General features: G+C 38.8%; 2 protein-coding genes, 1 long non-coding RNA gene and 1 pseudogene across 3 annotated transcripts; 1 reads left to right on the forward strand and 3 right to left on the reverse strand.

The window, feature by feature from the left end:
• Positions 1 to 4009: 4009 nt before the first annotated feature.
• Positions 4010 to 5509, forward strand: LOC141588558 (uncharacterized). Its single transcript, XM_074409994.1, has one exon. It carries the CDS (start codon positions 4010 to 4012, stop codon positions 5507 to 5509), a length of 1500 nt encoding a protein of 499 aa, XP_074266095.1.
• Positions 5510 to 7321: 1812 nt separating this feature from the next.
• On the reverse strand, positions 7322 to 8432 carry LOC141658935 (uncharacterized). The gene is made up of 3 exons (XR_012549535.1): positions 8007 to 8432; positions 7707 to 7786; positions 7322 to 7507 (listed from the first exon to the last, which is right to left on the reverse strand). It is a non-coding gene; the product is annotated as an uncharacterized LOC141658935 (long non-coding RNA).
• A 5629-nt stretch (positions 8433 to 14061) lies between these two features.
• On the reverse strand, positions 14062 to 79850 carry LOC141588559 (putative ABC transporter C family member 15; annotated as a pseudogene).
• A 39811-nt stretch (positions 79851 to 119661) lies between these two features.
• On the reverse strand, positions 119662 to 120207 carry LOC141588560 (uncharacterized). The gene has a single exon (XM_074409995.1). It carries the CDS (start codon positions 120205 to 120207, stop codon positions 119662 to 119664), a length of 546 nt encoding a protein of 181 aa, XP_074266096.1.
• Between the last annotated feature and the right edge of the window lie 23972 nt (positions 120208 to 144179).

The raw sequence follows: 144179 nt of genomic DNA on the forward strand, positions 1-144179 counted from the left end.
AGTCGGGATTTTTCGAGTCGGTTTTGACTCGTTTCGATAATAATTAAAACCGTAAGTCAAATGCAAATTCCGACAAGACAAAAGTTTTTAAACACGAGATTACAAGAAAATTGAGTATTCATACGACCCATTTCCAAATTCGTTTACCCAACGTTCAAAAGAATTGTCATTTTCCCCCCGATACGCCCTTATTTCGAAATAAAAAGTTTTACACGGTTTAAACTATTTTTAAACATCTCGAAACTATCAAAATAAATACTTTTCTTCAAAATATAATAAAATTATATTTCTTTGAATTATTTTTACTTTAAATACTTAAATATCAACTTTTATTTGATTAATAAATTATTTCCGAAATATTTTAACGGTTCGAAATTACGGGGCGTTACAGGTACCCATGAAAGAAGGTACCACGGTGGTAAAAAGGAACAAAGACGAGCTAATACCCACAAGGAAGATCACCGGTTGGTGAAGGTATATTAGGCCCTTGTAGATAATTTTTCTCCTTGAGACTTTGTTTGCTAGAATACCCTCAAGAGACCATACGATGTGGTATACTAGTATCTTTTGACCCATGGACTAGGGCTTAGTCAAGGGTGCCTTGTGGTGTGATAACTCCTTGACTACCGTTTATTCCAAGGTGGCCCTTGATGCCATACGATTGTCCTTACACTTATATTATCACACTTTTGTCCAACAAAAAGGGAATGGGCACAAAAATGTCAAAATTGAGTTCAAGCCATCAATGTCAAATGTTTGCAATTGCATCAATTGAAAGAGAGGAGCCAAAATAGACTTCAATCCTTATAATAGAAGTACTCTTGCTACAAATGGGGCTACTTTGAAAAAAGTTCAAAGCAAATGCAAAAAAATTGAAAAAATGCCAAATATAAAAAATGGCATGATCTTAATAGTCAAATGCTATGAAAATGGGGGGAAAACAAACCCAAAAAGCAAACTACTATCAATCAAACTAATGTATCTTTAAGCCCTTTTTATCCTTTGATGATCCTACTTTGTTGAATTGTGGAGATGGGACGATCCTTCCTCTTGTCTAAGCAAGAGGGAGAATTCCGCCATCCTACAGTGTTTCTAACACCATAGGGACTTGGCTCTTGACAAAAGCATTTAGCGACTGTGGATAAAGGTGCCCTAGTTTAACACAACTTGGAGGTGACTTGTTTTTATCCTCTTGGACTTAGTAACTAGGAGAACCAATATCTATAATGGAGTGTGTGCCCTTGAATTGCTTCCCTTGTTGGTGATTTCCGCCACTTAGATGAGGAAAGTGGCCATTCTTTTTGTAGATGCATTCTTTACTTGTTTTGTGCTTAAATGTTAGAATGCATCACCATTTTGGCAAGCCCCGCCTTGCCTTGCAAGAAGGCATCTTACCTCATAGGTGTCTTGTTGTGAGTTGAAGGGGCGGAGTGAGATCCGCTAATTGTCTCATATCGGCTATATTATTAGATTAGTTTGAATAAAGCTCATAGTTTTGATCACCTCTTTACTCGGGACGAGCAAAGGTTCTGTTTGAGGATAATCCAAGAATATTCCTAATATAGACTTCTTGGTTAGCAAATTTAGGTCCAGACCGGAAAAATGGAACGGACCGTATCATTTGGTCTGGACAAACCCGAACCGAATTATTTTGGTCCGGTCCTCAGTCCTCATTTTTTCAAGGTTTGGTCTTCGGTCCGGTCCGGTCCAAGACTGGTTAATCTAGGTCCGGATCGAATAAACCAAATTTCATGTTTTTAATGACGCATGAAACATTAAAATATTATGAATCAAATTAATAGTTTATCTTCAAAAGTCATTATAAATTAGTATTGTCAATGATTTTCATTCGGATAGTGATAGGTGGCGCCCAAATTGAGTGCCACCCTCTCAAAAGCATTGTTTATTGAAGGGGTTCCCACTCACCCCATGTGAGAGGGTGGCGCCCAAATTGGGTGTCACCCGGTGGCGCCCTTTCATTTTCCTTCATAAAGAGTCGTCAAATAATTTAAATGCATTTTATTTAGCGAAATTAAAACGTAATTATCGTATACGAAATAGTGAAGAAACTAATTTTAGGTCCATTTTGGTTCAAGACCGGACCAGACCAAATATTTCGGAATTGGTCCGGTCCAAGACCGAAAGTCTTAGATCCGGTCTTCGTAGGGCTGTTCACTTAGTGGTCCAGACCAAAGACCAGACTGGACCGAACCATTTGGTCCGGACCAGACCGGACCGAATTTTGTTTGGTCCGGTCCACGGTCAACCTATTTACTCTACTTTGGTCTTCGGTCCGGTCCTGGACCAACCCGAATAGACTGCGGACCGGACCATGGACCGAAGTTATGTAATAAAAGAATTTTTAAATTTGTAATATTATTGATTTTATTTTCTACTTTGTTTACACGTATTATAAGATGTGTAATTATGTAGTTAAATCTCGTAAGAAAATAATGTTGTTTATTTTGATCATTACGAACTTCTCGAGTTTTAGTTTTATATGCTTAAACATGTCAATGACAATAATATTTGGTCCACTTTGGTCCATCTGGTTCGGTCCGGTCCGGTCTACGTGTTTTTATGGTCCAGACCGGACCGGACCAATATTAATATGGTCCGGTCCTTGGTTCACCTCTAAACCCTTATTTGGTCTTCGGTCCAGAGAATTTGGTCCGATCCGGTCCGGTCCCGGACCAATGAACACCCCTAGGTCTTCGGTCCACTAAATTTTTATTTTCGGTCTTCGGTTCGGTCCGATTTGGTCCAATCTTGAATATTTTTATAATTGTATACAGTAATTTTTTTTTTTGTTTACGTTCCTGTTAGTTTGACTTTTAAGCCGCCAAGGATTTGTATGGTCAATCACTCAATCCCATAAACAAAAGAAACTTCCAACGAAAAATACTCATACGGCGCAATTCCGGATGACTGGCACAAAAAGTAACAACAAACAAACAAGGTATGAATGTAGTCTCGAGTTGTATCAATTCGGACTTTTATTCACATTCCAGTTTTGCAATTCGGGTCAGTCAAAAGTCTCAACTCAATGTTATCGGGTTAGGTCATTTAGATACCGGTTGATATTGGAATTTTTTTCTAAAATGGCCTTTTTTAACAAAGTAATAAACGAAATAGGTGCGTTTTCAAAGTTATTGTCAAAAATGGGTCCACGTAGGCTCGATTTTTGCGAAGCTGGAGAAGAGCTCAAGTCGCTCACCGGGAGAGCGACTTAACCCTTTGCTATACACGCTAACTCTTCTCTTCCCCTACCTGTCATCATTCATTTCGAAAAAAAAAATCCCCAAATGAACCCTAACTCTATTTATCCGATTTTTCCCCCAAAATCAACTCTAAATCAGTCAATTGGTTTGATTAAAACACAATTTATTACTCTCTAAGCCATATCAAACAAATATTTGGGTATTTCATGGGCAAATTCGAAACATATTGAAGGTATTAGCTTACTTACTTTCTTAATTAGTACTTGATTAGAGTAGCTATTTACTCTAGTTTTTGATTATTATTCCATATATTTCATGTTTGTGTTGAATTTAGGTGGTTGTTAGTGTTGTAGTTCGATTTTTTTTAGTTATAGCTATGGAGAGGAGTCATATTCCCTTATTGTGTTATTGGGATGGTGAAATAGTTGAAGGAGATGGGTGTGTAAGCTATGTAGGTGGAAATGAGTCTTTTATTTTTGCTAATAGTAACATGAGCTTCAATGATATGCACAATGAGGTATACACAACCATTGGTGTTGATAGTAGTAAGTATAAATTAGTGTTGAAAATGAAGTTTCCTAGTCTTGGATGTTTTAAGGTTGTTTCTCTCAATAATGACCGTTCTTTACAAGCGATGTGGGCTAGTATATGTCATTCAAAAGCGGGATCTATGGACATTTATGTTGAGTTGGTACCAATTCAACAACCTCAAGTGAGTAATGCAAATGTAGTACCGAATGTGTCTTTTACTAGGATGTTAAATGACAGTAATCTTTCTCAATAATTTTATGTCACCCACGCATAATGTACAAGGTTTAGGGAGTGATGATCGGTATGTGTCATTGTTAACAAATAATATCGGAGTAGAGGTAGGTGACGGTAATATTCAAGGGGATGAAGTTGAGGATGATGTTGATTTAAGACTAGAGAATGCTAGTGATGAGGATGATGAGGATGAGGAAGACATTGATCATGTGTCTTCCACTGCCCCAAATCCGGAATTCACTAGTATTTCTAAATTTGATGAAATACAAGGGAATAATTGGGCTAATTGGAAAAATGTTGTCCCATATGATGTTAGGGGAGAATTTTCTGTTGGTCAAACATTTCCTAATAAGAGATATTTGACGGAAGCAATTACATCGTATAATTTGAGGGTGAATCAAAGTTTCAAAATTCATGAGTCAAAGCCTCACACTGTGACATACAAATGTGGGAGAAGACCTACATCATGTAGTTGGACATTAAGAGCCCTCCAAAAAAAATTGGTTTCCGATGCATTTACAATTGTGAGATACAATGGTGGTCATGAGAGATCATGTGTAGGAGACACCATGCCTATAGACCACCGAAACTTGAGAAGAACTTTCATTAGTAATGCCATTAGGAATATTGTGGAGGCAGACTGGGGGTTGATGGTAAATGCAATTATTGAAATAATAATTGATAAATATAACTACAAGATCAGTTATATGAAGGCATGGAAAGCTAAACAAAAAGCTCTTGCCGACATATTTGGTGATTGGGAGTTATCATACCAGTTGCTTCCTCGATTCTTTGAAGATTTGAAGGAAGCTAATCCCGGTACTGTTGTTCAATTTGTAAATTATCCAACTGATGATCCAAATGTTGTGATATTTGGCTGGGTATTTTGGGCTTTTGGAGCATCAATCAAGGGATTCCCTCATTGTCGCCCTATAATTACAATTGATGGGACTCATTTATATGGCAAGTATAAAGGTGTGCTTATGATTTCTATGGGTGTTGATGCCAATGATCAACTATATCCTCTTGCTTTTGCCATTGTTGAATTGGAGACTACGGAGACATGGTCTTGGTTTTTGGCATGTATAAGATGTTTGGTTACACAACGAAGTGGTCTTTGTATAATATCTGACAGGCATCCAGGCATCATGAAAGCCATGAATGAAAATGGGAGTGGGTGGGAGGAACCATTTGCATATCATAGGTTTTGTATAAGACACCATGCATCCAACATCAATTCAAAGTTCAAAAATAAGGCGTTGAAAGACTTGTTTAGTTGGACAGCTTTTCAGCATCAATCCATCAAGTTTAATACTAGTTTAGCAAAGATCAATGAACTTAATGTACAAGCAAGGGCAGACTTAGATAAATTACCTTTGTCAAAGTGGTCAATGTGTCATGGTGGTGCCCTTAGATATGGAATCAAGACAACCAATTTGGCTGAGGTTTTTAATAATGTGCTAAAGGGAGCCCGTTTCTTACCTGTCACTGCTCTTGTCAAAGTCACATTTTTTAGAGTATAAGGATCATAGGCTTGGTCTTGTGACATATAGAGATATGTTTGATAAATTGACGGAAACATAATTCACTTGGCAACCTTATACACAAGAGACCCTACAATATCTTCCCGATATTTGCCATGAGGATGAGGAGGAGTGGGTTGTTGAAGCCCCATTGATATGCTTTGAGATTATCGAGATGCACCTACCTAATAGGGTTGTTAGGCAATTTGGATGGCATCAAACAATACCTCCCAATTGTAACACCGAGCCTTTACTTCATAAAACTGATAAACGAGGCAAGACAAGGGACTATGCAACTGAGTTCTCCATTTATGTGAATGAGTGGGATAATAGGAAGGAAAAATTGTTGGGTAGAGGAATTCCTTATGGTGGTTTCATGTCACACCATGATCCATACATGATATGGTATCGGGACCATACTCGTCGGATTGTTAGTCCTCAAAATCGGATCTTAACTGACAAATACCTCCATGAGCATCACTACAATCCTAGTGCAGCTGACTTGGACACTCTTGCGGGTGGTCATTCATATATCTACCATCAAGTGACCGACTACATGCAAAATACATCTCTTCATGAAATGGATCCTAGCTATAGAAATTTGCTACTTGACATGCAAAATACTACTCTTCATTGTTTGGAAAGTGCACATTTTGGACATCTCATCCAACCACCAAACATTCCTCACCCAAGTCCAACTCATGCTACAACACAAGTGGACCACATTACTCATCTATCTCCCGTCCAAGAAGCGGAAAATGAGGAAGGATCATCGTCTCAACCAAGGAGATCAAAGAGGAGTCGCCGCCAAGTTAGAAGATAGTAGTGTAGTTTTATGTTTCTAGTTAAGCAAAACACTTTGGTTTGTATTATATTTAAGCTCCTTTTGGTTTGTATCAAATGTTAAAACAATTTAGTTTGTCTAAGATTTAAGCTACTTTGGTTTGTATCAAATGTTAACAACAATTTGGTTTGTGTAATATTTATGTCATTTCAAAACTTTCATTTGGTCTTGTTTTGTGCATTATTGTTCTTGATGAGGATGCTTTCTTTGGTTGTCAAAGAATGAGAACAAGAAAAATATGGAGAACAATTTCGGGCAAGAACATTTGTTTTTGTTGTTGATATGTAAACAACTTCAAGTCGTCATGGGGGAAAACGACTTGAGCTCAAGTCGCCTGCCCACAGAGCGATTTTACTCTGGGTGAGAACAAAATCTTTGGCAAAATTAAAGCAGCTACTGGACTCACATAGTCGCTTTAGGGGAAGACGACTTCGGCTCAAATCGCCCCCCCACAGAGCGACTTACATCTGGGTGAGAAAATTTTTTTTGGCCATTTAAGGCAGTTACTGGACTCAGGTAGACGCTTTGGGGGAAGACGACTTCAGCTCAAATCGCCCCCCCACAGAGCGACTTGCCTTAAAACGAGATCAACAGGTTTGGTTAGCATAATTTGTCACTTTGTGTAAGGTCGCTTACCGCCAGAGCGACTTGAATACGAGCCTAGGTTCGGTGATGACGTGGACCCATTTTGGGTAATAACTTTCAAAACCCACCTATTTTTATTATTACTTTCTGAAAAAACCCCATTTTGGCAAAACATTCTTGATATTGCTAGGTCCATAACAAGTAACAACAAGCTATATAAAATTACTAACTGCATTTTAAAATAAACTGAGCTAAACCTTTAAAAATGAAGTTTATCAAGCTGAACAGAGCTGAATATATTCATTGGCACATTATTCATTATATAACATCAATAATCTCAAATTTCAAGTACAATATAAGGATAGTCTGAAAAGTATTTGAATTATGAAATCTATACAGAATTCTAATGTAGGGGCTCAAAAGAATACCCTGTGCCTTATTCCGTTTATTCGAATATCAAAATATGTTACAATAAATATGATTTAAGCTAGAAATAATGAATAAGCAATCGGTCCAACGTAACCGTAATACTGTATGTGTTAGCCGTGCTTGTAGGACTTCCAATTAGCCTGCAAATCGAAGTAAATATGTTGTCGGTATTACTAATAATCGAAGTAAATATGTATCGTCGTCTACCTTCACATACTACTTTGATTTTTTTTTTTTCAGTTATGTATTAGTAATAACCAATTGGCATATGCTTAATTGCTTATACTCGGAATAATAATTAAATAAGATTATGGTTAAGCAATAAACCCCAAAACTTACCTAGAGTGGGGGCAAAACTGGCATCATTGGAGCTTCGACGGCGGGATATAGAGGAGCTTCAGCCGGGGTTGGAGCTATGCCTAGACATACAAACGACGAAATATCCTTATTAGTTACTAGTACTATCGTTGTTTAATGTAATTAAGAATTTGAGTTAGTCTCGCTTAAGAGTTAAGATTTTTTCATATGATCACTATCGTATTATGAATCTAATTAAAGAAAATCCTTAGTTTAAAACATGGCCATATGAAAAGAAAAACAAAATGAAAAGTTTGATTAAAAACTAGTGCAATAGCATACCAAGGCAAAAGTTGTCAAGAGAAGCAACAGAATCAACAATGCTACAAAGTGACAAGAAAGTAGTAACATTGGATGCAAGTGACGGGTCTTGATGAACAACGGCGTCAATTACACAAAAACACTCCTTATCATTTTGCGCGGTTTGAACCATAAGAGGGCAGCACAAAAACTCAGTGATGTTAAACGACGGGCTAGCTGGATCGAACTTTGGTTCGACTGCAGACCTGTTTGCATGGTCCGTGATGCACTTGTTGATGTTATTCCAACAAAGACCATTGTTTTGTGCCGATGAGGGTGTTATTGGCATTGAGATAGACATTATTCCCAACATTATTGCCAACACAACTTGGATACTCATCTTTTCCATCTTTGTAGGGTTTAATGAAGATGTATTGTGTGATAATTTATGTCGTTTGTTTGTATTAATTAGAATAAGAAAGTTTGGATGTTTTAGTTTTAGAACAAAAAGAGTTGGTATTTATATACAAGCAAATAAAGGAAGACTTGAGTATTAAGAAAATGTCTAGTCAAATTTACGATGTATTATCTTGAATTTGTCAAGCTTGTGCTAGCTATAGGTTAAAAATGCTAGAGAGAATTATTTTTGCAGTTAGTATCTTTTAAGTCCGTGATATTTATCTTAACATTAAAATGGGTTAAGTATCATCAAACTCGAGTATATAAGATAAATATTTTACTATTTCTCATGCATCTTGCTTTTGTCTTCTTATGAATACTGTATATGTCTTATGTTTATGATGGATACATCCGTTTTAAAAAAGAATTTGTGTTATTTTTGAGCTAACTACCGGATTATAGTGAAATTCAACACGTTTACATTTCAAATGGTTAGACTGTATCAATAAACTAATCCAACTCATCATATTAGTATCATAATCTAGAACGTAGTAACGTAAAACTATTAATGTTTGCGTCATCTTCAGTTTCCTTTGAATGACGAGTGTTGGCGGGGAGATTGTAATTTAACAAAAAAAAAAGTCTTGTTACGTTTAACGTTCCTTGCATGATTTATGAGATTCAAACTTTGAATTCAGTTTAAAGTTGTATAATCAAAACAAAAGCTCGCAACTATTCCTTCTAGAGAAGATGTTAGTTGATAAATTACAAGTAGTCTTACATTTTAAATATTTAAGAATGAGAAATTGGTCATGGTAAAAAGACGTTATGCATAATTAAAATTACAATAATTACAACGGATTGATTGATTTACGTCAAAAATATACTTAAGACGGATAATTTGAGAAAAACAAGAGAAAATAAAATAGGTTAAAAAACAAACAGATTAATGGTGATATTACGATTATTAGTCGATTAATACGTAAACTAAAGAATTAGGTCAAAGCAAGAACGGAAGTTTAGAGACATAACTTAATCCGGAATAGGCGCAACACTGCTGCGTCCCTTGGAAGAGGCGCAGTGGTTACTGCGTCTGTTCCTAGATTGAGTTCTGGCTCTGAAGCCGTATTTGTTAATGCTCGTTGGTGTATTTAATGATTGATTATGGATATTTGACTCGGATGAAAGTGATTTAGCGTATTATTTACATATGGAATTGTCATAAAAACAATAAAAAAACGAATTAAAACTTATTAAACGAATTATAATTAATTAAAACGAACTAAAATGAATTAGGTTAAATTAGGAAGATGGAAACGATGCGAAAGACGTGATAGACAGCAATGAAAACATGTACAAAAGTCGAATTCCAGAAACTTGATATCAACGAATCGAGTCTCTCAAAATCCGGGTTCGATTTAATGACGAAAACCCGCAAATATTTATTATTAGGGATTTAAGTCGGAAATAAAGCGTGATAGATATTATAAATATGTTAGAATTATTTTATATGAATGAAATAAGAAGAAAATAAGAAAAGACGAAACAAAAGAGACGAATTACCAAAGAACAAAAGAAGAAGAAGAAAGGCAGAAACTGCGGCAGCCTCAGGAAGAGGCGCAGCAGATGCTGCGACTCTTCGAATAGACGCGGCAGTTGCTGCGTTTCTTCTCGACGTCTGTCTTTTGTCAATCCGTAAAAACAGTTTAATAAAGGGGTTTTAGAAGTCGGTTTTAAATATATTTTTGACGTAAATTTTACATTAATTGGTACAAAAATAAAATACAGTAATAAAGATGAGATTTACACCCTCAGACTTACATGTTTGACGAAACGAGATTAACTAAGTTAACGTTTTAGTGATTGCTCGACTCGAATGTACGAAGAAAGTGCCCTCGTGAGAGGATTTATATTAAATTGATTGAATTGATTATGGTGTAGTGGTCAAATTGGTCGGTTATGCAACGTGACTGGTACTTAGAATGATCTGAGCTTACGTGGTCGATTGATCAAGCACGTAGACGTCAATAGCTTAGAACACGGTCTTAGAATGCAAAGGGAGAAGATAAGGGCTGACACTCGCGTGAAAAATATGTGGGACGGAGGTCCCTATTTATACTAGAAAATATGAAGAGTTATGGAATGACTCAAACTTTGGAAACAAATCACGCAAAAAACTGAAAATACACAGAAAAGAGCTGGGGAAGAGGCGCAACAGCTGCTGCGATCCTTCGAAGAGGCGCAACAGGTGCTGCGTCCTTTCTCCAGAGGTTTCTTCCTGCGGAAGAAAGATTTCCGCGTTTCTCTGATGGAATTGCGGTAGATCTCTGCTTCCTTATTCTTTAAAATATGATTTGCGAGATCCCCTTAAAAGCTATATGAAGAGAACGATACAAGAACGAGTCGAATCGTCATATCATGTTTTGAGATCCGAAGTTTTACAAGAGAAACTTGTCCTTTGGTTTCTATTAGAATTGTTTTCGATTATACCAATATTTTGTAAGTGTTGTCTAGCGTTTTATTAATGATGAATAGACCTTTTCCTTCAATAAAAAAAGAATTTAAATTAAATTAAAGTATTTTAAGCGATTAAGATCATGAAAATGAAACCAATTACCCCTTGTATTTAATCATTAGTTTATCTTTGATTTTTTTTTTTTTAAAAAAAGTAACAAATAAATGAGAAAATGTCTCTCATGAAAGCTACTCTTTAAACAAATGTATTATATGACTTCAAAAAGAGGAAGTACTTGTGAAGGCAAAGTAAAAGTTCGGACAAAATGGATACTCCCTTCTTCTCGATCAATTGTTTACCTTTGTTTTTGACACAAAACCAAGGAGAGTGGAGAAGACCATTTATGGTGGTTGTTATTGAATGACAAGAAAAAATGAAATTGATAAACAAATAAACGCGACGAAGAGAGAAACAAGTACTTGTAGTTGGGAGAGATTAGATTCTGTGTAAATTGTGAGTTTATTGATGCATCAGACGTCAGGGTAAATTACACAGTTATTCTAACTCCTAACCAAACCCTTCCTTAACTAGAGCAAATTTACAAGGTACACAAGAGATAATCTATAAATATTATTAAAAGGCTAGCCTAAAAATGCCACGTAGACAATGCCACATGGGTGAAAAAAAGTCACGTACACAATAATAAAGTGACTTGGCAAACTAATATGACATGGATTATCCAATTTATTATTATATTGCATTAATTTAAAATATATATTCCCTTTAAAAATCCATCCATATTCCATTAGTTTTAAATTTAATTAACTAAAAAAAACTACAATAAAAAAATACGCATTAATTATAAGTTAATAATTTCAAGATATTTCATATAAAGTAGTATTATATGTATTAGAAATAAAAATAAAAAAACTGAATACATAAGAAATTAAGAACTACGATGAATAAATGCAGTTGAAAAAAAAATGTATTGTCACTAATTCACTACTTTTTTTAAACGCATTAATTCACTATTGTTGCTACTATAACTTTGTTGTATATAGAAGATGTTTTACAGAACTATTTAATTGGTAAATGAGTATTAAAGATCATATAAAATTGTTTTTAAGGAAAATATAAAATATATGGAAAAGAAAATATTTATTTCATTTAAGTAATTTACAAACAAATTCTGTAAATACTTATGTGAAATTAAACACTAATAATAGAATTTTAAAAGGGTAGTAATACCGTGTATTTAGTTCATGAAATTATTTCACGTAAAGGATAAGGTTTTGGAAAATATAAAATATATAGAAAAGAAAATATTTATTTAATTTAAGTAATTTACAAACAAATTCTGTAAATACTTAAGTAAATCTATACAATATAGTTAAAAGTTTAGATTAAAGCATTTATCTTAATTTCACATGACATTAGCATTTAATATTTTATACCCCATTAATTTCTATTTATTTTTATTGGTTATTTAATTATTTATTAATTATTATCAGATTATTGGTTATTTGATATAATTCTTATAAAAAAAATGATTACTAAGTCTTTACGAAAATATCATTACATATTGTGTAACATACAAATAAAGAAAATCAAACGACATCATTAATATTCTTAAATTAAATGTATATATTAAAGATTTGATGAGCTAAAAAAACCAAAAAAAAAAGATGTAACTTACCAAAATTGACATAAAGTTTCATAATTTACAATTATATTTCACATTTTAATTGAAATTTTTGGAAGAGAACATATATGTTAGTGAATCGGTTAAATTTTTTCATATTAACACTGCTCATAAAATTAAAGTATACATTTATTTATTTCTTTAATCGATATAATAAATAGTATAAAAAGGCTAACATTGAGTATATTTTTAAATGACATGTGGTATAACCACATGATTTCAAGAAGTCATGTTACAAGTCTCATCATCATAATTATTTTCTTTTATGTCCCCTAATATTTATTCTTACATTTACAATATTAGAAAAAATTAAAGAAGACAATAAACTTATTATTTTCTTCCACTTCAATACTTTATTCAATTCACCACAAGCATTTAACCATACTTTTCATATTCTTTCTCCATAACTCATTTCTCAAGTTTCCTTATAATGATTCATATTTTTAGTTTACCTTAAAACTTTTGATGATATTATAACTTCTTAATTACTACTTTTTGTTCTTGAGATGATAATGTTTATTCCATGAGCACAACAATAGACATGCATTTTTATTATAGTTTTTTTATCAACCTACAACTCATTCGTTTTTATCATGTTCTCTTTTCCATTATAAGATTTTACTATATTGGTCAAACTCATTTGATAATATATCTTATGCAATTTTGTATTTCATGTACAATTGATTTTGGCATAATACTAATTTTTACAATTGATTGAATTTTCAGGACCATGACATACTTGCAGATCAAAACATACAAATGACAATCGACAAGTACGTGGATTTTTTAAGAGGATGATGTTTCTCATTTTGTTTTTCCTTGGATTTTTTTTGGGGAGATTTTCCTATTTTAATTATTAATACAAAACTCATTTGATAATATTTTTCATATACTCGGTATATCTTATGCAATTTTGTATTTCGTGTACAATTAATTTTGGCATAATACTAAGTTGTACAATTGATTGAATTTTAGGAGCATGACATACTTGGAGATCAATACGTGCAAGATGACAATTGTGAGATATGTGGATTTTAAGAGGTAGCATGATGTTTCTCATTATTTTTCTTGGAATTTCTTTTTTGGGAGATTTTCCTATTTTAATTATTAATACATGACAATCGGTGAGTACAAAACACAATTTAAGAATTATCAATTTTTTTATTTAAGATATTAGTGCAATATCAGTTAACACGATAGTTGATGTTGAAGGATGTGTTCATATGGATGATCAAATCTGAAGGTCTTAAATGGAGTAATCACCATCACGAGGATGTATTTTTATGTCGTTGATCATTTTAATTGATATTAGCCTTCTATTTTTGTTCCAATAATTATGCTAAGGTTTTTAGCCTATTAGTTATTCTTGGCCTTTTAGTTGTAGTGATAGTATCGACACAATATTGACGGATAATTCTTACAAGAGAAAAAAAAAACCATCAAATGATAATTAAATTTGAAATGGAGAGACACATATTCAATGTATTCAATTACTATATTACTCTTACTTCATTCACTTCCCTATGCTATTTTTCTTTTAGCTATTGAAGGACAAAAACATGTCCGCCTTTGGTAAATTGGCGGTTAAGAAACTCCTCAATCTCCGGAGCACCAATATCTTGAGGTTACATAATACATAACCCATGTATAAGTATTAATCATTGATTTCTATATAAACAACTTATGGCTATATACATGTAATTAGACTATTTAATTTGAGTATGATGAATTGAGAATGCAAATTATTACTGAATTTACGAGTTAGCATAAATCATGAATCATCAGAGCAATGAGCAACGCCATCCATTCAACATATACATTCAAATAAACTCTCTATTAAATGCGTAAATTCCATTAATTTACTAGGTTGCTAATAAAGGAGAAGAAGAGTTACTCATGATTAGATTATTTTTTTGTATCTTTTACAAAGACCCACATTTTAATGACAAATACAATGCCTCCCCCACTAATCTCATATTATTATTGTTTATATTACCTGTTATTGTATTCAATCTCATAATTTACATTCTATTTTATCATCTGCAATGAAATCAAAATATATTTTACACAAGTAGTATTAATAAAAAAAGGAAATTTGTTTAGGACCCGTGATTTTTCATGGGTTTCAAAACTAGTGTTAATCTTAAATGGCTAAAAATATTCACTTCAAAATCAATTAATTTCAGCTCTAATCATATAAACTAACAATAATTCTTCAAGCTTACGTTAGCTTGAATAACGACTTTATTCAATGTTCATCCTCTCCTACATAGACCATCCCTTAATGAGGCCTTAATCAATGTATGTAGTTCTCAACTTCTCATGTGGGTGGGAGTAATTACCTCTCGGAATACTTGTGGTCGATTCTTTACATGTTAATGGTATTCTTCGAACATATCATCTCAATCTCGTTGTCCGGAAGATCTATGTAGAATGCAGTCGAACTGTCTTTAAAATTTGGTATGTAGAATGCACTAACTTTGAGAATGCAGTCGAACTGTCTTTCAATAGTTCTGAAGGAGAATTATACTCCGCCACCTTGCCTGCATTCAACAGAACAGTAAGCATTCAAATGATACAAAACTGGTTTCGAAGTGATATAAGTTGTCGAAATGTAGAAGTTTGTTGATTGTTTACCTTGATCTAGAACCAAGACGAGATCATTGTCGATCACAGTAGGTATCCTATGGGCAACAGTGTTTTCTGGATAAGATTATCAGTTGCTGTATCGACAGATGCTGTCGCTTCATCCAAAACCAGGATTCGTCTCTTCTGCAATAACACTTTAGCCAAACAAACTAATTGCCTTTGTCCTACACTCCAGTTTTCCCCGTCTTCCGCAACTGGCACAATTCAACAACAATTTAAAAAGAAAGATTACACACAGCATACACTACTAAATACTAGACTATATTAGAAATTATCATACCAGGAGCATCAAGTAGCATGTGGTTCTGCCTGTGAGAATTATGAGAAAGGTTTGAATATCATTAGAATTGCATGAATAATAAAGTTACAAACCTATGTTTATATACTAATTACATGAGAATAAAACTATCCGAGAGAAATATACTTGCCATTATACAAGACAAAAGAATAGGAAAGATATCAAATATTATACACTAATTATATACAATAAGATCATAAGAAGATACTAGAATATGCTATGTAATATTCTCAATATGCCCCCGCAAGACGGACGGTCAGAGAGAAAGTCCGATCTTGGAGATTAGAAAAAGACGGTGACGAGTACAACAGTACTAGGTGATGTTTCAAGTCCGAGAATGAGGAGAATGTTGAGGATGGTTAGTTCGGGTTGGTTAAACCCAATTTGGGTAAGAGAGGTAGGAGTGCGAGGACGAGGGCTCGGCGGCCAAAGGAAATGCATGGGTGTGTGATGGTGAATGGTATACGGTGGTGGTCAAAATGGGTAGTGGTCAAAATGGTTTAAGCATAAATTTGTCATGGTAAAGGGCTCTGATGTGAAAAAGAAATAAAATAAACAGGCGGCCAAGTGGGTTTTGGCTATGGCAGGCGAGTTTTTAAGTAAAGTGGGTCAAGGACTCAAGAGGGTAGTGGTGTAAGGGGAAGACGAGTTTGATGAAGATCATGAAAGATTTCTGAATATGGTGGCGAATAGGGTTGTGGCAATTGGATTTATATTGTGCAACTGCGACGAAGTTTTAATACGGTCATAATAAGAATAAGAATAATGGTAATAATTGTGGTTGGCTGGCTGCGGAACTTGGTGGATAAGATGCTTTTGTGATAACTGAGAAGATTATGGCCAAAATTTTGATGAAAACCGAAGATCAGGTTGTTGAGAATACCAAAGGATTAGGCTTGCCCGTACCGGTATGGTGGATGTAGATGGATGTGAAAGTGGGGGTGAGTGGATGGTTTGAAGTTGCCAGTTGCAAGTATGCCATGGCTGGGTAATGACGTCTCGATGTTGTAGGGATGATACGAGGCACCGAGGGTTGGTTGTAATGGTGATTGAGGACATCTCAGCAATTGAGTTATGCAAGACTTGATTTTGGGTTTTATGTAATCACAAGATGCATGTGTGATTGTTTGTTGCTTTGAGTATCATTTATCCCATATTTGACAGTTGGGAATTTGAAGGTTAAAAGTGAAAACAAAATAATAAGATGGTCCGTATAATAAGAATAATTGCGGTTGAACACAATATGAGTTTTTTTTTTTTTTTTTTTTTTTTTTTTTTTTTTTTTTTTTTTTAAAGAGGTTCCGGTCGAAAGGGTTGGGTGTATCATGTATGGTAGTCAATTTCAGCGTTTGTTCAGAAGCATAGTTTTCTGGTTTGGTTTGATTTATGGTGGTTCGGATTTGATGTCAGTAGGACATGGAGGATAGTTTTGATTGTGTACACTTTTGTACTTCAAAAATTAAGCAAAGGTTGGCCATATGAAGCAATCAGTTGGTATTCATCTGATTTGCAAGAAACTTTGGTTGTGACATGACAAGGTGTTGGCCGATTAATGGTGGTGGCCAAGGGAGAACAAATTTGAGTGGTGAGTTAGATGCAATTCAGGTGTGGTGGCAGCGGAAGAGGGCTGGTAGGTATAGGCCAAGCAAAAATGAAATCAGGTTTTATGTGGGTGTTTCGGCCTAAGGATCTACTCCTCAATCAAGAGCACGAGGCTCTGATACCATGTGAGAATTATGAGAAAGGTTTGAATATCATTAGAATTGCATGAATAATAAAGTTACAAGCCTATGTTTATATACTAATTACATGAGAATAAAACTATCCGAGAGAAATATACTTGCCATTATACAAGACAAAAGAATAGGAAAGATATCAAATATTATACACTAATTATACAATAAGATCATAAGAAGATACTAGAATATACTATGTAATATTCTCAATACTGCCTTACGATTGCAGCGAGGCCGTGACACTTGTTAAGCACCTGAAAATTTATGACAGTTTTTATACTTCAGTTCATGCAATCAGGACTTATTTCCCATAAAAATTTCAGTGACAGAAAGTAGACCAAAGTATAAAGTTCACCAATTCTCATATGAGACGGTGGCATTCGAAGATTATCAAGAGATTGACTAACTTATTGCACTTTTTTCAGGTTAATCTCCCACAATATCGAAGTGAGACTGTCTTTTTAGTGACAAATTGAGTTATACTTCCCATATTTCTTGATCAGAGTGTTCTTGAAGAGGATCCAAGTTAGCTCGAACTGTTCCTTGAAAAAGTGTTGGATATTGAGGAATGATACTAAGCTTGGATCTCAAATCTTTTAGTCCTATTTTACGAATATCAATCCCATCAATGAGAATATGACCTTGTGTAGGCTCCACCACCCGAAAAAGGGCTTGAATTAGAGTAGACTTTCCACTGCCAGTCCTGCCTACTACTCCGACTTTCATTTTGGCAGGAATAGTGCAGGTGATGCCTTTAAGCACCAAGGGTAGAGAAGGAGCGTATCGTATATGCACGTTTTCAAGTTGAATGCATCCTTTGCTTCGCCAATCGGGTTTTGGCCGGTTATTCTCAATTATTTGTGGAGCTTCACCGGGTAGTCGGGAAAACTCTTGAATCCTATCTACTGATATCATTTTGTTCTCTACATTGCATAAGTTCCATATAATCCATGCTTGCAAAACATTCATATTTAGATCGTATGTAGCAGCTAATCCAGATAAACCTGAAATCATAAGCGAACAGTCATGCAACGAGAAAAAAAGTTAAGTCACGGATCCACCAGTTACCTAGGTCCAAAAAACAAATGACAATGGCGGAGCAAGAGTTCAGTCAGCAAACTAGAAAATCCAACAGTATATTTTTCATTCGTTTAGCCCCATTGCTCCGCTATTGGAAAAACGAAGAAGGCAGCAAAGAACTAGACAAAAAGTAAGAAAGTTACTTGGGTCAATTGCTGAACTTGGAATCATCACAAGAATGCCCAGAACAACGAAGAAGGCTAAGTTGAAGAACAAATTTATTCTTAAAGAAAGCCATTCCATTGCAGCAATGTTGTGGAAGGTAACTTTTGAGTAATCATTCACCAGCCTAAGTACTTTTTTACGGATGCGGACTTCTTGATTGAAGCACCGGATAGTTGAAGATCCCATCATACTTTCTGAGAAGTGGTGAAGAATTGGTGCTTTTCTTACGCCGACCATCCTGGCTAACTCTCTTGCTGTAGTTATATAGTATGACTGCAGCAAATACATAAGAGAACGGGATTGTCATATCATAAAGCTGTATCAACCGGTGTTGCTTAAATTTGAAAGGTGTATCCTATAGAGTACCTGATACAAGCAAGAGATTGCAATAACCGCGACAAATATAAGCACGACTTGCCAAGCTACTTGAGACATGACTACAATTATACTGATTAGCTGTATTAGAGCAAAAACTAGTCCAGCTAATCTGTAGGAAATGTCCATATCCACAGTACTCTGGTAAGTTGAAGTCTGAGACATAACAAGTACCGAATAGAGGATCAATATAAAGAATGTAGTTAAGACTTTAATGAACTCGAAATCAAGAATGCTCATTTACCCTGGTAAGTATTCGACTTGAAGGTGTGAAGTCGAAGAAGGAAATAGGAGCACTAAACACCGAGGAAATCATATCATGGAACATGCTATGAGCAATCTTTATAGCGATAGTAGATAGAAAAACAGTCCTCCCTAAAATGAACACGCAACTCCCACCGGAAAACAGAAGAAAATATCCAATCAATTGCTTGTTACAGACACGGCCTTCTATCTCGGTCGCGCCCAAACGATCCAGTAACTGCTGCACATTTGCAATCCTTGGAAAAGGATTTGACATAAGATAATGACGGGAACAAGACCTCCTTTATATGCAGCAAGGACAAAATCAGAATAAACGTGCCAATTTACTCGTCCTCTTAGTGACTCCTCTTCGTTACTTTTCTGTACACTGTCATACTGGATTAAGCAGGGGATGGTTTCTTCTATAAGTAATATGGGCACCTTTGGAACTGACTTTTTGGTCAAATCATTTCCTCCATCATTAGCGTTTACTTGTTCAAGAGATTTCTTATGAGCGACCATCTGACTAACGAGTTCACCATCTGCGTCCCTAATTAAGTCCTCATACTTTCCTGACTGAATAATTCGGCCATCTTTCATGACCTGTGAATTTAATCGATGAAATATGAGATAAGTTTGAAGAAAGGTAAGGCCTAAATAGACGTAAATGTATTATCAGTATGGATTTTACCAAAACAAGGTCTGAAGCATCCAGGAATTCCAACTGATGCATTACATACACCACCGTCTTCTCAGACAGCATTTCCATCAAACATCACTGAAATAAGAATAATCACAATTAAGAAATGTACAGTTCACTAGTAGTGCCTTAGACTCTCGAAGGCTCGAGAGTGTTGAGCAGTTTGTCTTTTTCAATCATACTCAAACGCCAAAGAATAGTGAAATTTAGGCAGCAATGTAAATGGAAACAATTAGAAAGAAACAAAAAAAAATCATGCTTACCTTGAAGAGGTGTGCACAAGTGTGAGCATCTACAGCACTGAATGGATCATCAAGGAAATAAACATCTGTGTTACTGTAAATAGCCCTAGCGAGCTGAATACGCTGTTTTTGGCCTCCGCTTAGATTAAGTCCTATTTCTCCGACTACACACAGATCAGCATCACTGCAAATCTTTGTTCAAAGCACATGCTTCTAAAACATCTTCATAAAAAGCTTTATCCATATCCTTTTTAAACAATTCATTATCTCTAACAGTCCCAGTTTGAATCCAGGAGCTCTGAGGAACATAAGCCTTTGAGCCAAATACCTTACTTTCACCACCAGAAATTCTCGGAATTTCACCGAGAATACTTCAAAGTAGGCTAGATTTCCCTGAACCAACTGACCCACAAATGGCAACCTTGCAACCTTTTTTGAGCTGCAAATTTTCAGTTATTATTACTGTGGGCTTCCGCGTACTATAATTAGTCAAATTCAACCCCCATGAATATTCGCCTGCCTGAATATCAATCACGAGACTTGATGCTTTAAATTTATTGTAAACTAGTGACACCTGATCTTCACCCTTAAGGAAGTTCTCAATACGAGCAATTGATACCCTTGTTTGTGCTATCACTGATATAAGTTCGGGAAGATTGTATATGGGATCTTGTAATATCCTGAATGTTGAAAGAGCAGAGAGAATGGTCCCTGAAGTTAACGATGTCTTGACCAAAATGCATACACCAAAAGTAACACCGGAAACCAAAGCAGGTGAAGCCCAAAATAGAAAAGCAACAACCGAGCATGTATACAGATACTTGCTTAACCATGACTCCTCGGTTTCTCTCAGTTTAAGAAGCTTATCCCAAAACTTGGATTCCCAAGAATGGAGTTTAAGGACTCACATATTTTTTAAAATTTCGGAAGTTGCTTTTATTCTTGAATCCTTAGCTTCCATGATCTTTGAATGTAAGGTCTCTTGACTATTAGCTAAAGGACTATTGCAAACCATAACCAAAATGGTGGAAGAAAGTGCAGCAATCGCAGGAGTCACTCCAAGGTTTACGTAAAGAATAATAAGGGCGAGAAAGACTTGCAAAGGTAGTAGCCAAATACCGTGTATATGCCAAAAGAACTCTCCAATTCTGTCGGCATCAACGTTAATGAAGTTGATGATTTTGCCATTGCCTTCTACTTCAGCAAATAGCTTTATGTTGAGGGACTTCTTGTATACCAATGAAACAATAGATGCTCTGACTCGAACACCTATCCGAGAAGCACCAAAGTACGAAAGCCTTTGTGATATCGACTCAATGCTCTTGGCAAAGAAAAAGACTAACGCAAGGGTTATGCCTTGTTCATAACCCGCAGCTTCCTTCTTTGTTGACATGTAATCAACAAAGCGAGTGATGAGTACAGGGCCTACATATGAAGCCATCGTGGTTATCCCTGCAAAAAATTCACCAACATTCCAATGACTCATAATGATTATCATATACAAAATTATATTGCATCAGACGACTAGTCTTCAAAATACGAGAAGTACTAGGTTTGTTGCCCGGCTATCTCTATTTACCGTTAAATTTTATTTTCCAATGAAATAAACTAAGTTAGAGTTGTCTAACTCACACGTTTACTATTAGTAATATATTTTTCTATGTCGTTTTTTGTAATTATGATGAAATGAAATTTATTTTCAAATTATGAGACACCTTAACTACCAGCGTTAATATTATTACTTTCATAACATTCTTTGTTAATATCATTACGTTCACTACTCCCGTGGTTGCTATTGTTTCTTTTATTAATTCCTCTATTTTTTTTTGTTAAATTCATTATTCCTGTAAATTTTATCCGGCTTATATTTAAATAAATAAAATATTTTTTTTGAGTTGATTGGTTATTTAATTGTTCATACTTTTTCTCATTGTTACCACTATTACTTTCACTACATTTGTTGTTACATTCACTACTCCCACTTTCATTATTATAATTGTCACTACTCCCACATTAATACCGTTAATTTTATTAATCTCGTTACTGCTACTATTACTTTTACTACATTTAATTTAATTTATAATTCTATGATGATATTAATTAATTCCATAAGTGGGACATGTTAATTTTAAGGAAAATCACTATTTTATTATGTTTTCTAAATTTAGTTACTTTAATTTAATGTAGTATCCATAAATATTCTTCATCAAGACATCTCTATATTATACTTTTAACCAAAACTATATAATATCTACATTGAGGTCCCTTTATCATGTCCACTACACGGTGCTATCGATTTAAAACTATATAGTATATTTAATTTGTATAAATTTCTTTAATTACATTGAAGTCACTTGATTTCCAGAATTAATATATAGTACTAGTATTGGTGTCCGGCTTCGCCCGTGCTACCTATACTTACCATTATTTTTTTTCATTAAATAAAATTACTTAAGGTTGCATAACCCATAAATTTATCACTAATATATTTTTTTATGATATATCCTAAAATTACGATGAAATAAATTTTGAGACAAATTCACTACTCCCGCTATTAATATTTACTCTTATTAATGAAACAATAATAATAACATTTCATTACTTGCCCGTAATCATTATTACTTTCACTACTCCCGCCATAATTATTGTTACTGTCACCACTACCGCATTAATATTGGTAATTTCACTACTCCCGCCGTAAATATTGTTACTTTTCCTATTGCCGCATTAATATTGATTATTTCACTACTCCCGTTGTTGTTTCTACCACTTTCACTAATCTCGCTGATAATATTGTTACTTTTACTATTCAAATGAGTGATTACTAACATATAATTATATCCAATGTTACTACAATTCTTTTCTTTACTGACGAAATTATTTTTACTACTTAAGCATGCAATTTTAAAAGGATTCTATATTATATAAATATATTACATATATGCATTTAATCAAATCGAAACAATTATGCAATATTATATATTATGGAATCTAACTTGAATTATTTATAACCTACTTATATTATATTTTTGTATATATGTTAAATAATTAACATCTCTATACATCTAATAAACTATAAAGTTTAATAAAATTGCATAAGTCTTCTATAAATATTTAAGAAAATTACCAAGCATCTTTTGTATAACCTACTAATCTCGCTGATACCATGTTTATACTAATTAATTATTTTATTTTAAGAAAATTGACCATCTCTTAGTCTTCTATAAATATTTAAGAAAATTACCAAGCATCTTCTTTCTTTTAGTCTCCTTGGAATTGACCATCATAATTAATTATTTTATTTTAAGGGAATTGACCATCTAAATTAATTATTTTATTTTAAGGAAATTAAACATATTTTAGTCTCTTACAAATATTTAGGAAAATTACCAAGTTTCTGTATAATTTAATTTTAACCCAAACTATATAATATTTGCCTTGAGATCCCTTAATCGGGTCCATCACACGGTGTTAGTGATTTAAAACTATATAGTATAATTAATTGGTATAACTTTCTTTAATTACATGGAAGTCCCTTGGTTTCTGGATTTAATATATAGTATTGATTGATAGACACCATAATAGTACATTTAAAGACTGAAGTACGTATTTGAAATAAAACGAATATAAATTCAAAAATAACAAAATATGATCGAAAGTGGTAAGTGAAGATACATACAGGCTAAGAAAGCATTGGTCAGCAGCGATCTCCAAATGGTGGAAAAAATGGCAATTGGGTAGTCAGTGTCTCATGGTCTCAATGTCTCATTTGTTTAGTATACATATATTGGTATGATACGTTATATTTGTTGGATTACTCGTTTTGTCGCCAATTGGGTAGTCAGTCAGATAAGTGAATACAATATATATATATATTAATGGTGCAGCTACTCTGCTATAAGACCGTCTTATAATATAGGACGGATCCAATAAGAAGAATTAGCCCAATAAGGAATTAAGAGAGTAAAAAGAAAATTAGAAACTTAGTTGGCAGATAAGAAAACGTGTGGTAAATGTGGTCTACTTAGTGTCCCGCCTTTCTCTTAGTGAAGCATTCTGCATTACACAAGTAGTAGCATGTAATTGTTCATTATATTATTCTCCATAAAACATAATTACTTGACGTCGTTAATCCTTATCCTTGTACTATAAAAGTTAAAACATTTAGAGGATTGTGATTGGCTCCTTCATTTAGGAATTGAAAGTTAACTTTTTTTAGAGACTTCATCCCACGTTCATTCATACAATAAATTACTCTATTATAGTGCAACTCTTACTCTTATTTAATTTTATGAGAGATAGGGAATACAAATTTACCCTACCATGCATTATATAATTGTGTTACATAAATAAAATTCAAGAAATTACAAATAATCAGTGTGTATAACCATACATTATTATAGTTGATTAAAAAAAAATTCATCAAGTATAGCCTTATTGAAATTTACAAATAGGTATTGCTGATGAGAACTACTCCATTTTATTGATAGAGGATATCTAGAAATGATATTATTGATATGAACCACTCCGGAGTATTTACATGTCCTTTGACCGGTTCCGAAACATCCGTCTTTCTTATCTCCATCAAGAGTTTTAAGTTAGAAAAAATATTTTCTTTTGTTGGTTTTAATTGTGTAGATACCTCATTTCTGCACCTCCCGCAAACCACCCGGTGATGATTGGGCCGCATGTTTGGTACGCGGAACGATTTGTGACAGTTCGTAAGTTTATCGTCAAGTGATTGCTCAAACACTGATGTCTACCTCTTAGTTGTCATCTACGCGCCGATACGGTCGTTTTGACAGTAATTAGAGTACATTTGGAGTCCGGGCCTAAAACCGTCTTCATTTTCTGGTAACCGCTAAATCCCGAGTCAGAATGTTCTGGAATGTTCCGGATATTTCTATTCCATATTTTATAAATCTTTCACAATCTTTTATTCTTTGGTAAACAATTTCCCGTAATATTCATACAAAATATTAAGGAAAATAAGATTATCCCGTCATTCCATAAACCAAATACGGAAATCTTTCTTCCGCAGGAGGAAACCACTTGGGAACAGACGCAGCAGGTGCTGCGCCTCTTCCCAGGTCCTTTTTTGCGTATTTTTCGTATCTTTTTCATATCTTTTCGAGATTCACTTCCAAAGTCTCTCCGAAAACCCTATTCCTTCACGTGATTAGTATAAATAGGAGCCTTCGCTCCTCATATTTCTCACGCGAGTGTCCGCCCTTCTCTTCTCCCTTTGCATTCTAGACCACGTTCTTACTTTTTGGCGCCCACGTGCTTGAACATTCGACCACGTAAGCTCGGATCCTTCTGAGTACCAGCCTCGTTTGCATGACCGACCAATTTGACCAACTCCACAATCAATCAACCTAACTAATCTTAATCATTTTCCTCTTACGAGGGCATTTTCGTTACATTCGAGTCGAGCATCCCTAATCATAAACTTAGTTCATTTCGTTTCGTCAAACATGTAAGTCTGAGGGTGTAAATCTCTCTTTTATTTATTGTTATTTACCTTTTTGTATCATTAATGTAAGGTTTATGTCGAAAATACTTTTTGAAACCGATTTCTAAAACCGTGCTTTAAAACCCTTTTTACGGATTACCAGAAGATAACCGTCGAGAAAGGACGCAGCAACTGATGTGCCTCTTCGGAAGGAGCGCAGTACCTGATGCGCCTCTTCGTGAGGCTGCCGCAGTTCCTGCTTCCTTTCTTCTTCCTTCGTCCTCTGTAAATTCGTTTTCTTTTGTTTGTTTTCGTTTGTTTTCCTCAATTCTTTGACATAAAAGCATAATAATTCCACATGTACACTGTTCATCATTTATTAGCATGTAATTTAATCATTGAATCCGACTTAAATCCCTTATAATCCAATATTTGCGGGTTTTCGTCATTAAACTCAATCCGGGTTGTAGAAATTCGATTTGTTCATATTGAGTTTCTAGAATTCGATTTTTTGGTATATTCGTCATTAATTCGTCATTAATTCGTCGTATGTAATCTATTTAGTTTACGTATGTCACTAATCAATCTTTCATCCATGTAATTAATTCGTTTGTTTTCGTCTCATCCATGTTTTATTGCTTTTATGACCCATTCATATGTAATTAATCCATTAAATCACTTCTATCCGAGTTAGATATCATAATCAATCCTTAAAATCATCAATTAACATTAACGATTTGCAGTTCCGGCTTCACAGCCAGAACTCACCCTTGGAACAGACGCAGTATCTGCTGCGCCTCTTCCAAAGGGCGCAGTCCTGCTGCGCCTGTTCCAGGTTGATTTCTGCCTCTGAACTTCCGTTCTGCCTTGACCTAGTTTAATTAGTTTACGTATAATCCACTATTAACCGTATTATCACCTACTGATTTGTTCGTTGATTCATTCTTTTATTCTTTTTCTCAAATTATCCGTTTTAGGAGTATTTTCGACATAAATCGCTAAACCCGATGTAATTATTGTATTTTGTAACGTTTGTATGTTTTCACATGTAATTGAGCTTAAATCCCTACTTCGACCCAATTGTTTGCTAAATTAATTGTTCACCGACTTAGTTAATTCTCACATGCTAGGATTAATCTAATGGATGTTGCATTGCATGCATTTAAATCGACAACATATCGAGTATAGACAATTTCCCTAATCATTAGTAGAGGCAGCTATCGAGGCGGGCGGGATTAGGTGTTCGTTCAAAAGAACTTCCTAATACGTACCCTCACCCCTTACTCCAGATCTCTGTGAACATCCGTGTTCATTGGCATCCACGAGAGTCATTCTAGACATAGAATGCTAAGGGTAACGAATTCTTGGTTTTCATGTCACTACTTTGTGTCTTGACATGGCATGAGGTATTCGAACGGTTCCAATTTCCCATAAAAATTGGTGGCGACTCCACAAATGCAAACGCTTGTTTCCCAAGCGCCCCCGTGGCCCCATGTCCACAGTTTGGCGACTCTGCTGGGGATAATACACTTACGTGTAGCCAAAAGGGTGAAACTTAAACAAGGTTAGGGAATAGTTTGTACAAGACAATTGTCGGTTTTCATAACTCGGTCTTCCTAGACCGTTTATTCGGCCTTCCTAGGCCCAACCCAACCCATTCGACCAATCGCCCCGTCTAAACGGTCCTAATTCTTATTTGGGCCTAAGGATGGATAGCGATTGACGTCATCCATACCATGATGCTTACTCTTGTTTGTATCAAGGACCTTCACTACTTGAGGAAATGGACAAGGAATCGGCCTTACTCTTGTTTGGTACGAGCCTCTCCACAGACTTCGGGTTTGATTGTTCGGTATGGAAACCCACCCTTTAAACCAAAACCCTTTTAAATGCACTTAGCATCCCGTTATAATGCTTGTATAAATGTTTGTACCTTACGTGATCACCATTTCTAAACAAAACCATGACGATTTTTGTAAAATCAAGACCTCTTTTAAAGTGTAAATTTCGAAAAAAGGCCGATCATTAGCGCAAAACCAAGTCGAAACTCTGTCCATTTGTCGAGTCAAATTTCGGGCCCAAGCCCATTTCAAAAACCTCACTTCGAGTCCACTCCTACAGCTACACTATAGTTGACTAGGACACACATTTTCAAACTTGGTCATTTCTTCAAAAGCTCACTGACACAAGTGGCACACACCCACTTCACGAGTCAAAACTTTTCTTTCTTAGTAAGTGTGCTAGAATGGTCGATCATGTTTTGATTCGTCGTCGATCTCTTATCCAGTTTCCAAGATGCCTGAAACAAGCAACGCGAAATTCAATCAAATCCAAGATAGTAATGATCGAATCCTAGCCGCGCTGGCTCAAATCCAAGTTACTCAAGACCAAGTGCATGATCGCCTTGACACCATCGAGGGCCGGATATATACTGTAGAAACAAGGATTCCACCTCGAGAAAGTGAAGTCGTTGATGACTTCGTGAATGATTTTAGGGACCCATGACCCTCCCATGGGTGTATTGATCTGAAAAACGACTCCAATACTTAGAGGAGCAATTGATGTACCTTAAAGGGGATGACATTAATAGGGAGAATAATCGCAAGTATGAGGCCGTAAATTCCAAGTTGCCAACCAACTTCAACATGACGGATATCCCTAAATTCAAGGGGCATGAGAACCCTTTGAACCATATCCGTGCCTTCAAGGATTACATGTCTATCAAAGGCATCAAACCCGAGATGTTCTTAAGGATCTTTCCTTCATCTCTTGACACCATCCCAAAGCAATGGTTCTACTCTCTAGAACACAAGAAGATCGCTACTTGGGAAGATGCCGCGATCGAGTTTGCTAAGCAATATGCGGATAATGCTGAGATCCAAGTTAACATGCACACTCTAGAGGTTCTTACCCAAAATGACAAAGAAGGTTTCACCGACTTCCTAAGTAGGTGGAGGAAGACTAGTACCCAACTAGTTGAACGCCCGGATGAGGCTACCCTTGTGGAGAAATTTGTGGACAACCTAAAGCCCATCTATGCCAATCATTTGAGGTACCAAAACATTAAAACTTTCAAGGACTTAAACGTACTAGGAACAAGGATCGAAGATGACATCCGTAAAGGGCTCTTGTCCAAAACGGTAGGTCGAGGATATCAAGGCTCAACAAGTCGTTCTTACGGCTACACTAGCAAGACCGATGAAGTTAACCTCCTCGAGCCATCCAAGAAGAGTGCCCCACCAAGGAAATTTACAAATCTTGGGGACACATACTCCAATGCTCTAAAAAGGCTAATGAAACAAGGCAAACTCCAACCCATAGGACCTACTCCCGAACCTGACAAGAAGTCCAAGTTCTGGGACGAGAACTCATACTGTGAATATCATAGGGGTAAGGGGCACGACACAGAAAAATGCTACAAATTGAAAAATGTGCTTCAAGACATGATAGAGGATGGTCGACTACCAATACCGCCGGGAGGTAAGCCCAACAACACTCAGAATCCTCTTTGAATTCTAGTGATCACAAGTGAAGAATCTACCTTATATTGTTCACACCTCATTTCTCCAGTTGAAAATGAAATCCACGCAATCGAGAATGAAGGGTTCTACTCTACCATTTCCCCTACCATCACCGACTTCATTACATGGGCAAGAAGTGTGGATAGGCAAGTTTGGGAATTAGAAAATGTGGTGACAACTTTACATGACCCCAATGCGACACCTAAAGAACATGCGCCATTAATCTTCTCTCAAAATGCTACCATGCAAGAAATAGTTGCCGCGGTTGATAAACTAGTCGACCAAATCACACAATTAGAGGACGAGATCATGAGAATGAGGGAACTAGCTACAATCAATGGAGTATGGGCCGATGATGATGAGGACGAGTATCTCATTGAACACTCCCTAGTCAAGGAAATATTCCAAAATGGTGAAGACCAAGATGTGGACCACCTAACTCGTTCGGGGCGCCCATATCAAAGTACTACCCAAAATGGTCCAACCAACGTTGTCACACCAAATGATAACGAAGATGACTCCACTGATCATTTGCTCAAGCAATTACAGAAGACAAAGGTGATCTTCGATCACGGCAATTAGTAGCAAGCTCGTTCCCACATCGCCAAGCTTTACTGCAAGCTTTGGCCAAGCTAAATGTAGCGCATAACTCCACACCCGACGATGTAGTCAACTTGGTCTTCCAAGAATCACCGAAGCTAAGTAATCCTATTACTTTCTCAGACGAAGATTTGCCACCCTTTGGCGCTAGTCACAACTTGGCTCTTTACGTCACCGTCATTTGCTTAAAGAAGAATGTGCCAATGACCTTAGTAGATGATGGCTCCGCGGTCAACGTCATACCCCTGAAAACGGCATACAAACTAGGCATGAAAGAGTCGGATTGGACCCCTACCAATCAAGGTGTCCGTGCATATGATGGTACATGACGAAAGGTCGTAGGACTCGTTAACCTAACCATAGCCACAGGGCCAATTGAGTGAAAGGTTAACTTCCAAATAGTGGACATCGAAGCTTCCTTCAACATACTTCTGGGAAGACCTTGGATTCACGCTTCCAAAGCAGTAACATCCACTCTTCACCAAAAGATCAAAATTCCACTAAATGGCAAAGTGGTGACGATCACTTCGTCACCCATTAAGGTGATAATCGAAAAGAAGTCAAATAATCAAGTCCTTGCGGATCCAGTATATGAACTTGGGGGCTTTCAAAGCATAAGTGTCATAGAAAGTGAATTGGCACCCCTATACCACGATCGCTACTCCAACTTGATGGTCAACCACATACTCAAATCCCAGGGATACTTCCCTGGAATGCCTTTGAACCCTATCCGAAGAAACACCTTCGCACCCTACAAGGAAGGCAACTCAAAAAGGATACCACTTGGACTAGGATACAAACCCACTAAAGAGTAAGTTCTCGAGATGCTTGCTCAAGTTCAAAACCGTAAATACGTAGGAGTCCAAATGCGACCCTATCTCCCTACCCTAAATGGATACTTTGTTAAGGAAGGAAGTCTAGAACTCTTTCACGAATTTCCCGAACCTTGGCACTATCTCGAAAGGAAGCTAGCCGGAATCGAGATCTTTCACGATTGCTACTTCATTCCTCCAGAAACGGTTCCTACCGTCAAAGCTCGTCAAGCACCTTGCTTAGACGAACAAGCTGTTAGTCTATTGTTTGGAGAAGATCGATTAGTTAGAGCCGCGCAGGATGAGATCATTACTATGATACTTCAAGACGACCACTTCAACCCTACCGCGTTAATCATAGAAACAAACGCGAATCAGCAGAAAGGATGGAGAAAGTCAATCAAGTGGACCAACAATCAAGGAAGACTCTTCAAGCTCACCACTGGAGAAGGAGAGATGTTCAAAGGAGAACCAGAAGACGATGAATTCGAGTCAAAGTCGGAGTCGGAGTCAGAGTCAGAGTCTAGAGAAGTCACTAAGGAGTCTCCTCCTGTCGTCATCCCCATTCCCTTTGTTTCTCCTAGCTTAGCCTCAAATAGTAACAGTAGTTCGGGAAATGTCCCAACAACTGTCCCTTTACCGCCACTGTCCACAGATCAGATGGCTTATTTGTTTCAACTTTTCTCAAACTTTAATATGAATAAATCAGGTTCTGCTTACTCTTTGTGTTATCTTGAGTGCAATTCTGTTTATGATGATATTGAGGATGACCCAAACCCAGACTCAATTGAGATACCTCCCTACATAGCCAAGGAAATACTACAAGAGGGAGAAGGGGGACCAGTAATAGAGAACACCGAACCCATCAATGTAGGAACCGAACTAGAACCCCAAGAACTTAGGATAGGAACTACCGTGAGCCTCACCGAAAGGGCCAGTTTCATAGACCTCCTAAACGAGTTCAAATACGTTTTCGCTTGGTCCTACAAAGACATGTCAGGGATCGACAGGGATATCGCCGAACATAGAATCCCAATTAAGCCAGGTTTCAAGCCCGTAAAACAGAAGCTTCGTCGAATGAGGACAGAATGGGCTCTCAAGATCAAGGAAGAAGTCGATAAGCAATTCAAAGCCGGATTCATCAAAGTTTCCGAGTACTCTGACTGGGTAGCCAACATAGTACCTGTACCTAAAAAGGATGGGAGAATCCGTGTTTGTGTCGATTTTAGAGACTTAAACAAAGCAAGTCCTAAAGATGACTTTCCTCTACCACATATCGACATATTGGTGGACAATACCGCAGACCATGCGTTACTATCCTTCATGGATGGGTACGCGGTTTATAACCAACTCAAAATGGTCATAGAAGACATGCACAAGACCGTCTTTGTCACTCAATGGGGCACCTATTACTATACGGTCATGCCGTTTGGGTTAATCAATGCCGGAGCTACATATCAACGCACCGCAACCACACTCCTACATGAAATGATGCATAAAGAAGTTGAGGTATACGTAGACGACATGATTGTCAAGTCCAAGGATAGAGAAGGGCATATTGCGAACCTTCGCAAATTTTTCGCAAGGCTACGAAAGTACAACATGAGGCTCAATCCTCAAAAGTGCGCATTCGGAGTAACATCTGGCAAACTCCTGGGATACGTCGTAAGCCAACGAGGTATAGAAATAGACCCTTCCAAAATCAAGGCTCTGATCGAAATGCCACAACCTCAAATAGAAAAAGAAATCAGAGGATTCCTGGGTAAAGTACAATACATAAGTCGATTCATATCGAAACTCACCATGATTTGTGAACCTATCTTCAAGAAGCTAAAGAAAACAGATCACACCATGTGGGACGATGACTGTCAGAAGGCATTTGACCGAATCAAGGAGATATTAGCTAAACCACCCGTGCTCATGCCACCTCAACGAGATCAACCTCTTGGTTTGTATCTCACAATGACTGAAACAGCCATGGGCGCCATGCTAGCTCAAACCGTAGGAAAGGAAGAAAGAGCTATTTACTACCATAGTAAAACGTTCCTGGAGTACGAGTGTAAATACTCACAACTTGAAAAGACATGCCTCGCTCTTGTGTGGGCAACGAAGAAGCTACGCCACTACATGCTTAGCTACTCCGTCAAGATATACTCCAAAATGGATCAAGTCAAATACCTCTTCGAGAAACCCGTCCTCAACGGACGATTAGCAAGATGGACTTTGATGCTCTCAGAGTTCGATCTCAAGTACGTGCCCCTGAAAGTTATAAAAGGGTGCGCCGTTGCCGAATTCTTTGCAGAAAATCCCATCAACGATGCACAAACAATAGATACTTGGTCATTTCCAGACGAGGATATCTTCCAAACTGATGTAGACTCCTGGGACCTTTACTTCGATGGAGCATCAAACTTAAGAGGATTTGGAATAGGAGTGTTGCTCATTTCTCCTGAAGGCGAGCATACACCAATCTCTGTCAAACTCGACTTCGAGGTGACAAATAATGCTGCAGAATACGAAGCTTGTCTCATTGGACTACAAGCGGTAGTGAGCTTAGGCATTAAAAACCTCCGAGTACATGGGGACTCATCCCTGATCATCAATCAAGTTACGGGATCTTGGAAAATCCGAAGCGAAAGGCTAGCACCTTATCAAGCCAGGATAGATCAAGTTGCCCAATTCTTTGATCACGTGACCTATCTACACCTACCTCGGGAAGAAAATCAATTTGCGGATGCTCTTGCAAAACTCGCATCTTTGATTAATATGCCAGATGACATGGTGGAAATGCCTTTGTGTATCGAACGACGATCAGAGCCAGCTTATGACCACCAAATCACCGACGAAGAGGAAGTCACAGAGGAGCCTTGGTTTCAAGCAATCCTAAATTTCAAGCTCAACGGTACCTATCCACCGAACATGGACAAAAGGGGACAACGTGTTATACATCTACTAGCTTCCCAATACGTTCTCATGGAAGGAGAACTATACAAAAGAACACCTCTTGGTGTAATCCTACGTTGCCTTTATCATTCATAGGCGCGTAAAGTAATGGAAGAAGTTCACGATGGAGAATGCGGTCCTCACATGAGTGGGCCCATGATGGAAAAGAAAATCACACGTTTGGGGTACTATTGGACCACAATGGAATCCGATTGCATCAACTACGTAAGGCATTGTCACAACTGCCAAATCTTCGGGAATGTACAACATGTCCCTCCTTCATTGCTCTATACAATGACATCTCCTTGGCCATTTTCTGCCTGGGGAATTGATATAATTGGGAAGATAACCCCAACGGGAACTGGAGGTCACTGTTTCATCCTAGTGGCAATCGACTATTTCACCAAATGGGTAGAAGCGGCTTCCTACACTAGTCTCACGGCTAAAAACGGGGCAAAGTTCATACAGAACAACATCATTTGTCGATACGGTTTCCCATATGAGATCATTAGTGATAATGGATCACATTTCCAAGCTGAGACTGAGCAATTGCTAGCCAAGTACAAAATTAGGCATCACCACTCTTCGCCATATAGACCACAGACTAATGGCGCGGTAGAGGCGGCAAACAAGAACGTTGTCACAATTCTCAAGAAAATGATTGACAACTATCGAGATTGGCCAAGCAAAATACTCTTCGTTTTATGGGGATATCGCACACCAGTTAGGACGCCCACTGGGGCCACCCCTTTCTATTTGACCTATGGCATGGAAGCTGTACAACCAGTCGAGTTAGAAATACCATCCTTGCGTATCTTACTCGAAAATCAAATCCCGGAAGCCGATTGGAAGAGGGATAGATACGAAGAACTCATCCTCCTGGATGAACGTAGGCTACGCGCGTTGCATAATGTCTAAACATATCAAGCACGTATCAAACGAGCCTTCAACAAAAGGGTCAAACCAAGGAACATCAAGGCAGGAGACCTAGTACTCAAGTCGGTTAGAGCTCTTTTACCTGTCGATCCACGGGGAAAATTCAAACGTAATTGGGCCGGGCCATTTCTAGTCAAGTCCATACTTTCAGGGGGTGCGGTTAGGATCACAGACCTAGATGAAAATGAATTTGCCAACCCAACAAACCTTGACCAATTAAAATGGTATTATTTCTAGAATAGGAACAAAAAACGCGCCTCGCGTAACCTCACATGTCGCTCTTGTGGCACTAAATAAACGGCACCTGGCCAAGCTGAAATAAGCCAATGTCACTCTGCTCTTGCATTTTGACAATTTGTCATCCTCATATCATCAAATAAACTAAATTTGCACCTTAAGAGTAAGTAAAAAAGCTCATGCTTATCTTCTAAGTTCATTACAAGCTCTTGCTTAGAACAATTATTCTTTTACATTTACTCGAACTACGCGCAAGGGTTTGATTTCATTTTTTTAATGAATACGTAGGCAATCCTTCACAGGATACAACCCATTAATTTCAAAATGTAAATAGAAGGACATTTGCAATCGCATTTGGAATTCGACAAGAATAATAAATAGAGAGTCACAACCGTTTCATAACCAATTAACCTCTTTTATTCCATTCATTTCTAATAATAAGAATAATAATACGTTACATAATAATAATAATGCCAAGTAAAAAAAAAAAAGTAGGCTAGGATTCTAAAAACCCCACCTTCTTATTACAATAAGAATAATAATAAATAATAATAAAGACATGGGCTATTCCTCCATCTTTCCTTTGCCCTTGTCATTTTTGTCATACTTCTTGTCACGACCTCGAGCCGGACGCTCTTGCGCCACTTTGGACCTAATCACCAACGGTCTTTCTCGAGGCCTAGCCTTACCATTCTTGTCAACCACTTTGTCCACGACAGGAGAGGTCTTCGGTTTCTTCGAAGGACGAACAACTCGAAACCCGACTTCCTCCTCTCCCTCAGTCAGATGCTTCTCTTTCTCCTTTTCCACTTCGCGCACCTTGTAGTCAACGGGCTCGCGCTTCCTCAATCTCTCACGCTCCTCGGGAGTAGTAGTTTTCCTCCACCGCAGATAAGAGTCCAACACCTATAAGGCACTAACAGAAGAGTTCAAGAACCACACATTTGTTTGAGCCCAATTAATGGCCCACTCCCTTCGACTCTCAGTAGTAAGCGCCACGGCAGTCTGCGGGACAGTGTCAAGCTTCGGGATCATCTGCTTCATTCCAACTTGTCTCATCAGCCTCTCCAGGAAGATGTATACCATGAATTCCAAGCCAGGAATGCGCACAGATCGGGTATGATCCAAGGAAGATACTCCAGTGACAAATTTGAGGTGCCACCATGGTACAATCCATCTAATCAAAGGGCCATCATCACTCTTCAGTTTGTTTTCCCAGTAATTGCAGACCCGAGTGAAGTCCACCATGTAAAGCCTAGTCCTCATTGCAATCGAGCGAGCAAAATAAGAAGGAACATGAACTGGGGGCTCAATCAATCGAAAGCGCTCCATAAGCCAGACCTACCAAAAACGGGTATTAGACATAAAAAAAAAACGAAAAAAAAAAAAACGAAAAAGAAAGAAAGAAAAAGAAGAGTGTTCTTTTACCTACAAAATAATGGGACTTCCCAAATACGGTAGGTCGCGATTGGTTTTCCTATTATCCAAGCCCAATAGGATCTCTCCTAAACATAAACAAGCTGGACTCCTGCGCAGCTCCATTTGCTCAACTAGGCCCAGGAGACGGGGATCACCTCTCAAGTCTTCATCAACATGCCCTCGAAGGATATATACATGCAACAAGCAAAATCCAAATACCCTTCGCCTGGCAACATAAGAAACGGTGGGGTCGGCCTTGTTAATGAATCGATCAATAAAGTCCAACATTCGCGCTCCTTTCGAGGTCACTAGACGGTCCACCTCAATTCTAGACAATCCAAGCAAGTCTCTAAATTTGTTCTTATACCCTTGTGAAGTAGAAGGAATAGCAGGCAAGTGTTCTGGTTCCCACCCACCAATCGCAGCAATTTTTCAGGAAATGGACAAATGTCACCTCTGGGGAACGCAAAAACATGATAATTCGGGTCCCAATAATCAAGACAAGCATCTAAGAATGGTTTGACAACCTTGATAAGCTTCAAACTCAATAAATATCCAAGATTATAAGCACCCATATCGTGCTTCTCCATGTTGGAAAACTCGTGGGTCCACTCTTTTAGACGAATCACCAAAGTATTCATGATGAGTGATTATATTGAGAATTTTATGTAATAAGACGAAGAAGAGACGGAAGAATTGTGTGAATAGAACCTCCATTGACGTCTCTATTTATACTAAAATATGTTTCCGAAAATCCGCCAGAACGAATACACTTGGGAACAGGCGCAGCACCTGCTGCGCCTCTTCAATGGGACGCAACTTCTGATGCGCCTCTTCCTCAGCTTTGTTTTTGTGAATTTCCGCGTTGGATCTTTCCTAATCCTTTAATGAATAATTTCCTATTCCTACGGGTTATTGTTTTGATAAACACGTCAAAATTGCCATATTTCGTGTTTCCTAATTTCGCGGATGCGCATTTCGAGGCAATATCAGCATTTTCGTCATTTTAGCACACTTACATAGTTCTTTCTATTTTTTCATTTTCGGGGAATCATTTCTCCAATTTAATGTAATCTATTTCAAACTTATATATTTCTTTTACTTATTTCTTTTCTGGTGAATCATTTCGCTCCCGTCCTATACTACATTTCTAACTTATAGATTTCTATTTTTTCTTTTTTTTTTAAGGGGTAACCCTCCCTACCGTCCGGTCATTTCCGGTAAATTTTTGCATTTTTCTACATTTTTAGCACTTTTGAGCCATTTGTTTTGCGCTAATTTAGGCCATATGTATATACAAATGTATGTTTTGCGTGATTTCTATGTAAATTTCGACAGCATAACGGCGTAAACCGTCATTTACCAAACCTGTTCAAGGCTAACCTGCAGGTACAAGCAACACAACTCAGCAGCAAAGGCACTCAGGCCATCATATATACAACCAAAAAATGTCCAACAAACTGGGGGCTCGAGCCCCAGGCAAAATCCAAAAATGTCCAAAAATGTAGGTCCTAAAATGTACAAATGTGTAAGATACAAACAACAACAAAACAAGGCTACTGCCAGTCACCCTCTAACTCCGCAACTCTCGCCTCGAGAGCAGCAACCTCGGCGTCACGAACCTCGAGCTCCCTCAACAAGCGAGCCGTCTCCTCCCGAGACTGGGCCAACTCTCGCTCCAGCTCACTCCTCCCCTGCAAGCAACAAAATTGGCTCATGTCAATCGTTTCAAGCAATTACAAGAAAAGTTGGAAAATCAAAATTAGGAAGAAAAGACATAAACGAAAGGTTCATACCTGACGACCTCAACCGCCGAAAAGTGCCTCGATGGCAGTAGCTCTCAACCGGTTGGTCACCCTCCATAACGCCACAAACCGAGACGGCGCAACCCGCATTTTCAAAAAAAAAAAAAAAAAGTTCTTAATAATTGGATAAGTTCAATCAAATGTGTTCTTACACAAAAAACCATGCAAATTGGAGGCTCACCCTCCGAATCAGATGCTGACAGTCGTCCAGGCCAGCATCCGTCACAGCTACGTCAAAGTCACGCAGCTCGGAGATCGTCGTCCTCCCAGTCGCGTCAGTGTACTCAAGGGTCTCCGGGTACTCTGGGGGCTCGATGGCCGCCGCCTCGACCTCCTGCAAAATCAAATGATCCCCATTAATCGATGATCTTTCATTGTATTCTCAAAATACGCAAAAATAAAGAAGGATAAAGCACTTACCACAACCGGCCAGTACGCCAACCTCCCGTAGAGGAACGCCGAGTAGTCCTCGCCAGGAAGAAGGAGGGCATCACCACCAACGTCAGCCAAGTCAGCCTCCCTCTCAGCCTCAGAAGGCTCCTTGAACATCGTCCTAGGAGGATCGATGGGAACCGTCAAGACATCCCGAGAGCACTGACGAGCCAAGCGCTCGCCCAAGTACCACACAGGACCCATCGACGTCCTCAACAGCAGCCGGCTCGAGCTCCTAGGTCGAAGGACCTCAGCCACGAAAGGAGGAGTGTCAGCGTACTCCGCCCAAGGCCTGGGCACCCACTGGGAAAAGACAAACAAGAAATCATTCTTATGATCGGTAAAAAGTAATGAAGAAGCAAAACGAATATAAGTGAAATGCTCACGCTGTCCAGCTGAAGAGCGTTCACGTCCCGCCGGTAGACACCGTGAGAGGAGCGCTTGCTCCTCGTCCGACACATCACCCAATCCCTCACGACGGGATAGGCCGTCTCCAGCGGCTCCATCCTCTTGGGCGAGAGGCTCGAAAAATAGGAGTACACCAACTCCTGTGAAGCAAGATAGTCAATAACGATCTTTCGTGATTCAAAGAAATGATTATTAGTCTAAATGAAGGTTCATACCTCCAACAGTAGTCCAGGGCTAACAGCACCAGGAGAAGTCCCCTTCTCCATCAACTCCGGACGAACCATGGGCCTCATGAAGCGGATGAGGACCGCAAAGCCAGCAGTGACCCAGTCCCAACGTCCTAGGGAGCTCAGGTCAGAAAGGAAGGGAAGAAGCTTCGTCAACAGCCACTCTCCCTTATCTCCGAGGTAGATCGAAGACAAGAACCACCAGAGCCACAAGCGGACTCTCTGCTCAGCTGTACAGGGAGGAGGAGCCGTCTCTCTCCCGTCAATCACCACCAGCGCTAGGGTCTTCCCCGCAAAGTAGTCTCGGACGTAAGAACTCGGCACCAAACCAGACACTGTAACAGCCTTCGGCGACAAGTTCCAGCCGATCAACCTCCTAGCCTCGGCCGAGTCCACCCTCATGGCAATCTCCGGCCACTCCACCTCCTCGGTCCCAGACGGCAGACCAGAGATCATGTCGTAGTCCTCCAACGTGACTCTCACCTCACCAAAAGGCATGTGAAAAGTGGAAGTCGTGTCCCAGAATCGATCCAAGAAAGCGCGGACCAGGCTAAGGTTAGCCTGTAGCTTCCTCTTCGCGATATCCCTCCAAGCCTGCACCAAGGCACCAAACGCTCCACGCTCGATCATGGCGCGCTCCTCTGCCGACAGCCTCTCGTAGCACTATATCGCCGTCGTGTAACCCGAGAATGATCTGATGTTCCCGGCCTCCTATTGTGATTTGCAACAAATGCTATCTTTATTTTGAATGAAATTGGAAGAGATATGAGCGAATAAGACGAAAGAAGATGAGTGATGAGTAATGAATTCAAAATTACCAAGCTCTTCACCGTCCTATAGGACAGGTGACCCTCCGCAGCCCAAAGCAAGTGCCTGCTGTCCCAGGTCTCAGCCCATGCGGGTGCTCCCCTCAGCTGACGACCTCCTCGTCCCACGTTGGCCCGTCTCGGGGCCTCCTCCTCCTCAGCAACCTGCTCCTCGAGGATCTCGTCCTCAGCAACCTCCCCGGCTGTCCTAGCCGCAGCAAAAGCCTCCTCGAGAGCACGAGAAGCGTCAACAGCGGTGTCTACCTCCATGGGAGCCCTCCCAGAAGTAGAAGCCTCGTCACCTGCAAAATTAAAGTGAATTTAGGCCGCGTCAAGTGACGACGAGCCTTGATTTGGAGTTTCGAGTTTTCAACGCTCCGAAACCGCTCTTTTATCGCCATCTTTGGCCTTATTCCCACAAACCCGATCACTCATGTGATATTTTGGGTCAAGTCAAGCCTAAGTTGAAGCCTAGTCACGGGTTCGAGTTGAAATTTCGGCAGCATTTTGTTATAACGGCGATTATGCCCTAGAAAAGTGTCCTGAAAAAGCCGTCACAAACCAAAATTTCGAGATGGTAGAAAGTTTACCCATCATCCAAGGATTCCAAATATCAAGTTTCATCGCAAATGGGCAATCCTAAGGCCATTTTCGAAACAATTTACGGTTTAGCTGTGAAACCGTCTCAATTTCACTCAAATGCTCAAAACTCAATGAAAATTCGAAACAAATACATGGTTATGATCCTTATACTACCAATTAGTCATTTACATGGTCAATTTTGCAAGGCAAGATCATTTGGGGGAAAAGCCCCAAATTTTCGTTATTTTAGGGTTGGGAACCCTAATTTTGTCGATCTGATTCGTCCTTTATAGAAGATTAATACAAGAATGATATACATACCTCGATTAGTCATGGAGAATGCAAGTTTTTAGATCAAATTTCGGCGGAAATGGTTGAAGTTTGTGAGAGAAATGGATGAATTTGTATTTCGAACAAATGAACGAAACCCTCTGTTTATCGCGTTTTTACGCAGAAAAGACACACTAAGGAACAGACGCAGCAGGCGCTGCGCCTATTCCAAGAGACGTAGCTCTTGCTGCGCCTCTTCCTTAGCTTCCCTCCATACGAGTTTTCAAAAATTCGTTACGAGTTCGTTGTTTGTGGGCCCATCTTTGGTGCGCCTCTTCCCCGATGCCATTTTATCTTTTTGGTCCGTTTGACGATAATTCTTCGTTCAGACCCGCATTTCTAAGCCAAATGCAGACTATTATACATTATTTATCGCTCCCAAGAACTTGCTTGTCACAACGAGCATGTATTTCCCCACAGGTGTTTCCACACGCCTTCATTATATTCCCCCAGCGAGAGTAAGCGGATCGACAATCCCTCTCGAGACACGGAGATACATTCCTGATAAGGTTTCCCAATACGAGAGTTCACGACATACAATCGTCCTTCTCAAGTCCCTCCGAAGTTTGTTTGAGAACAACCCAAGTAGATTTCTCCCAGCAGTTCCCGCCTGTGTCCTGCTACTCACAATATTTCTTGTTTCCCCGCGGAGTTCGATAAAGGTGTCGTTCTCCAGAAGTTCCCAAACCAAGTAGAGTTCCCACACTCAAGCCTTAGTTACCCCTTAATTTGAAATTGTATTCGGGCCTCCTTCCCGTTGATGCTTTCCATTAGGGCCCCACACCCTAGCACAATCCTTATATATTCTTTAGGTCTTATCCCTTAGCTCCTACGCTTACCCTTAGCTCCCACGCTTACCCTTAGCTCCTATGTACCTCCAGAAGCATCTCGAGAAGAAGTTTCAGGTATGATCTCTTCTTATGGCTGGCGAGCTTCCTTACGTAGTCTAATGGAATTTAAACGACCCTCCTCGATAGTCGACAGACTCTAAAATGTTCTCGACGACAGGTCCTTGGTTCAGACCCCTTGATCCGCCTCGCGTCGCCATAGTCGTCAGGTTGTAATGTTCGATTGACCTGATGGCTATACTTTGACTTTCGCCTTGTCCAAGCCTCGGTCAAAGTGGGGGCTCTGTAGATTCCTCATTTCTGCACCTCCTGCAAACCACCCGGTGATGATCGGGCCGCATGTTTGGTACGAGGAAAGATTTGTGACAGTTCGTAAGTTTATCGTCAAGTGATTGCTCAAACACTGATGTCTACCTCTTAGTTGTCATCTACGCGCCGATACGGTCGTTTTCACATTAATTAGAGTACATTTGGAGTCCGGGCCTAAAACCGTCTTCATTTTCTGGTAACCGCTAAATCCCGAGTCAGAATGTTCTGGAATGTTCCGGATATTTCTATTCCATATTTTATAAATCTTTCACAATCTTTTATTCTTTGGTAAACAATTTCCCGTAATATTCATACAAAATATTAAGGAAAATAAGATTATCCCGTCATTCCATAAACCAAACACGGAAATCTTTCTTCTGCAGGAGGAAACCACTTGGGAACAGACACAGCAGGTGCTTCGCCTCTTCCAAGAGACGCAGTGACTGCTGCGCCTCTTCCCATGTCCTTTTCTGCGTATTTTTCGTATCTTTTTCATATCTTTTCGAGATTCACTTCCAAAGTCTCTCAGAAAACCCTATTCCTTCACGTGATTAGTATAAATAGGAGCCTTCGCTCCTCATATTTCTCACGCGAGTGTCCGCCATTTTCTTCTCCCTTTGCATTCTAGACCACATTCTTACTTTTTGACGCCTACGTGCTTAAACATTCGACCACGTAAGCTCGGATCCTTCTTAGTACCAGCCTCGTTTGCATGACCGACCAATTTGACCAACTCCACAATCAATCAACTTAACTAATCTTAATTGTTTTCCTCTTACGAGGGCACTTTCGTTACATTCGAGTCGAGCATCACTAATCATAAACTTAGTTCATCTCGTTTCGTCAAACATGTAAGTCTGAGGGTGTAAATATCTCTTTTATTTATTGTTATTTACCTTTTTGTATCATTAATGTAAGGTTTATGTCGAAAATACTTTTTGAAACCGATTTCTAAAACCGTGCTTTAAAACCCTTTTTACGGATTACCAGAAGATAACCGCCAAGAAAGGACGCAGCAACTGCTGCGCCTCTTCGAAGGAGCGCAGTACCTGCTGCGCCTCTTCGTGAGGCTACCGCAGTTCCTGCTTCCTTTCTTCTTCCTTCGTCCTCTGTAATTTCGTTTTCTTTTGTTTGTTTTCGTTTGTTTTCCTCAATTCTTTGACATAAAAGCATAATAATTCCACATGTACATTGTTCATCATTCATTAGCATGTAATTTAATCATTAAATCCGACTTAAATCCCTTATAATCCAATATTTGCGGGTTTTCGTCATTAAACTCAATCCGGGTTGTAGAAATTCGATTTGTTCATATTGAGTTTCTGGAATTCAATTTTTTGGTATATTCGTCATTAATTCTTCGTATTTAATCTATTTAGTTCACCTATGTCACTAATCAATCTTTCATCCATGTAATTAATTCGTTTGTTTTCGTCTCATCCATGTTTTATTGCTTTTATGACTCATTCATATGTAATTAATCCATTAAATCACTTCTATCCGAGTTAGATATCATAATAAATCCTTAAAATCATCAATTAACATTAACGATTTGCAGTTCCGGCTTCACAGCCAGAACTCACCCTTGGAACAGACGCAACATCTGCTGTGCCTCTTCCAAAGGGCGCAGTCGTTCTGCGCCTGTTCCAGGTTGATTTCTGCCTCTGAACTTCCGTTCTGCCTTGACCTAGTTTAATTAGTTTACGTATAATCCACTATTAACCGTATTATCACCTACTGATTTGTTCGTTGATTCATTCTTTTATTCTTTTTCTCAAATTATCCGTTTTAGGAGTATTTTCGACATAAATCGCTAAACCCGATGTAATTATTGTATTTTTTATTGTATTTTGTAACGTTTGTATGTTTTCACATGTAATTGACCTTAAATCCCTACTTCGACCCAATTGTTTGCTAAATTAATTGTTCACCGACTTAGTTAATTCTCACATACTAGGATTAATCTAATGGATGTTGCATTGCATGAATTTAAATCGACAACATATCGAGTATAGACAATTTCCCTAATCATTAGTAGATGCCGCTATCGAGGCGGGCGGGATTAGGTGTTCGATCAAAAGAACTTCCTAATACGTACCCTCACCCCTTACTCCAGATCTCTGTGAACATCCGTGTTCATTGGCATCCACGAGAGTCATTCTAGACATAGAATGCTAAGGGTAACGAATTCTTGGTGTTCATGTCACTACTTTGTGTCTTGACATGGCATGAGGTATTCAAACGGTTCCAATTTCCCATAAAAATTGGTGGCGAATGCACAAATGCAAACACTTGTTTCCCAAGCGCCCCCGTGGCCCCATGTCCACAAATTGCATATGTGAAATTGGAAATGTCATTTGTATAACGGGTTAGGGTAGAATAAGAGGGATTGGGAAATTGTTGTTGGGTTTTTATTGGTAATTGAGTTTCATTGAATGATGATGATTATAACTCCGCCATTTTTGTACTGAGTTTGTGCTTGATTGTGAGTTCATTTTAGGAGTTCAGTATATTAGCAAGGAGGAAGGAGATGACAAAAGTGGCAAGTTAAAGTGAGGATTAGAGTGATTAGGGTTTGTGAGGGTGGGTGAGGGGGGTTTATACACATTAGTAATTTAGGATGATATTAATATATTACTAGGTTGAAAGTCGGTGCGCTGCGCAAGGTATTTAACTTAGTTATAATGAAAACAAATATTATAAGACTTTAATTTTTACATATAATTACCTGTTTACATATGATTATAATATTTCTTTCAATGAAAATGGAAAATAAATACATATACACCTACCGTTTATTCTATGGTTTTTTTTTTGTCAAAAACTACCTTATATTTAGGGGTATTTGTAAAAAGACTACCTTATATTATTTTTCTTGTTTTAGACTACCTTTGTTTTCTCTTTTTTTGGTCAAAAACTACCTATGCTGAAAATATGGTGAAATTTGGTCGATTTAACGACATTAACCTATCTCACATTACTCTCTTAACACCAAACAACAATGATCAAGTGCGTTCAAACACAATTTAACATCAAATAAGCATAATTTATGTTTTAACATTTCAATAATAACTACGAACAAATCTTAAAGTTAAGCGTAAGTACATCCTAACTTCCCAAAATAGGGTCTAAGAAAGTTTGAAACACAAAAGACTCATGCGAGATAGGTTAAAGCCAGGAAACTGACCAATTCGGTCTAGACTCTTAGCATAGGTAGTTATTGACCAAAAGAAAGAAACCAAAGGTAGTCGAAAACAAAAAAAATAATGTAAGGTAGTATTTTTACAAATACCTCTAAATATAAGGTAGTTTATAACAAAAAAACCCTTATTTATGTAAGAAAAATAAATAATAAATAAATTTCGCTCTTGTAGAGATAATAATAGAAACTCTAATAAGATACCTCTAAGACAATACCTAAGAGACTCAAAAGATTTTTGGTTGCTGACACGTAAGTTCAAAGATGACTCATATTTATAGTCATAAGAATATAGGATCACCCATATTCGGCTCTTTATCCTTTATATATTAACCATATCCATATTATTTTTCAATGTGGAACAAATAACATATCAAGAAATACACCATCTTTTTCGTACTTAGTACTATACTATGTTCGTACATTTTTGTTTTCTATTTTTTATCATAATTAAAAATATGTGCAAATAATAAGAAATATATACTCTAATGGTAGCATTTATTACCACGAATCTAATCATATAATTTCCACAATTTTTGTTTTTTACGATACTTTATTGTCAAACGAAATGTATAAGTGTTTATATAAAAATTATAAACATCACTTAAATATAATATAGGAAATGTGTATTATAATAATTAACACATTCTTCACATTATTTTTATATATCATATTATAAGAGTTCTCTAAGACAATACTTGAGAGACTCAAAATATTTTGGTTTTATATCTAAGTTTCAAGGATGCATTATATTTATAATCATAGGATCACCCACCTTATGGTAATCTTTCGATGTGGGGCAATTCTATTATTTATATGTTCAACTTAGGATATATAACATACTAAGAAGTATATCATCTGTAATATGTGGAAATAATACGAAATCTATACTTTAATGATAACATTTTTACCATGAATTTAATTATATTATTTTCATAATTTTTTTTTAACTATTTCGCATAGGATCACACACCTAGCTTATGCAATTATTGATCTTTAAGAATATAGAATAAGTATTTTCACTAATCTAATTGTTTAAATCACACATTTTCAATTTTTTTTCTAACACGAATTTTAATATGAAATGGAGAAATCAATAAAATGTATAAATAAATGTAAAATATTTTTTTTTTCTGGTAAGATTTCGAAAAATGGTTAAAAATAACGTTGTGTTTTAGTCTTACTCAAATATTATGAGGCATAATAATCACCTATATTTGAGAGTTAAAAATATTTTGTTCTACTATTTATCAACGTAAAAAGCTAATTATTGATTTGCTTGTGTACTCACAATCTTTTTATATAACACCCGATTTTATTTTATTTTATAAATTTTCTATCTTAGTGTAGATATTATCATTATTAATGACAAATTAATAACCAATTTACGTATATTTAGCATCATTTTATTTTAAGTTATGATTTTGAAATAAATGAAGTTATTTATACTATCAGATGTCTTAAAATAATCATATTATAATATCACTAATATGTAATTGCCTTTATAATTATTTACGTGATTAATATTTGTATGTTTTTGTTGTAACTGAGGCGTGTCGTTAATACAAACTCCTTGTAAGAGATATCTAAGATAATATTTGAGAGACTTCAAATATATAAGAGCTCTCAAAGACAACACTTACCAAGATCACCAATCGAAAAAATGTTCTCTAGAGAGGGAGAGAGAAACAGCCGCCATCTCTAGGGCACAAGTTCCAAGGCAAGATGACTAAGAAAGCTGCATCAAAGATTAATAATATTCATCGTACAAAAACACCTGTCTCTAATCCTATTATTTCAGAGAAATCCAAAGTTGTGGGAAAGCCAGATGTTGAAGAAGGCCAAAATTACAAAAGTATTCACGAGGTAACAGGTATCCCCACGCTTAATTTCAATGAAGTGTGATTGAGGATTGTGATGAAGAATCGACGAGGATGATTCTCATGAGGACACTTGGTATCAAATTCATGGACGCAAAATCATTGAGATCCTTGATGAAGAACCGTAATTGCCGCAACTTCATCAAGAAGATGTTCAATCGAACTTGACTGGCAAGCAGCGGTTGTTGGATTTGTTGTTGGGGCAAACCCTCCATGGCGGAGTTCTTGAAGGCTTCGAAAAGGATATGGAACAAATATGTGATTGATAAAATCTCTTTCTTACCAAATGGGGTTTTCCTTGCACGTTTTCAAACTGAAGAAATAAAGCAGGCAGTGCTTGGGAGTGGATATTTCCTATTTGACAATAAACCTTTAATACTCAAGCCCTGGCAGCCAGAGATTGAACTTACCAAGGACGGGATTAAATGCATTTCACCTGGATTAGATTGCGAAACTACCCTTGAAGTTTTGGGGTAAGAGTCTTCCTAAATTAGCAAACCTGGTTGGTAACTATATCAAAAGTGACTCGCTCTTTGAATTGAAAACCAGATTAGGGTTTGCGAGTCATGGTTGAATTAAAATTAGGCCAAAGTTTCCCAAAGTCCATTAAATTCTTAGATGAAAATAAACAAGTTGTCTCTGTTGACATTGTTTATGAGTGGAAGCCTAGTTTGTGTACTAAATGCAAGCAGTTGGGGCATGAAAAAGATCGGTGCGAGAAGGAATAAGGCAAAGAACTAAAGCTAATATACCGTTGCTAAGGCTCTGTGGCACAAAAAGTGTGGCGGCCGATTACAAAGCTCTTTGTACAAATTGCTCCACCGATTGCAAATAGTTCTGAATCCCCTGTTGCAAAAAAAACAGCTGATGAGGATGAGAATGTTACTACCCCTATAACTAGGATCACCAATACTTCTTGTGGGACTATCTCCCCTGTAAAGACTAGGCAGGGGAGTGATGACAGCAGGAATATTTCAGCCTCTCCTCATCTCATGGAAGAATTGAAGGGAACTTGCAGCCCTAAGAAGGGAATTGGTGTGACTGGTAATGATCCCCCAAACATTAATCAATGAATTTTGGTTTTTGGAACGTGAGGGGGATGAATAAAGAAGTGAAGCAACGTTTTGTAAATAATTTTCTACATTCAAATAATATTGGCTTGTTTGGTTTATTGGAAACCAAAGTTAAAGCTAGTAATCTTCATAGTATTGTCAATAAAATTTTCTCAGATTGGAGTGTCTCTACCAATAATGCTTATCACCATGGAGGTAGAGATTGGGTGATATGGAAACCTCATGTGTTTGATGTTAATTTCATCAAATATGATGCCCAATTTATCCATGTTCAGGTGACAAATAAGCTCACTCTTATGCAATTCTACTATACAATCATCTATGCTTTTAATGGAGTGGGAGAAAGAGAGTCTTTATGGTTGAACCTCAAGCACATTGCAAGGAATATTACTGCTCCATGGGCTATTGGGGGGATTTTAATTGTGTTTTGCAGTCTTTGAAAGGCTAGGAGGAAATGTGACTCGAGGTGAGATAGAACCTTTCTATGTTGTATTCATGAGTGTGGAGTGATGGATATGCAAGCTACGGTGCTTTTTACACGTGGAATAATAAGCGCCACCAGAAACTCGGGTCTATAGTAGGTTAGATAGATCGATGGTTAATCAAGATTGGTTGGACCAATTCCCGAATATATGGCTAATTTCTTACCCGAGGGGTTATTTGATCATAACCCTTGTCTAGTGAGTAAAGGTAGCATGGGAGGAAATCAACACAAACCATTCAAGTACTTCAATATGTGGAGTCTTTCTTTGAGGGCTTTAAGGAAAGTGTATCTAATGTGTGGAGGCGGTGGGTATATGGAAACAAGATGTATAGAGTAGTTAAAAATCAAGATCTTTGAAATCGAGCTTAAGAAGATCAATAAAAATCATTTTCTCGATATTGAGAAAACAGTGATATTGCACGGCTTAGGTTAAAGCGATTCGGGAGGAGCTTCGACCAAACCCGGAGATTTGAGTCTAATGCGGCAGAATATGATGCACATCAAGATTATATCTCTCTGTATAATTGCTAAAATGGACTATCTTAAGCAGAAAGCCAAAGCTCATTGGTTGAAGGAAGGAGATTCTAACTCAGCTTATTTTCATGGAGTTCTTAAAGCACGAAGAAACAAGAACTTTATTTGTCAAATTACTGATCATAGGGATAAAACTCATAGTGATCAGGAAGGGATTCAAAATGCTTTTTTGAACTATTATACTATCTTCTTTGGGATCAAAACCTCTACTACTAAGGTTAATAAGTTCATAGTGAAGCGGGGGGAATATATGTACTTGATGCTCATAAAAGTATTCTTCTTTCCCCTGTCACCAAAGATGAGGTAAAAGAGGTAGTTTTCCATATTCCTGATGACAAGGCTCCTGGCCCTGATGGATATTCAAGCAAGTTCTTCAAGGATAGCTGGGACATAGTAGGAGAGGAAGTCAGCGATGCAATCTTGAACTTCTTTGACTCGGGGCTCATTCGAATCGATTAATGCTACTATGGTCACTCTAATTCCTAAAATCACTAGACCCACTAGTGTGCTTCAGTATAGACCTATACCTTGTTGTAATGTCATTTACAAGTGCATTTCCAAGATCATGTGCAATAGACTAGCTAGAATTCTACCTGATCTGATTGCTCAAAATCAGGGTGGATTCATACAAGGGAGGAGCATCATGGAGAATATACTTATTTGCCAAGATATCATCAGACTTTATGAAAGGAAGGCAGTTTCACCTAGATGTTTGTTCAAAATGGACCTCCAGAAGGCTTATGACACTGTTGAATGGGAATTCTTGGATCAAATGCTGAGTGCCCTTAATTTTCTGAGCAATTTAAAGGGTGGATAATGCAATGTGTCACAACAGCTAGTTATTCCCTCAATCTTAATGGCAATGTGTTTGGATTCTTTAAAGGAGAAAGAGGGCTGAGACAGGGTGGTCCCTTATCTCCTCTACTTTTTACAGTGTGCATGGAATATCTTTCCAGGATCCTTTCCTATTCTACTGGGGCAAATGATTTTAACTATCATCCAATGTGCAAACAAATGAAATCGACCCATCTTATGTTTTGCAGATGACCTACTTTTGTTTTGCAAAGGAGATTGCTCATCAATTATGACCATCCTCAGATCCTTTGCAACTTTTTCCAAAGCATCAGGTTTAAATATGAGTAAGGGCAAGTCTAATGCATATTTTAATGGAGTAAAGTCTGAGTTGAAACAGGATATCTTAAGGATCTCAGGTATGGTGGAGGGTTCTCTCCCTTTTAAATATCTAGGAGTTCCTATCAAAACCACAAGACTTAATGTAAATGACTGCAAGCCTCTCATTGATAAAGTTGTCCGGAGAATCGTAAATTTAGGAGCCAGGAAGCTATCCTATCTTTGGCGGTGATCTTGATTCAGTGTCCTTAAGACCCTTTACAATTCTTGGGCTAGTATCTTCATACTACCTCTTTGGTGTGATCAATAGGATTGAGGCTATTTGCGAAATTTTCTATGGGATGGGGGGTGGACTACCCGAGGTCACCTCTTGTCTCATGGGAAAAAATCTGAGACCTAAGAGTGAAGGGGGTTTAGGTCCGAATCGTGCCATTGATTGGAACAAAGCGGCCGTTGGAAAATTAGTCTGGTAGCTAGCTACCAAGCCTGATCATTTGTGGGTGAGGTGGGTCAACACAGTCTACATAAAAGGTAAGCCGTGGTTGGATTATAGTCCTTCTAGTAATTCTAGCTGGTCTTGGAGGAAAATATGCCAGATCAAATCCCTATACCAGGAATCCTATCAGCAGAATATCTGGACAATGGATATAGGGAAAGGATATTCGATTGCTAAAGGTTATGACTTTATCAGAAATAAGGGAGGAAGAGTTCAATGGCACAGTCTAATCTGGACCAAGTACACGTCCCCCAAACATGGTTTCATAGCCTGGATTTACTTTCACAAAGCCTTTAAAACCAATTTCAAAATGCATAAATTTGGGATTGGTGATGATGATACTCGCTACGATCGTGGGATGGACTCGAGACGAAATCCCACTTATTCTTTGAATGCGAATATAGCTCCAGGATAATTGCACTCATTGGAAATCAGATCAGGGAGATCATACCTGCAAACAATCATACTGAATGGCGTAAGCGTTTATCCGGCTCAGGGATACGAAGAGAGGTCATAAACGCTCTGGTAAATGCCTCAATTTATGCCATATGGAGACAACGGAACCAGTGCAAGCATAATCTTGTGTTGCTTAAGCCGGAAAAAGTAACAAATGGGATTATTAATGAGGTTACGAATCGTACCTTAAGTTTTCAGGAGCAATTGGGAAGAAGAGATAGAGAGCTGATTGAGAGATTGCAGGCTTACAATGGATGAGGATGAAGATGATGGATGAGCAGTGGAGGAGTCTTAGGATGTTGGTGAGATTTGTCCAGAAATCTGGTTTTGTTGATAAGATTCTAGACATGTCGGTAGTGCTGCTCAATTTTGTTGGGCTGCGTTGTTTTTTGGTTAAGTCTTAAGAGAGTCGGGTCGGGTCATCTCTCCCCGTCATTTCTTGTATGGTGACGTTTTTATTATTAATACACTTACATTTTACCGAAAAAAAGACAACACTTGAGAGACCCAAAATATTCTGAGTTGATAAGTAAGTTTAAAGGATAATCATATTTATAATCATAAAATCATCCCACGCTATGATAATTTTCTAATGTAGGACAATTCAACTATTTTTACGTACTATATTCATAACACCTCTATTATTTTTCAATGTAGAACGAATAATATACTCAGAAATACACCATATGTTTCGAACCTACTTTGACATCCAACCCGATTTAACAATAAGCAAATACTATACTATCTACTAATATTTGTACGTTTTTTTTTCTGTTTTTTTTATCATAATTAAAATGTGTGCAAATGATATGAAACCAATACTCTAATGATAACATTTTTTTTACCACGAATTTAATTATATAATTTTCATACTTTTTTTTACGATGTTTTTTGTCAAATGGTATGAGTTTTTATATAAAAATTATAAATTTCACTTAAATATAATTTAGAAAATATATATCATATTTTGGAGATGGTGATACAAACTTCCAAGATATTTCTAAGACAATACTTAAGAAACTTAAAAGATTTGGGGTTAATACCTATGTTATAGGGATGTCTCTTGTTTATATATAATCATATGATCACCCAACTTTATGCTAATCTTCGATGTGAGACAATTTTATTATTTATACGTAGTATATTTACCTCACCAACATTATTTTTCGTGTGGGACATATAACATACTATGAAATAGAGGTAACATTTGCAAATTATATGGAATTTATACTTTAATGATAGCATTTTTTACTACGAATCTAATTATATTATTTTCATAATTTATAAATAATGGTTTTTTGTCAAATGAAATGTAAGAGTTTTCATGTAAAAAAATAGAAACATGACTTGAATATAAATTAGGAAATATATACTATATACTATATACTATATACTATATACTATATATTATATGATTATATATAATGCGTGTTTTAATTAAATAACAATCTTGAGTAAAATCCCATTTTTTATATCAGAAGAGCATGTATTTCTAAAGACCAATTTTAATTATGACCCATCTTAATTGTTTCCATTTACATTGCTGCCTAAATTTCGCTGTTCTTTGGCGTTTAAGTATGATTGAAAAAGACAAACTGCTGAGCACTCCCGAGCCTTCGAGAGTTTAAGGCACTACTAGTGAACTGTACATTTCTTAATTGTGCTTATTCTTATTTCAGAGATGTTTGATGGAAATGCTATCTGAGAAGACGGTGGTGTATGTAACACGCATCAGTTGGAATTCCTGGATGATCAAAAGTGGTAAGTGAAGATACATACAGGCTAAGAAAGCATTGGCCAGCAGCGATCTCCAAATGGTGGAAAAAATGGCTTCTGGTAAAGAAAACACATATGTTTTCTTCTTGTGAATCGACTCTTCCAACAAAGATGAAGCATTTTCTGCAGTCTCTGATTCCGGAACAGGTGGGATATCTGATAACTCAAGCAACTGCATTCTACCAACTCTAAAAAGTTGATTAAGCCAAGAAAACGTAACTTTGCTCCAAATACCTAAGTTAGTAAACGAAGATTCCTCCTTCACAAGACTTTTAACTTCTGGAGGGAGCAGTGATTTCTCATGTTCATGCTCATACCTCCTCTTACCCCCACAAATCGACAACACTCTGTTGCAGCACAGAAGAACAGACAATGGCAAACCCAAGAGATCAATAAAACCGGCCTTAGGGAAGTCGAGATTGTTAAGATTAGAGAGGGTGAATAGCATAGAAGGGAATTGTATTATTGATAGTTGTGAATCTTAGGATAACAATACATTTATTTATAGTACCGAAATCCAAACCCTAATACAGTAAACCCTAATGGTAGCTGATCTTAATGGGCCTAATATCCTAATACAATCCCGCAATCGTAAATGCAGTACGTAGTACGAACTTAACGATTGGAGAAATACAAAGAAAAAATATAAAAAGAAAAAAATGAAATGTTCAATCTTCATCTTTTTCGACCTAATCATCTTCGTCTTCGAAAAGTGGTAAGATAACGAGTATAAAGACTTGCTAGAAATTTCTTCGAACAAGAACGTTATGTTTTTCGGACTTGTCGAAAGTATTAATTAATTTGCAGGAACCCTAATCGAACCTCACAAATATCAATAAAACGGAAAATTATCCATTAATTTAAAGATTTGGAGAACGTCAAACTTTTCGAACTCCAAATAAATCAATTTGGGTACCACCGTGAACGAAATCGAAGATTTTTAATTAAGTTTCAAAGAAAAGATTTTTTTTTTTTTTTTTTTTTTGAAGAAAGCATTGAATCCCTGGGAAAATATAAACTTGTACGGGCTGATATCATATCCGCAAGGAAAAGGAGATTCTTTAAAGGGTGCATGTGTGATATACATGTCCACCTCTAAATTTTGCTGTAAAAGAAGGACCCAGTAGCAAAATAGAATAGCTACACAACAAGAACGCCGCCATACTACCATTATTAATTAGGCTTCTGAAGAATGCAGGAACAAATGAAAAGTTTTGTATTTTTTTTAATAAATAATTTTTAAAGCATAGGTAATGGAATCCCGCCGGTGGGCATTACATATTGTCGCCCACCGGCAAGAAAGCGGAAAACGATTTGCTTAGAGTCCTCAAGAAAGAGGCTCTGATCCCAGGTGAAGATTAGAGAGGGAGAATTGCATAGAAGGGAATTGTATTATTGATAGTTGTGAATCTTAGGATAACAATACATTTATTTATAGTACCGAAATCAAAACCCTAATACAGTAAACCCTAATGGTAGCTGATCTTAATGGGCCTAATATCCTAATACAATCCCGCAATCGTAAAGGCAGTACGTAGTACGAACTTTACGATTAGAGAAATACAAAGAAAAAATATAAAAAGAATAAATGAAATGTTCAATCTTCATCTTTTTCGACCTAATCATCTTCGTCTTCGAAGAGTGGTAAGATAACGAGTATAAAGACTCGCTAGAAATTTCTTCGAACAAGAACGTTAAGTTTTTCAGACTTGTCGAAAGTATTAATTAATTTGCAGGAACCCTAATCAAACCTGTCAAATATCAATAAAATGGAAAATTATCCGTTAATTTCAAGATTTGGAGAACGTCAAACTTTTCGAACTCCAAATAAATCAATTTGGGTACCACCGTGAACGAAATCGAAGATTTTTAATTAAGTTTCAAAGAAAAGATTTTTTTTTTTTTTTTTTTTGAAGAAAGCATTGAATCCCTGGGAAAATATAAACTTGTACGGGCTGATATCATATCCGCAAGGAAAAGGAGATTCTTTAAAGGGTGCATGTGTGATATACATGTCCACCTCTAAATTTTGCTGTAAAAGAAGGATCCAGTAGCAAAATAGAATAGCTACACAACAAGAACGCCGCCATACTACCATTATTAATTAGGCTTCTGAAGAATGCATGAACAAATAAAAAGTTTTGTATTTTTTTTAATAAATAATTTTTAAAGCATCGGTAACGGAATCCCGCCGGTGGGCATTACATATTGTCGCCCACCGGCAAGAAAGCGGAAAACGATTTGCTTAGAGTCCTCAAGAAAGAGGCTCTGATCCCATGTTAAGATTAGAGATGGAGAATTGCATAGAAGGGAATTGTATTATTGATAGTTGTGAATCTTAGGATAACAATACATGTATTTATAGTACCGAAATCTAAACCCTAATACAGTAAACCCTAATGGTAGCTGATCTTAATGGGCCTAATGTGGACAAGGTAAATTTACATCCACGCGAGAATATGTGATTTAAAGTCGCCACTAAATTTTTAAATGGAATTTAGAAACCAAGTAGTGATTTAGGTTCATTGGAGTTTACGTGTTAGGAAGTTTGATTAAATTCTTTAATTAACATCCAACCCCGCCCGTTGTAATAACGATCTCTACTAATTGAAAACAATGGCTATATTGGCTATGAGTTCATATATGCAATCGTTGTTTTAAAACCCTGGCACGTGACATCAATTTTATGTCGGTTTAATCCAATTAAACTTCGTCGAGTTATTTAGCATGTGAAGTTCATTATCTATTCTAGTAAACAAACAAAAAAGGAGACAGAGAAAAAGGTTTACTTATCTTTAGCATAAGATAGATTAGCAAACATTAGTTGCATAAAAATTACAAACCAAGGAGGGCACGCATAACGAGGTTGGCCGAGACCTATTCGGTCAATTTGGGATTGTACAAGACCTATTTTAAGTCAAGTCGGGTTTTATTCATGTGACATGTAGTGAACAATCAAGTTAGATTAAGTTATTTCATAATTAATCTGATTAAAACAAACACGCAATCTCCGCTTTAATTATTTCATAACTAAATTAGACATGTGAGTTAATAAAAAAAGATTTCATCTTTTATATGTTAACATGCCAAAAATATCAGATCTAAATAAATTCTAAGATAGATCTAAAAAAGAACATAATTAAACAAGTTCCATGCTTAATTGAAATAAACATGCGATATGTGCAACAAGATCGTCAGAAATCGTTCTAATTCCTAACAGAAAACAAATCCACATATAATATAAGCCATCCATCGGCATTAACAACAACATATGATATCTCATCCTCCTTCGTACATAAATTATATCATAATAATATCGAAATCAACATGCAAACGAGTTTATTAATGATATAAACAATATATGATAATAATTGAAGAAAACGAAATAAAGAAGGAAAAAAGAGAAAGGGATTATTTCACCCTCAACCTACATGTATCTTTGACAAATTCTTCGTCTCATAATCGGTTGTAGATATTGTTTTGAGGGGCCGCCTTCGACGAGTTTGTTTGCAAAACCGAAATCTTCTTAGAAAATAAAGGTTGATTTTGTTTTTAGCTTTGTGAATTCGTTACTAATCCGATTTTAGATACGAAAGATGTTTTAGAAACCTAAGAGAGTCTAGTTTTCAGATCTAGGATTTAGGTAAGGTGGTTTTAGGGTTTTAGGCACGAAATTTTAGGGTTTGTGTCTCGGTGTCTAGTGATTTGGTGAGGGTTTGAACTTTGAATTGTATTAGTTTTCCATGTTTTTGAATGAAGGATGAATGAAGGGTAGTTATAGTGAAAGGCTTACTTGGGGAAGGATTTTGGTGGATTGGACGGTTCACACAAAAAAAATAAAGAGTATTTTCCAATTTTTAAACTCCTTCCAGATTCAGATACATTCTCTTAACAAAAGAAAAGATATCGATTAAATTATGGAAAGTAAGGAAGTCTTACTCTCACACATTTGGAATAAGCAATGTGAACGTGATTTAAGAGCTTATTTTAATGAGTTGTAATTTCTAAAAGATAAATTTATCAGGTATGGAAAAGATACCAACAAATATTTTACCTTAAAGAAAGATTGGATTGAAATTAGGAAAGTGGAATAAACTCTTTTTGGCAGTTTGCGTGGTCCAAAATTTTGGAGGCTTTTTATGGTTATTTTCTGAGTTACAAGCTCCTAAAATAATATTAATTAGTCTTATTAATATTATAGATAGGTTTCCTACTAGAATTGGAAGGTTTGGATTGAATTTATGGAAGGAAGAATAACAACTTCTTAGAAGTTGTAATTCACGGTTTCGGCAATGAATTAGGAGTAGTATTTGACTGATATTTTTAACTGGATAAGGCTTAGTGGGTAGGCTTGAGTGTCTATTTTCGATAGGTGTTGGTTCAAGCTCGAACTTCGAGGCCCAGGGTAGGTCGATCCGACCGTAAGTGAGCAAAGGTCGAGGCTCGGACTCGGTTTGGGTAGTTGTGTCGATGGGAGGCATAATGTGGGTTAAAAATGGTAGGTTAGGTTGTGAGCAAGGATATTTGAAAACTAGACTCTCTGTAGATAAAAATGGGTTAGAAATATTTCTGAAAATCGGGTCAAAATGAGCTCAAAATCGAGCTCCAAATCGAGCTGTTCGAGCTAGAAATCGTAACGAAACTCGAGTTTTTCTAATTGAGATTTAAAATGCAATTTAAAATGATTTTTCAAATCAAAATAAACTAAATTAAGAAAAAATAATATTTATTTTATTTTTAATAAAAATAAATATGGGTAAATAAATTCAAATTAAGGTAAAATAAAATGAATTCATTTGAAATGTGAAAACTAATTTAAAATTTCATTTAAATTAATTAAATTCCTCGTCGATGACGCCCATTCTACATCGAAAATGAGCAAGGAATAATGACTAAGTCGAACAATTGTGTACATGTTGTCCTATCATCATCGGGTGTCGGTCGGGATTTCTATAGATGCCAATATCGACAGATCCGGGTATCTACAGAGCCCCCACTTTGACTGAGGCTTGGACAAGGCGCTAGTCAAAGTATACCCCAAGTCCAATGACCTTATTATTCCGCGGGTCGTTTAAGGTCCATTAGACCACGTATATAAGCTCGTCAGCCATAAGAAGAGATCATACCTGAAACTCTGTGGGGATTTGTTTCTCCCGCTTCTGATTGGTTGTCTTCGACCTTGGTATTTGAATAAATGGTGGGTTGAGCCTTATTCTCAGGCACCTACGTATCCGTTTGTGACGGAACCAAACCCGCAATCGTAGTTCAGCATTGAAGGGCGCACATTTCTTGCTAGTATGCCTGGGTGAATGGATTTATTTCCAAAAAGATAATTGTTGCTTCTGTTGTTGACGGAGATTTTCGATTTTCTTGAAGTAGGTCTCTAAAGCCTACGACTTTAAAGCCGCCAGTTGAAATGTTTCCTGCTATATTAGGAAAGGCACATGCAGCAATAACAATCACATAAAGCATGTAATTGGATCTTTGATCCTTGAAATTGAAAGGTTTGAAATATTTGAAATGTTTGAAATGAAACTCTGCTGGGGAGTTGTAATAAAATTGTTTTCTACGGGCGTTCGACCCGAGATTTGAAAGTTGGTAACCCGCTGGGGATAAAAATATTTTTGGATCATCGATCTTTGAAAAATGATTTTAGGCCTTAGGCCTGTAATTTTGAAAATGTTGGGTCATTGACCCGATCTATCGTCGAACATGAGATTTTGACTCCGACACGACTCAAGAAATTGAAATGGGCTTAGCCCGTGCTTATGACTCATAAAATGTGCAAGCTTATACTTAAATATTGACTCGCTGGGGTTGAAAAATGTAGATTGGACGATTCGACGCCCGAACAGAAATTGGAAAACTCGCGAAAACACGCGACTCGAGGAGGAAGAGGGGTGGCGGCCCGCCCGACCTGGCTTGGCGCGCGTCCGAGGCCCACACGGCCTCCATGTATGGTAACTCTTGGAGTTTTCATAAACGGATCCCTTTGTTTCCTATATAAAGGGGATCAAGGCTTTCATAATTGCATATCTTTTGCAACTTTTCTTCTCAATCTTTTTCACAAAAAATTCCTCAAACATGAGTTCACTAATTGGAATTATGAAGGGTTGGGCTAATGATTTTAGAAAACATGATGCCCAAATACTTGTGGAGATGGGGATTCAAAAAATCCTTGTCTTTAGACAAATTTCTCCTGAAAATGCTTTCTTAGACGAATGCTTGAAAACATGGGATCCTACCCATCATGTCCTTACCTTTCCCAAAGGGGAAATTTGCCCTCTTCCTGAGGAATTTACCATTCTAGGAGGGTGGAACCCTTCTCAAGAGCCTGCTATCCCGTATTCTTACCAAGATGGGAAACAAAATTCCGTGACTACCTCAACATATCTCGTTCTGAGGTTGACAAAATCATTGATGGAGGGCGAGTTAACCTACTTATCTTAGCTTCGAAGTTTAAGGAGACGAATGATCCCAAAATCGCTACTGTTTACCGACGACGGGCATTTGGGCTTATTTTGCTTCACCTTTATTGTTTTGAAGGTAGCATGAATGACTTATCGGGCCAGGGTCAAGCCCGTCTAATTTGGATTATTGAGCAGATGGGAAATGGTTTAAACCCAGCTTGGGTTGTTCTTGCCGAAACCATAAGAGGATTGGATGCTCGGAAACGCAATCCCCCCTTGCCATATCCTGGATCAACCCGAATTCTTCAGGTTTGATTTTTTTTGTTTTTTTTTTTTTTTTCTGCCACCGCCTCCTTTCTTTTCAGCGGGCTTTCCATTTTTTTTTGATGTCGAGTTTTTGGCAGGCCTGGCTCTTCGAGAGGATTGGATTGATTGATAAACCAACTTCAAAGAAGTATCGAGTGAGTAGGTTTCCTTCTCGAACACCCAGATGTGGATTTGGTATGACCGCAAGCTATTGGCATGATCTGATAACTATTGGAGCTGGGTCCCATATTCGTTGGACTTTGCCATGGCTATCATTGGACTCGCTTACAGGCCTCTCTGATATGGATAAGACTAGGTATACTAACTTACTGGGTTTTGATCATTTGACCTATATTTATCCGGACCGAGTACTTCGCCAATTCGGTCGTCGATAGATTGTCCCTAAGATTGAGGCTGCTAGAGGCCCAATCTTTGATGTTAGCCGTTCTAAGTGTCAAAGTTGGTTGCGGGCTTGGCATTCACGGACCATTTGTCTTATGGTCAAACCCGCAGAGATAACATGGGTTTCTAATGCTTATTCGGCATGGACTACTAAGAAATGCTTCGAGATTCGCAAGAAATTGCAGAAAGATGATGTTCGAGCTTGGGAGTATTGCCAAGAGGAACTAGAGAACCAGGCCTATTTCAAGGATGTTTTTCCGACACTGGATAAGACCGAAGCTGAGACTGGTGAGGGTTCTAAGACTGACCCTAAGACTTCGAGTGTTTGGCAAAGATTGGGTTCATCAACCACAATTGGGCCGACACTAGATGACAGGCTCGGCCCTCGACTGAGTGTGAGAGACCGACTAGGCCCGCGGGAAGAAGATGTGGGTCCTCCGGCGAAACGGGCCAAAGTGAAGATGGGTGAGACATCGTCTCGCGGTGATGGGCCGCGCGGCCCGGGTTGTAGCTAGGCTTAAGACTTAGTCTTGGCTATTTTACTATTATTTTTTATATTTTGTTGTGTGTTTTCCTTCTCGTTTAAGTGATGAGCTTCGCTCGGAAATAAAAGTTGTAATGGGTTTCGCCCGGAATTAGAAATAAATAAAAGAATATTATTTATTAAGAATCCCCAATTTCTGCATTCAAAAAATTTCATTTTTGTATTACAAAATTGATGTTTCGGTTGTACTCTTATCAAGAGTTGCCTACGTATCTGCTTGCGCAGAACCCAACCGAGTCCGTAGTTCTGGTTAGAAAGGTACTTAATGCAGTGTCGGCAAATACCGAAAACTTATGATTTATTCTATATGCATTGCAATTTCAAATATGATTTCATAACATTTGAGAATGAGGTCCCTTTTCAAGGGTAGTACTTCTTCAGTTGATCTAAGTTTGTTGGGTTTGCAAAGTCATTTCTATCCAGATCTGTCAATCGAACGGCTCCACCCGACAAAATCTTCTTGACCAAATATGGGCCGGCCCAATTTGGTTTGAATTTACCCCTCGGGTCTACCGGTAACAATGCACGCACGGATTTCAAGACCAAATCTCCTTCTTTGATTCCTCGGGATTTGACCTTCTTATTAAAGGCCCTCTCTATCCTCTTCTGGTAGAGTTGTACATGATATAAAGCATTTAAACGACGCTCATCGAGCATTACTAGAGAATCATATCGGGCTTGGACCCAATCCGCTTCCGGGACCTCACTTTCAAGTAGGATTATTAGAGACGGTATTTCTAACTCGACTGGTTGAACCGCTTCCATCCCGTACACCAAATAATATGGGGTTGCCCCCGTTGCTGTCCTTATTGAAGTCCTATACCCCCATAATGCAAAGGGTATCTTCTCAGGCCATTCCCGATAATTATCGTCCATTTTCCTTAGAATAGTTGCGACAGTCATGTTGGCAGCTTCTACCGCACCATTTGTCTGTGGGCAATAAGGTGATGATTTGTGATGTTTGTTCCTATACTTCTGAAGTATATGTTCGGTTTCAGCTTGAAAATGGGTACCATGGCCACTTATGAACTCGTGTGGGACACCATATCGGCAAATAATGTCATTCTGAATGAACTTTGCCACTTGTTTTGCATTGAGAACCTTATAGGATTTAGCTTCTACCCACTTCGTGAAGTAGTAAATGGCAACTAAAATATAGCAATTCCCCTGGTTGAAAATGGCCAGGGAGATGTCATAGTGTACAACATCGAAGGAGGTACATATTTCCGACAGTCCGCTTCCATCGTGGTCCAACAGTAACCCAATCTCATGATTTTCCGGGCTAACATGTGTATGTTCATGTGTGGCCCACATTCTCCGTCATGAACTTCTTCCATAACCTTCTCGGAAGTTGAATTATCGATACATCGTAAAAGAACTCCTTGGCCGGTCTTTTTGTATAACTGCCCGTCATCGGTCTTGATAAATTGGGCCGCCAACATTCGAAGGGCCCGCTTTCCTCGTGTATCGACTGTCTGAACGGTACTCTCCCGTCTCTTTGTATTTTAAGATGGCGGTATACCAAGGATCGGTTTCACTTTCCTCGGGATTGTCGATTGCATTCACGTATGATGGTGCGGATCTCCTTTCCACACAAATGGGCATACTATCCATATGCTCGGGAATATTGATTAAGGCTGCCAATTTTGATAATGCATCGGCAAATTGATTTTCATCTCTCGGAAGATGAACATATTTGACATCATCAAAGAATCATTCCAATTCCTCGATCCTCATTTGATAAGGAGCCAAACTTTCACTTTTGATTTTCCAGGACCCGGTTACTTGATTAATTACCAAAGATGAGTCCCCGTGCACTAGAAGTCGTTTCACGCCCAGGTCTAGAGCCTACGCAAACCGAGCAAACATGCTTCGTATTCGGCGGCATTGTTGGTGACATTGAAGTCCAATTTGATTGAGACTGGCACATGTTCACCTGTTGGGGAAATGAGGAGAATTAAGACTCCATATCCCATGTAGTTGGATGCTCCATCGAAATATAGGTCCCACATGTCATCTTCGATATGGATTACGTTCTCATCGGGAAATGACCAACTGTCGATTGCCTCGGTTTCTTCAATTAGATTTTCGGCAAGGAAATCGGCCACTACCCCTCCTTTTATAGCTTTTAAGGGTACGTATTTGAGGTCGAATTCGGATAGCATAAGGGTCCATCTTGACATTCTACCATTTAGTACCGGTTTTTCAAACAAGTACTTGATCGGATCTATTTTTGAATAAATGCTAACACTGTAGTTAAGCATGTAGTGCCTTAACTTCTTTGTGGCCCAAACCAAAGCTAAGCATGTCTTTTCAAGTGGAGTATATTTCACTTCATATTCTAAGAACTTTTTACTAATGTAGTAGTGTAACACCCCCATTTATCTAGGAGCCTTTAGCTAGACTTTCCCAAATAAATAGGACTGTTACCATCTCGGTTTCCCGAGGTAAATGATACAAATCAAAACAAACCAAAGTACTTTAATAACTTTGACTGAAATAATGGTTTTATTACATTGCCAACCGAATAAATTTAAACCTTATCATTACAATATACTACGCAGCGGAAATTACATAAATAAAATTGTATAAGTCAACTAAGTGATCTAGACATCACTATGGTCCAAATCAAGCTCACGTCCCAATGCTCCCAAGTCAGCTAATCTTTGGTACCTGTCAAATCTGCTCCCCATTATGGTTCATCACAGGTGTTCACGAATACACTGTCAACCACGAGGTTGAGTAGGAAACTAAACAATGAATAAAAATACAGCAACCTGCAATTAGATTCCACAATCGCATTTCGTCCACTTCCCACCACGGCACACACCCACTTCTAGACACACAGTCATACTCCACTTCTAGACACACAGTCATACTCCAGGACACACAGTCCAATGGACACACAGTCCCGCCTCAGACACACAGTCTGGATATAATGGACACACAGTCCCGCCTCAGACACACAGTCTGGATACACACAACTCATCCCCCAACTCCAACAACAATCAATAATAATGATAGTCTCAGTAATATAACCAAACCAACATGATATAGAATAATGGCATAAGACAGAAAAACCAGCTGGGCAATAAAATATCGTTGTAACCAGTTAAACTCCTCCTTCACCAATCCACCACAATATACAATTAATTCATCTTTTAGCAATAACAGAAATAAGACAAGATTGAGTAGTTTCTTACCTTGCAGCAAATATAATCCAATAGCAAATCCAATTAACGCAATCTACTAAAAGTATTCTTCAAGAAACACGTTCCACAAGTCCGTCACCTAAAGATAAATAATATATTTATAACTTAATTATTAATTATCCAATACATTATCATAATTTAATCGATTACAATTTATTTACTTTATATTATTATCTCGTGTAAAATATTACGTAACCAACCCGTCTTAATAAATAAACAATTAAAAACTATTGTAAACCCACTAATCAAACCACGTCATCCGCACACCCCAAACACACCTCCTATACGGTTTTATCCCGTGTACCTCACCCCTTACACTCTCCATACACGACATCACCGACCACCTAGCACCACCACACAGCCTCCACCTCCTAGCCCGCACCACGACGTATCCCGACAACCACTAACCACCAGCCTAGCCGTCCCCTACCACTCACAACCTCACGCCCTAGCAACAACAATCACGAACAAAACCAATTACCGAAAACCCGACATACACAAACACCGTGTAAAGAACCCCTCACCAACACCATCACAGCCACCATTACCACCTCCGGCCACCACCGTTGATACCACTGTCTCACGGTGACTCCAGGGGTAGTCCCTAACCCCTAGTACAGCCACAAACTCAACCGTGATTCTCGTCCTAACCCAGCCGCGACAATTCCCCTGCTCTCCCCTGTTTGCGCGAAATCCCGGCCACCACCAACGCCAACCACCACCAGCCACCCTAACGACACTCCCACCGTGGTCGACCGAACCTCCAGGAACCAACTCACCCTAACCCAGGTCAAGTCAGTGGCGATTAAAGGTTCGAGTCCCCTAATTACTAACCCGACACACTACCGCATCCACCACCTATTCCACCCCTAATAATCACCCACGGTCAGCCATCAACGGTCAGAGAAGGGTCGTTTCCAACCACGGTGTTCCAAGGTCCCCCTGTGGTCAAGGTCACGGCTGATAGGTGTTTGCTACGGTGGTCAAACCACTCGGTCAATATGCTAGTTTAATTAGTTTATAAAAATTGTGAGACGATCTTACCTTGTATCGCTAATTGCTCTTCCGTCTTCTAAATCTCCTTCTCTTCTTTTATGAATTATTTTTCAGATTTATTAAGTATTTATAGTCTAGGTTTAGGGAGTATATGGGGATAATTGAGAAACTATTGCCTTTTTAATTATTATTAGGAATTACCAAATTATTATTATATTTATTATTATTATTATTTTATTATTAAATCCCGCTTTAAATCCCGACTACTACTCATACTAGGCCTAATATAATCAGCCCATATCTATATCATACGACCCAAGGCCTTATCACAAGCTAAACCCAATTCCCGACTATTTTATTATTTAATTACCGTCTTTCTCGCAACCATTATTAGAAATCTCATTAATTAATTATTTAAATTACATAAATTATTTTCATTAATTATTATTAAATTACGGGGTATTACAGTCTTCCCTCCTTAAGGCGAACTTCGTCTCGAAGTTCGCCCACAACTACTACAACAACATTTATAAATATAGCAACTGAGTCTCATTCCACTTATCATCATTGCAACATAATTAACTTACTTAATCATTAGCAAACCATATCGTACTCATCAAAATGTATCACAAAATAAACTTAAAACATGAGGTGTCACATTCTACCCTCCTAAAAATAAACTTCGTCCCGAAGTTCGGAACTACTAATATTTTATTAAAATAACTAACAACTTTAAATACTTAAGTAAATGATAAAACTATAATCCTCTCAATGAATCCTAGTTACCCTTCTCCCCATTCCCTTGTACTGTACTAGTTGTCCCAAATGTTTTTCCACCATTTCTCCGATCACCTCCATTGTCTTGTCTATTGTTATAGCTTTTCTGGGTACTCCATTGCCCTAGATTCCTATTGCTCCCAATACTTGGTAACGGGGTTTGATAGTTCCTTTGGTTTCCACTTCTATAGCCTCCATTTCCATTGTTGTACCTTGCTGGTGTTCTACATTCTCTTGCCTTGTGTCCGTACTTGCCACTTGTGTAACATACTTGCTTTCCTGCAATACCACCTCCACTGCCAGCTCCTATGCTCTCATCATACCCAAATCCACCATATGTCCTTTTTCTTCCCTCATCACTCACAGCCTCAGTCTTCCTTTTCTCCCCTTTTTCTTTCTTCCCTTCCTTCTCCTTCTTCTCTTCCTTTAACATGTCAGCAATCCTCTCTGCGTGCCCAGCTCGCTGGTAAACATCATCCATAGTACTCGGCTGACCAGCTGCAAGCCTCTTCTTAATAGTGGTTGTTAACCCTTTTTCAAACCTGAGTGCCAACATCTCATCACTATAATTCAAATCAGCTGCATATTCTGATAATTTCATAAACCTATTATAATAAGTCTCTACCGTCATCTCCTCAGTTATCTTGAAAGAATCAAACTCAGCTCTCATCTTACTCCTAATATGTTCTGGTACAAATACAGCTCTCATATTCTCCTTGAAACCCCTCCAAGAGATAAAAGGTTCATCACTCTCCCTCCAAGCTTCCCTTATGCCCTCCTTATTACGATTCCACCACAAACCCGCTTTTCCCCTCAAATAGTAAGCAACTTGGTCTACTTGAAGCTCCGCAGGACACCCTAACAACTCAAAAAGATTATCAAACTCCCTATGCCAATCTCCTAGTAAGGATGGTTCACCTAATCCGTCGTACTTCGTCGGGTTATGTCTTGCAATATTAGCACTCATCTTTGCTGGATCCTGAACTGACCCTTTAGCCTTCAGAGCCGCAGTCAAAGCCTCACTCATAGATATCAAACGGTCAATCTCCTCTTGGGATATGGTAGAGGGTGTAGGTGTAGATCTCTTTGGAGGCATGGTTCTATAAAAGTAAAACAAGACAACATAAGCTTCTACCCGAGGAAAGATGGCTTAACATTTTTAAATATTCTATACTTACAAAAATAAGGTGTGGTCAATTCTATCCTTTCTTACCGTTTCTTAGGTCCTTCTATCATCACTCCCACCTCCCAACTATCATAGGTTAATAACTGATAAAATATTTATATTAAACTTTTGGTAAAACTCGCGTTTTTCGAGAATCAACGTCAAGCTGTAACTTTCAAAAATCACTATTAAATAACCGTTACATTATACATTGAGTTTTTATACTTTCCAGAAAATATAAAGAGTTTTCAAATTATGAGAAAACGTATTAAGCCCAAATCTCGAATAATCATTTTATAAAGATTTTTACAATTCAGTGGATCGAAACAGAAACTGATCAGCAACTTGTCAAAAACTTGGGTCAACTTGTAAAAATCACTATTAATTGTCAAAAATTTACCTTGCAACGTGCCTTATCAATTTAGAAACATATTTGAATCATTTAAACAGTGGAGTTAGAATTAGGCAAAAATCTCAAGCTAAAATTAAATGAGAAATTTTACAAAATCGTTTGTCTAAAACTTAACTGTACAGGAATATTCCGACCACTGTCTACTAAATTATTTATTTCTTCCAAACCGTAACACTTTTAGACATGAGACCAATGGAATTGGTAATCTATCTCACTGGGTCATCCCTCATAAAAATTTCAACCTTGAATGACGAACGGAGGTCAAATGGCAACTAAATCAAATAGGGGTAAAATATGACGGAATAAAGTTCAGCTCTAGGTTCCTTTCTACTAGGTCACAAGCCCTCATTAACACCCTCCTACTCCTATATCAACCCAATTTGGTCAATAAACTTTCACACAAATGACTAGGCATCTATTTTAAAGTATGTTTATCACAAATTCGATCATTTAATAATAAATAGCATGGTTTCGGGATTCACACAACCGCATATCACTAGACATGATACTACTATCACACAACATCCAACCACATAATCAATATCAATTTGTAATTACTTTTAAGCTTATGATCAAAACCATCCAACATCAAATCCTCATTTCATCCCTTCAACTCTCCATAAAATCAAGGTTACGTCCCGTAACCTCAGTCATCAATGAAAACAATATTCAAACAAAGCAACCAAAACTCCTACGATAAAATAAACAATATTGATTTTAAAGGACCCCACTCTTAATATCTCTCAAGGTAACCGGTTCAAAACTGAAAGGGCCAGAAGTTTGGTGTGAGGGGGCCCCTAACTCATCCCAAGCCTTAAGTGGGCTCCTAACAGTTTCTATCCGGGTTCATTTTATTAGACACATCCTATGTTCATTATTATGTTCATTGGTTAGGCCTGAGGATCGTTTTGCTCTGATACCACTTTATAACACCCCCATTTATCTAGGAGCCTTTAGCTAGACTTTCCCAAATAAATAGGACTGTTACCATCTCGGTTTCCCGAGGTAAATGATACAAATCAAAACAAACCAAAGTACTTTAATAACTTTAACTGAAATAATGGTTTTATTACATTGCCAACCGAATAAATTTAAACCTTATCATTACAATATACTACGCAGCAGAAATTACATAAATAAAATTGTATAAGTCAACTAAGTGATCTAGATATCACTATGGTCCAAATCAAGCTCACGTCCCAATGCTCCCAAGTCAGCGAATCTTTGGTACCTGTCAAATCTGCTCCCCATTATGGTTCATCACAGGTGTTCACGAATACACTGTCAACCACGAGGTTGAGTAGGAAAGTAAACAATGAATAAAGATACAACAACCTGCAAATAGATTCCACAATCACATTTTGTCCACTTCCCAACACGGCACACACCCACTTCTAGACACACAGTCATACTCCACTTCTAGACACACAGTCATACTCCAGGACACACAGTCCAATGGACACACAGTCCCGCCTCAGACACACAGTCTGGATATAATGGACACACAGTCCCGCCTCAGACACACAGTCTGGATACACACAACTCATCCCCCAACTCCAACAACAATCAATAATAATGATAGTCTCAGTAATATAACCAAACCAACATGATATAGAATAATGGCATAAGACAGAAAAACCAGCTGGGCAATAAAATATCGTTGTAACCAGTTAAACTCCTCCTTCACCAATCCTCCACAATATACAATTAATTCATCTTTTAGCAATAACAGAAATAAGACAAGATTGAGTAGTTTCTTACCTTGCAGCAAATATAATCCAATAGCAAATCCAATTAACGCAATCTACTAAAAGTATTCTTCAAGAAACACGTTCCACAAGTCCGTCACCTAAAGATAAATAATATATTTATAACTTAATTATTAATTATCCAATACATTATCATAATTTAATCGATTACAATTTATTTACTTTATATTATTATCTCGTGTAAAATATTACTTAACCAACCCGTCTTAATAAATAAACAATTAAAAACTATTGTAAACCCACTAATCAAACCACGTCATCCGCACACCCCAAACACACCTCCTATACGGTTTTATCCCGTGTACCTCACCCCTTACACTCTCCATACACGACATCACCGACCACCTAGCACCACCACACAGCCTCCACCTCCTAGCCCGCACCACAACGTATCCCGACAACCACTAACCACCAGCCTAGCCGTCCCCTACCACTCACAACCTCACGCCCTAGCAACAACAATCACGAACAAAACCAATTACCGAAAACCCGACATACACAAACACCGTGTAAAGAACCCCTCGCCAACACCATCACAGCCACCATTACCACCTCCGGCCACCACCGTTGATACCACTGTCTCACGGTGACTCCAGTGGTAGTCCCTAACCCCTAGTACAGCCACAAACTCAACCGTGATTCTCGTCCTAACCCAGCCGCGACAATTCCCCTGCTCTCCCCTGTTTGCGCGAAATCCCGGCCACCACCAACGCCAACCACCACCAGCCACCCTAACGACACTCCCACCGTGGTCGACCGAACCTCCAGGAACCAACCCACCCTAACCCAGGTCAAGTCAGTGGCGATTAAAGGTTCGAGTCCCCTAATTACTAACCCGACACACTACCGCATCCACCACCTATTCCACCCCTAATAATCACCCACGGTCAGCCGTCAACGGTCAGAGAAGGGTCGTTTCCAACCACGGTGTTCCAAGGCCCCCCTGTGGTCAAGGTCACGGCTGATAGGTGTTTGCTACGGTAGTCAAACCACTCGGTCAATATGCTAGTTTAATTAGTTTATAAAAATTGTGAGACGATCTTACCTTGTATCGCTAATTGCTCTTCCGTCTTCTAAATCTCCTTCTCTTCTTTTATGAATTATTTTTCAGATTTATTAAGTATTTATTGTCTAGGTTTAGGGAGTATATGGGGATAATTGAGAAACTATTGCCTTTTTAATTATTATTAGGAATTACCAAAATATTATTATATTTATTATTATTATTTTATTATTAAATCCCGCTCTAAATCCCGACTACTACTCATACTAGGCCTAATATAATCAGCCCATATCTATATCATACGGCCCAAGGCCTTATCACAAGCTAAACCCAATTCCCGACTATTTTATTATTTAATTACCGTCTTTCTCGCAACCATTATTAGAAATCTCATTAATTAATTATTTAAGTTACATAAATTATTTTCATTAATTATTATTAAATTACGGGGTATTACAGTCTTCCCTCCTTAAGGCGAACTTCGTCCCGAAGTTCGCCCACAACTACTACAACAACATTTATAAATATAGCAACTGAGTCTCATTCCACTTATCATCATTGCAACATAATTAACTTACTTAATCATTAGCAAACCATATCGTACTCATCAAAATGTATCACAAAATAAACTTAAAACATGAGGTGTCACAAGTAGATTGCTCTTTCTTCTTTGTCAACAGTTTGGGCTAGCATAGCCCCCATTGCTGTATCCGTAACTGTAAGGTACAGTGATAAAGGCAACCCAGATACAGGTGGGCTTAGAACTGGAAGTGATGATAATACTTCTTTGACTTTGTCATAAGAAACTTGGCATTGTTCATCTCAGATTTCATGTTCTCCAACCTTTAGTTTCTTAAAGATCGGCTCGCATATCATTGTCAGTTTCGCGACAAATCGGCTTATATATTGGACTCGGCCCAAGAAACCTTGGATTTGTTTCTCGGTCCCGGGAGGAGGCATTTCTACGATAGCCTTGATCTTGGATGGGTCTACTTCGATGCCACGGTGGCTAACGATGTGGCCCAATCGTTTACCCGAAGTGACTCCAAATGCACACTTCAGTGGATTAAATCTCATGTTGTATTTTCGCAATCTTTCGAAGAACTTTTGAAGTGCTTTAAGATGACCACTTCTTTCTTTGGATTTCACGATCATGTCATCGACATAAACTTCTACTTCTTTGTGCATCATGTCATGTAGCAACGTCGTTGCTGTCCTTTGATATGTTGCCACGACATTGATCAAACCGAAAGGCATCACGGTATAACAATAGGTTCCCCATTGCGTTGTGAACGCGGTTTTGTGCATATATTCCTTGGCCATTTTTATTTGGTTATATCCAGTATACCCATCCATGAAAGATAGAAGAGCGTGATTAGCGGTATTGTCGACCAAAATGTCAATATGAGGAAGTGGGAAATCGTCCACTCGGACTTGCCTTACTTAGATCACGAAAATCCACATAAACTCGGACTTTCCTATCTTTCTTTGGTACTGGAACGATGCTAGCAACCCAATCTGAATATTCCGAGACTTTGATAAACCCGGATTTGAATTGTTTGTCGATTTTTTCCTTTACCTTTAAAGACCACTCGGTACGCATTCTACGTAGCTTCTGTTTCACTGGCTTAAAACCCGGTTTGATCGGGATTTTATGTGCTGCAATTTACCAGTCAATTCCCGGCATGTCCTTGTAGGATCATGAAAATACATATTTGAAAGCCCCAGTAGATTGATAAACCCTTGTCTTTCTTTGTGATCTAATGTAGTTCCTATCTTAAGTTCCTTCGGTTCGACTAAGGTTCCCATATTAATGGTTTAGGTATCTTCGATTACCGAGATTCTTTGGTCGTATTCTTCCAACCCTTTAACCAATTGTGGAGGCGGTTCTACCTCCTCATCATCTTTAATCAATTCGCCTTCGGCCTCATTCTCAATGTCATTACTAAAACAATCATTTTCAAAAATTGAATTGCAATGTAAATAAAACAAGTCATAAGCAAACTGGTTCATTTTATTATTAATTTGAAAATTCGCGAAATGCGATATCATTTGGGCCAACTGATCAGAATTCAGTTGTGGAATAGGGGTATTCGGGACAGGCCCCAAAATACCAGCATGAGAAGGGTAGACTGGGGAGGGGGTGTTTTCAACACTTGACTCCTTAGACTCAGACTTAGGACTCGACTCGGACTCAGACTCGAACTCGGACTTAGACTCGGAACCATTTTCATCATCTGGGTTAAATATCTCGCCTTCTCCAGTTGTTAATTTGAATAAAAGCCCTTTGTTGTCGGTCTATTTAATGGTTTTCCGCCATCCCGAGCTAGTCCTCTGAGGATCTACCTCGGAAATGAGGGTAGATGGATCGAACCTTTCACTTCTAAGGATAATGTTTACCAAACCTTCGTTCGGTATCTCAGTTTTCTTCTCTTCTCCGAAGAGAAGGCCCAAAGCCCTCTTATCAGTGATTGGGGCCGGTTTTATCTTAGCCGGCATCACGGTTAGGATGTCCTCGGGGATGTAGTAATAATCTTGGAATATTTCAATCCCGGGAACTAGTCTCTTATGCTTCCAATCATAAATAGGTTCGGGAAAATCCAAACGAGGGCCGGCGAGAAATCCAAACAAGGCCCGGCTTCGCCGACCCTCGTAAAGTATCCATTTAAAGTAAGAAGATACGGTTCGATTTCGATTTCCCGGTCTTCGATCGGTTTATTACTCTTCTTGAGATAATCTTTCTCGGTGGGTTTATATCCAAGCCCAAATGTCATCCCTTTGTCCATGGGTAGTTTGACTTCAAATTTATTTTCTCTTCGAGGGTATAATGATAAACCAAAGTATTTTCCGGTTTTGAAAACGACCTCGCAAATGTGACTATTTGTATATAGGTCCATATTCTCCAACTCGGGATTGAGCTCGATGGTGTTGGCTACTTCGAACCCACACGGATCGTTGGGGGGATCGTCCCTCACTTCGCAAGTGATATCCCCTCCGGCCATTACAATTGGAGTAGCTTTGTTGGTAATGACCTCACCCTTGAACGAGATTTTGATTTTTCGATGTAATGTTGAAGATACGGCCTATACCGCATGGATGCAAGGTCTACCCAATAGCAAATTGAAAGATGAAACGACATCTATTATAACAACCCGACCCACCACGGTCGTAACACAACTCCAATAAGATGGGTGTGCACCTTTGGGCCCATTACTTGTCCTCACTTAAGCCCAAAAGCACAAGGCCTTGTTACTAAGTGGTGGGTGGAATCCCTTATAAACATATCACAACCTCCTCAATTCCCCGATGTGGGACAACCTTACTCTCAATAACTTGGGGTGTTACAATCTCCCTCACTTAAAGAACACAACGTCCTCGTTGTGCCTCCAACTTGACCGCAGCCAAGCCCAGAATCCTCCCCCGCTAGGTGTGTGACCCGGGTACTCCCGACCACGGGCTCACCACACGGTCGCAGGGTCGCTCTGATACCATTTATAACAACCCGACCCACCACGGTCGTAACACAACTCCAATAAGATGGGTGTGCACCTTTGGGCCCATTACTTGTCCTCACTTAAGCCCAAAAGCACAAGGCCTTGTTACTAAGTGGTGGGTGGAATCCCTTATAAACATATCACAACCTCCTTAATTCCCCGATGTGGGACAACCTTACTCTCAATAACTTGGGGTGTTACATCTATCACCTGACATGTTATTTCTCGTTCCGTGAATCCAAACCGAATCATTATGTTGACTAGTCTGGACACTCGACGTACTGTACCATCGAAAGCCCGAACCGTTTGATGGGTTGGTATGAAGTCATTCTTTTCAAGGCCCAAAATGTGAGTGGTCTTCAAAGAAAGGACATTTACAGCGGACCCGTCATCCACTAAAGTCATCGGAATGTGTTTGTTTCGACATATAATAGCAATATAAAGGGCCAAGTTGTGTTGAGGCCTAAATGGAGGAAGATCCTCATCTGAAAATGTCACGGCATTGGCGAGCCTTGTTTGGACGATGGAAGTAACCATGTTGTCGGGAGTGACATTTGGTGACACGGTCATATTCATAAGAGCTTGAAGTAAAGCTTGTCGGTGTTCAAATGAACTCAACATGAGTTGCCAAATGGATACATCGGCCTTAGTCTTTTGGAGTTGCTTGATTAGGAAAGCCTCGGAGGTCGTCCCTTTACCAAGAACCTCGACCGTTGCAGGCTCTTTATAGGACACTTTTTCAGGGATGTCCTTTGAACTAGAGGCATGGCTTGCCTTCTCGATGCGAAATGGGCGCCCAGATCGAGTCCAATGATTAAACTCATGGGCTTCTTTCCTTACTTGTTGGATTTCTGCTTATGTGCGAGGAATAGTATTACCCTTAGTAAGGTATATATCATCCTCATCATCGGCCCAAATACCGTTAACTTTGTTGGTATTTCCAGAGAGATAAAGAGTACAATCTATAGCAAAATTCCCAATTTGAATTTCATTCTTTGGGCTTGGTAGGTACTTCAAATATACTCCCGATATACACTCCCTTTAGATAACACGAGCGAGTGGACAGAAATGATCAACATTGTCTTCGACAGTGATGAAATTGACATGGTCACCCAATGGGTTAGTGACGTTGTTGGGCTTTGTAGTCGGGATTGAAGTGTTCTGTTCTGAATCATATCTTGGATTTCATGCTTTAGCTTAAAGCAATTCTCGATGTCATGACCCTTTCCTTGATGGTAGGCACACTAAGCATCGAGTTTGTACCATTTCTTTCGTTGTTCAACCGGTATATCGGGGATTGGACCAATGGGCTTTAGCTTTCCTTGGGCCATTAGTCTTTGAATAGCATAAGCATAGGTACACCCAATATTAGTAAATACTCTTGGGCTTTGGCGTTATGGCCTTTTGGACCCATTTTTGAGTGCATTAATGGCTTCCACAAAGTTAGTAGTTGCGAGAGCCTTACCCTTAGAAGATGATCCCGGGTATCCCCTAGGTTTTTCGACTTCAGTGGCTCTAAGATCGTGTTCGACTTTCCTTCCACTTCGGGCCAATTCTTTAAAAGAATTGAAGTTATGGTACTTGAGAGCATCTCGGTAGACGGGTTGTAAATTCTTTATGAACCTATCCACCATTTCAACCTCATCGGGCTTCTTTGCTAGCTTCACACTTTCACCATGCCACCTTGAATAGAACTCGGTGAGACCTTCCTTTTCTTTTTGGTTCATCACCTCTAATGTTCTCATAGAGGTTTGGATTTCTACATTATCAGCATAGTGTCTGCAAATTTCCACTGTGATGTCTTCAAAAGTGGGAAAATTCTTTAGGTCTAAGTTGTAGAACCATGCTTTTGGGTGAGTACCCAAGGATTGAGCAAATATTTTAGAGAGCATTTCATCAGGTACTCCCTTCAAAGCTAGGTAATCCTTGTAGGACTTAACATGATGGACCGGATCCTCAGTACCCTCACTCTTTGGAATATCAGTAAGTGCAAAGTTTGCGGATAGCTGGTCTAGAACTGGAGTATAGGTCCTTGCATTTTCGAAATGGATACTTTTCCCTTGGGCTAATTTCAATCTATCTTCGATAAACTGAAACCGCTTCTCCAAATCGGATTGAGGTGGGACGGATGAGTCGGTGAGCTTGGACTCGATATTCTCTATCCGAGCCATCATACGTTCCATTGTCGCACTAAGCTTGTTGATTGCGTCTTCCATTACTTTAAGTCGGGTATTCGGCGACATTTCTACAAGAAAACTCGCACCAATCAATATTTTGGATAAAACCTGCACACCTTGGACTTGACCCATATAAGAAGACTCGAACTTGAACAAGACTATAGGTTCGACCCCTAGGTTCATTTTGACATGGGTTAGACTTATGGTTGACTTTAAACATCGGTTTGACCCAAACTTGGGATTTTAACGAGATTCGACGGCATAACGACTCGATTTTAGACTGGGCTTGGTATTACCAAACCCGTGACTGGACCGTGTATAGCCCATGGGTTAGATGGAGGGACGCCTATGTGGGCTAGTTGAGGCATTCCTTGTGGTTTGACTTGGACTCATGTGATTTGGACCCAAGATTTTAACTTGTGTGATCCAAATGTGTCATATCCTAGATTCTTTAGGACATGGGGTAGATGACCTTGTATAGTTAAGACACTACCTTAGAATCGACTCAATCTCATGCTTGATTAAGAATCGAGGATTTAAATGGGTTGAATTAATTTGAAAAAAGTTGTATTGAATTTTCAAATCAAAATGGGCATTATAACGGCCTAAAAATGTCCCTTTTATATCGTTTTTGAAATTTGAAATATTGAAAATGCTATTTTCGAAAATTCGGATTAAAAATAGAGTTAAAATATGGGTAAAAATCTTAACTCTATTACTTCACTTAGGAAGTGATCCATTCGAAAGTTCGGGATTGGTAAATAGAGTTAAAATATGGATGAAATCTTAACTCTATTTGGGCATTATTTCGTCTTGGAAAATGGATCTTTTTTCAAAAGATGATGAGTTTAAAGACTAGGGATTGAAATAGGGTATGTAATTTTCGGAAATTTGGGTAAAAAGACGGACCAAAATTTCGAGTTTGACTGATTGAAATTAATTTGAATTTTCGAAAACAGAAGCCTATTCTAGACACGGGATTTTCGAAAATTGGTTTGAAAAACATGACTCGGGATCAAGCAATCACGTACTCAATCACATATTATGGATGTTATGCATGACCTAAACTCTTCTAAGTCTCGGTCGGTCTTCTAAAGTGGGTCTATGTCAATGATTCCGCTTCATTAGGGAAGAGTAGACCCGACATAAGTATTGTACAAAATGGTCGGGAATCAACTTGCTAACTTCCACGAAACCACCTTGGTCTTTAAACCGGACATAGTGGACGTCATCAAGTAACAATGCAATCAATAGACGGGCTTGATGGTCCTCCTAAAGTCTCAATTAGGGTTTATGCATGATAAACAAAAATAAAATATGAACTAGGTAAACCTAATAGCCATTATTTTCTAATTTCAAGCTACAAGTCCCCAGCGGAGTCGCCAAATTGTGGACAAGGGAAATTTACATCCACGCGAGAATATGTGATTTAGAGTCGCCACTAAATTTTTAAATGGAATTTAGAAACCAAGTAGAGATTTAGGTTTGTTTGAGTTTACGTGTTAGGAAGTTTGATTAAATTCTTTAATTAACACCCAACCTCGGCCGTTGCAATAACGGTCTCTACTAATAGAAAACAATGTCTATATTGGTTACGAGTTCATATATGCAATCGTTGTTTTAAAACCCTGGCACGTGACATCAATTCTATGTCGGTTTAATGCAATTAAACTTCGTTGAGTTATTTAGCATGTGAAGTTCATTAACTATTCTAGTAAACAAACAAAAAAGGAGATAGAGAAGAAGGTTTACTTATCTTTAGCATAAGATAGATTAGCAAACATTAGTTGCATAACAATTACAATAACAATTGCAAATCAAACAACAAACGAGTGCAAAAGAACAAACCAAGGAGGGGACGCATAACGAGGTTAGCCGAGACCTATTCGGTCAATTTTGGATTATACAAGACCTATTCTAAGTCAAGTCGGGTTTTATTCATGTGACATGGGGTGAACAATCAAGTTAGATTAAGTTATTTCATAATTAATCTGATTAAACAAACACGCAATCTCGGCTTTAATTATTTCATAACTAAATTAAACTTGTGATTTAATAAAAAAGATTTCATCTTTTATATGTTAACATGCCAAAAATATCAGATCTAAACAAATTCTAAGATAGATCTAATAAAAGAACATAATTAAACAAGTTCTATGCTTAATTGAAATACATGGGATATGTGTAACAAGATTGTCAGAAATCCTTCTAATTCCTAACAGAAAACAAATCCACATGTAATATAAGCCACCCATTGGTATTAACAACAACATATGATATCCCATCCTCCTTCATACATAAATTATATCATAATAATATCGAAATCAACATGCAAACGAGTTAATTAACGATATAAACAATATATGATAATAATTGAAGAAAACGAAATAAAGAAGGAAAAAAGAGAAAGGGATTATTGCACCCTCAACCTACATGTATGGTTGACAAAGTCTTCGTGTTGTAATCGATTTTAGATATTGTCTTGAGGGGCCGCCTTCGACGAGTTTGTTTGCAAAACCGAAATCTTCTTAGAAAATAAAGCTTGATTTTGTTTTTAGCTTTGTGAATTCGTTACTAATCCGATTTTAGATATGAAAGATGTTTTAGAAACCTAAGAGAGTCTAGTTTTCAGATCTGAGATTTAGATCAGGTCGTTTTAGTGTTTGAGGCACGAAATTTCAGGGTTTGTGTCTCGGTGTCTAGTGATTTGGTGAGGGTTTGAACTTTGAATTGTATTAGTTTTCTTTTTGAATGAAGGATGAATGAGGGGTATTTATAGTGAAAGGCTTAATTGAGGAAGGGTTTTGGTGGATTGGACGGTTCACACAAAAAAAAAAAGAGTATTTTCCAATTTTTAAACTCCTTCCAGATTCAGATACATTCTCTTAACAAAAGAAAAGATATCGATTGAATTATGGAAAGTAAGGAAGTCTTACTCTCACACGTTTGGAATAAGCAATGTGAACGTGATTTACGAGCTTATTTTAATGATTTGTAACTTACTAAAAGATAAATTTATCAGGTATGGAAAAGAAACCAACAAATATTTTACCTTAAAAAAAGATTGGATTGAAATTAGGAAAGTGGAATAAAGTCTTTTTGGCAGTTTGTGTGGTCCGAAATTTTGGAGGGTTTTTATGGTTATTTTCTTAGTTGGAAGCTCCTAAAATAATATTAATTAGTCTTATTAATATTATAGATAGGTTTCCTACTAGAATTGGAAGGTTTGGATTGAATTTATGGAAGGAAGAATAACAACTTCTTAGAAGTTATAATTCACGGTTTTGGCAATGAATTAGGAGTAGTATTTGACTGATATTTTTAACTGGATAAGGCTTAGTGGGTAGGCTTGAGGGTCTATTTTGGATAGGTGTTAGTTCGAGCTCGAACTTCGAGGCCCAGGGTAGGTCGATCCGACCGTAAGTGAGCAAAGGTCGAGGCTCGGGCTCGGTTTGGGTAGTTGTGTCGATGGGAGGTATAAGGTAGGCTACAAATGGTAGGTTGGGTTGCGAGCAAGGATATTTGAACACTAGACTCTCTGTATATGAAAATGGGTTAGAAATCTTTCTGAAAATCGGGTCAAAATGAGCTCAAAATCGAGCTGCTTCGAGCTAGAAATCGTAACGAAACTCCAGTTTTTCTAATCAAGATTTAAAATGCAATTTAAAATGATTTTTCAAATCAAAATAAACTAAATGACGAAAAAATAATATTTATTTTATTTTCAATGAAACTAAATATGGGTAAATAAATTCAAATTAAGGTAAAATAAAATGAATTCATTTGAAATGTAAAAACTAATTTAAAATTTCATTTAAATTAATTAAATTCCTCGTCGATGAAGCCCATTCAACATCGAAAATGAGCACGAAATAATGACTATGTCGAACAGTTGTGTACATGTCGTCCTATCATCATCGGGTGTCAGTGAGAATTTCTATAGATGCCAATATCGACAGATACGGGTATCTACACCTAATATCCTAATAGAGATTGAAAAAACTCATAGTTGTCCAATTCTTCATCATATAACATATAACCAAAACCATAGAATATACCCACCATGACACCAAAACCAAAGGCCATGACTTCTTCTATAGACGGACTCCGCCTTCTGAATACACAAGAATTATAGTGGCTAAAACCCATGTCAAAGCAGATGAAATTGAACTGAATGACATACTTTTATTCCACCAAAACAACTCATATAAAGGACAACACAAATATAAAATACACATTGTAATACTGCAACGAGGGGTCGTTATTCTAATGCAAAAATTGGGATTATTTCCACCATAATTGAAATTCTCTGTTATTTTCAATTCTCTTATGCTAATATTATTCTTAATCTTCAATAAATCTACCAAAGGCCATGTAAGAAATAATATACAAAATACTACATTTACTACCTCAATCCCAATCTCCATTGATAACCTCTCTAAAACCCCTTCTACACCAAAACCCATTTGCAGCATTGTGCTTTATCTGCATAAAAAGTCACAAACTCATCAGTTATTGACTGACAAACCAATTGGCAATAAAACGAGTAATCTACTAATGTAACGACATATAAATATAACAAAACCCCATTAAACGTCAAAACTCAAAACTCAAACGTCATTTATCGACTGATAAAAGGAGTAATCCTTTAACGTAGCCTACATACCCATATAGCATAACACAATTTGTTCTATAAGGCGGTCTTATCTGATAAGACTTCTCTATTTGAGGCCCGACCCAATCTGTAATTGTATATTTGACAAGGTAAATGAAACAAAATTACCGATCACTTTCATTTTACAGATTTGGTTCTCTTTCATCTCTTATCTTCACTAATTCATTCTGACAATCTTAATTTTTTTCATTTTTTTTCTTCGCGTACGCTTCTCCATGTCATTTCTCACAACATGTAATTCTCGTATGGGGTCTTTTTTACCCCGTTTTCGTTGCATGATATGCGGCTTGGGTGAAATTAATAGAATGAAGTAAGTAATTTTGTTTCTCTTCACTACATTAGTTAATTTATAGTCCAATTTCGATCAGTATTATTGCATTTCGTGATTTCGATCATTATTATTGCATTTTGTTTCATATTCGTTAGATGTTCTACAAGTCTACAACATTTGTTTTTATACGGTGTATGTCATTCAATTTGTCAACTTTTTCAGATTTATGAATTTTATCCAGTCTAATTTGAGGTCTTAACTAAAGCATTACGGTTTGGGTTTTGTAGTAAAACTTTTAATTTTAAGTAGATAATTTGTGATTAAAACTTAAAAACTCAGGTTTTAAGTTGCATTTTTGTCAAAAGTCGACAAGCTCAAATGGAAGAGTAGTGGCACAAGATATGGGTTTGAAACCTGCATTGGTTTGGGTGATACGCTAATACTTGATTGGTAACTTGGTGTTTGGCAACAACAATGAACGCTTATATAGTCTTAATTATAATTTCTTTTAGAAATATTAGTGTTTAATTCAGCTATTATACATTTAGGTTAGAAATAAGTTATAAGCTTAACTCAAATTTGTGTTAAATACCCTTAATTATTACCTGAAAAGTTCCAAATATCTCAGAGATCTAATTTTGAAATATCGAGTTTAACTTAAAATTATGAGTTTTTAGTTATTAAAAGTTTATGGATTTTAATTTGAGAACTTGACATTTTGATTTAAAAAGTTGTAGTTATAAGTCTTTTTATGTTTTAAGCTGGAAACTTGAGAACTTGACATTTTAGTTTAAAAAGTCGTAGTTATGAGTCTTTTTATGTTTTAAGTTGAAAACTTAAAATTTTAGGAATGAAACTATTGGTTGGCTTAGTTTGATATTCGACCATTAAATATAATGGAAAGTAGAAAACTTAATATTTTGTATTTGAAAAATTGTATTTTATGTAAAAAAAACCCAACTTTTAAATTAAAGAGCTAGACAAATAATTAAAATTCAAATTGTGTAAAGATAAACATATAACGTTAATTATAGATAACTCATCTTTTTATTTGTAAATTATGTGCTTTTAACTTAAGAACTAAACATGTTAATCTAATGTCTAATATTTATAAAGCTAAATTTTTTTTGTTTGTTACAAAAAGCAGGAGTTACCCAAATAAAATAACCGAAATAAAAAAATGACTAGAAAACATAAATAGGGAATAATTGCACAGGGTTGAATATTATAATTTCACTAAATGTATGATAATTAAGAATAAGGAATGCGCTTCTTATTACCTTAGATGTTGTATTAGATATATCTTTGTTATTGTGACATTAACATTTTCAAGATTCACTTGTAATTATTGGACTCGCACATAAAATATTCATAATTAAAATTGGTCTTTAGAAATACATGCTCATCTGATATAAAAAATGGTATTTTACTCAAGATTGTTATTTAATTAAACCACGCATTAATCAATATATATATATATATATATATATATATATATATATATATATATATATATAAAAGAGGCTTTTTTCAGGCAATTCTAGAGACTCCAACTTTATAAAACTACCTAATTAATTTTTATTTAAAATAATATTATATATAATTATCCCAATATTTATGTATAGTTAGTTATCCCCAATATTTGTGCAAATTCTATCTAATATTTGTGCAAATTCTATCTAATAAATTCCACCAATTGTTGGTAATATTCACTGCTTCATCAATAAGAATCAGTCGTAGGGTTAAAAAGGAGGAGACACAATAATAAAGCTTATATATAGTCATTAACTGTCGACAGAACAATAATTAAATGGTGTCTTATACAAGTGCTTCCAATTCCGATTCAATTAATACTAAAGCATAATACACATGTGAAAATAAATCACAATGAAATATTACTATTTGAACTATAACCAATCAAAATCACCATGCAACCCATAACAAATGAATTTACGTATTTATATAATACCCGATTGAAGTTTGGAAATTGTGAGACAGTGGCCTCGAAGAAAGAAGGTAATATTTATAATTGATGGGTGCAAACAAAGAGATGAGGGTCCGAGACGCAATAATATAGTTTATATATACATGTGTGCCATTATTTTGGTACGGAATTCACTTTTCATTGCCTCCACTATTTCACGTATCATAGGTAATGGAACTATTAATTATGAGTTATTTATTTTGTTAATTTATCCAATTATAGTTTAACAAAATATATATAATGTAGGAGTGGTCTTACATTCCTGTCGGAGACTCTTTACCCAGTACAGAGCAAATGAACCTTGCATTTTAGTGAAACAAGCAAGGTGTAGTTTTCATGGAGGTTGAGGTCATTAATTGATTGATAGCCACCCAAAAGGGTAAGTTGATTTGGAAGATGGTTACTTTATCATTAATTTGAGCTTACCATTAATTATGGTTCTTAATCATAACCTTGAGTTTTTAGTTGAGATTGTTTGAATGGTTTTGGTTTGCAGATAATAAGATAAGATAAAGTTAGTTGTGTAGAGATGGTGACGTAGTAGTAAATGAGGAGATTGCAATGACGGCAAACTTAAGCAATGTAATTGAACATAATATGGTTTACCACAATGATAAGATACTCATAAGATTTAAAAGTCATGGAGCCACGCACAAACAATAACCTAATGCCGAATGACGTACTTAAACATTCCACATTTTAAAAGTTATGTCCACAAGTTTTATTTGCTTCCTTTATTGCTTACATATTTAAATGTACCTAATCAGATGAGTTTGAGGTAGCGGTTGTTCACCTTATTCCTTAATTATAAGATCAGAGGTTCAATGCTAATCCATGGAGAAAATTCTTAGTCTGCTGAATACCTCTTTGTGAAAGTACACGCTATGAGGAGATTATACTCTGCTGTCTACGGTAGACATCCCGATTTAAAGAAAAATAATAGTAATGTAAACTTGTTATTGTAGACCATTAGTGTATATATTAAATGGTCAAATATTTGATTAGCAATAAGCAATAATGAGTTTAAGAACTATGTATGTAGTAACTCATTTTAAACATAGAACTTGTGCATCCAGCCACAGGCAGGATACAAGTTAGCTTAATGACAGTTCCATAGCGTAATATAATAAACTGATATCATGCTCAGAGTAGAGTGATAACTCCTATTGTGACTACTTTTCCTATGCAAATGACAATTATTCGCAATCAAATCGCTAAAAAACGAGAAACCCATTGCACAAACCAAGTACCCTGCAAAATTTACTCTAATCCACGTCCTAATTTAGCAAAATTAACACCCCCTTTTGCCCTAATTGATTCAATTGATTAAAGATGGTCTCTCATTAATCTCAATAAAAGACCTCTCTCATAAAGGAAATTATCATTTTATTATCATTTTTTTATAGATTTTTACTTGAACACAATTGGTGTAATATTTTATTGTATTTTTCCATTTATCTAAAAAATAGAACTACATTATTAGATGAAGCTCTTCCCGTTAATTTGACACTTCTACAGTTCTACCATTCTAATACCCCTTAATTAACCAAAAAGTCCAAATAAATTGGTAAACAGCTACGAGTTTTAAGGGTTTGTACATTTATTAATTTGATATGGAGATAAACAACATAGTAAGGTAAACGACTTGCAGTTTTGAGGAGTTTACATTGTATAATGAGGTGATGACAATCGTTGAGCTAAGTATTTGGGTGATAAGCAAAGCATTCAATGAAAGTTTTATTTACTATAACTATATGGTGTTTTACGTATGGATAACTAACTTAATTTACAAATTACTAAATTATATTCCATTAGAAAATTTATCTATAAATTTGAAAAGAGAAAACTTAAAGGATAAAACTTTAAAATAATTTGTAATTATCCCCTTATTCTAACAAATTATAATTCCTATTCCTAGAGTCCTTACATAAACGTACTTCTTAATCTTATATAAAATTAATAAGATAAATTTTTGAAAAGAAAGAAACTTTATTGAAAGGTATTCAAATTAATAAGATAGGAAGATTTATACGGAGTACGTATACCTTATTTGAGTAATTGAAATACAACTTTTACATATCATTCAAAATGATATTAAAAGATCTAAACAATTAGAGGAAGGACAAATTTGAAACCCGTGCAACGCACGGACACAAAATCTAGTATGATAGTATTTGTTCAACTAAATTGATCTGAGAAGCAAACTATAATATTAAGAGAAAACTATTCTAATTACCCAACCAAATTTCCTACCGGCCAACACTCCCAATATTCTAAAAGCCCATAATAATATATTAATATCATCCTAATTACTAATGTGTATAAACCCAATGGAGATCCTCTGTCCTATTTCGTGTCTCATCTTGTGTCCCATCACTTCTGATGATGACACATAACACCTTGTTATTTATTATTGTAATTTTTATCCTTTGAAGTGTGATGTGTCAAGATCTGAAGGTAATGGGACACAATATGGGACATAAAAATGGGGCAGGTGACCTTCACTCGGATGAGGAGGGTTTATACGAGTTAAGATCACCTGTCTCATTTATTTACTTGGGTCGAAGCACGTTAAAGGAAATAAGGAATTGAACTTTAAAAGTCTCATTTCGATATTGTCTTTTTAGTGACAAATTTAGTTAGTGACAGATTGAGTTATACCTCCCACAATATCGAAATGAGACTGTCTTTTTAGTGACAAATTGAGTTATACTTCCCATATTTCTTGATTAGAGTGTTCTTGAAGAGGATCCAAGTTAGCTCGAACTGATCCTTGAAAAGGTGTTGGATCTTGAGGAATGATACTAAGCTTGGATCTCAAATCTTTTAGTCCTATTTTACGAATATCGATCCCATAAATGAGAATATGACCTTGTGTAGGCTCCACCACCCGAAAAAGGGCTTGAATTAGAGTAGACTTTCCACTGCCAGTCCTGCCTACTACTCCGACTTTCATTTTGGCAGGAATAGTGCAGGTGATGCCTTTAAGAACCAAGGGTAGAGAAGGAGCGTATCGTATATGCACGTTTTCAAGTTGAATGCATCCTTTGCTTCGCCAATCGGGTTTTGGCCCGTTATTCTCAATGATTTGTGGAGCTTCACCGGGTAGTCGGTAAAACTCTTGAATCCTATCTACCGATATCATTTTGTTCTCTACATTGCATAAGTTCCTTATAATCCATGCTTGCAAAACATTCATATTTAGACCGTATGTAGCAGCTAATCCAGATAAACCTGAAATCATAAGCGAACAGTCAGGCAACGAGAAAAAAAGTTGTCATAAAATTAAATAAGGCTATAATTGATGAATTGTTTTTAATCAACTATAATAATGTATGGTTATACACACAGACTATTTGTAATTTCTTGAATTTTATTTATGCAACACAATTATATAATGCATGGTAGGGTAATTTGTATTCCCTATTGTAGGCGGTATCACTATTACGAAAACAATGAACGGTAAAACTTACAGAACCAGTAGAGATAGAAGTCGTGGCGTGATAAGAATCACTGCCCTAAAGTTGAATTTAGCCCGCTCGATACACACGGCCTCTTGGCAACCAACCTCCAGGGTTACACGACTTCCGAGCCTAAGGTGTACGACAAAGACTCGGATTGAGGAGTAGTAACAGAACGTTGCCCAAAATCAGCTATGGAATTATAGTGTAGAGAGACAGATAGAGAGAAGAGATAAATGTTGTGTTGTGTGTTCTGAAATGAGTTGAGATAACAAGTATATATAGTGAGAGTAGGAAGGATCCAGAATGGTGTCTTGTAAATAGGTTTTAGAAGACTGTAAAATCAGTATTGTAAAACGCAAAAATCAGTACAAAAGACTGCACTTTCAGACTATACGCAACAGTTCTCTAAAAGACTGAGTAATCAGTTTCGGAAATTGTGCAAAAATATTATAGAGAATAAGTGATCGTACCTCCAAAAATGGCATACGGCACGCACCCCCACACTTTGAGGTAGTTAAGATTAGGCTTGTGGCCTTTCCAGAGCTCATAAGGAGTTGTTTCCAAATTTTTGTGTGGAACTCTGTTAAGTACAAAACAAGCAGAAAGAATGGCCTCGCCCCACAAGTTAGTAGGCATACCAGAACTAATAAGCATAGCATTCATCATGTCTTTCAAAGAACGATTTTTCCTTTCGGCTATTCCGTTTTATTGAGGTGTGAATGGGGCGGTGATCTCATGGATAATGCCATTTTCTTCACAATATTTTTTAAGTGGATAACCCTCATACTCACCACCCCTATCAGACCTAACACGTTTGATTTTAAGGTCTAATTGATTCTCAACTTCAGCTTTATAGATCATGAATTTTTGCTCGGCTTCATCTTTTGTACTTAACAAATACACTTTCGTATATCTAGAGAAATCATCTACAAAAGTGATATAATAACGCACCTCCTCGGCTCATTGTGTTTCTGAAATCCTCCAAGTCCGAATGGATTAATTCAAGAAGAGTCGGGGCACGATGGACTTGTTTATTAAACGATGTCCTGGAATGTTTAGCCTCTACACATATCTCACATTTGTCAAAAGCCGTATTACTAAAACCATGTATAAGGTCAAGATGTTTCAATTTTTTAACATAAGCAACATTTATATGACCTAATCTAGCATGCCATAAAGTAATAGACTCAGCAAGATAAACGGAAGTGGTGTAGTTTTTATTAATAGTCACCACATCGAGAACAAAAAGCCCGCCATTACAAAAACCTTTTCCAACAAAATTATTGTTTCTAGTGAGTACAAGTTTGTCGGATTCCAAAGTGAGTTTTATACCGGCCTTGTTAAGTAAAGACCCTGAAATAAGGTTCCTACGAATTTCTGGAACATGAAGAACATTATTAAGTTCAAGAATTTTACCGGAAGTTAACTTCAGTTGTACATTTCCCTTACCAATAACGCGTGTAGTGCTAGAATTGCCCATGAACACGCATTGTCCGTTAGTTTCTGGCACATATTGTTTGAACGCTTCTTTGTCACAACATATGTGACTCGTAGCTCCGGTGTCCAAAACCCATTCTGTGATGTTGCTTACCAGATTTACCTCGGATACAACGGCAGCAATGACTTCATATGTTTCGGTGAGATGAGCTTGATGCTTGTTTTTTGACTTTTCCTGGGATCCTTGCGGACAGAATTTTTCGGAATGACCCGTTTCACCACAAGTGAACCATTCTCCTTTGAACGACCTTTTGGGTTTAAAATCTGTTTGCCTTTTTACCCCATGGATCTGGTTTGGTCCCTTGTTGTTGTGGTTGTTGTTGTTATTACGTCTAGGACCCTTGTTGCGATTTTTTGTTTCAACGAGATTGGCATTGGAAGAGGAATGATCAACTTGTTTACCTCTTAACTGGATTCGATTTTGCTCTTCAATCTTGATGTGTGACACTAACTCAAGAAGAGTGAAATCCTTTTGTTTGTGTTTCATGGAGTGCACATAATTCTGCCAAGACAAAGGAAGTTTCTCGAGTAGACAATTAGCTTGAAAAGTTTCACATATTTTCAAACCCTCCGCGATAATATCAGCACATAAGGTCTCATACTCATGAACTTGATCTAACACAGGTTTTTCATTAGTTATACGAAAATTTAACCATCTATTGCAAGCATATTTTTTAGTGCCAAAATCATCGGTTCCGTATTTTGTTTTAAGAGCATCCCAGATGTCTTTAGCACTTTCAAGCTTGCTATATATCAAAAATAAAGGTTCCGTCATATAATGCAGTAAGATGCCACGAAAAGTTTTACTATCTGCCGGAAAATTTCGTTCACTGTTTTCTGGTGCTTCAGTTTCGGTTAAAGTATAATCTATCTTTAACTGGCTTAAAAGAAAATCAAGTTTTTCGGACCAAATCCTATAGTTTTTACCATCAAGTAAATCCAATTTTGACATATCAGGGATAAAAACTGTAGGCATAAGAGTCGGATTAAATGAATCAGCAGAAATTGGCATAGCCATATCGCCTACGATAAAAATTTAACGAGCAAGAATTTTTTTTTTTTTTTTTTTTTTTGAAAAAAAAAAGTCAACTTTAGACTGTAGGGGGTATCACTATTACGAAAACAATGAACGGTAAAACTTACAGAACCAGCAGAGATAGAAGTCGTGGCGTGATAAGAATCACTGCCCTAATGTTGAATTTGCCCCGCTTGATACACACGGCCTCTTGGCAACCAACGCCCAGGGTTACACGACTTCCGGGCCTAAGGTGTACGACAAAGACTCGGATTGAGGAGTAGTAACAGAATGTTGCCCAAAATCAGCTATGGAATTATAGTGTAGAGAGACAGATAGAGAGAAGAGAAAAATGTTGTGTTGTGTGTTCTGAAATGAGTAGAGATAGCAAGTATATATAGTGAGATTAGGAAGGATCCAGAATGGTGTCTCGTAAATAGGTTTTAGAAGACTGTAAACTCAGTATTGTAAAACGCAAAAATTAGTACAGAAGGCTGCACTTTCAGACTGTGAAAAACGCAACAGTTCTCTAAAAGACTGAGTAATCAGTTTCGGAAATTGTGCAAAAATATTATAGAGAATAAGTGATCGTACTTCCAAAAACGGCCTACGGCACGCACTGCAGGTGCTCTACCAGAGCTCAGAGCCCGGCCCGGCCCGGCCCGGCGTGCGTGCGCGCGCGCGTGTGTGGCTGTACGGGCCCTCTACCACTACATATCTAGTAGTCCAATACAAAAGATCACTTATAAACTATAATACTCCAACATATTTTATCAATGTGGGATTCTTTTGAAGCAAAACTAAGAAATACATCCAACACCTATCTCTCATAAAATTAAATAAGAGTAAGATTTGCATTATGATGAGAGTAATTTACTATATGAATGAACGTGGGGTGGAGTCTCTAAAAAAAAGAGAACTTTCAATTCCTAAAATGAAGGAGCCAATCACAATCCTCTAAATGTTTTAACTTTAGTAGTATAAGGATAAGGATTAACGACGTCAATTATTATGGTTTATGGAGATTAATATAATGAACAATTGCATGGTACTACTTGTGTAATGCAGAATGCTTCAGTGAGAGAAAGGTGAGACACTAAGTAGACCACATTTACCCCACGTTTTCTTAACTGCCAACTAAGTTTCTAATTTTCTTTTTACTCTCTTAATCCCTTATTCACTACTACAAATCCAGGTAACTACAACGGCTCTTTAACAACGCTTATTCACCAAAATCACCATAAGACGTTGTAGAATGGATGGCGCGAATTTTACTAAACTTAATTACAACGGTTATGTGTTGTGAACCGTTGTTATGGTTTTAACAACGGGTCAAACTTGCACAACCGTTGTTAATATAAAAACTAATAATAACAGTTTACTCTATAATACATTATAACCGTTGTTAATAATTTGGCGCAAAATTAGTGAAAAGTAATTATAATTGTTATGTTAAACTCGTTGTTATTAGGTTTAAACAACGGTTGTAGACTCAATAACCGTTGTTATTAAAGTTATGAAGATCTAAAGAACAACAGATTGTTTTATTCTGCTATACGCTAAAAAACACAAACACAAGCTAATACTGCTACACAAATATCATCCTCCATTCCTCCCTGATCGTCCCTCTCTGTCTTCATCTCCGTCACTGTTGTCACCGTCTTCTCTCCCTCATCGTGTTTATCAATCAGATATATATGTTTCTTAGCTTATTAACTATTTCTTATTAAGATTTTCAAGCTATATATAGATATAGGATTGTTCAATTTCCTGGCCTATGAATGTCGATTATTTTTGAATTTGTGAATTTGTTGGGTTATTATCTAATTTGTTGATAATTTAGCTTAATTGATTTCCTGAATTTCGTTTATTTGTTTGCCTTTTATTTGATTTTATGAATTAGTTGCCTATATATTACGAATGTAGAAAAATGACTCGAACTTGGATGATTGCTGCAAATATGAGTGACCCCAACTATAAGGATGGTTTAGCTGAATTTTATGAAGTCGTTTCGAACAATTTGAAAGATTCTTCTAGTATTCCATGTCCTTGTGAAAGCTGTGGTAATATTAGGTATTGGCTTTTCCGGACGTTAAAATACACCTAGAAAAGAAGAGATTTTGTCGATCCTATACACGTTGGATTTTTCATGGAGAACCATTAGAGGATGAGAATAGCTTTGAAGAAGATGATGTTGAGGTATACGAAAGGCTAACTGATGATCCTGAGTTTGTCGAGTTTTTTGAGTTGGAAGAGTTGGAAGCAAACAAGTTGAATATTGGGTCTATAGATAATGAAGAGAATGATGATGAGTCGAATGCTTTTGAAGATGTAGGTGATGACACTATTAATTGGGATGACCTTAACAACATGTATGAGAAGTTGCGTGAGTCTGAAGCACCTCCGTATCCTGGTTGTAAGTTCACAAAAATGTCGGCTGTGGTGAAGTTGTATAATATCAAGGGGGCAAATGGGGTGAGTGATACGTGTTTCACTAGTTTTTTAGCCTTGATAAAGGAGTTGCTTCCAGATGGTAATGTTCTACATGTTAAGACATATGAGGCTAAAGAACTAATAAGAGGAGTGGGTATGAAATATGAGAAAATACATGCATGTCCATATAATTTCATATTGTATCGGAAATTATATCAAAACTTAACCAATTGCCCTAAATGTTTGGAGTGGCGTTATAAGAATAAGGAAAGGATCCCGGCTAAGGTGTTGTGGTATTTTCTAGTGATACCAAGATTCATAAGGATTTATGCGAATCCCGATGATTCAAAAATGTTAACTTGGCATGAAATTGGAAGAATAAATGATGGAAAGCTAAGACACCCGACAGATGGTATGCAATGGAAATCGTTCGACACTAAGTATCCCGAGTTCGGCAATGAACCTAGAAACTTGGTATGCAATAGAAATCGTTCGACGCTAAGTATCCCGAGTTCGGCAATGAACCTAGAAACTTACGTCTAGCGCTGTCCACTGATAGAATGAACCCACACGGAAACATGAGTAGCCAACATAGTACTTGGCCAGTAGTGTTGGCTATTTATAACTTACCTCCATATGTGTGCATGAAAAGAATGTATTTGATGTTGTCGTTGTTAATTTCCGGCCCTAAACAACCTAGAAATGATATAGATGTCTATTTGGAACCTCTTCTAGATGATTTACGAATGTTGTGGGATAGTGGGATAGAAGTATTTGGTGCATATAAGAACGAAACTTTCAATTTGAGAGCGATGTTATTGTGTACAATATCTGACTATCCGGCTTACGGCGACCTTTCTGGCCACACAGTTCATGAGAAAGAGGCTTGTCCATTGTGTGGGGAGGATATCGAGTCTGAATACTTGAAATCTTCTCGTAAGTATGTGTATATGGGAAATAGGAGGTTCTTGTATCATGACCATTGTTATCGCAAGATGCAGAAAGCATTCAATGGAAAACAAGAACTTCGTCAACCTCCTAGAATTTTGAGTGGGCATGAAGTTTATCAGAAAGTAAAACATATTGAGATAGATTATTGGAAGAAGAGCGGCTCTAAATTGTCTACTCGTGGGTATAAGAAAAGATCCATATTTTTTGATAAACTTCCATATTGGCCTGACCTGGAGGTCAGGCATTGCCTCGATTTCATGCACATTGAGAAAAATGTCCGTGATAATATTATCAATACCCTTCTGAATGTTCCCTGTAAAACAAAGGATAACACCGCAGCTAGGGAAGATATGAAAATGACGGGTATTAGGATAGAGTTGGCACCACATAAGAGAGGTAATCGTACATTTTTACCGCCAGCAGCTTATACCCTTTCACGGAATGAGAAAAAAGAGTTATGTGCATGCTTGAATGGAATTAAAGTGCCACATGGTTATTCGTCGAACATCAAAATCCTAGTGTCGATGCAAGACCTAAAACTCACCGGGTTAAAGTCACATGATTGTCACACTTTGATGCAACAATTACTACCTGTGGCTATTCGTTCCATTTTACCTGAAAAGGTAAGATATGCTATAACTAGATTCTGTCTCTTCTTCCAGTCCATATGCGAGAAAGTCATCGGTCCCGATGACGCGGATTCATTGCAGAACCTCGTTGTAACCTCTCTTTGTCAGTTGGAAATGTATTTTTTACCCTCTTTTTTCACTATCATGATTCACTGACCATTCACTTGGTTAGGGAGATTTTGTACCTTGGGCCCGTGTACTTGAGATACCAATATCCTTTCGAAAGATTGATGAAAGTCTACAAGGACTATACATCTAATCGGTATCGTCCGGAAAGTTGTATTGTTGAACGCGCTATTTTAGATGAAGCTCTTTCATATTGTTACGCTCATCTCTCCCCTGAGGAGTTGATTGGCGTTCCTAAGAATCGTCATAGTGACTGGATGACCGGAAAAGGTATTAGGGGCCGGGTTGAAAAAATTGCGACACGTGAAATGTTGTATTTAGCACATACGTATGTTCTAAACAACGAAGATGAGGTGCAACCTTATATTCAACAACACAAAGATGAGCTCAAATACGATCACCCAAACAAGACCGAGAGTGGATTGCAAACGAGCATACGAAGACGTTGGAGAGTGGTTTATGAATATTGTCTTAGAGTGTACGAATTAAACTGGTGATAACATCTCTCCTAGGTTACTACGTCTTGGTTTAGGTCCAAATGCCAGGGTCACCTTTTACAGCAGTTTTGCCATAAATGGATATACTTTTTACACCCGCGAGCAAGATGAGTTGAGCACAATACAAAATAGTGGTGTGAGTTCTGAAATTGAGGAAATGCACTTTGCTACTTCAAAAGATAAAAAGCCTATTTGGGGAAAATGCCTTTATTATGGTGTTATTCAAGAAATATTGGTTCTAGATTACATTTATTTCACAATGCCTTTGTTTCGATGTAACTGGGTTGATAACAACATCCATTGTGTCCGAAAGGATAAGATGGGATTTACGTTGGTCAATTTGGGTAAGGTTAGAAATAATAAGGATGATCCTTTCATAATGGCATCCCAAGTTAAACAAGTGTTCTATGTCACCAATCCTATGGATAAGAAGTGGTCTGTTGTACTGTCTATAAGGAGTAGAAGGAGTAGTCCATCCGATATTGGTGATGATGATCAGGATGTCGTTTTTGAGGGAATGGATCACTCTACCACTGTATCTTATTTCGACGATGTTGACACTAATCATGAGGACACTGAAAGCATCTATATGCGTGATGACCATGGTGAAGGTATTTGGGTTAACGAAGAAACTGTGACATCCAAGAAACGTCCCTGATCCTGAGATGGTCTATAATGTAAGTTATTAGCTTTTATTTTTATTTTTATTTTTTAAATATATATATATATATATATATATATATATATATATATATATATATATATATATATATATATATATATATATTCCTTTTAGTTTTTTTTTTTTTTAAAATAACTATTTCCTTTGAACAGATTTGCATTTAGGAACTGCATATTTAATACAAACTGTGGACATCGGCCCACCTGCGAGCCCACTTCGATCTGTGGACATGAAACGGTCTTTTGAAAGCCACGCTCGGCGGCGTAAAAATACTTTAGACCGGATCGTTTTAGATCGGTCGGTTTCGTCTCGGTAAGGGTCTCGAAACGATTAGAGATGTTCGGAGTCGCCACCAAGCATTTGTGGGATGCTTGGAACCCGTTTGAATCCACTTTATACCTCAGTCAAACGAAGCACAAAGCAGGGTTTGACATAGGTACTAAAGAAAGAGAAAATCCGTATGTTTAAAGCTGCGTCATGGAAACCGTGTCGGATTTCGTAAAACGCGAAAACAAGGAAATGTGAGTGCGAGGAAACACAAAATGTCCTGGATCATCCCAAAGAGGCGCGAGCGTCCTGGAGGGAAGTTTGAGGTGTCAGAAGAAAACACATCTTGAAAGAGACAAGTCAAAACCGGGAATCCGGGGGAAGGCCCAAAGAGGCGCGAGCAGCCTGGCGATGGGAGCCAGAGCCAGCTCTCACCTTTTTCTGAAAGACGCGCTGATCATTTTTGTATAAATAGTGATGTTTGCGCTTCGTTGTTTCATCATCCGAAACACAAAAACATCTCTACAAAACTTCTTCTTCTTCTTCCACAAAAATATTTCATGGATGCTTTTGAGAATGCATTGCGACAATGGTGGCGGGGTTTGTCGCCTCCCGAAAAGTATCAACTCATTTGTATGGGAGTTGGTCAATTGTTGGTGCTCCGTCAAGTCAAGGTGCAATCCTCATTTCTCGAAGCATGTTCTCGGTTTTGGGATTCGAAACACCATGTTTTCGTTTTCCCGAAATGTGAAATTTGTCCTTTTGCCGAAGAAGTTGGAGCCATTGGTGGGTGGCCGGGTTGTGTTCCGGTGCTTCCTCCGACTCGGTTGTGCTAAAAGGAGAAATTCCGTTCCATGTTAGGTTTATCGACAAGTCAAGTCAACTTCCTTCTTGCTCCACATGGCGTGGATATATTGGCTCTTATCAACATCTTTTCGAACCGATTTGATGCCAATGTTTCGGAGGTGGCTAGGAGAAGGGCTCTTGCCTTTTGCCTTGTCCATGTGTACTGTTGAAAATCTAGATCTCTTTATATAACATATTCATATATGTTTCAAATTTATTTAGTCATAAAATAAATTACTAATCTTATGCATGCAAACATCAATAGTTAAGAGAAGAAATCGGTTCCTTACATTGCATGTTTCGGATATTTGGGCACTAGTAAGGTCACCTAGCTTACTTAGTTCTTGAGCTTTCCTTATGGATGAACAAGATTCAAAGGTAGAATCTCTCCCAAAGACATATACCCAAGGAACACTCATAATAACTAATATTATTTGTACTAGAAATAATACTAATCTTACTTAAAAATTGATACAAAAATTTATTTCCTCTTGTATAATTTCGGCCAAGAGGAGTAAATGATTTTTGTGGTTTTTCTTTCTCTAAAAATGTCTCACCAAAAATGTAGAGAAAACATAATAATTTTACACTAGAAAATTATGTAAAGAAGTAGTGAATGAATAAAACAAAAGCCCCTTGTCTTTTCTGAGTAGAAACCGATTGGAAGGGAAGGAGAGCCCAATGCATGGGCTAATTTTTCTACCCAAGAAATGTAGACTTGCATGGCTACAAATAGGTAGGTCATCATTGTGTTTTCTCTATTAAAATAATCAACACAATTTTTCCACTAAAACCCTCTAATTTTTCGGCACTTATAAAATGGAAAGTCCATTTTATATTTTGTCATTTGTCAATTTTGTCACATGTAACATGTTACATGACATGTCACAATGTAATGTATTTTTAACATATTAAAAATCAACATACTCATAAAATATGTCATTTACAAAATCGACTAGTAATTCGTAATTACTCGTACCAAAAATGTTTCCAAATTATAAACTACAACATTCTGTATTTATAATAATTTATTCATTCCGTTTCAATTGTTTCTGTAAACAATAATTTCATCTAAGTAATAAAACAATTCGATTACTTAGACCATGTCTCATTTAATCATATTTACAATAAGATACGTAAATTATACTCACAAAATCATCCGTCAATTTTAAGCAATTTAATTAACTCGTATCGGTATACGATTAATTAAATAATCAATTAAGAGTATTTCCCTATAGGTATGACCTAAGGGGATCAACTGATCACCACCGTCGCACGACAGTAATGTCAAACTCTAGTCAGCCAATCATTACCGATATGTGTGGACCAGTTGACTGTAAAATATTACATCCCACATGTATTCTTAAAATGAGATTTAATAATGATATTTAAATCATGTGATCGCACTATTGTTGAGGACCCATTTCCCAACAATCTCCCACTTGTCCTCGACAAGTGTGCGTCACCAATTCTCTTGTCCTATTACTATCTCTCACTCAATGCAAGGTGTCTTTCAGGTCGTACTTGCAAGTGATCATATCGAGAGTGGTTTCCTCGATCTGGAGAATAACTGTTTGACCGGATTTATCTATCATAGATACCTTCCGAGCGTGGCCACGCATTTCCAGTTCATTACTCCTCGAGTGGCCCTAAGATATTGTTTTAACCCTGATAAGGGGGTGGACAATTCCTATCGCACTTATTCCCTTCGACTAGCCACAACCATCATAACCCAAAATATGCCCATTTGACCCCATTTACGAAGGTCGTAGTAACACAAATCAAAGTTAATCTGAAACTGTGCCATCTTAGGCGAATAGTCTTTAGTCAAAAGAATCGACTTATTAGAATACTATAGTAGCTCTTGCCACGACCGGGCTATATAAATTTGCCAGAACTCTATAAGCGGTCACTGCCCGACAAAGTGTTTCTAACAGTCTGCCTATGTGATCGACTAGTCATCTCACATGACTCTATAGCACTTGAACTTGCCATCAATCGCATCACACTCTAGTCACTTCGAGACGTCATCTCATACAAGTGACTATGGGCTAATACTATGTTAATCCGGGTTCACTTTAACGGGGTTCAACGTTGTCTCTACAACCCGTTTGGATGTAACAAAGTATAATAAAAGAGTTTTAAAGTAAAACTCGAACGACAAATGCGATTATCACATATGAATAGTCAATGTCTGATTACTATTTCATGTTCTATAATCTAATTTGATCTTGTACGTAGTTGTTCATTTCAATTCAATTGAAATGACATGACTCATCATGTTTAGCCTTTGAGAAGGCTTTGGTTAGTAGGTTTTATCAATTTCTTGTACCTTACTCAATCCTTACTACATACTCATTTTCCTTTGTAATGTATACATTTGCATTACAAAACTTTCTGAGTACGTGTCGAAATCCAATCAAGACATAGGCCCTTTAGCCTAAGAATAGCTCCCACTGTTTTCACAGTGTGCGGGACTCGTCCTTCTTGCACATCCCATGATTGCAAGTGTACTCAATTTCCGTTATAAATATCTCTCATTGTTCTTTATTGCCTAGAACGATTCTAGAAAATCTACTTCTTATTTAACATTGCCACAATGGTATCTTAACCATCTTAATGTGTTTTGATTATGGTTTTGTCGGAAACCATACGCAATCTCAATTGTCAATTGTCACTTGTGTAACACCCTTACACAAAATTGCATCATAAACACTTTGCATCATAGCCTTAATGCTTCTGCAAGCACTTAAGGGTAATCTTTATGGCTTACTTGGTAAAGATTACTTAAATTCGATTTTGAAAATAATTCATCATACTCAAAGTATATGAAGTGTTATACATCATTACTTATTTAATTGATCCAATAAGCAAATGGAATCAATCAAATATGTTCAATTTAATTGAACTAGTCATGAATCTTATCAACATAAGACTTCTTATTGACGCTAATATCATGTAGATTTATCTTCATAAATCTGGATATTAAAGATGTATTATATTACTCCAAAAGTCTTAAATCATTCTCAATGATCAATATGTCATCCACATATCGGACTAAATAAAATTTCCGTAACTCCCACTAAACTCCATGTATAAACACAACTTCTTGACTTATCGAGAAAAGTTTTATAACATGATCAAAACATTGATTCCAATGTAACACCCCCATACTCCAAGTGCCTTACCAGGACCACTTAGGTATGAAGATACTACCATCTCGGTTACCCGAGGCATGATAATCATAAGACAATGAAGAAACATACTTTATTAAATAAGTTTAAGTGATTACATTACAAAACCAACTGTAAGCAAAATACAACTGTTCTCAAACTATAAACCAACTGAAAGGAACTGTTCTAATAAACACAGCGGAAGACTAAAGACTCTGATATGTGATGACTCCATCCCCAGCTAGATCCCACGCGTATCCAAGATATACCGCTAAGCAATCGCTCACCACCCCGAATGGATCACCACAGTTTTTAAAACATTTAAACGGGGTCAGTACTAATCACACAACTTATATATATATATCAACAGTAAGATACATAGACAGCTTAACCGTCACACATACACACACACACACACCACCAACTCCCATCATCTCAATCCTGACTGTCCACTGGACCAGCCCTGCCAGTGGGGGACCGCAGCCGTTCCCACCTAAGCCCCGCTCATCGTACGAGCGATAACCCTGTCCATTAATGTGCACATCCCCTTTCGTGGCGGGTTCCACGAAGGGCGAAACTAGGGCGTGAAGTCACTCCCGCAAGTGACCCCACTCAGCCGAGAACGCATCTCGAGAACCATCAACAACAATCACAACCACAAACACAGTACAACCATTATATCAAACAACTAAGTACAGCACATCACCAATATCCCATTATGGGACTAATACCGAGTAGAAATCCTACCCGGAAAGCAACACAATCATCGACGATCTAGCAAATTGCCTCAAAACCTCTCCTTTACAAATCCTTCTCCTATCACATAATCACATAATCACAATCTAACCTTAACAAATCATAAAAACCCCCAATCCCAAAATTAGGGTTTCACCAATCTTAACAAAACATTATATAAATTATATTGAAGCTTACCCTCGACGCAAGGAATCCAACGACACGAACTACGATACGAACTGACCGTCTGAACTCCGGGAATTGTCAAGAACGCGATTAGGAAGAAGACTAGTTGCTTTCTCTCTTAAACAGGTTTTAGGTTTTGTAAAAAGTGATTTAGAAACAATGACGGAAGGTTATATATCTTAATCGCGTAATTAACAAAACCCGAGAAAACTCCCCCGTAAAACCGGACACTCGATCGAGTACCCAAGGTACTCGATCGAGTACCCCCTTACTCGATCGAGTGCCTAAGGCTACTTGATAGAGTACCCCCATACTCTATCGAGTACCTAAGGCTACTTGATAGAGTACCCTCTTACTCTATCGAGTACCTAAGGCTACTTGATAGAGTACCCCCTTACTCTATCGAGTACCTAAGGCTACTTGATAGAGTACCCCAAGACTTATAAATACGGAGTATTACAGTCTTCCCTCCTTAAAAAGAACTTCGTCCCCGAAGTTCAACCCATACTCTAAAAACAACCATACTTACTCGACCGGACACAACAACATAACTAAGAACTCAACAACTCGACCAAACATAGAACATGAACTCTTAACCCCCATTCTAACAACTATGTTTACTTCCACAACATGACTCACTATATCGTATCTACCCCATACATATCTCTCACGACACCCACTCCATACATAATCAACTACCATCCTCTAATGCTGCTAGCTCCATAATATCATCAACTATCAAACCCAATACCAAGACACTCATAGACCTCAAACGGAATGTTACATTCTACCACCCTTAAAAGGAACTTCGTCCTCGAAGTTTACTCACACTCATAACCTCATCATCCAATCACAACACTAGTGAAATATTCTCACACTCCTAAACATCACGCTACTACAAGCACGGCCATGGCCTATTAACAACATCAACCACAATATATACAACTCTACTTCGAATTATACTAAGACATGCACAATCATCAAATTTTCTTTTATCGCATCCTACTCCTCTTGAGATAAATGTTACGTCCTCGTAACTCACTAATACTATATCCTTAACTATATCTTCTCATTATTTTCATCACCATCACATGTCATAGATAACCGCCTATAAACCCAACACTCACCATTCCTATATCAAAGGCTCCCATACATAAACATTTCTCATACCTCAACTCATTTGGCATACCACCTAACCTATACCATAAAATTCGTAGCAAAATCACCATACCAACTCTTCATTATTACTGCAAAACAACATACCTCTCTATGTAAGGCACTTATCTCCTAGAAGCATAACTCACGATCCACACTCGTTACGTACACGCACACTAGATCCTCAAGTTCTTTCTTCCATTACCGCAAAACTCATACACAACTTAACATGACACTAATTCCCAATACCCTACACTCACTGTCTCAACAAAAGATTATGAACCACCTGCATCTTTCGGGTCATTACCACACATGTTCTACGACTCACTTGCCATTACCGTGTCTACTGAAACCTTAACTAGAACAAGATCATAATTATTGTAACAACCTCTCACAACCGTGTCCCATGAACAGAATGTCACTATACCATGACAACAACGAAAACATATACAACTCTCTTTATATTAAACTCTACCCTCCTTCTCAAACTGAAACTTGTAAGAAACATTAGCAAACAAAACAATAGTCTATTTTTCCAAACTGAAACTCACAGGAAACAACAACAAATAAAACAACAATCTATGTATGACTGGTATGTATTTTCGAAATTCGAATCATAATCATCCCGCCTACTCCACCACAACCGGTGACGGCATCACAATACCGCCACCAACAGCCACACCGTAGTGCGAAAATACCTGTATCACAACACTATGTACCGTGCCCGGATCACCACCCGAGGCACCACAACCACACCGATAGATATCACAACTGCATACGATTCCCATAAACACTGACTCAGCATAACTTCTCAGACAAGAAAAACTTACTCAAATCCACTTTATTAAGTCACCACGCAACATATTATATGGATACACAGATAAGCATCTCATGAACATCATCTCTACCATTTCACGGAATACACATGTGTTATTAATACACATAAAATTATAACTAGCCATGTCAATTAATCAAATTATTACCTTTTTGGATATCATTCAATTAGATTACCGTGTCCAACATATATATTACAGAACATTCATAAAACAACTTTATAATTATCACACCATACCACTTCTTGTGAGGTCAGAACCTCACACAAACATTTACACATATCGTAGACCCGTAATCACAACCAACTAGTCAATCCTGACCACGTAAGTTACCACTCGATAAAGGTTACCTGTCGCCCGAGTTTAACTCATATGCCCCTCATAACATATTCCCCCATTCGCACAACCATCACTTCCTGCCAAATATAACCATACCTTTACTATTCAACTATTAGCATCCGCCGAGTGCCTTACCAGGACCACTCAGGTATGAAGACATCACCATCTCGGTTGCCCGAGGCATGATAATCAAATAGACAAAACAGAAACAACATTTATTATAAGTAGTTTAATGAATAAGTACAATCCTCGAAACCAAACTGATAGTACAATACATTATTCCAAACTGTCTGAGCTCAACTGAAATGTAAATAAAACTAGACTACAGCGGAAGACTCTATCGTCATGTCGTGGCCATCCCAGCTATCCCAGTACTCATCTCAATACCTGCTCAATATCTGCTCACCATCCCCGAATGGATCACCGCAGTTTACAAAACAACACCGGGTCGCACTAATCACACAATCAATATAGATAACAAAGAATAAGACAAACAGACAATTTTGAACCGCCACACACACACACACACACATCAACCAACCGTCTCAATCACCGATCGTCCACTGGACTACCGCGCTGGGGGACCGCAGGCTGTTCCCACCTAAGCCCCGCTCATCGTACGAGCGATAACCCCGTCCATTAATGTGCACATCCCCTTTCGTGGCGGGTTCCACGAAAGGCGAAACTAGGGCGTGAGATCACTCCCGCAAGTGACCCCACTCAGCCGAGACCGCATCTCGAGAGCCATCAACAAACACAACCACAATCACAATCACAATCACAATCATCATATCAAACAACTAACTACAGCACATCACCAATACCCCATTATGGGACTAATACTGAGTAGGAAATCCTACCTGGAAAGCATAACACGCAGACGGTATCTACAGCTGTCTCAAAACGCCTCTTCTATGAACTGTCCTCCTACCATACAACACATAGATACTACTATTCAATTACTATTCATAAAAACCCCCAATTCCTAAATTAGGGTTTCACTAATCTTAACAAATTATTATATAAATTACATTAAAAGCTTACCCTCGACGCAAGGAATCCAACGACACGAACTACGATGCAAACCGACCGTCTGAACTCCGGGAATTGTCAAGAACGCGATTAGGAAGAAGACAAGTTGCTTTCTCTCTTAAACAGGTTTTAGGTTTTGTAAAAAGTGATTTAGAACAATGCCGAATATGTTTATATACCTTAATCGCGTAATTAACAAAACCCGAGAAAACTCCCCCGATAAACCGGACACTCGATCGAGTACCCAAGGTACTCGATCGAGTACCCCCCTACTCGATCGAGTGCCCCAGCTACTCGATCGAGTGCCCAAACAGTCGAAACTATTTATCTGCAAGAACTTGCCCTTACTGACAGAGTAAGGGCTACTCGATAGAGTACCCCAAGACTATAAATACGGAGTATTACAGTCTTCCCTCCTTAAAAAGAACTTCGTCCCCGAAGTTCAAACCACTACAAAAACAAAGGTACTCCCTCAACCTTCCCGACTCGAAAGCCAAACAAAACATGATACAAACCCAAGGCAAATATCCCGACGCAACATATAAAAGGTGTATAAAACTCTTAAAAACTCTCGCGATCATCTCCTACCCCCCTAAAAAAAACAAGGTTACGTCCCCGTAACCATACATACCTGATCAAAAAGGAAAGGGTAACGCTCTTTCATGATGTCCTCGGCCTCCCATGTAGCTTCCTCGGTCTCGTGGTTAGACCACAGGATCTTAAGCAAAACTGTCTCACCACTCCTAGTCTTTCTAACTTTTCGGTCTAGGATCTGCTTAGGTACCTCAAGATATGATAAAGACTCATCTAGCTCCAAGCTCTCTGCCTCTAACACATGTGACGGGTCACTCACATACTTCCGCAGCTGCGATACATGAAACACATTATGCACTCTCTCCAAAGCAGCCGGTAAAGCTAAACGATAAGCAACCTCTCCAACTCGCTCTAAGATCTCATACGGCCCTATAAACTTCTGACTTAGCTTGCCTTTCTTCCCAAATCTCATAACTCCGCGCATAGGAGACACTTTCAGAAGAACCTTATCCCCAACCTGAAACTCTATATCCCGGCGATGTAGATCTGCATAACTCTTTTGTCGATCCTGTTGCTCTCATCCTTTCCCCGATCATCTTAATCTGTTCAACCATCTCATGCACCATCTCTGGTCCTAAAACCATTGCCAAAGACTATCGTCCCAACAGATTGGACTCCTACATCTCCTCCCATACAAAGCCTCAAACGGTGCCATACCAATACTAGTGTGATAGCTGTTATTGTAAGAAAACTCTATTAAGTCCAACCTCTGCTCCCAGCTACCACCAAAATCCATCACACAAGCTCGCAACATATCCTCAAGAGTCTTGATTGTTCTCTCGGTCTGCCCATCTGTCGCAGGATGAAATGCTGTACTCATCTTCAAAGCTGTTCCCAACGATTCCTGCAACTCCTTATTACTTCTATCTAACCCTTTAGTGCACCAGTTACCTTCTCATCGCTCCAAAACTCAAATCCCATTATTTTATATCGATATCATCTCCCTCTTTCTTACCACAAATATTCTCTTATTATGTCATCAATCACCCTTGCCACTAATCCATCCATAGAATCAACGTTTACTGTTCAACAATTGCATCTCCCTTCTTACATCTCTAGAAATCAAAATTCCTTTCATACCGCTAATTGCCCAAGGAAAACCCACAATAGTTTCATCTCTTAAAAAGCCAAATCTCCACCCCGCGACATGTCTCCACAAAGTTCACTATATACCACTCTTCTCAACCCCTTTAAAACGAACTTTCATTATGTATATTCTTAACCCACACGGCTCTTAACTACCTCCCTCCATAATTCTTTACACATCTCAAGTTGTCACTATCCATATCCTTACTCTCAATCCTTTCATTCTCACGTTCCTTATACTCACATCATCCATTGCCCACATTCACTTACTTTTACGTTACTCAACACACACTCGTATCACTCATCTCATTTCATCTCAGAAAACATGCTCTATGTCTCAATTAAGCCATGACAATCTTCCTTTTCTTTTTCCACTATCTATTACAACCACGTATAACTCATGTCCTCCCACCGAACTCATACTCACCACAGGTGCCACTCACTACACCACAAGATTGGGTAACTTACGCGTCAAGACCAACATACATGTAAAACAATGCATAAAGAAGTAAAATAACCACTTTGAATTAAACATAATATGCAACGAAGTCAAAAGATAAGCATATGACCCAAAACAGGGGTCACTAGATCGAGTACAGGCCACTCGATCGAGTAAGGGACTTACTCGATCGAGTAGGTCAAGATCAGAAGCACGTAAAACAAATAACCAGGGCTACTCGATCGAGTAACTAACGTACTCGATCGAGTGCCCCCTTACTCGATCGAGTACCAAGGATACTCGATCGAGTACCCCAATTCTCAAGACTGCCCAGTTTTCAGAAAAGCAGTCATAACTCACTCATTTCTTGGTCGTTTGGGGCGTGTGACCTATCGTTAGAATCGTAAAAGAACAAGCTATCACCTCCAATTGGAATCACATTAAAATCATTTATGCATCTCAAGTTATAACAGTTTAAAGACAACTTTGTTGTAATCAGACGACATCACTATTTGATTTTAGTTCCAAACAACGTAAGCGACAACAAGGTAAACAAAACAACCCAAAACTCATAACACCAGTATTGCTAATCATATGTTACTATGTTCAAAGCCAAGCAACAACATTCATCATGCACATAGATCATTTAACTTGTCAATCACGCTTTACTCACATGCTCTTATTTTATAACTTCACGTACACAATAACATAATATACGACATGAAATCCCCTATTCACATGTTACTAACATAGCAAAAGTAGAAAATCCACTTCCATCACATAAACATGTCCTCCACATGAATTTCATATTCTCATGCAATTCCTTAACTCATTTTTTTTTTCAACCAATTCAAAACAACATTATAAACCAACCGTCTTGCAATTCATGTATTCAATCAATGACAATTATAATCATATCATCATTATCCTTCACTACACATCTCACATACTCCACATGTATACATCCATTGATTCATACAACACCTTACTATACAGATACACAACACACAAAGTATGCACATAGCGATCCCGACTCATATCCCATGTGACCGGTTCAAAATTGTAGGGCGACCCCTGCGACTTTAGGACGTCTCCCAAGCCTTTGCACTAGCTCCTACAACTTTTACCCCGGGTTCATTTTAATTGACTCCCTATGTTCATTAAGTTCATTGGTTACAGGTTTCAGGAACGTCGCTCTGATACCATTTGTAACACCCCCATACTCCAAGTGCCTTACCAGGACCACTTAGGTATGAAGATACTACCATCTCGGTTACCCGAGGCATGATAATCATAAGACAATGAAGAAACATACTTTATTAAATAAGTTTAAATGATTACATTACAAAACCAACTGTAAGCAAAATACAACTGTTCTCAAACTATAAACCAACTGAAAGGAACTGTTCTAATAAACACAGCGGAAGACTAAAGACTCTGATATGTGATGACTCCATCCCCAGCTAGATCCCACGCGTATCCAAGATATACCTGCCAAGCAACTGCTCACCACCCCCGAATGGATCACCACAGTTTTTAAAACATTTAAACGGGGTCAGTACTAATCACACAACTTATATATATATCAACAGTAAGATACATAGACAGCTTAACCGTCACACATACACACACACACACACCACCAACTCCCATCATCTCAATCCTGACTGTCCACTGGACCAGCCCTGCCAGTGGGGGACCGCAGCCGTTCCCACCTAAGCCCCGCTCATCGTACGAGCGATAACCCTGTCCATTAATGTGCACATCCCCTTTCGTGGCGGGTTCCACGAAGGGCGAAACTAGGGCGTGAAGTCACTCCCGCAAGTGACCCACCCACTCGAGAACGCATCTCGAGAACCATCAACAACAATCACAACCACAAACACAGTACAACCATTATATCAAACAACTAAGTACAGCACATCACCAATATCCCATTATGGGACTAATACTGAGTAGGAAATCCTACCTGGAAAGCAACACAATCATCAGACGATCTAGCAGCTGTCTCAAAACCTCTCCTTTACAAATCCTTCTCCTATCACATAATCACATAATCACAATCTAACCTTAACAAATCATAAAAACCCCCAATCCCAAAATTAGGGTTTCACCAATCTTAACAAAACATTATATAAATTATATTGAAGCTTACCCTCGACGCAAGGAATCCAACGACACGAACTACGATACGAACTGACCGTCTGAACTCCGGGAATTGTCAAGAACGCGATTAGGAAGAAGACTAGTTGCTTTCTCTCTTAAACAGGTTTTAGGTTTTGTAAAAAGTGATTTAGAAACAATGACGGAAGGTTATATATCTTAATCGCGTAATTAACAAAACCCGAGAAAACTCCCCCGTAAAACCGGACACTCGATCGAGTACCCAAGGTACTCGATCGAGTACCCCCTTACTCGATCGAGTGCCTAAGGCTACTTGATAGAGTACCCCCATACTCTATCGAGTACCTAAGGCTACTTGATAGAGTACCCCCTTACTCTATCGAGTACCTAAGGCTACTTGATAGAGTACCCCCTTACTCTATCGAGTACCTAAGGCTACTTGATAGAGTACCCCAAGACTTATAAATACGGAGTATTACATCCAACTCATTGATGTCCTACTTAAGATTCTCTCTTAAGTTTCACATTATCTTAGGATTGCAAGAATATACTAAACTCAAGACATGTATTGAATACATTCCTTCTTTTGAAGAAGTGGGTTTTAGATTAACATGCTGTATGCGTGTCCTCATAATGAAACACAATCCCTAAGAAGATCCAAATAGACTTAAGCATTTCAATTAGTGCAAAACCCTTTGCAACCAATATTGCTTTGAAATCTCTCTTTATTAGTGCAAAACCCTTTGTTTCGGATTTTCATGGCTCTAAGCCTTGTATTGAGTTGTGACTTAAACACTCTTATGTAAGTCATATGTTCATTACTTTCTAGAAGTAATCAACTTGAATCAAACAATTTCTTTTGTAAGTTATAAGCTCTTTACTTTCTTAAAAGTAGCATGAATTCATCATTTTTAACAAGTGACGAATTTAACCTCCTAGGTTTGAATTTAACCTCCTAGGTTTTGAAGAAACAATGTCTTACACAAAACGTCTCATGTAGCCAAGAAAGACCAGTTTCTTGCGACATAACATTCTCTGTGGCATTCTTTGTGGCTCTTGAATAATTTCTCCCACTCTGTCTTCTAGAAATAAACTTGTATTTTAGAAAGACAGCTTCACGAGCCGCAAACTCGTCGTACTCGTGATAATTGAAAAGGGAAAAATGAGCATTTGTTTCTTGTGAAAACTTACAAACTATTTCGGTAACCCTTACCATTTCATATCTCATATGATTCGATTTAGTGGAAAAAAAATCTAGACAAAATGATAAAATCTCCAAAAGGATCAAGTAACTCAAAGTAACTTGATCGAAGTCCAAACCTTATCGAATAGCGTTTGAATTCTTATCCAATCATACATTATCCCATAATGCGTGTTACGAGAGATTAATTTGTGATACTATATCACAATTCATTTGGCTTATATCAAAGTCTTCACTTTGATAATCCCATCACGACTAAATCGTGATTCCTTGAACTCTTTGAAATTCTTCAAAGATTTCTCTATTTACCTTATTAAGTGAACATATTAGTGTCAACTTAAATCGTTGGTAAAATATAATGATCAACCTATTTTGGATCGATGATTTACAACCTCGATCTCCTTTTCAACCAAAAGGCACGAGACATCTTGCTTTGAATACAAGATACGCATATACCATTAACAATCTAATGGTTTCAAGAGTACTCGATAACTCTTTGCGTTTATCATTCCAAAATCTAAGGTTTGATCCTGGGTTACCAATTTGAGTCTTGCATCATCTTTATGATATATCATTCTAGTTTGGTTTAGAATATTATCACCTTGATAATGGGCTAGCCATACATCAAATCGTGGTGTATAGGGTCACAAAAGTGAAACCTCTTTTGTATCTTAACAAGTTTATATTCTTATTTAGAGTGTATGCACTTAATAGTCACAATTAAGTACAACTTTAAATCCAAAAACTAGATTGAGTACATAATTACTCTATCTCTCGACATTATTGTTGCTAGTCGTCATATTCTAATCATCCTATGTATCAAGTACAATGATGAAAACCTCCATTGGTTTCTAATATTGACGAAGTAGTACTAGCAAAATTTATGTAATCATATAAACATTTAAAGAAGAAGATCCTATTAGATGTCCCACAACTAATTTGTTGATTCTTCAATAATTTGGGGTAGTTTCCTTTCTAGTGTCCAACATTTAAGACAATGGAAACTTTATCGGTCGGGATTGATAGGTTTAGTATCGTTATTTCTCAATAACTTTACTTTTAACATTACCTTGTATCAATTCCATTATAATTTTTACTTCTTGAACCTCGTCCTCATCTTAACGGTTTAAGAGAATGCTCCCACTCATTTCAATGAGTCTTTGCTTTGAGAAGCAAAATTGAATTCATGAAGATTACTCTTCATTTGTTCGTTTTAGTCTTAAAACTTTCATTGAAGTGGTTGTGTTATTTTGGTCAATTTTGATTTCCAACAAATCTAGTTACCAAAACAATTTATCGCTTCAAGGTACTTAATTCAATTAAGTATATGAATAACAATCCATTGTAAGTAGATGTGTTAGTCAAGAATCAAAAACCTGTTTGATAATGAATAACCTTTATCTATACTCTTTAAAAGAGATCCTTAGCAATGGTTCATTTGAGGTTTTAGAAGCAAATTCATATTTGTCTTTAGTTACGATGTTTTAATGGAGGTTTTGAAAAAATCAAAATGATATCGTATATGAATTGTGGTAAAGAAATAGAACAATATAATAACGGAATAGTGGAAAACTTAACATTTATCGGTTTAATAATACTTGTAAATAACAAGTAAAGCATTTACATAGTGACCTCTACCCAACTATGATAAATGATTCCGAGATCCAAATTCATATTAACTTGGGCACGGGATAGCCAATGGAACCCTTATCAATATAACTCGGTGGACTAACTCTTTAATCGATTCTACTTTTAGAACTCTCGGTCGATAAAATTACTTTAATATTTATCTATAGCCCGGAACACATGCGACTACGGTCACGAATACTTCCGTTGAGCTCAATCCAAATTTCGAATAAATGTGTCCATGATCCAAACCCATATTAACTTGGGCACGGGATAGCCGATGAAACCCTCATGAACATGAATTCGGTGGATAGACATTTATCACCCACTTCCCCTACGTAACAAGGTTTGTACCCCGGGATGGCCGAGTGCACTTCCTCATGAAATAGGTTTTCATGGTTTCTACTTTTTGGTAAGGCTATGTCTCAATTGTTTATTTTTAGCGAGAGGTCATGTCAATTTATTATCTATCACGTTTTAAGTTAACTAAAGCGGTGAACTACGATAATTTTAATTGACACGGTCGATGAACTCGATAAAATGATAATGCATGTTTTAGTTATGGCGATTTAGCGATGCATGCGACATATAAATAAAATGCAAAGCATAAATTAAATCCTAGTATGGCCTTCCTAAAAAAGAAAATCCAATTAACTATTACATATACGGAAACCAACTCCATTGGTCCCTTGAACTTCGGTTGTGGCACGCATCTCGAGGTAACACCGTCTTTATGTATCGCCATCTTGAAGAAATCCGTCTTTGGGAACTCCGAAATGAATAAAATTACATAATAAATTACATAATTTCCTATTATACATTTGTAACTATAATAAAATAAATCTATTAAATTACAAGACGGTGATACGAGATCACAATAAAATTACAACCGAATCGATATTCCCATACATTTCGGGTAATACCAATTAAAAACTAAGGCCATACTAAGTAAAAATTACATAATTCAAAAATTACATAAAATAAAATTATGACAATCATAAAGAAAATACAGCATTATAATATGTATGAACATGCTCAATTTTATGCTAAATCGCCTTTAAGGAGCCAATATCGTATATTACACGGTTTTTACGGATTTGCGTGATTCAACGTTTTATAATCACAAAAATTACATAAATTCATATTTATGCACAAGTTAATTACCCTAACCAACTTAGGACTCAAAATTAGTCTCCACTAACTATTTGACCATAATTAACTCATATTTCTAAAATTGTTCATTAATGGACCTAAAATTACAATAAAAATGCTATAAACTTCAAATAAATCACAAAAATTTCAAATAAATTCAAAATTTGAAAGTTAAACTCATGAACATTCTGGAAAAATACCATGACACTCATAATGTTCAAAAACTTAGGTTAAAAAATTTTGAAAGTTATCGGGAAAAACAATGTTGCGGTTTATCGGATTTATCAATAAAAATCATAAAAACATGAGAAAAATTATATTCATCAACTTTTCAATTTTAGATCTGAAAAAGATAATAAAAAGCAACATGTGACGTTTTTCATTAGTCATGAAGTATGTTTTAGCAATTTTTTCACTAATTAAGTCACTATTTATGCTATGTTTCATCAAAAATCCATAAATCATGCATGAAGACTTCATTATAGCCTATTATTTTACACATATCTTATAAAATTGCATGTGACAACATACTAAATTTCTATGACTAGATTCGAAATATTTCTCATATTAACCTATTTTTCATCTAAATTCGATTTTTATCATGAAAAATCCATTTTTCGAGCATAAGAACTCATAAAATTATGAAAATTTCCAGATCATTTAAAAATACTATATGTGAAAACATATCCAAAAACCACTGGAAAATTCGAAGTTTAGCTAATTTTCGTCCAAAAATGACATTTTTATCATAAAAATCACATTTTAATGCCAATATTATATAAAATGAACAATAAAATCCATAAATTAACCAAAATATCCTAAATACATTTTAGGATCAGAAACTTTAATATGCATAAATTATTTTCGTGATATATCATAATATCACAAATTTACAAGTTTTGTTTGTTAATCATATAACTCGGAAAAACAATAACCGATTTGCATGCAAACAACCTTGTGCTCTTGATACCACTTGTTGAAAATCTAGATCTATTTATATAACATATTCATATATGTTTCAAATTTATTTAGTCATAAAATAAATTACTAATCTTATGCATGCAAACATCAATAGTTAAGAAAAGAAATCGGTTCCTTACATTGCATGTTTCGCATATTTGGGCACTAGTAAGGTCACCTACCTTACTTAGTTCTTGAGCTTTCCTTATGGATGAACAAGATTCAAAGGTAGAATCTCTCCCAAAGACATATACCCAAGGAACACTCATAATAACTAATATTATTTGTACTAGAAATAATACTAATCTTACTTAAAAATTGATACAAAAATGTATTTCCTCTTGTATAATTTCGGCCAAGAGGAGTAAATGATTTTTGTGGTTTTTCTTTCTCTAAAAATGTCTCACCAAAAATGTAGAGAAAACATAATAATTTTACACTAGAAAATTATGTAAAGAAGTAGTGAATGAATAAAAGAAAAGCCCCTTGTCTTTTCTATGTAGAAACCGATTGGAAGGGAAGGAGAGCCCAATGCATGGGCTAATTTTTCTACCCAAGAAATGTAGGCTTGCATGGCTACAAATAGGTAGGTCATCATTGTGTTTTCTCTTATTAAAATAATCAACACAATTTTTCCACTAAAACCCTCTAATTTTTCGGCACTTATAAAATGGAAAGTCCATTTTATATTTTGTCATTTGTCAGTTTTGTCACATGTAACATGTTACATGACATGTCACAATGTAATGTATTTTTAACATATTAAAAATCAACATACTCATAAAATATGTCATTTACAAAATCGACTAGTAATTCGTAATTACTCGTACCAAAAATGTTTCCAAATTATAAACTACAACATTCTATATTTATAATAATTTATTCATTCCGTTTCAATTGTTTCTGTAAACAATAATTTCATCTAAGTAATAAAACAATTCGATTACTTAGACCGTGTCTCATTTAATCATATTTACAATAAGATACGTAAATTATACTCACAAAATCATCCGTCAATTTTAAGCAATTTAATTAACTCGTATCGGTATACGATTAATTAAATAATCAATTAAGAGTATTTCCCTATAGGTATGACCTAAGGGGATCAATCGATCACCACCGTCGCACGACGTAATGTCAAACTCTAGTCAGCCAATCATTACCGATATGTGTGGACCAGTTGACTGTAAAATATTACATCCCACATGTATTCTTAAAATGAGATTTAATAATGATATTTAAATCATGTGATCGCACTATTGTTGAGGACACATTTCCCAACATGTTCTCTTTGTTGATGTTTTGAAGAAGGAGGGGCCAAAATGCTATGGTAGCATGACCCTTATTCATGTGGTTGAGCAAATGGAGCATGGTAGAGATCCATCATGGTTGGTGCTTGGCGAGATCATCCAAGCTTTGGACAAGGAAGGCTCTTGCGGAGAAGTTCCTTCATTTGGGTCCCCAAGGATCCTCCAAGTGTGGTTATTGGAGAGGCTAAGGTATGTAGAGCCTCCGGTTGATTCTTCTTCTTATTCCTTCTGTCACCTTACCATGAGGAAGAAATTGTACTCGGATAGCTTTGCTTCTACCGAGGCTTATTGGGCCACAGGATTGGCGGAGGAGGGTGGTCCTCACATCCGTTGGGTGGTGCGGTGGTGGCACTTGAGGTCCTTCACGGGGTTGCTCGCTTCGGGTGCTAGTCCTCGTTCTTTGATGGTGGTGGGTTTGAAGGTTGTTTCCTTCATTTATCCCGAAAGACTCATGAGGCAAATGGGGCGTCCACAAAAGGTGCCAGCTCAAGTTACCCTTGTCCAAGAGAATGTTTTCGGAAACTCCAAGCTTGTGGAGGTCTTCGAAAAGTGATGGGCCACTCGGCCGCTTTGGGAGGTACCAAACCCCGTTGCCACGACATGAGTGACTCCCGCTTATGTCAAGTGGTCACGAGCTCCGTCCTTGGAAGAGAGGTCCAAATTCCGTAAGGACGAGGTTGTCGACTTGAAGTATCGAGAGGTTGGCAAGGCCAACCGTGCCTTCTTTGAGGAGTATGTTGATGGAGCTAGTCCCGATGTGATGAGGCCACCAAAGAGGAGAAGCTCGGGTCCCAAGAATATGGTGGGCCGTGCATTGGCCCGTTTCCGGTCGAACATGGGGTCTTGTGCTAGACCGGAGGCCGTCGCCGTCTTAGATCCGTTGAGGATCCGTTCCGAGGAGGAAGTCCATGCTAGGCGGGCCAACAAGAAGAGCAGGGGGAAGATGTACCCCGAGAGAAAAGGCAAGGGTAGAATGGAAGAGTGAAGACCTCCATTACCCACTTTATTATTATGTTGTATTAGTGTTGTGAATTTTTATTATGTTGTACTAGCTATGTTTTGTGTGTTTTGTGCTAGTTTTATTATGTGAGGTGTTTTAGTTGACACCTTAGCTTTGACAAGTTGTAGACTTGTCGAGCTTTATTTGTTGTTGAAATTGTAATCCCTCCCATTATTAATTAAATAAGAGGATTGATCGTGTTGAAAATTGTGAACGCTTGTTTCTTCCATCCATTTTGTAAAGACAATTCGATTTGAATCGTCCTAAACATTTGCACTTGGGAAAGTGGAATTTTTGTGGGAAGGGAGAGAGGCTTCTTTTTGTGGGAAAAGGAATTGTTTTCCCTTTCTTTTTTTTTTTGATGGGGATGTTTTTTGTGTATGTGGGGGTTTTTGTCGTATAGTGATGGTTGTATTTGATTGTGGGGATGGTTGTATCCTTCTTGTGTAAGAAAAGACTGCCTACGTATTCACCTGAAGAGGTAAAATCAAACCATGACCGTAGTTCGAAATGTTTTGTGAATTTGATTGGGTTTTGTGGTTGTATCCTTCATGTATAAGAGGGACTGCCTACGTATCCACCTGAAGAGGTGAAATCAAACCACGCTCGTAGTTCAGGGGCTTTTTTTGTTCTAGTGCAAATGGATGTTGCTTTTGACAGATCAAAGGACCTACGAAACGGGCAAGGTGCCGCAACTTAGACTCGATAAAACATGCAATATCAAATCAAAACACGTTGAGGAACTTGACTTGAAAAGGGTTGAGGTGGTTGCTAGTTGTAAAACTATGTTGAGGTCGTTGGTTGTTATGGTTCAAGGGTAGTATTTCTTGAGTTGGTCTAGGTTGGTTGGGTTTGTAAAATCCTCCCCATCTAAGTCACTCAGTCTCACTACGCCCCCCGAAAGTATTTTCTTGACCGGTATGGCCCGGCCTAATTGGGTTTGAAATTTCCCCTCGGATCGACGGGTAATGGTGCTTGGACCGACTTGAGGACCAAGTCGCCTTCCTTGATGTTCCGGGGTTTGACCCTCTTGTTGAATGCCTGTTGTATACGTCGTTGGTATAGCTGGACGTTGTGCAAGGCGTTGAGTCGCCGCTCGTTTAGAAGAGTGAGTTGCTCGTACCTTCGACGGGTCCATTCCGCCTCAGGGACTTAACTCTCCAGTAGGATGCGTAGAGAAGGGACTTCTAACTCTACCGGTTGAACCGCCTCCATGCCATATGCTAGGTAGAAGGGTGTGGCACCCGTCGGTGTTCGAATGGAGGTTCGGTATCCCCAGAGTGCGAATGGGAGTTTGCTCTGCCAATCGCGGTAGTTGTCTTGCATTTTCTTGATAATGCTGACGAGAGTTTTGTTAGCTGCCTCCACCGCTCCGTTGGTTTGGGGATAGTAGGGGGATGATCGATGTCGTTTGATCTTGTATTTGTCCAGCAAGGCTTGAGTTTCCGCCCGGAAGTGAGAGCCTTGATCGCTGATGATTTCATGGGGTACCCCATATCGGCAGATGATGTTGTTCTGGATGAACTTGGTCACTTGTTTGGCAGTCAAGACTGCATATGACTGCGCTTCTACCCATTTGGTAAAGGAGTCGATGGCGACGAGGACGAAACAATGCCCCTTAGTGCCTACCGGGTTAACTTTCCCGATGATGTCGATGCTCCAGGTTGAGAAAGGCTAGGGTGGTGTCATGGTGTATAAAAGGGATGGTGGTATGTGTTGTATGTTGGCGAAGATCTGGCAATTGTGGCAATGTTTGACGTAGTTATGTCAATCGGCTTCCATGGTGGTCCAGTAGTAACCTAGCCGCATAATTTTCCGGGTAAGCATCATTGCGTTCATCTGAGGGCCACATTCTCCGTCGTGTACCTCTCCCATGACTTTTTTGGCTTTGTGATGGTCAATGCAAAGGAGGAGAATCCCTTGGGGTATTCTTTTGTATAGTTGATTGTGGTTTATCACTAATTGTGATGCAAGTAAACGGATGGCTCTTTGTCCTCTTGGGTCAGAGTTAGGAGGGAATTCATTTTTGGTTTTGTAGTTGAGGATGGCTTGGTACCAAGGTTCATCATGGCTTTGCTCGTCGTTGTTGATGGCACAAATGTGAGCTGGCTCGCTCCTTCTCTCGACACATAGGGGCATCGATGTCATGTCGTCAGGTATGTTGACGAGCGCGACAAGTTTTGCTAGGGCATCAGCAAATTGATTTTCCTCTCGCGGCAAGTGAAAGTAGTCGACTTGGTCGAAGAACTCGGCCTCTTGATTGATCTTTGCTCGGTAGGGAGCCAAGCTGTCACTTTGGATTTTCCATGATCCGGACACCTGGTTGATGATGAGCGAGGAATCGCCGTGGACCCTCAGTCTCTTGATGCCAAGTGTGATGGCTGCTTGTAGGCCGATGAGGCATGCTTCATATTCAGCGGCGTTGTTGGTGACGGGGAAGTCTAGCTTGACCGAGATCGGAACATGTTCTCCCTCTAGTGATATTAGGAGGATTCCCACCTCGAAGCCTCTCAGATTAGATGCGCCGTCGAATTATAGGTCCCATGCGTCGGAATCGGCACAAAGGATGTCCTCGTCTGGAAGTGACCATGTGTCGGTCGTTGGATCCTCGTTGACGGGATTCTCTACTAGGAAATCGGCAACTGCTCTTCCCTTAATAACCTTAAGGGGTACAAACTTGAGATCAAACTCGGATAGCGTGAGTGTCCACCTAGACAACCTTCCGTTTAGTACGGGTTTTTCGAAGATATATTTGACCGGGTCCATCTTGGAGTAGATGTGGACCGTGTAGCTGAGCATGTAACGCCGCAGCATCTTTGTTGACCATACTAGGGCAAGGCATGTCTTCTCCAGTTGGGTGTATCTTGTCTCGTACTCAATGAACTTTTTGCTGATGTAGTAGATGGCTCGTTCTTCGCCGTCGACTGTTTGTGCTAGCATTGCTCCCATGGCTGTGTTTGTAACAGTCAGGTATAGGGATAAAAGAATCCCCGGTTGAGGTGCCATGAGGACAGGAGGTTTGGATAGGATTTCCTTTATCCTGTCGAAGGCCTTTTGACAGTTGTCGTCCCAATCGGTGTGATCGGAGGCGCGAAGTTTCTTGAAGATTGGTTCACAAATCATGGTGAGATTGGCAATGAAGCGGCTGATGTATTGGACCTGACCGAGAAATCCCCGAATCTCCTTCTCGTTCCTAGGTCGAGGCATTTGTTGAAGGGCTTTGATTTTGGTTGGATCAATCTCAATGCCTCCTTTGCTGACGACATGTCCCAAGAGTTTTTCGGAGGTGACCCCGAATGCACACTTCTAAGGATTTAGTCTCATGTTATATATCCACAGACGAGCGAAGAATTTCCGAAGGGCGTTGATGTGGCCGTCCCGTTCTCTTGATTTGACGATCATGTCATCGACATATACCTCTACCTCCTTGTGCATCATATCATGTAGGAGAGTGGTAGCGGTTCTTTGATAGGTTGCTCCGGCGTTGATGAGGCCGAAGGACATGACCGTGTCGCAATATGTACCCCACTATGTAGTGAATGCAGTCTTGTGCATTTCTTCCTCAGCCATCTTAATCTGGTTGTACCCAGCATACCCGTCCAGGAATGATAGGAGAGCATGTTCGGCAGTATTGTCCACTAGAATGTCAACATGTGGCAAAGGGAAGTCGTCCTTTGGACTCGCCTTGTTCAGATCTCTGAAGTCGACGCAAACCCGAATTCTTCCGTCTTTCTTCGGTACAGGCACAATGTTGGCCACCCAATCAGAGTATTCAGACACTTTGATGAACCCAGCCTTGAACTGTTTATCTACTTCTTCCTTGATTTTCAGGGCCCATTCAGGACGCATCCGGCGTAACTTCTGTTTCACGGGTTTAGCTCCGGGCTTAATGGGTATCCGGTGCTCTGCAATTTCCTTGTCAATCCCAGGCATGTCTTTGTAGGACCAGGCGAACACGTCCTTGTATTCGTGGAGGAGGTCAATGAACTGTTGTCTTTCCGAGGGGTCCAGGGTTTTCCCTATCCTAAGTTCTTGAGATGTGTTGTCGGTTCCTACGTTAATAGGCTCGGTATCTTCAATGATGGGGGTTCTGGTTTCTCGTTTGTCAAGTTCTTTGGCTAAGTGAGGTGGGTAGTCGGTTAAGTCATATTCCTCATAGTCATTCAGAATTTCATTGCAGTTAAATTGAGACGAGTCATAAGCAAACTTAACGTTCATTAAGTTCACACGAGCGAAAAGCTCGGAGAGGACAGACATCTCGTGGTCAGTCAGAGGCGTCACAACAGAGGAGGTGGCCCCCGGAACAGGCTCCAGGTTGTCACCTTTCATGGGAGTGGGGGTGACCCTAGTAGACTCAGCCTCTGAATCAGCCACGACTTTGTGATAAAATAGTGGGAAGGGGACCTTGACTGGGACATCAGGAGTGTTAGGAGCTATGACAGACTCCGACTCTGACTCAGACTCAGATTCAGATTCTTCCTCACTTCCCTCCTTGAACATAGGGCCTTCTCCAGTTGTGATCTTTAGAATGCGGCCTCGACGATCGGTCCACTTGACGGTCTTCCTCCAGCCTTGTGTAGCTTTCTCCGGGTCAGTTTCGGAGATCAAGGCGGTTGGGTCAAATTGATTGTCCTTCAGGGCGATGTTGATAATGTCCTCATAGTCGAGGTGCTTGATGTTATCTTCTCCAAAGAGGAAGGTGACAACTTGTCCATCGAGGCATGACAACGGCTTAGACTCGGTTGATGCAGCTTCGGTGTTGTCAGAGATGAAGTAGCAGTCCTGGAAGACTTCTACGCCCGGGTACCTGGCCTTAGCCACAGAGTCATAGATCGGCTCCGGAAAGCCATGATAGAGCTCGGACTCTCCCTCGGGGGCAAAGTATTCGTTGAAGGTCAGATGATAGGGACGAAGGATAACCCCGTGCTTCTTGCGTTTTCGAATTAGGAGGTTCATCTCCTGGATATCTTCATTGGTAGGCTCATATCCCAGTCCGAAGGGTATTTTGGGGACCTTAGCCTGTTTTAAAGGAGGTAAGGCGTTCTTCAGTGGATTGAGCGGTAAACCCGGGAAGTAACCTTGGCGCATCATGATGCGGTTGACTGTGAGGTTAGCAAACGGGTCACAATAAAAGGGTGTTGATTCATCAGTTATGGAATTAACGGCTTGGAATCCCCACATTTCATTATCATCCTCCTCAATGGTCTGGGAGGCTACTCCCTTTCTCAAGACAGCTTTGATCGGCGAAGCAGGAATTGTGATTGTTTTCCCGTTGAAGGGGACCCTGATTTTCTGGTGGAGAGCTGAGGTAACTGCCTTGACGGCGTGAATCCAGGGACATCCCAGGAGCATATTGAAGGAGGTGTCGATGTCGACCACCTGAAAACTGGTTTGCCTTTCCAGTGGTCCGGTTGCGTCAGTCAGAGTGATGAGCCCCGCGACCTTGCGACGAGTGACGTCGTAGGCGCGTACTCCTTGGTTCGTTGGAACCAAATCGGCTTCCTTAATACCCAGCTTGTGAGCAGTCTTGAGGGGAATGACATTCACTGCGGATCCGTCATCTACAAGGACCATGGGCACATTCTTCTTGAGACATTGTACGATGATGTACAGGGCAAGGTTATGATTGGCTGCGAAGGGAGGGATATCTTCGTCAAAAGAAGACGAATGGGTTGTTCAAGTTAGGGGAATCCCTTGTCATATGTGCCACTATTTCTTCAGGGGAAGAGGTGGAGGGCACAGTTAATTTTCCCAAAGCCTGTAGCAAAGCCTGTCGATGCTCAATGGATGTCGCGATCAATTGCTAGATTGAGATCTCGGCTTTTGCCTTCTGAAGCTGTTTGAGGGTTGAATTCTCAAGAGCCTTTTTTTTTTTTTTTTTTGATGAAATGTAAGTTTCCATTAAGCACGAAACAGCTATTACAAGCTATAAACGTTTTTAGACATAATACAATTTGTAACACCTCTCCTCAAAGAGGAAAAGCATAAAACAAGATAAAAAAAAATTACAGGACTACATCATTCATCCCATCAGAGGGTAACTTTATCCTTGTAGCAAGATGCATCCTAATTTCAGTCATAATCTGGGAACTCAAAACAGCAGGCCTCAACAGCAACCCATCAACCCGAGCCCTATTTCTTTGAAGCCAGAGATGATAGTATACTGCCAGGACCATACACAGTAGACCCTTTTTCTTCAGCTGCGAACACTGATATCCCTCAATCCATTCCAGTAAATCAGACTGAGGGAGCACCACCTGACACAGTCTGGACAAATCATCTAACACCTGCCTGCTATATGCACAAGTCTGAAAAATGTGGTCATAACTCTCAGTAGCCTGTCCACACAGCAGACAACTATCATCAGGTGCAATACCCAACGCAAAAAGTCTTTCCTTGAGCATCAATGCTCTCCTAGCAATCATCCAGCAGATAACCTGATGCTTAGGTATACAAACCTGATGCCAAATAAGTTTATGCCATGACACAGGCTGAAATTTCTGTCTCAGCATATCATAGCCACTACCAATGGTATAGCCCTTTGGATCCATGATCCACTGTCCATCCAAGTAACCAGGAGCCAAAAGATCACGAGCTCTGCTGCACTGCCTTCCAACCCCAACTGATATCACCACTAGGTTGATAATTAGGCCATAGACCCCCTTTTATATACACCTGATTTACCCACTTCACCCACAGTCTATCAGGGCTACAATAGACCCACCAAACAAGCTTCCCAATTGCTGCCACATTCCAGGACATACTGTCTCTAATTCCAAGACCACCTTCTGATTTAGGAGCACACACCTTCTCCCAACTTACCTTTGGAACTCTCATATAGTCCACATTCCCATCCCAAAGATAATTCCTACAAATGGAGTTAATTCTATTGAGCACCCCCTTTGGAATGATAAAGATATTAATCCAATAACTATAAATGGCAGTTAGGACAGTGTTGACTAAAATCAATCTACCAGCATAAGAGAGTTTTTTAGTCCCAAAACTCCTAATTTTTTGAACCAACTTTTCCACCAACACCTGACAATCAGCCTTTAGCATTCTCCCACAAGTAACAGGTATCCCCAAGTATTTAAAGGGCATTTGCCCTTCACTGAACCCAGAGATCTGTAGAATATCATTTTTAACCCAACTCTGAACTCCATTAAAATAAGCTTCAGACTTTAAAGAATTCATTTGGAGACCAGAGGCAGCAGAGAATGTGGCAATAGATCTTAGCAACACCATAATAGAAGAGACCTCTCCTTTGCAAAATAGGAGGAGGTCATCAGCAAACATAAGGTGTGACAGATGGAGAGGACTACACATAGGATGATATTTGAATGACATGTGTTCAGTAGTGTAAGCCAAAATTCTACTCAAATACTCCATGGCAATGGTGAATAAAAGAGGGGAAAGAGGATCACCTTGTCTCAATCCTTTAGCCCCATTAAAATGTCCAAATATCTCACCATTAAAAACCAAAGAATATGAAGCAGTAGTAACACACTCCATGATCAAATGAATAAATTGAAGTGGAAATTTTAAGGCCTTCAACATCTGCTCAAGAAAACTCCAACTAACAGAATCATAGGCCTTCTTTAGGTCAACTTTCATCATAAATCTAGGGGACACAGCCTTCCTATGATAGCATCTAACAATGTCTTGACAAATAAGTATATTCTCCACTATGATTCTCCCCTTAATAAAACCCCCTTGATTCTCACTGATAATGAAAGGAAGAACAGGAGCTAGTCTATTGCAAAGGAGTTTTGAGATGCACTTATAGACTACATTACAACAGGAAATGGGTCTAAACTGGGTCACACTTTTAGGTATGTCACACTTAGGAATAAGGGTGACAAGAGTGTGGTTAAGTTGTTTCAACAGCTTACCAGAGATAAAGAAGTCTTTGACAGCTGCAACCACATCCTCACCCACTATCTCCCAAGAGTCTCTGAAAAACGCACTAGAAAATCCATCTGGTCCTGCTGCTTTGTGAATAGGAATGGAGAACATCACCTGTTTAACCTCCTCCGTAGTAACAGGTGCCATAAGCATAGAGCAATGATCACTGGAGCAAACCTTACCAAGCTGTACCACATTCTGAGATATATCAGAAGTAGCAGAAGTAGAGCCCAATAAGGATTTATAGAAATCCAGGAAAGCCCCTTGAATCTCCTTGGTGTCCTCACATTTCACTCCCTTAGCACTTTCAATCCTAACAACATTATTTCTCACCTGCCTGGACTTTATAATACTGTGGAAATATTTAGAATTCTGGTCACCCTTCTCAACCCAAGTGGCCTTGGATTTTTGCATAAGAAAGTCATGACAAGCCCTGTCCAGGAATCTCACACTATTGGCAGTATCAAGTTCTTGCTGAATAAGATCAGAGTTCAGAGGATCACTTCTAAGTTTTTCTTGAATATACTCCAAAGAAAGTCGAGCTCTAGCTGCATTATTCTCAATATCATTAAAAGCATCCTTATTCAACATTTTTAAAGGCCATTTCAAACTCTTCAACTTTTTAACCAATCTGAACATTTTGGTACCCTGCCACTCCTTACTCCAATACTGCTGAACACAAGGTTTGAATGCAGGAGAATGGCTCCACATATTGTAATACTTAAAACTTCTTCTTTGCTTATCAGTATACTGTTGACTTTGAACAACACTTGGAGAATGATCAAAGAGGCCAGCATTATAGAAATGGGCATAAGCCTGAGCATTATCATTCAACCATTGATGGTTGACAAGGACTCTATCCAGTCTGCTATATACCCTAGTAGCTGCCTCATGTTTATTGCACCAGGTATATAGAGAGCCACTAGCTGGACAGTCTCCCACCTCACACTCATCAATGCAAGCCTTAAAATCATCAATTTCTTCAGCTGTACTAACTCCCCCCAGCCTCTCAACAGGAGCCAAAACAGTGTTGAAATCACCACAAATGACCCAAGCCCCATTAATACCATTTTTTAAAGCACACAGTCTATACCATAAAGGTTTTCTCTCCTTAACTCCATTAAAGGCATAAACCATAGTTAACCAAAAATGATGATGAATACCCAAATCAGTAACTTCCAAATGGATAAACTGAGCATTATATTCATGAATGTGCACTCTAAACATGACAGGATTCCACAATATCCAAATCCTGCCCCCTTTATGACAATGAGTGTTTGTAGTTAAAGACCAAGAAGCACACATATTATTTCTAACTGAATTTAGAGACAAAGGCTTTACCTTTGTCTCAAGGAGGCCAAATAACCCTATCTGATGATGAGAAAGGAAATTTTTGATTGTGTTTTGTTTAGATAGGCTATTTAACCCCCTGATGTTCCAAAATCCCCAATTATACATTATCCCCAATAAGGGATAATGCACTACCATTCGTACCAATGCCCACTTTAGGAGACACATTACCTAGATTATCAAGGAAAGTGTGAGTACCAAATTTAACAGAGCTAAGCCCAGCATCCACAATCTCCTGTCTACTTAGCCTGATAACCTTTCTAGCAGGGGTATTGACCATGTGATATTTCCCATTCCTACTCCAGGAAACTTCAAAATTGTTGGGTATCTCAGTTGGCACAGGAGTGGTTATCACTTCAATAGGAGGGGAGGCAGGGGGGGGAACTGTAACAGCAGCAGCAACAGGTTTAGGCTGCACCTGTTTAGGCACCCATTTCTTTTTCCCACCTTGTTGAGGTACAACCTTAGGAACCACAGGTCCTTTACCCTTCCTACATTTAGCAGAATCATGCCCAATCCCTTTACACTGAGTGCAAAGGATAGGCTGCCATTCAAACTCCACTTTCACACTCACTATGTTACTATCTTCATCCATAAAACAAATCTTTTCAGGGATAGCCTTTCCAAAGGGGACATATACCATTACCCGAGCAAACCCTAGACGAGTTTTCTCAGCAGTGGCAGTATCACACCTAACATAACGACCCAATAATCCAGCAATTCGAGGAAGACACTTACCCCAGAATTTCAGATGAAGATTATGAATCCTTACCCACACCGGGACCTCTTTAACCTCGTCCTTCACCAGGTCCACATCCTCATTCCATGGTCTGACAATAAGGGGTTTATTGTCAAAAAGGAAATGACCCTGTTGAAGAATGGCTTCCGTGGCAGCACTATTTTTGAACCGAACGAGAAAGACGCCATTAGGACAAAAGGAGATCTTATCAATGGGAAATTTTGCCCACAAACGCTTTAGGAAACCCTCCACTACTTCGACTGGAGGATTAGCGCCCAAGACAAACCCATAGACCGAATTTTTCCAATAAAGCAGCTCATCCTTGACATCTTCCTCCGTAAATTTCAGAAGATCTGCAGGCTCCTCAGGAATACTCCCCAATGGAGACTTTCCTTTTTTTCGTTTCTGAATCCTCCATTCAGATTCATCAGAAACCACAGCATCCAAATCATAGGGTTGAATCCCCACAATCTCATTAACATTTGCAGATTTCTGTTTATCCCCACTGCTAGGACCCCCAATAATCACCGTATGCGAAGAAGGAGGCACCACAGGAGTAGGAACCGTTATTGAATTAGAGCCTAGAGGAGGGAATTGCGTGACATCAGAACAATCAATCACCATTTTTAGGGTTTTTAGGGTTTATGCTTTGTTATCGTACGCTAGTTTTTGGTTATTTTTTTGGATTTTTTCTCTCTCTATCTCTACATCTCTTTTCTTCTCATACTAATTCTCAAGAGCCTTTGGTTGAGTGTCCGTGTCCGGGACAACTTGGTCGTTCATTGTTGGAACGACCGTTGGATTGTTCGGGTTCTGATAGGGGCGTCCGGACCGGGTAAGGTGACCGGTCTCTTTCGCCCGTTTCTCTTTCCCTGGGACGATATAGACATCTTTAACATCATCTCTCCAGATGCCATTGATTTCAGGATCTCAAAGGCACGTTGGAGGGGTATTTCTTGGTGGGCAATTTTTGTGAGGGACATTTTTGTGAGGATAATTTTTGTGAGGGTAGTTTTTGTGAGGGTGATTATTGTGAGGTGCATGCCAGAATGGTCGCGGGAGCAATCCATCCTGATGAGGGTAGTTTTAGGCGCTCAGGGGACTCTCCCTCGGGCGTGGTGGCGGAGGATTGAAGATAAGCCGGCGGTAGGCGTCGTCAAGTCGGGTGATCGTTTCGGAGAGACTGGCTATGGCTTCCTTAACCTGTTGGAACATGGTGAGCATAGTTGCGGCACTGAATATGAATACCCCGTCATCAACTGGCAGGATGAGGTGTGAGCAGTCCAGAGTTGGCTCATCGTTGGAGATAGCGTGGATTCCGAGAGGATTTGTTTTGTTGTTTGGCTTAGTCGGCGGGGGTAAAGGCAAATCCCCTTTCTCAATCATGTCTTGGATAATGTGTTTGAGTTTGAAGCGGGTTTCTGTATCATGCCCCTTCCCTTGATGGTATTGACAATAGGCATTGGGGTTCCAGAAGTGGGATATCTTAGCATCGGTCGGATCCGGGGTGGGTCAGATTGGTTGTAACTTCCCCTGGTCCATGAGCCTCTTCAGGGCACTCGCATAAGTTGACCCTATATTAGTGAACACTCTCTGGGGGCGCTCAGCTCTCTTAGCGGATGGTTCAACGAGGTTGACTTCATCAATTTTGTTCGTTTGGCCGTAAGGGCGAGACCCGGTCGAGGTGGATCCTTGGTAGCCTCTGCCAGTAGTCTTGGCCAAGACACCCTTCCGGAGGTCATCTTCAATGCGTGTCCCAAGAATTTGCAGATCCTGGAAGGTCTTAATAATTTGATACCTCAGTAGGTTGTCATACACTGGACGGAGATTGTTGACAAAATTTTTACCAAATTTAATTCACTCGGCTTGCTAACCAGCTGAGTACTTACCCTTCTCCAACGGGTTAAGAATTCGGTGAACCCCTCCTTGTCGTTCTGGGTTAGGACGTCAAGGGTACGGGTATTGGCTTGGATTTCAACATTGTTGGCATATTGTTTGGCGAATTCAACTGCGACTTCATCCCAAGTAGTAAAGTTTTTCTGATCAAGGGAGTAGTACCACTAACGAGGGATCGGTTCCAAAGAGGACGGAAAGATCCGGGTGAAAAGCTCATGTTTGACCCCTTTAATGGCCATGTAGTCTTTGAAGGCACGGATATGATTGAGCGGATCCTCCACTCCTTTGAACTTAGGTACATCAGTTAGGGTAAAGTTGTCGGGTAATTGATCCCCAACAGGTTCGAACCTTCGGTTGTTCTCAAGATGGATATTGTTACCCCGGGCTAGGAGCTGTTCTTCCAAGCGCTTTTGCCTCTTCTCAGTTTCAGTCAGAGGTGGAGTATTATGTTCTCCAGCTTCCTTGTTCTCTAGGGCGTTGATACGGGTCTCGACGCGATCCAGGGTGACCTTAAGAGCGGTGAGCAGGCTGGCTAGCTGATCAGTCGTGACATCTCTGTTGTTATTATTGTTGTTGTTGTTGACAGACGAAGTTGAAGACGGGGCCATGGCTCTGAGGCAGAAAAATGGCTCACATTACAACTCAATCCGACACGGTTCAAAGACTGAACGCAGACAATGCAAAGGACGAGACAAAGAGCAGACCCAACAAGACGAGGGTGACCGTGTATGGTTCCTCGGTGCTGACTCGATTTATGACGTGACGGTGTTGACCGAACTTTTGACACGCGTCCAATGTAGTGGCGTGACACCATTGGACGAGTCTCGTGGTGAGACAACTCATAAGTAAAGACCCATAAGTACGTTTGCTTTGACTCTTTAGACACGAGGCAGAATTGGAATGGTGGACTGAAGTTTTCGAAAATAGAAATTTTTAAAAAGATTCATTTGTCGCTTTGTGGACGGCTTCCGAAGATAGAGATCTCCGCAAGTCGGTTAGTTGAAAGGGTTGTCTTAAGTTTATTTGCAAAAGACGGCTTGAGTTTGAGTCGGCTCGGAAAACAATGAATTGTCTCCCAAGACGGTTTTTGAAATTCAAAATTGTATGTTTTGAAAATCGAGTTTGAAATGTTTGAAGAGGTCTCGGGAACGGTGCATGGTCCTCGGGATCTCGAAAGTGTCTCGAGAAAAGGGTGTGTGCTTTTCTTGGATTTTAAAAGAGCCATTGTCGGCGCGAAACGGGTTAAAATCCGTGTCTCGACGCACCGATTATAACGGCGTGAAAATGTTATTTGAAATGGTTGTAAAAAACCGAGTTTGAAAATTGTCATTACGACGGCCTAAAAAGGCGTGTTGAAATGGTTATAAAAACCGGGTTTGAAAATTGTCATTACGACGGCCTAGAAAGGCGTGTTGAAATGGTTATAAAAACCGGGTTTGAAAATCGTCATTACGACGGCCTAGAAAGGCGTGCAACGGTCGGTGAAAGACCGAGGTTTAAAACGGCCATCATAACGGCGCAAAAAGGTGATTTTGAAAGTTTGAAAATGACAAGGAAGGACTTATGATCAAGTAGCACATAAGTACTCACAGTTCAATATATTATGCATTATGCTGACACGAGTTTTGGCTTAGAAGGGTGGGTTACACACCAAGCAATCAAACCCCGATTTGCGAGAGGGATACCAATCCAAACAAAATGTGTAAGGAGGGTGCCCTAGCCTCGTGCTCGAAGGTGATGAAAGCTCTTTGACGAAACAGAAATGTGTAACGTCAACGGTATGCTTGACTCAATCGGGATTCGAAACGCGGGGATGAGAAAACTCACGCCGACGAGACGAGCCAATTGGTCGAAAAGGGTTAGGTTATGGGCCCGGACAAGGAACCCGACCGTGACCGTAATATCAATTAATGCATTCCAACCAAGACCTCGTTCGAGTCTCACCATCTAGGGATCACAAAGACGTAAGTGTCCTAGTTTTCCCCAGCGGAGTCGCCAATCTGTGGACATCGACCCACCTGCGAGCCCACTTCGATCTGTGGACATGCAGTGGTCTTTTGAAAGACACGCTCGGCGGCGTAAAAATGCTTTCGACCGGATCGTTTTAGATCGGTCGGTTTCGTCTCGGTAAGGGTCTCGAAATGATTAGAGATGTTCGGAGTCGCCATCAAGCATTTGTGGGATGCTTGGAACCCATTCGAATCCACTTTATACCTCGATTAAATGAAACACAAAGCAGGGTTTGACATAGGTACTAAAGATAAGGAATCATCCCTCTTTAGCATCCTATCTCTAGAATGACTCTCGTACTCCCTGGATAAGGTCGTCCACTATCCAAAGTTTCTGAATAAGAGGTGAAGGTACGTATTGGGAAGCCCTTTAATCAGACACCCAATCCCGCCGCATGTAGCGGCCTCTCTCCGATCGATCTTGGTTGGTTGAATGCAAAAGTTGATAAAACGGTTTAAATGCATGAATGCGCATCCAATAATTTAAACCTAACATGTGAGAGCTTTCTAAGTCGGTTGATTTAATCCAAGTATCAAGCATAAGATGTCGAGTTGGATTAATGGTCGATTTGCATGCAAGGCGGAAATTAAACATCCATTTACCGTATTAGGTTTATGGTGCATAACGTGATCCATTTGTCTTAGTAAGGCATTTTGCAAATATGATTTTGAATGAGCAAATAGTCATCTGATCCGTCCTATATCCGGGCTAACCGGAGTCAGGATCATCCTAGACTAATGCTGGAAAGGGAACAGGCCCTGTACCAGGCGGCTATATCAGGCGCGAGCCAGCCGGTGGTGTAAAGGGACCTCCTCTGGTTTTGGAAATGAGAATTGAAAGGCCTGTTTATGTAACACCCCCATATTCAGAGGAGCCTTAACTAGGCCTTCCTTAGCATATAAGGGTATTACCATCTCGGTTGCCCGAGGACAGTAATAATCAAATGTCGATAAAAGAACTATTATGTTATATTACAAGTGAATTAAAACCAACAACGATATAAAAGATACAACTCAAAGACTACTCTCTAAAGCTATCGAATCTCGTGAGGACTCATCCCTGCCCGGACTCCAGCTATCAACAACATCAACACCTGCTAAGACCGACTGCTCACCATAAGGGATCACGGCAGACACATAACAAACAAAACAACCACATAAGGTCAGTACTGAGATAAGATACGACAACAACAACATAGCTATCAACACGACACAACGCTATCAACCTCACACACAATCACAATAATCCAATCAACCTCTGTCACTGACTGTCCACTAGACCAGCCCTGCAAGTGGGGGACCGCAGCCGTTCCCACCAAATCCCCGCTCATCATACCGAGCGATAACCCTGTCCATTAATGTGCACATCCCCTCCCGTGGCGGGTTCCACGGAGGGCGAAACTAGGGCATGAAGCAACTCCCGCAAGTGACCCCACTCAGCCGAGGACAAGCCTCGCGAACCAGAGACAAACATTCACAAACAGCTGAAACGCAACAACCAACAAACTGTATGTACTAACCAACTACAGCATACACGCTGCCACACAACGCAGCCATAACTCAACAACCATGATACAACAATCGACACACTAGACTATCTATAGAAACTGAGTAGGCGAACCTACCTTTAAGCAACTGCAACCAATCTATGCCAACATATGACATATCCAGCAACCAAGCAAAGCCTATAACCACAACACACTCATCTATTACTACCAAGCAAACCCTAATTGCAAAGATGAGGGCACGGATGATGATTATGACACACCTATAAGGAGAAACCCTACAAAAGACCGCTACCCGACTCAAGCTACGCTCTCCTACGGCACAAGGACCTTCAAAGGTCTTCCATGGAGGTTTTGTGGAGAAGGGAAGGGAAAGAGGCGACCAAAGGATAGGAGGAATGAGGCGGAAATGATTTGCGGATTTAACAAAACGCGATTAAAAACCGTCGCTGAAAACTCGATACTCGATCGAGTACCCAACATACTCGATCGAGTGGCCCCCTACTCGATCGAGTAACCTAGTTACTCGATCGAGTAGCCTCTACTCTATCGAGTACCACTCATAACACGTAACCCAAGATAGTTTTGGCACGCACTTCTAAGAACTATTCCCGCTCCCAAGGTCAGTCAATGCTGGTCAAAGGGTCTCTAAAAGGGCGGGTATTACAGTCTTCCCCTCTTAAAAGAACTTCGTCCCCGAAGTTCAACTCACCTAACTCAACGCACAAGACACGGAAAAACACGCCATCACCATTCTTCCTACTCAAGTCATTACTCCCCGGAAATACCATCCCCCATGTCATCATCATCACCGTCTAACGCTCTATTCGAACCGACTCCTACAACTATCATGCAAACATTATCATCATCAACTGTCATTCTATATGTATACATCAACTCTTACCAACTACCATATATAAAACATCAACCTCACAATACGAACTAGCACAAACAACGATCACCCATCATATGATAACAACTATCAACCCAAAACATACCTCATATCAACCTCATATCAACTTCATGCTGCAAAACTAACATCACTGTGTTACTCACTAATTCATTCTATTACGACACCTTGCACCACAACTAGCTCTTTATGACCGTCAATAAAAACATACTATCACATTCACTTCAATGAACTAAAGTAACCACTTACAAATCATATGAGCAATGTTATCAAAGTACAAGAAAATTATGTAATTACACAACAAAACATTATAAACAAACAACAACATAATTCCAAAATCAGCCTTTTTATTTTGCGACATTACTCTTCCCCTCTAAAAAGGAACTTCGTCCCCGAAGTTCTCCACCAAAATTAGCACACATATTATCCATTACTTGCTTCATGACATAAATTAGAACCAAATTATTTATTATGGACATTACTCGCTAAGCATATACTTGTTAAATTATAAATCATACACAAACCACCGGAATAACTAGCCGCCGTCGATAAAGCATGTTAATATCGTGTGCACAAGCGTATGAAACGATGTAACTTCGATGGATAGATAGTAATATGTAATATGTAATATTAAAACAACAAGAAACCGTCACCACTTCACTACTTGTTACCAATATGCATATAAAACTGAAGCTTGACTTCCAACATATGAAATTAACGGTTCAAAGGTGTTACTACGCACTAATAACCACATTAAACATCAAACTTGCAATTATAAAACAATTGCACACTTTTAATTTTCGAAAACCTCCGGTAACAGTGCTACTCGATCGAGTATGTAAGGGTACTTGATCGAGTGACATGCTACTCGATCGAGTGTCTTGGCTACTCGATCGAGTAGCCCGAGATCAGAATGCATCAAATCTGTCATACCTGTAGCTACTCGATCGAGTATGGGGGTACTCTGTCGAGTACCTACAGGTCAAACGCCTTATGAAACCTGTCATAAACCAACATATATATACATAGCTGTCACATAGCTTGGGTCGAGATGATTTCCCGACCCCAAAATTAATCCTGCAACAATGTTAACTAACAAATCCGGCCTTATGGCCAACAATACATATCCATAACCAAAGTTTCGACGAAAATAACTACTAAAATCTAACGACACTACCAACATCTACTACCAACGTCCATAAACCAAGATAAAACAAGGAGCATCACTCCTCCTGCTGCTGTTGCTGCTGCTCAACCATCACCGCATCATCACCACCATCTCCAGAAGTACCCGCTCCTGATGAACCAATACCCGCATCACCTCCTGCTCCGGCTCCAGGACTCACGTACCATGGGGTCAAGCCACCGTAGGCAAAGGACTGAGGTGTCCCCCACGTCGACTGATCCACCCTGTAGGAGTGGAAAACCCCACTATAGTCCCCAACTCCACTCCACCAAACCGGATGCGGTCCCTCGGTCCCTATCCCCTGAGTGTACGCCATCTCGTGCATGTTCCTGAGTGTCAAAGTAGATGACACTCTCTCTGCCAAGTAGCTGGATCGCGTCTCCGGGGTGTCGAGGTAAGGGTAGCACGGAAAAGGACGCTGCTGCTGCTGAGGTGCTACCGGCTGTGGCCTAGTCTCCGAGGTCCTCTCCCTCACTCGACGGGGTCCTCTCCCCAACCTGGGTCTCTCCACCACAACCGTCGCGTTCTCGCCCTTCGTCGGCTCTGGCATCACCTCGAGAATCGTGTCGTCGATGAGGTAGGTCTGCAGCTGGCGTGGTCTATCAACATCCTCCTCCTCCTCCTCATCATCAGAGTCCACAGCCACAACCGCCGGCTCCAAAGGCTCCGTCAGTGGGAGGTGCTCAGGAGCTGGAATCTTCATCCAACTCATGCCCCACACCCTCCAGGCTAGGCTACCGGCAGCCAAGGTTCTCAACCACTTCAGGTCGAGATAGTAGTCACGATCCATGGTAGGCACTGGGGTAGCCAAAGGTACGTAGTCCGAAGAAGCCTCAAAGGAGGTTAGCTTTTCAGCTAACCGAGTGGCGATCGCACCACAACTCAAGTACCGCGAAGAAGCAGTAGCCATCAAGGCAAGGGCATCACAGACGATGGAAGAAGCATTAAAGACCACTTTCCTAGCCCGCTCCGGGTTGAGGTAAGACATCAGAAGCAACACCTCATGATTATTCAGTTTACTGATATCCTTTCTGTCATAAAGGAGGTTTGAAAGAGAGCGGAGAAAGACCCTCAAGGTAACATGCTGAACATCATTAATCAGCATGTTGCTTGAGGTGGGAGCTGACTTTCCGGTCAAGCAAGGCATTAGGCGGCAAACACCGCACTCAGCAGGAATATGAGTGATAGAATCCTTGGGAGGCTTGGCCAACCCAAGGTGAGACGCAAACAGATCCATAGTCAACAGAAAACTGGTGTTCATCAACCGAAACTCAACGGTCTGGGCAGCTGGGTCATAACTAAAGGAGCTCATAAACTCCAAGGTAAGAAAAGGATAAGAGTGTTTCCTCAGCCTATACAAACCCGTAATTCCCAAAGTCTCAAATATGTGACGGACATCCGTCTCTATTCCCAACTCCTCCAAAAGTGTAGTATCTATACACCTCGTTGGTCTCATCTTGCGTTTTTGCAAATCTACAAAACGCTCTCTCTGTTTGAAATCTACAAACACAACAGAAGGGTACTCCGGAACTGCAGGTACCACAGGTCCACTCCCTTCCCCCATCTCAGGTTGGGTAACCCTCCCCCGTTTACTTTGACGGGTTCCTACGTTCGGTCTCGGCATCTGTTTCAGCATGTCTTAAACAACTTGCATAAACATGTAAAGCATATATTTCACGCAATTTGCATTTACATACTCAGCTAAGTACACCAATTCATCGACAAGTTCGACATGTGAAGCACATAATTCATGCCATTAAACTTTGAACACTCAGCTAGGTACGCACATTCACCAATAGTTTCCTCAATTTGATATATAACTTCAGTTTAGAGCAACTCATAGACAATAGCTGTGAAAAATTTATCATGGAAAACACACATACCCAACCAATTCCAATATCCTAGCATGATTCTAAGGTTACTCTATGCACCCATGTAATAACATGTGAAGCATTCGTACTAGCTCAAGGAAAAGTAATTTAGAACATATCATCATCACCTTCAATATTAGAAACAAACAACTCAATTAAACTTGTTAGACGGTCTCTACAGCTGTAATTATTTTGACATATTCTTCATCATTTAACATCACTACTATCATATTGAAGTTCAACCTTTACCTAAGCAGTCATACACAACACCAAAATCCAAACATAGATCACGAATTTCTGTTTGAGGCGCTTTTAAGACGGAGTTTTAAGGCAACTTTCTAAGGTGAAAATCATCAAAATCCATCCTTCAACATGATATAAACAATGTATAATACTTAATTCCATCATCTAATCAATGTAAAACAATCAAAAAGCAATTTCAATTTTGTAACCCTAGAAATTTCGGCTTCAATATTGGCAATTTCTAGCCTATTTTACAGCAATTAATCACCAACATTCATACAAGGGAAGCATGTGAATCATATTACAACAATTGAAAGCAATAATCTATCCATATGAATCGAAAATTTCTGATTGTATCACTATTCTAACACATTCAAATCAATAAATCATGTAAATTAGGAAGAAAAGCATACCTTGATTAAGTAGTAAAGTAAAGAAACGAAATCAAGCAAAGAAAACAACCCCAAGAATCACCACCAACACAGGATGAGGAAGGCTTTTGAGAGGAAACAAAGCTTAGGGTTCGAAATATAGAAGAAGAATGAGAAGAAATAGGAAGAATAGGGGTTTTAAGAAACCCGTAAGATTCACTGTACAGTAACCTACTCGATCGAGTATCTAGGGTACTCGATCGAGTAACACCCTATCGATCGAGTAGGCGCTATTTCGTCGAGTATCTGCAGAAATTTTTCCACATCCCGACGTCATAGCTTCCTAACTAGATCGATTAAGGCCTACTCGGTCTAGTAAGCACTCGCACTCGGTCAAGAATAGTTAAGTACTTGGTCAGAATTACGAAGTAACTTGAAGGTTCCTACAAAAACAACATCACGTGTCGATTCCAAACTGAGTTCGGAACCCGGCACTAATTATAACACTCGTTCACGCATTACCACATTTGCTCAAGCATAACCTATCGTCTCAACTAACAAAGTGTATGTCACATTACGCTACTCAAATTACCCGACTCGGTTTACCTGCTACCGAATCCTTCATAAACATAATCACATCATATTACACTTAAACTTACTTTACATATTACTACCAAACTCGTGTTCATTTCAACTTGAAGCATATAATTAACATTAATTCATTCTTTCATATATTATATAAATGCATACTCTTCATAACAAATTAATCTATCATGTTCTCAAATTCAATCATAAGCAAATCATCTTACACAAATCGATTATCATGCAGCGGAAAAATTTCAACCAATAAACAAGGCATATACGCATTACTATATGCTATGTTACATATTATAACTCAAAAATTCTATAACTATCATCATTGTAATCATGGTAGGATTTATAAACTCTTATATGACTACCGTCATCATCAACTTATAGCAAACACCAACATGTTCACTCTTCATGTCACGACATACACTTCCACATTTTCACGCATCTCTATCACGTAAACTTTTGTCACATATCTCATAACCATCGTATAAGCTCACTAATCATGCCAAAAACTTCACTAATTCCACCAACGATTACCATACACGGCCCAAATACCACTATCACACTCCTATTAACTCTAACAAAGACTTAACCAGAGGTAGCTCTGGCACAATTAATATACACCTCACACATATACACACGGACTCCATATTCCCATACCATGTGACTGGCTTAAGTGTCATGGGGCCAAGATTTTGAAATGAGGGCGCCTACTCACCCAAAACCTAGCATCAGCTGGGGCTCCCATTACACATACACCAGGTTCATTTTATTAGACTCACTACGTTCATTAAGTTCATTTGTTACAGGTTCCAAAATCGTCACTCTGATACCACTTTGTAACAACCCCATATTCAGAGGAGCCTTAACTAGGCCTTCCTTAGCATATAAGGGCATTACCATCTCGGTTGCCCGAGGACAGTAATAATCAAATGTCGATAAAAGAACTATTATGTTATATTACAAGTGAATTAAAACCAACAACGATATAAAAGATACAACTCAAAGACTACTCTCTAAAGCTATCGAATCTCGTGAGGACTCATCCCTGCCCGGACTCCAGCTATCAACAACATCAACACCTGCTAAGACCGACTGCTCACCATAAGGGATCACGGCATACACATAACAAACAAAACAACCACACAAGGTCAGTACTGAGATAAGATACGACAACAACAACATAGCTATCAACACGACACAACGCTATCAACCTCACACAAAATCACAATAATCCAATCAACCTCTGTCACTGACTGTCCACTGGACCAGCCCTGCCAGTGGGGGACCGTAGCCGTTCCCACCAAATCTCCGCTCATCATACCGAGCGATAACCGTGTCCATTAATGTGCACATCCCCTCCCGTGGCGGGTTCCATGGAGGGCGAAACTAGGGCGTGAAGCCACTCCCGCAAGTGACCCCACTCAGCCGAGGACACGCCTCGCGAACCAGAGACATTCACAAACAGCTGAAACGCAACAACCAACAAACTGTATGTACTAACCAACTACATCATACACGCTGCCACACAACGCAGCCATAACTCAACAACCATGATACGACAATCGACACACTAGACTATCTACAGAAACTGAGTAGGCGAACCTACCTTTAAGCAACTGCAACCAATCCATGCCAATATATGACATATCCAGCAACCAAGCAAAGCCTATAACCATAACACAATCATCTATTACTACCAAGCAAAACCTAATTGCAAAGATGAGGGCACGGATGATGATTATGACATACCTATAAGGAGAAACCCGATAAAAGACCGCTACCCGATTCAAGCTACGCTCTCCTACGGCACAAGGACCTTCAAAGGGCTTCCATGGAGGTTTTGTGGAGAAGGGAAGGGAAAGAGGCGACCAAAGGATAGGAGGAATGAGGCGGAAATGATTTGCGGATTTAACAAAACGCGATTAAAAACCCTCGCTGAAAACTCGATACTCGATCGAGTACCCAACATACTCGATCGAGTGGCCCCATACTCGATCGAGTAACCTAGCTACTCGATCGAGTATCCTCTACTATATCGAGTACCACTCATAACACGTAACCCAAGATAGTTTTGGCACGCACTTCTAAGAACTATTCCCGCTCCCAAGGTCAGTCAACGCTGGTCAAAGGGTCTCTAAAAAGGCGGGTATTACAGTTTAGGCATGGGTCAACCAACGGTTGTATGCCGTGTCTTGACCATTTAGAAAACATTGTAAAACGTGTTGAAAAACGGGTATTTGAACCCGATTTGGTTTGAAAGAGTCGTTTAGACTGCATTTGTTGATTTGAGGTACGAGACTCGAATAATCATTATTATTTTGATAATATTCGGTGTCGGGTTCGACTTGACGAGCTTGACATGAATAGTTTTGAAACTAATTATGAACTAATTGTTTTAAGTTCATTTGAATATAATTAGTCGATACTCATCATCGTACCCGGGTTAAAATCCAGCATGGTATGTAGAACCAAGGATGACATTGTGTTGGTGACTAATATGTTTATTTGAAAATGTAAAGAAATGATGAAAGGCTTTAAAATACCTCCCAAATATAAAGAAATGAAATAAAAGGCTTTAAATACCTCTTAAATGTTATTAACCAAATATTATCACCAAAACACGGATTTAACCGCCATGGTGTGAGGAACCAAGGGTGAAAAAATGTTTTATGGTTAAAAACAAATAAAATAAAATAAAAAGGTTCGAAAATACTTGAAATGGTAAAAACCGATTACAAATATGAAAATGGATTAAAGGGGAAAGACGAGAACAAACACGGTTGAGTTTTGACCTGGGCACCCCATTGAGGCGCGAGCCTATGTGCACAATAAGGGGCTTCTTCCTCGAGCCAAACTCTCGTCTATCCCATGTTTTGGATCATGTTATGCATGTTTTAGCATGTTATAGTCATAAAACAAATAAAAACATGATAAAAGAAGGATTTTTACACCCTCATACTTACATGTTTGGTTATGGCGAGTGACCGACGTAAGTGTAACAACTCGTTTGGTCGGAAAAAACTCGGTTTAAAACCGATTTGGTAAGTAAAAAGAGTGTTTTAAGATTAGTGACGGTGTAGTGGTCGTAGTAGTCGGTTAAGTGATTTAATGCACGATGACGGTACCAAACAATGTGTAAGGCTTGTATTTACGATCGGTAGATCGTAAATACGCGTCGGATTGTGACTTAATAAGCCGAGTCGAGAATTTTAAGGGAGAAAAGAGGGGGCGGACACTCGCGTAAGTTCTCAAATGGGGGCATTTGAGGGGTATTTATAGGAAAATGAGTGGTTGTGTGAGTTTTGAGCGATGTGGCCAACTGGGCTACTCAAAGAGGCGCGAGCCACGTCGCGGTTCTTCGAGTTGTCCTGTCACTTTCTGTAAACAGCGGGCCGCCCACGGGGGCGCTTGGTGAGAACGAAACAAGCGTTTGCATTTTGTATGGAGTCGCCACCAATTTTTATGGGAAATTGGAACCGTTCGAATACCTCGTGTCATGTCAAGACACAAAGTAGTGACATGAATACTAAGCAATCGTTACCCTTAGCATTCTATATCTAGAATGATTCTCGTGGATGCCAATGAACACGGGTGTTCACAGATATCTGGAGTAAGGGGTGAGGGTACGTATTAGGAAGCTCTTTTGATCGAACACCTAATCCCGCCCGCCTCGATAGCGGCCTCTACTAATGATTAGGGACATCATCTATACTTGATATATCGTCGGCTATATACATGCAATGCAACATCCAAGTTTTAATCCTAGCATGTGAGAATTAATACTAAGTCGGTTGACACGTAATTAGCATACAATTGGGTCGAAGTAGGTATTTAATGCTCATTTACATGTGAAGGCATACAAGCAATGAAAGAAATACAATAAAAGAAAGACAATAATGAAAATTACATTAATTACATTGGGTTAGGCGATTTATGTCGAAAATACCTTTAAAACGGATAATTTGAGAAAAAGAACAAAAGAAAGAAAGAAAGAATCAAATAAATTAACGAACAGGAATTAGCGTGATATTACGGTTAATAGTTAGTTAATACGTAAACTAAACAAACTAGGTCAAACAACAACGGAGTTCAGGGACAGAACTCAGCCAGGAACAGGCGCAGCAGAGCTGCGTCTTCTAGAATAGGCGCAGCAGACGCTGCGTCTGTTCCTTGGCTCAGTTCTGGCTGTGAAGCCGTGATTGCAAGCCGTTAATGTCGATTGGTGATTTAAAGGATTAATTTAATTATTTACTCGGATGGAAGTGATTAACAGGTTATTTAACACATGAATAGGTCATAAAAACAGTAGAACATGAATGAGATGGATGCAAACGGATTATGAAACAATGATAGAAGTGATAAATATTAATGAGTCCTCTATTGAAATCAATTAACTAACATTAGATGCAACAGATTAATGACGAACGTGCGACGATCATGACAAAAAACAGATTAAACTATTTCAAGGACGAATTCCAGAAACCCAATATGAACAAATTGAATCTCTACAACCCGGAATTGAACTATAATGACGAAAACCCGCAAATATGGATTAATTGGGATTTAAGTCGGATTTATGACAATTAAAACATGTGAATGAATGATGATTATAATACATGTGATTTATATGATACTACGACGAAGAATTAACAGACGAACAAGCAAAAGAAAGATTTTGAATACGAATTTCAGAGGACAAACGAAGAAGAAAGGAAGCAGGAACTGCGGCAGCCTCACGAAGAGGCGCAGCAGGAACTGCGCTCCTTCGAAGAGCGCGGCGATTCTTTGCGTCCTTTCTCGACGGTTATCTACTGAAAATCCGCAAAAACAGGTTTTAACAAATGGTTTTAGAAATCGATTTTAGTGGTATTTTCGACGTAAATCTTACAATTGATGATACGAAAAATAAAATACAACAAATAAATAAGGATTATACACCCTCAGACTTACATGTTGACGAAACGAGAAGAACTAAGATATCGATTAGTGATGCTCGACGCGAATGCAAAGAAAGTGCCCTCGTAAGAGGAAAACGATTGATTAATTAAGTTGATTGAGTGTAGTTGGTCAAATTGGTCGGTCATGCAACGGAGAGGTGGTACCGGAAGATCCGAGCTTACGTGGTCGAAAGTTCAAGCACGTAGGCGCCAATAAGTAAGAACAAAGTCTAGAATGCAAAGGGAGAAGAGAAGGGCGAACACTCGCGTGAGAAATATGAGGAGCGAAGGCTCCTATTTATACTAATCACGTGAAGGGAATTATGGTAAGACTAGGATACGGAAGGAAAGATCCGGAAATAACCGACTTAGGTTAAACGCGGAAACTTGGACAAAAAGAAAACCTTGAGGAAAAGGCGCAGCAGAGCTGCGTCCCTTGGAAGAGGCGCAGCACCTGCTGCGTCCTTTCCTCAGCGGGTTCCTCCTGCGCAAGAAAGCGCGTTTGACAGCATGTCGTATTTTAGGCATGACTTTCTCTACAAGACTCGGATTAAGGTGATTTCGGTGGCGTTGGAAAGCTAAGAAATAGATCTAGAACTTTCTATGAAATAGGCCTGACCCATAAAAGTGGTTATGACCTCGAAAAGTGGGCCTAAAGGTCGGGTTATCATTTAACTAAATGAAATGCACATTTTGTAATGTAAACTTTAAGTTTAACCTAATGAAGTGATATGAGACTCAAAATGAGATATAATCTCAACATTTTATGACATCCTAACCTTAGGTAGACAAGCACATTGCTTTGACTCGGGATTTGACGGTTTTAGGAAATGAAAACGGTTTTTGACCCGGACTCCAAATGTACTCTAATTACTGTCAAAACGACCGTAATGACACCTAGATGACAACCATGAGGTAGACATAAATGTTTGAGCTATCACTTGACGATAAACTTACGAACTGTCACAAATCATTCCGCGTACCAAACATGCGGCCCAATCATCACCGGGCGGTTTGCGGGAGGTGCAGAAATGAGGTATCTACAGAGCCCCCACTTTGACTGAGGCTTGGACAAGGCGAAAGTCAAAGTATAGCCATCAGGTCAATCGAAGATTACAACCTGACGACTATGGTGACGCAAGGCGGCTCAAGGGGTCTGAGCAAAGGACCTATCGTCGGGAACATTTTAGAGTCTGTCGACTATCGGGGAGGGTCGTTTAAAGTCCATTAGACTACGTAAGGAAGCTCGCCAGCCATAAGAAGAGACCATACCTGAGACGTCTTTCTCGAGATGCTTCCGGAGTTGCGTAGGAGCTAAGGTTGAGCATGGGAGCTAAGGGTAAGACCTAAAGGATATATAAGGATTGTGCTAGGGTATGGGGCCCTAAAGGAAAGCATTGACGGGAAGGAGGCCTAACAATAAGGTCAACTTAAGGGTAGCTAAGGTTTGGGTATAGGAACTTCTGGAGAACGACACCCTGTCGAACTCCGCGGGGAGACACAAAATATAGTGAGGGTAGCAGGACGTCGGTAGAAACTGCTGGGGCATCTGCTTGCGTCGGTCTTAAGCGAACTCGGCAAAAACTTGAGGTTGAATCGCTTGCGTCGGTCTCAAGCGAACTCTTGTTGGGGAATATATTGACGATTAGGAACATCTTGATCGCCATGGAAGAAATCTCGAGTGAGCAATCGCAAAAATATCTTTGTCTTTGGGACAAATATTTTGACGACTAGGAACATCTTGATCGTCATGGAATAAATCTTGAGTGAGCAATACTGCAAAATAATGCTGCGCTGGGGAGAATGAAGACTTGGGCGAAGCCCCCAGTTGGAGTGAGCACTGCTTCTGATACTTACCTGCATGGATATTAGCCACACAAGAATGCAATCTAATATGCAAATAGAACATAAACACATATGCACGTAAGCAATTATCACATGGACCTCGAATGAGGAAACACATAGGCTTTGCAAAAGTTGTTTCTTTATAAAAGTTGTTTAAAACTTACTCAAAGAAATTTGTCGTTTGTAATGCGTTATGCATATTAAAATGGCCTTAGACATAGGACTCGACATGACACAAACCTTATGCAGACGTGACGCGAAATGTAGACTTAGGTTGGACTGATGCGACACTAACTTAGATTTGACGCGACACAGGGATGACTTTGACGGATTTTGTTTAAGTATGCGCAACCCCTAACCAAGTGTGGGTGACAATGCGTATCGGTTCCAAAGGTATAATAATTGCAAGGATGATGAAGGCATATTAAAGGCAAGGCATGAGCCATGGATCATCTGTCTACTAGGACATCTTTTGCTGCCACTTGCTGTACAAGAGACCCCTCTTGAGGCACGATGACTTGGAGAATTGATCTAAGATCTTTGTCATTGTCTGGACCGAGTACTAGCTAGACTCAAATGAGAGAGGAATAAAGGAAGGGTGGCATCTCGGAAGAGAAGCCCCCAGGATGAGAAGATGACTCTGGACTTTTGGTAAAAAGGAAACTGAGCGACCATAAGGAGCCCCCAGTATAGAGGTGCTGGTTGTAGAAGGGATGTTAATTGAGGTTGGAAGGTTGAAATAGAGGTTGAAAGTTGATGGTTGAGGTGGTTGATAATTGAGATTTGAAAGTTGGAAGTGGGGATGGTTGTGATTGAGGTTGAAAGTTGGGATGGTTGTGATTGAGGTTGAAAGTTGGGATGGTTGTATCCTTGAGGACTGCCTACGTATTCACGTGAAGTGAAATCAAACCAGATCGTAGTTCTGAGGTTTGGTTAATTTTGTTTGGGTGTTGCGGTTGTATCCTTCTTGGGTAAGAAAGGACTGCCTACGTATCCACCTGAAGAGGTGAAATCAAACCATGCTCGTAGTTCAAGTGTGTGCCTAAGCTATGTTGTTAGGGCCTTAAAGTGCAGGGGTCACAAGGGTAATATTCCTTTGGTGACTCGAAGAATCGATTTGAGATAACTCCCTCTGATCATAGACCAAAGAGGTATGATTAAGTTTGTAAAAATTTCCCTGTCGTGTGAGCACACTTAGTGGACCCTAAGGATGATATGGGTTCGCCCCGTTCCGGGTAGCAAAGTATTTGAAGACTCCGCGTATGGGTCAAGGTGAAACTGGATTGGATATTTGGAATGTGGAGCTCGGTAATAATAGGCTTTGATGAGCAAATCTCTGGAGCTTGATTTTGTGGAGTTAAGGCTTGATGGGATTATGGCTTGTAATATGGCTTGGAAATGGAGTCTCTTGGCTTGATGTAGCCTGAGCACATAAAGGTGGGTTAAAACGACGTGGGATCAAGTTTCCATGTCTTGGCCTTAAAGGATGGGTATACTTGACAAGCTTGAGAGGATTCTCAAAATTCCTAACTATCTCCCTGTAACGGTCTCAAGAAGGACTTAGGGTATGCGATGTGTGATAGGCTAAGTGAGGGTGCTAGCTGACCATCTTCATCAATGTCTTGATTCTTTATAGACTTCAGCAGTCTTCTGTATAGCATTTGATTTCAGGCTTGTTCTTGATTCAGATTTGGATTCTTGGTCTGGAATATATTTCGGATTTCTGCTCAGATTTTTGATCAGGTTTTCGAAGATAACATTGTCTTTGGATATTGACTTGACTTGCTTGATTGAGCCTTCTTCTTTTGACTCTTTTGTCTTGGATTACGGGCATAATTATGGCCTCGGCTATTGACCTCAGTTTCTCTTGATTGAGCCTTTGTCTTTGATCATGGCTCGTATCGTCTTGGATTTGCTTGTACCATGTATTTGGGTCAGACTAGCACCTTTTGATGTGAAAGGGGTTGGTTTTTAGTAACATGGGTTGTTTATTGTGGGGAATGGGCTTGCCTTCCGTCATGGATCGTCAACAAGGGAAATGGTTTGGATTCGTCCTAGAATCTTTAGAGATAGGCTCGTCTAAACTAGGGTTATATTGTGGTTTCTATTGCCAGACATGGAATAGGTAAGAAAAGAACACGGAGTTTCGGGTCCTCTACAACTTTGAACGGAACATCATATAAGTGCACTCACATCGACTGTCATGTGTTGTTGTTATTCATTTTAAAAAAATGTCTCAAACCAATTCTTGTTGTCACAGGAAAAAGGATAAAAGATATGAAGAATATAAGTGGATTGACAATTGTACTTTTATTGAAATGAATTTAACGTAGACTCGAGAAGACATGTGACTCGTGGGACAGCCCCCAGGTTGTCACCAGGAATGAAAATGGACACGAAGAAAGATACTAGAACAAAATTATGGGATAGAAAGCCTAAGACTCGGACTCGGACTCGGACTTTGACTCGATTTCAGATCTAGACTCGTAATCATCGGCCCCTGCTTGAACATTTTCTCTTCCAGCGGCTGGCTTTGACATCCGACTTTGAGCATTCACCCATTTGAACACCTTGCCCTCATCATTGGGAATACTAGAAGGGTAAATACCCAAGAGACCTTCCTGTCTTTGAAGAGTAAGACACCCATGAGGGTCATTCTTTTCTCTTAGCGGATCGAGGGTCGATAAAGATATCTTGCCGTGATCGAGCATATAGTGGATGGTATATTTGAGTTTGGAGCATTCTTCAGTGTCGTGTCCATTACCCCTATGGAATAAGCAATATTGAGAACCGTCCCAGAAGCGACCTCTCCTCTCGTATCTAGGGTCTGGGGTTGGACCGATTGGTTGGACCAGTCCTTTGGCAAAGAGTCTTTTAAAGGCTACCGTATAAGGCATGCCTAAATTGGAGTATGACCTTGAATGCCGAGTTCCTCTTTCTGGTGAAGGTTCTATAATCTTTACGTCGGTAATGTAGATTGTTTGATTGTTGGGTACCTGTGAGTCTGTTTTCCTTCTTTTCACCAAATGATTGGTGGATCGCTCATCTTCTTGATCATCTGCGATGTTGAACTCCCTATAAGACCGCTTAACTTCTGTACCCAAACATTTTAGGAGTGAGACAGGAATCCTGCCATCCTCAATCTCATCTTGTATGACATTC

This window comes from Silene latifolia, chromosome 6 (genome assembly GCF_048544455.1).
Source record: "Silene latifolia isolate original U9 population chromosome 6, ASM4854445v1, whole genome shotgun sequence".
NCBI classification, from domain to species: domain Eukaryota; kingdom Viridiplantae; phylum Streptophyta; class Magnoliopsida; order Caryophyllales; family Caryophyllaceae; genus Silene; species Silene latifolia.

Coding starts and splice junctions, on each gene's coding strand:
- LOC141588558 (XM_074409994.1), top strand. CDS start 4,010: ATGTCACCCACGCATAATGTACAAGGTTTAGGGAGTGATGATCGGTAT.
- LOC141588560 (XM_074409995.1), bottom strand. CDS start 120,207: ATGGATCCAAAGGGCTATACCATTGGTAGTGGCTATGATATGCTGAGA.